This window comes from Sarcophilus harrisii, chromosome 3, assembly GCF_902635505.1.
Source record: "Sarcophilus harrisii chromosome 3, mSarHar1.11, whole genome shotgun sequence".
NCBI lineage: Eukaryota > Metazoa > Chordata > Mammalia > Dasyuromorphia > Dasyuridae > Sarcophilus > Sarcophilus harrisii.
Genome location: NC_045428.1, coordinates 386,220,167 through 386,364,345, shown reverse-complemented (window position 1 = coordinate 386,364,345; position 144,179 = coordinate 386,220,167).

The window sequence follows — 144,179 nt, the reverse complement described above, 5'->3', positions numbered from 1 at the left end:
AGTCCCTAAATGTATTGTATACCATAGGCAGTTCCTTCTTCAGTACTTCATTTAAAAGGATTTAGACATCAATTTTGACTTTTGTAAACTGGGCTGATGGTTATTGTGAAGCAATACTGTATTAAATATGATACTCTATGGATGAGTTTGGATGAAGTACCTGTTCTGAATGCAAATTCTACATATTTTATAAAAAAAATTCTTATTCTAGTCCAATACTGTATAAAATACAATATGCCAGTGAAATACATTTACTTCACTCAGAAGTAAGGTAAAAACTAGTGATAGTAACTTGGGAAGGCATTGCAATTGATTTTAACTGCATTTCCTAAAGGGACAAAAAGACAGATCCTACTGAGTTCACAAATTCACTAATAATTGGCACATGTGGAGGGGACATAAGGACTCAAAGGAAATCTCATTTTATTAGATTCTTGCTATGAATTACTTGTTTTTCATGCTTTTATGCCTTGAAATCACTTATGAGTTTAAATTTGTGTATACAAATGACTGCAGGTGTAATTGGTCCCTTGAACTCATTTACTTTTCATTTTAAGTGCACAAGTGTCCATCCAAATCTATGATTAACTAGTTGTGGGAAGAAAAAAAAAGTAGATCTAATAAAGGACCTCTTTTAAAATGTAGCTATTTCGATTTCTTTTCAAGGTAATTGCTTCTTAGAATTACCAGCGATATTTGATTTTTTATGAGGCATTTCCATTTCTCTATTTTCTCATCATATTTACTTATGACTATTATAGTAAACTCAGACGAAAAAAACATCAAGATATTTTCAAGCTTTCTGAATGAAACATGTGATCTCTGTGCCTTGAAACTCTGGAACATCAATTGTCAGCTTATCCTAGGTATAATATTGCTTTAGGGAATTTAAGACCATGATGTCTAAACTAGTCCTCCTTAGATTCAAAAAGCCAACAGAACAGATAAATCTGAAAAGTGTATCTTTTATTGAAGAAAGTTAAGAGATGGCAAATTAAAGTCATAGAATTATGTGGCAAAGGAACTTTAATGACATTCTCTAATTCCTAGGAGAAAGCCTCTTTCTGTTTCAATCCTCATAGCTTTCTCTAGCAGACCTAATAATAGTCTTTGCTCCCAAATACTTTAGCAAGTGACCCAAGAACTGACCTCACCATCCATCCTCTAACTTCAATATTTTCCGTTTTAGACCATTCTGGCCCTACCAAACTGCCATTTTATGCCTTTCAAGCCTTGTCTTATCTATTCTTGCCTTCTATGACAAAGGATTTCCAGGAGATAGTATAAATAGATGGGAAGATGTTGGAACTCAGATCTTAAATAATATACTTATACACCTCTCTTGATGGACTTTGCTTCAATCACTTATATTTTGCCTGGAAGCATTTCTCTTTCTCTTTTTCTCATTTCTCTTTCTGGAAGCATTTTCTCTTCTCAAGCATTCCTTGTTGAGTAATTGTGATCTTCTCCTCCACCACAGGTATACTAACTCCTCACCTCATTTCCAGCTGCTCAATCCTTTACTCCCACTCAGTTTAATCATTCTACCATATCCTACAATGTCTCTGCTAGCTTTATTCTTATGGCTTCTGGTTCTTTTGTTCCATAATTAATAATTTTTGTTTTATTTTAAAACTTTTCCTACCCATTTTTGTTTTTTGATATTCATTAAGACCTGACTACCTCCTGATGAGACCACCTTCCCAGTCACCCTTTCTGATACTGAGTATATTATTTTTGTACCCACTGTGCCCCCCAACTCACTACCAATGATAAGACAATCAGATGTCAACCAATTCCAGTAGGTTTTACTTTCTTTCTTGATGAATCAATGTTTGCCTCATAGTATATCTTCACTTTGAGAAAGAATAGGGAGACAGACACAGAATCAGAGAGAGACAAGCTAAGAGATAGAAACAGAAAGAGATAGAAAAAGAGTTTAATTTCTTAATCTACTCAGAGTGTGAATTTTGCCATCACCCACATCTTCTACTTTAATGTGTACAAACTTTTAAAATCTTTTGTCTGGTCATTTTTTAACCTTCACATCTTCCCCCTGTCTAAAAACTTATAATCCCATTTTTGGTCTCACTAGACTCTCTGTTGAATCCTTCAACCCTTAGTTCTGTGGTTACAATATTCTTCTTTCTCTACCATAATCATTTAGTGAATCAATTCAAATTTCTACTTTTAAATCTGTTAAACGCTAAGCAATTCCTGACTGTTCCTTGCGAAAGCATAACCCCTGCATTATACACACTATCTATATCTATTTTCTATTCACATGATACTAAATGAAGCTGGAGAAAAATCATAAAAGTATACTGATTGGTCCACTAAAATTTTATATTATTTAATCTCACCTGGGTCTTCACTTTGTGCAAAGCAATCCTTCTGTTCCTCCCTAACTGATTAGCTGTTCCACTTCTATAAAGACTCCTCTGAACTTTAGATTTTATTAACCTACTATGTTACTACTTCCTAAAGTCTTTTCATTATTCAGAAGAAAAAAAAAGAAGACGTTTCCCAAAAACTATCTATCTTCTCTCCTTGTATCTGCAGTCAAACTTGTATTAGATGATGATATATTTCTCCTTCATACTAGGGTCAATCAATTACAAAAATTATTTTTTAAAAATTACAAAATTACAAAAATGTAATTTTGATCCCATCTCTTCTTTTCTGATGCCATCCATATTCTTTCTTTAATCTGCAATCCCCTCCTTTCTACCGGTTAGCAATTGCTGCCTACTTGCTCACATGTTAGGTTAAAAAAAAACAATCATTCTATTTTATTCCCACTAACTATAAAATTATATCCTTCCTCCTCTTCTTGGATAAAGATTTGAAGAAGCAAATAGCCCTAGGTGACTTTACTTCCTTTAATCTACTTGCCTTTAAAATCTTATACAATCTGATTTAAATTGCCTCATTAAACTTATGAGTGACTTACTTTAAAATCCAAATGGACTTAAAATTTCTGAACCAAATAACATAGTGGAGGTCTAGATATTTTGTCTGATCCTCATGACTTTCAACCCTCTTAAAATAGTAATTATGCTCAAAAAACAAATCAGTGTTACTGGTCTTAATCATCTGAGACAAAAACTTCTTAAAGTGTGATTTCCCACCCCATATAGGGTCTCATAACTGAATGTAGGAGTCACAAAAATATGATTTATTGTCAGTAATTGTTTAATTTTTATATCCATTTTATATACCTCTATACCTGGAGCCACATAAAATTCTTAGGTACAAAGAATTTATGAGAGGCACAAGTTTAAGAAGCCCTAATCTAAGATACTAAGAAACCTAACATGGTAAAACCCCAAGTAACTAACATCAGAGAAGGCTCTACTGGAATCACTAATGCACTCACTCCATACAATTTCCTACATTTATGCTCACACTTTTTATAAAACAGCACAATCTAGCTTATTTGTTTGAGATTTAACTCAACTCTGCATCACACTCCAAACATGCAGCACAGTGGTAAAGGTAAAGAAAGTAAGATACTTTCTTGGTAGTGGACAATGTTCAACCCGAGAATTATGAAAGAGAACAGGAGTAAGATGACATCATTTGTGAGAGGCCACACTACATTTGAAAAAAGAAACATCATGAGATGATGCTAATTCTGCTCCCCAGCAAAAAGGAAAAAACACCCATACTTGCTATCTCTTCCAACCTGACTCCTTGGTGAACTATTGTCTCTTTTTCTTGAGTTCATTGTGCCCAGTATTATTGTTGTCTCTTGTCTGAGCCACAGCCTTGAATGTTTCCCACTATTTTCAGCCTTCTCATTTCCATATCTATTGTTGAATAAAAATGATGAACATCAGAATGTCATGCTTGCTGACGCTACTATAAATATATGCTGTGCAATCTCAACTAAGCACTCAGTGTGGCTAATATGAAACTATTTCATATTTTTTAAACTGATCCATTATCACATCATTACATTGATTTTTTCAAACTTTTTCAACCTTCTTTAAACTCATAAGGTGCTCTCATCCTCTCAGCTGAGAAACCTACTTCATGTTTCACTGGGGAAAAAAAAGAAATATAATAGAGATCTTCCATTTATCTCCTTTTTCTTTCTCAAATAAAGGTAAAGAGGATATAATAGGGGAAAATGTGGGCTTTGAAGTTAATATAACAAATAAACAGATACAAGCAAAACTAATCCAAAAATTTTCCATGAGCATAAATTTATTTCTAATCATGCACCTTGGGACTATAATTCATCCTTTATCATTAGTCCTCTGGAGTCATATTTCATAAATGTATTTATCTGAGCTCTTGAGCATTTTTCCAAATTGTTTTTCTTTACAATACTATTCTAACTGTAAAATTTCTTCTCTCTGTGTGTTCACTTCACTAATCACTTCATATGAGTGTTCCTGGGTTTCTTTGAAATATTCTGTTTCTTTCTTTCTTTCTTAAAAATGATTATGATAATATTATATTACTTTTATATAGAATAATTTCTTCAGTCATTTCTCACTTAATGGACAAACTCTTTATTTCTAGCTCTTTATTACAACAAAAATGCCTTTATAAATATTTCAGCATATATGGATCTTTTAAATTTTTCTTTGATCTCAGAAATATGAATCTAATAGTGGTATCATTTAGTCAAAGGGTATGCACAATTTAGCGCCTTCTTGGCATACTTCCAAATTGCTCTACAAAAATAGCTGATATGATCAATTGCAGCAATAGTTTTCCTAATATTGAATTGGCCCTGCATTCCTGAGATGAATCCTACTTAGCTACAATATATTATCCTGCAAATAATCTATAATCTATAATCTCTTTGCTTTTTCTTAAAAATTTTTGCCTCAATTAAGACAACTCTGAGATACCACTACACACCTGTCAGACTGGCTAGAATGACAGGGAAAGATAAAGTGGAATGTTGGAGGGGATGTGGGAAAACAGGGACACTAATACATTGTTGGAGGAATTGTGAATTACATCCAACCATTCTGGAGAGCAATTTGTTTTTTTGTTTTTTTGAATTTTTTTTTTTTTTTATTTAATAGCCTTTTATTTACAGGTTATATGTAAGAGTAACTTTACAGCATTAACAATTGCCAAACCTCTTGTTCCAATTTTTCACCTCTTACCCCCCAGCCCCTCCCCCAGAGGGCAGGATGACCAGTAGATGTTAAATATATTAAAATATAAATTAGATACACAATAAGTATACATGACGAAAACGTTATTTTGCTGTACAAAAAGAATCAGACTCTGAAATATTGTACAATTAGCTTGTGAAGGAAATCAAAAATGCAGGTGGGCATAAATATAGGGATTAGAATTCAATGTAATGGTTTTAGTCATCACCCAGAGTTCTTTCTCTGGGCATAGCTGGTTCAGTTCATTACTCCTCCATTGGAAATGATTTGGTTGATCTAATTGCTGAGGATGGCCAGGTCCATCAGAACTGGTCATCATATAGTATTGTTGTTGAAGTATATAATGATCCTGGAGAGCAATTTGTAACTATGCTGAAAAAGTTATCAAATTGTGCATACCCTTTGATCCAGCAGTGTTACTACTGGGCTTATATCCCAAAGAGATCATAAAGAAGGGAAAGGGACCTGTATGTGCATGAATTGTAGCAGCCCTCTTTGTGGTGACCAGAAACTGGAAACTGAGTAGTTACCCATCAATTGGAGAATGGCTGAATAAATTGTGGTATATGAATAATATGGAATATTATTGTTCAGTAAGAAATGACCAACAGGATGATTTCAGAAAGGCCTGGAGAGACTTACACGAACTGATGCTGAGTGAAATGAGCAGGGCCAGGAGATCATTATATACTTCAACAACAATACTATATGATGATCAACTCTGATGGACCTGGCCATCTTCAGCAATGAGGTGAACCAAATCAGTTCCAAGGGAGCTGTAATGAACTGAACTAACTATACCCAGTGAAAGAACTCTGGGAGATGACTAATTACCATTACATTGAATTCCCAATCCCTATATTTTTGCCCACCTGCATTTTTGATTTCCTTCACAAGCTAATTGTACAATATTTCAGAGTTTGATTCTTTTTGTACAGCAAAATAACAGTTTGGTCCATGTATACTTATGGTGTATCTAATTTACACTTTAATATATTTAACATCTCCTGGTCATCCTGACATCTAGGGGAGGGGGTAGGGGGGAAGGAGGGGAAAAATTGGAACAAAAGGTTTCACAATTGTCAATGCTGTAAAAATTAGCCATACTAACTTGTAAATAAAAAGCTATTATAAAAAATGTTAAGCTCTTTGAGGGAAAAAAAAAAAAAATTTGCCTCAACATTCATTGGAGAGATTGGTCTGTAATGTTATTTCTCTGTTTTGGCTCTTCCTAACCAAATTTGTATTATAGAAAGAATTTGGCAGGACTCATTCTTTACCTATTTTCCAAATATTGGAATTAATTGTTCTTTAAAGATTTGGCAGAATTCACTTGTAAATCCATCTGGCCTTGGAACTCTTAGTGGCTTGTTCAACTTCTTTTTCTAAAATGATATCACTTAAATAATTTATTTCCCCTTCTGTTAATCTTAGCAAATTATATTTTTGCAAATATTCATCCACTTTTTATTTGATTGTCAGATTTGTTGTCATACAGTTGGGCAAAATAGCTCCTAATTATTGCTTTAATTTGTTTGATATTGGGGGTAAGTTCATACTTTACATTTTTGATGGTGGTAATTTGTTTTTCTTTCTTTTTTAACCAAATTTGTCAAAGGTTTATATATTTTGTTGTTTTTTCATCTCTTAGTTTTATTAATTATTGCAATAATTTTCTTAGTTTCAAATTTATTATTCTCTCCTTTGACTTTCAAAATTTCTAATTTGGTATTTAATTGGTGGGTTTTAATTTGTTCCTTTTCTTGCCCTTTTAGTTGCATTCCCAATTCATTGATGTCCTCTTTTTCTATTTTAATCATGTAACTATTTAGAGATATAAAATTTCCCTTAAGAACAGTAGGCTACATCCCATAGGTTTGGGGACATTGTCTCATTATTATCATTGTCTTTTTTTTCATATAGGCTATAGAATATATTTACATAGACATATATAGATATATAAACACACATGTATACATACACACATATCTCCTTCCATCCTCCCACTACTCAAATCAAGCTACAATTAAGAAAAATATATTTTGTATACATGTAGATACATACATATATACACATACCCACATACACACGTCTTTCCTATTCCTACTGATTCTGTCATTAAGTTCTGCTCCATAACTTGGCTTGCTATTACTTAACCTCCCCCCCACCCAGAAATCCCTCCTTTGTCTTCTTCCCTCAACCTTTGCTTCCTCAATCACCTACAGCTTCCCCCTTATTTCCAAAATTTACAGATTTTGGAGGATACTTTACTCTTCGTGGCTTATATGTAGTGTAATCTCTTGAATCCATTCCTCATGTGAGTAGGTTTTCAGAACTACAAGCCCTCCTCCCCCCTCTAATGCTTCTGTGTCTATTCTTCCTCTGCACATCATTTGTATAACATGATTACTATTTTTATCTTTACCAATCTTTCTTTTAAGCTTACTCTATTGTTGATGAAAATTTGAAACATGAAGTATACATTTCACATGTAAAAAAATAAACAATTTATCCATGCTTAAACAATTTGTCCATGGTGAGTTCTTTAAAATAGTTCTTTGATATTGACTTTTATATGTTAAATTTTATATTGAGTTCAGTTTTGTTTCATAGAAAATCCTGAAAATCTACAAGTTCATTGAAAAGTTCATTTTTCCTCAATCAAAGTTATAAATAATTTTGCTGGATATAATATTTTGGCCTCAGTTATGGTTCTTTGTGAATAGGACTGCAGTCTTTTAGTGTAGCTGCTGCTAAGTTTTGTGCAATTCTAATTGTACCTCCAGAATATTTGAATCCCATATCTTTCAATGGGAGGGTTCTTTATTTTTTGCTGTTTTATTTTTTTTAATAAGATGCATTAGTGAAAGCATTGCAAATCATGGAGTGGTGGATAGTGACTTGAATTTCCTTTCAGCTGTTCATTCTGACTAGGAACCCCAAAGCAAGAACTCACCCTCCTACAAGCGCCCACAGATAGCAGTGCCCCTATCCTGCTGCTTCTGCACTCATCAGGCACTGTTCCTTTTTGCCCAGGACTTCATTTCAGCAACCCAGCTAGCCTGGTGTTGCCAATAAACCAAGATTAACTCTGTCTTTCTGGACTCAAACTCACACTTGACAAACAGTTTGGGAAGTGAAAATCTCAGTGCTTCTCACTGAGGCTCCAGCCACAATCACCTAGACCAAGGAATTTCTCACTTGATGTTTTTGAAGAGCTAGAACAGAGAAGTTTGCACTTCAGATAGGTTAATCTTGGTCCATGGTCTTTCTGTAGCTCTTTTGGATTGTATTAGGAGAACCTCTGTTCTGTCCTGTATTCTTGATTTTTCACTAATTTATTTTCACCCTGAGGTGCAAATATGTTTTATTTGTGGGGAAAATTGGAGTGCTCAAGATTTGCCAACCTACTCCACCACTTTCCCACAGTCCTCCCCCTATTATTGTCATTGTCTTGGATGAAATTATTTTTTCTGGGATTTGTTGTTTGAACCACTCATTATTTGGAATTAAATTGTTTAATTTCCAATTGGTTTTTAGTCTATCTTTCCCTAACCGTTGATTGAATAACATTTTTATTGCATTGTGATCTGAAAAAGAGGGATTTAGACTTTTGCCTTTCTGCGTTTAATAGTGAGGTGTTGAATGCTCTAAAGCACAGTCATTTTTAGTGTAGGTGCCATGTATTACTGAGAAAAAGGTGTAATGGGCTGAAGCTCAAGTTGATGCACTGAGGTCTCAAGCACATGTGGCTAAATAGTAATTGGACCATACTCTATTAATATATATGCTTGGAGAAAGAATGGCCCCTGCCCACTCTTTGTGCAAGTCCTGATGGGTTGTATTGGAAATGACGATTTTGGTGGGTGGAGGCAGAGAAGAGGAGAGAGGAGTGGAAAGAGACTGCTGGCTGGCTTCTTGAAGCAGCTGCACACATTGCTATCTAAATCCCCCCTTCACCTCCGATCCTTCTTCACCTCTACTGAGAATAATGATTGAAGATTTTCCCTGAACCTGAACTCCTGACTCCAGCTGATTTTAAAATATGCGGTCATCACAAAAAGATATATTACTTTTCCTTTTTTGTGACTTTTCTGACCAAACTCTGCTGCTAGGGTAAAGGAAGTGCTGCCTCAAGCTTTTGGTGAAGCTCTGAGCTTTGTTTTTGAGCACAAGAGAACACTTGTGTTTAGTGTTTTGCTCATAACAGAGGGTAGTCCTACCTACTCTTTCCAATACATTTCTTGCTTTCCCAAAATTTGACTTGTGAACTAGGATTCACTGGACTGTTTAGAGGGTTGTTTTATGTGGTTTTCAAGGAAAACTGGGAGAGTTCAGATAGTTTTCTGGCTTCCCTTCACCATTTTACTCTCTATTTTGAATGTTATTTTGAAATGCCTTTTTTTTAATCACCCATTCTTCTTCTCCCTCCTTTTCTAGCATTTCTATAATGATGGTTAAGTCTAAAGAAAGGCACAGGCCATGCCTAGAAAGATAGATGGTACAACTGCTCAATCATCAGGTAGATGCATGAATAAATAAATCATTTAATTAACAAAAATGAAGCAAAATCTAATATGAAAGTATCACTCAGTTAACTCCTTTAAACCAGCATAGAACAATGAAAAGTGAAGTAACATATAAAATAATAGGTATTGGCAAAGAATATTATAATATGTCAGGGAATTTTTATTTATATAATTCAATTTTTATAACAATGAGATTAAAAGATCTAGATAATATATCAGCCAAGAATTTTTTTCATATCATTTCCAAAGAACAAGACATGGTAATCCAAAGCTAATTTAAAGAATGAAATGCTACTTCCAGCCAAGATGGCAGAGAGGAGGCACACATCTGCATAAGCTCCGTGTTTTCTCTCAGAATTCATTTCATGGCAAGTCTTGGAATTAATGTTTGACTGAAAAAAATGGATAAATAATTACCAAGAAAAGACATCCTTGAAATTCACCAGGAAAGGTCTGTTTTTGCCCAAGGGAGGGGACGGTTTTAGATTGGGCACAGGCTGAGGACTGAGGGCAGGCAGCTGCAGTGAAAGCACAGCAGGCAACTCACAGCTGAGCAGACTGGAGAGGGGTGGGGTGTGATCTCAGACATCTCTTCAGGGAGAGCTTTACTACAGTATTGGATATTTTACCCTGGCAGCAAGCCAGTAAAAAGCAGAAAAGCTAAAAACCAGAGGATAAAGAATACAACCCTGAACAGCTAGGATCTCTCTGGACTTGGCCACCCCCCCACAGTATCTCAGCATGCTCTCAGAGTCTCAGAGCACAGGTTCAGCACAGTCATTGATGCCCTGCTAGTGCCTCACTGCTGCCCTCACAGTCTGTAGAGGAAACTCAGTAACACCACCCCCCCCCAAAAAAAAAAGAGCCCATTTGTGTTTTTGTTGTTGTTGTTTGTTTATTTTTTTGCTAGTTTTTCTTCTTTGATTCTTCCCTGACAACTTGAGCAAAAACTTTAAATGGACCTTAACCACTGATAGCTTCTATATGGATAAAGAGAAGACTTTAAACCCTAAGAAGACTAAAAACAGACTGTCTCCAGATGAATCCCCAAAGGAGGATATGATCTGGTCCTCAACACAGATGAATTGCATAGAAGAAATTAAAAAGGCTCTCACAAGAGAGCTAGAAGAAAAATGGGAAAAGGAAAGGGAGGCTTGACAAGAAAGTCTGGAAAAGTCATTCCACTCATTTAAAGACACAATGGATAAAGAAATCAAATCCTTGAAAAATAGAATTAGTGAACTGGAAAAAGAAAATAGTTCTCTAAAAAATAAAATTTGTGAAATAGAAAAAAAAATTCCATAGAACAAAACAACATGCTTAAAAACATAATTGGACAATTATAAAAAGATATAAAAAAGTTAGTGAAGAAAATACTTCTTGAAAATCAGAATCAAACAAATGGAATTGAATGACTCTAGGAGATATGAAGAATCAGTCAAGCAAAACCAAAAAAAAAAAAAAGAAACAATAGAAAAAAATGTCAAATACCTTCTTGGGAAAACAACAGACCTAGAAAATAGATCTAGGAGAGACAATCTGAGAATAATTGGACTCCCTGAAAAATATGATGAAAAAAAAGAGCTTGGACACTATTTTCCAGGAAATTATGAAAGAGAACTGCTCAGAAGTCATAGAAACAGAGGGTAAAATAGACATTGAAAGAATTCATTCATCACCTATTCAAAGGGATCCTAAATTCAAAACACCAAGAAATATAGTGGCCAAATGCCAGAACTATCAGACGAAGGGAAAAAAATACTGCAGAAATTAGGCATGGACCCATACTTAACACCATATACCAAGATAAGATCAAAGTGGGTCCATGATTTAGGCATAAAGAACAAGATTATAAATAATATAGAGGAACATAAGATAGTTTATCTCTCAGACTTGTGGAGGAGGAAAAAATTTGTGACCAAAGATGAACTAGAGATCATTATGGTTCACAAAATAGAAAATTTTGCTTACATCAAAATAAAAAGCCTTTGCACAAATAAAACTAATTCAAATAAGATTAGAAGGGAAGCAACAAACTGGGAAAACATTTTCACAGTTAAAGGTCTGATAAAGGCTTTATTTCCAAAATATATAGCAAATCGACTTCAATTTATAAGAAATCAAGCCATTCTCCAATTCATAAATGGTCAAAGGATATGAACAGACAATTTTCAGATGATGAAATTGAAATTATTTCCATTCATATGAAAGAATGTTCCATATCACTATTGATCAGAGAAATGTAAATTAAGACAGCTGTAAGATACCACTACACACCTGCTAAGATAACAGGAAAAAATAATGAGGAATGTTGGAGGGGACGTGGGAAACCTAGGACATAGATGCATTGTTAGTGGAGTTGTGAACTAATCCAACCATTATGGAGAACAATCTGAAATTATGCCCAAAAAGTTATCAAACTGTGCATACCCTTTGACCCAGCAGTACTACTACTGGGCTTATACCCCAAAGAGATACTAAAGAAGGTAAAGGGATCTGTGTGTGCCAAAATGTTTGTGGCAGCCCTGTTTGTAGTGGCTAGAGACTGGAAAATGAATGCCTGCCCATCAGTTGAAGAATGATTGGGTAAATTGTGGTATATGAATGTGGAATATTACTGTTCTGTAAGAGATGACCAGCAGGATGAATACAGAAAGGCTTGGCGAGACTTACATGAACTGATTCTAAATGAAATGAGCAGAACCAGGAGATCATTATATACTTCAACAACAATACTGTATGAGGATGTATTCTGATGGAAGCGGATTTCCTCAACTAAGAGAAGATCTAACTTGGTTTCAATTGATCAATAATGGACAGAAGCTGCTACATCCAAAGAAAGAACACGGGGAAATGAATGTAAACTGTTTGCATTTTTTGTTTTTCTTCCCGCGTTATTTTTACCTTCTGAATCCAATTCTTCTTGTGCTACAAGAGAACTGTTCAGTTCTGCACACATATATTGTATATAAGATATACTGTAACCTATTTAACATGTATAGGACTGCTTGCCATCTGGGGGAGGGAGTGGAGGAAGGGAGGGGAAAAGTCAGAACAGAAGTGAGTGCAAGGGATAATGTTGTAAAAAAATACCCAGGCATAGGTTCTGTCAATAAAAAAATTATAATTAAAAAAAAAAAGAATGAATTGCTTTATTTATTTGGGGGGGGGCGGGTATAACTCCTTGCAACAATAGGATTGATTTCAAAGATCCTTGGAAATTTTAAAACTTTTTAGTTTGTGAAAATAGAAAACTATCAAAATAGTCTTCAGAAAGGAAGACCAATGATTTTCACACAGAGAAGAAATTTTTGGACTTTTAAAGAGAATAAGAGAAGAAAAGATAGATGGCAATCATCTTTTGGCCATAATTGCATTATAGCAGCAACTGAAATCTGTTATATGTCAAAGTTACTTCTTTAAGCAATGAGTAATGTTTCCTAAAATGATAAGTTGCAAGAACTTCACACACAAGACATATAAGTCTTATCATATGCATTCACACTGGTAGCAGGAAAATTGAGAATAACAAGTCTGACAGGATGAATAGGAATAACCTACTTCACCCCAGTATAACTTTCACTTTTTATTACACTAAAGAATATATTAGGTTGATTTAGCAGTATGTCTAGCATCCTTTATGACAGAATCTTCTGTTATATTTTTTTTATCACTTTCTCCCCCTTTTCCCTTATTCCCTTCCCCCTTCTACTTCCCAATTAGATGGGATTATCTGTTGCAATAGAGTATATATACATATTTTTCCTCTTGGAATTAATTTAGATAAGAGTGAAGTTCAAACATTGCATGTTTTGAACCTTTTGTTTCCCTCTCAAGAATAAACATCATTTTTTGAGATAATTTTCCCAATTATTTCATTCTCTTTCCTCTTTTCCCAGAAAATACCTCTTTCTTACCAGTTCATTGTTTTTGCTGAGGTAATTGGGTTTAAATGACTTACCTAGGGTCATACAACTAGGAAATGTTAAGTGTTTGGGACCTGATTTGAACACAGGTCCTCTTGAACCCCCTGAACTTCAGGGCTGGGGCTCTATCCACTGTGCCACCTAGCTGCCCTTAGACAGCTTTTTTTTCTTTACACCATCTGCACATTAATTGACTTACTCCCAAACCTCTTTTTATGTAAAATCTTTCTAATTTTCCTAATAATACTTCCTAGAAATTACATATATCACCTTTTAATATAGAAAGATAAACAACTTAACCTTTTTGAATCTCTAATGATTTTCATTGATGTTTATATTTTTACATTTATCTTAAATTGTTTATTTGAATCCTAAATTTTCTGTGCAACTCATTTTATCAAGAATACTTGGAGAGAATTCTGGTAAGATAACAAAATAGGTCTGAAAATTCAAAGCTTGCCAGATTTTCCCTGCAAACTAGAGAAAATTGTACATCTGTGAAAATAAATAAGAGTTAGGATAAAACAATAAGAAAATCAGAGAAAATCTAAATAAGGATACCAAAATGGAAGTTTAGCCCACTTGAACTGTAAACACCTCTAGACCAGTTCCTCTGAAACAGCAAGCAGTGAGAACTGAATTTGGTTTGGTTGGGAGGTAGCCTCAGCCATAGCCACAAGGAAACTGAGGAGTCTGAGGTGGAGAAGATTGTGGTCTACCTGTGCTACTGAGACATGTCTCTGAATGAAAAGGAACCAACACTCATCTCTTCAGCAGAGAAACAGTTTGGTTGCCATTGACTGCAGGCAATGCAGTCTTAGTGGTAGGTAGAGTTCTTGATATCAGGTTCTAGGACAGAGAGGAGAAATCAAGAAGGCCCTGAGATCAAAAGAACCGTCTTCCACAACCCAGGATTAGTACCTTCAATCTATTACAAACAATAATAACAAGAAAAGCAGGCAAAGGATAAAGAACTCACCCACTGATGGTTACTATGGGAGTTGGGAAGATTTAGGTTTGTTTTTAGAAAAAGATACTAAAGTGGGTGGAGTCAAGATGGCAGAGGACATACTTCTTTCTGAGCTCTTCTACCCTCACAAAATTATGAAATTCAGCCTCTGAAATATTGTTGGACTGGAAGAATCCACAAATATTGGGAGTGCAGCAAATTACCAGCAGAAGATAATTTTGAAGATCACCAGAAAAAGTTTGTTGTGATCGGGCTTGGGAGGTAGCCAGAAGCAGGCAGGGAGGTAGAGAACAAAGGCCAGTGCACACTGAGCAGACCAGGGAGGGGTGCAACCCCCATGGGGTGGAGAATCTATGGGAAGGATTCTATTACCATGTTGGCTATTTTGCCCTGGTTGCAAGACCTGGTTGCAAGATCATTGAAGAAGTTATAAAACATCCAACACAAACACAAAAGGTAATAAGTGTACCCCAAAACATCAGAGACTCATGGGACCTGGCCACACCCAACCAATACCAGGAGTGATTCAGCATGATCCCTCACAAACACTGCCACTTCCTAATGTCTGTAGAAAAAGCTTGGAACTTCCTTGCCCTAAAATCAGATCCCAACATTTTAAAAAATGAATAAAAAGCAAAGTGAGATCTAACTATAGACAGCATCTATAGTGAAAGAGAAGAACAGATTTCAAACCTTGAAGAGACTAAAAGCAGATTGTTTCCAAATGAAGCCCCAAAGGGTGATATAATCTGGTCCCCAACACACAAGGTTCTCCTCAAAGAAATTTAAAAGGATTTTAAGAGAGAGGTAGAAGAAAAATTATAAAAGGAAAAGAATATTCTGCATAAAGGTTTGGAAAAGGCAAAAAAACTCATTAAAAGAAAGATTTGATAAAGATGAAAAAGAAAACAACTTCTTGAAATATGAAATGGAAAAGGTAAAGAACTCCCAGGAAAACAGAATTTGTGAATAGGAAAAATAAATAAATAATTCCTCAAAAAAATTTCATGAAATGGAAAAAAAAAAATTCCATAAAACAAAACAACTCATTTAAAAGCTCAATTGGACAAATACAAAAAGAAGTAAAAAAGTAAATGAATAAAACATTCATTAAAATCAGAATTAAACAAATGGAAATGAATGACTTGATGAGACATCAAGAATCCGTCCAGCAAAACCAGAAATAGTGGGAAAAAAATGATAATACCTACTTAGGAAAACACCAGACCTGGAAAATAGATCTAGGAGAGACAATCCAAGGATTATTGGACTCCCTGAAAATCATGATAGAAAAAAGAGCTTAGACACTATTTTTCAGGAAATTATCAAAGACAACTGCCCAGATGTCATAGAATCAGAAGGTCAAAGTCATTGAAAGAATACATCAAATACTTCCTGAAGGAGACCTCAAAATTAAAACTCCAAGGATTACTGTAGCTAAATTTCAGAACTATCCGATCAAGGAAAAAATATTACAAGCAGCCAGAAAAAAAAATGATTCAAATACCAAGGAACCACAATAAGGATTACTTAGGATATAGCAGGTTCCACATTAAAGGATCAAAGGGTCTGGAATCTGATATTCTGAAAGGCAAAGGAACTGGGAATGCAGCCAAGAATAAAGTACACAGCTAAAATGAGAATTTTCTTCCAGGAAGCAAGATGGATGTTCAATAAAACAGGTGAATTCCATTTATTTCTGATGAAAAAAAACAAGAGCTTAACAAAAACTTTGACCTCCAAATATAGGACTCAAGAGAAGCATTAAAAGGTCAAAAGAACTCTTGAGAATTGCATTTATCTTATGGATATATATATATAGAAAGTGCATGTATAATTTGATTTTATTGTTATAATACAAAAAAGTAACTAAAGGTCAAAAGGGGATTGTACCAGAAAATAGGAAAAGTAGAGATAAAAAACAGGAAACTACATCTTGGAAAGAGGCAAAGGAAACCTACTGTATCTGAGGGAAAGAAGTCAGGGGGATGAACATTGTATGAATCTTACTCTCATTAGATTTGGCTCAAAGAAAAAAATATTAGACATATTTATTTTACAGAGAAACTTCTCTCATTGAAAATGTGGGAGGGGAAAAGCACAAAGGGAAGGGATAGGTTAAATAGAAGAGAATACAGAAATAGCAGGAAAAAAGTATAAGAAAGGGGAAGGGACTCTAAGGGGGAGGGATTCTAAAGGTAGAAGGCTGCTTGAAGCAAGTGGTGCCCATAAGTTAAATACTAAGGAGTGGGATAAGGGGGAAAGGAAAGAGAAAAGTAAAATCTGGATATAATAAGATGGCAGAAAATAATTATTAGTTTTAATCATAAATGTGAATGAGGTGAAGTATTCCATAAATCTACAGCAGATAGCAAGACTGGATTAAAAGCCAAAATCATACAATATGTTGTTTACAGGAAACACATTTAAAGCAGGTGATACATACAGAGTAAAGGTAAAAGGCTAGGGCAGAATCTATTATGCTTCTGGTGAAGTTAAAAAAAAAAAAAGGTAGCCATTCTGATATCAGAGCAAGCAAAACCAAAAATGGACCTAAATAAAAGAGATAAGCAAGGAAACTATATCTTGCTAAAGGATATCATAGATAATGAAGCAATGTCAATACTAAACATATATGCTCTAAGTGGCATAGCATCTAAATTCCTAAAGAAGAAGTTAAGAGAGCTGCAAGAAGGAATAGATATCAAAACTATAATAGTGGGAGATCTCAACCTTGGTCTTTCAGAACTACATAAATCAAATTACAAAATAAATAAAAAAGAAGTTAAAGAAGTAACTGAATGGAGACAGAAAGGATTATATTTTCTTTTCGGCAATTCATGAAAGCTATACAAAAATTGACTATATATTAGGACAAAAAAATCTCAAATTAAAATGCAGAAAGGCACAAAAAATAAATGCATTCTTTTCAGGTCATGATGCAATAAAAATACATTCAATAAAAAACCAGGGGAAAATAGACTAAAAAGTAATTGGAAACTTAAGAATCTCCTCCTAAAGAATGAATGGGTGAAATAGCAAATCATAGACATAATTAATAATTTCACCTAAGAGAATGACAATAATGAGATGACATACCAAAATGTGTGGGATGCAGACAAAGCAGTAATAAGGGGAAATTGTATATCTCTAGAGGCTTACTTGCATAAAATAGAGAAAGAGAAGATGAATGAATTGGTGTTGCAACTAAAAAAAGCTAGAAAAAGAGCAAATTAAAAACTCTCAATCAAATACTAAACTTGAAATTTTAAAAATAAAAGGAGAGATTAATAAAAGTGAAAGTAAAAAAATATTGAATTAATAAATAAAACTAAGAGTTAGTTTTATGAAAAAATAGATAAACCTTTGATAAATTTGATTAGAAAAAGGAAAGAGGAAAAATCAAATTGCTAGTCTTAAAAATAAAAAGGGAGAATTTCCTACTAATGAAGAAGAAATTAGAGCAATAATTAGGAGTTACTTTGAGCAACTTTATGCCAATAAATTTGATAACTTAAATGAAATGAGTGAATACCTACAAAAATATAAATTGCTCAGATTAACAGAAAGGAAGTAAATTGCTTAAATAATCCCATTTTTAAAAAAAAAGAAATAGAACAAGCTATTAATCAACTCCCCAAGAAAACATCCCCAGAAGCAGATAGATTTACATGTGAATTCTATCAAACATTTAAAGAACAATTAACCCCAATAGTATAAAAACTATTTGAAAAAATAAGGAATGAAGAACTTCTACAAAATTCCTTTCATGACACAGACATGTTACTGATACCTAAACCAGGTAGGATGAAAAAAGAGAAAGAAAATTATAGTCCAATCTCCTCAATGAATATTAATCCAAAAATCTTAAGTAACATATTACCAAAGAGATTACAGAAAATCATCCCCAGGATAAAATACCATGATTGAGTCGGATTTATACCAGGAATGCAGAGCTAGTTCAATATTAGGAAAACTATTAGCATAATTGATTATATCAATAACAAAATTAATAAAAAATGCAGATGCAGAAAAAGCATTTGATAAAATCCAATAGCCATTCCCATTAAAAACACTAAAGAGTATTGGAATAAATGGACTTTTCCTTAATATAGTCAGTAGCATCTATTTAAAACCATCAGTAAGCATCATAGGTAATGGGGATAAATCAGAACCATTCCCAATAAGATCAGGAGTGAAACAAGGTTACCTTCCATCAACATTAGTATTCAATATTGTATTAAAAATGTTGGCTTTGGCAATAAGAGATGAAAAAGAGATAAAGGGAATTAGAGTATTTAATGAGGAAACCAAATGATCACTGTTTGCAGATGATATGATGGTATACTTAGAGAATCCCATAGAATCTATTAAAAAGCTTTTAGAAATAATCACAACTTTCAAATTTCAAAACTCCCAGGACAAGGAGAAAATATTTTTAGAAATAATTCAAATTGTGCTAAGCCATAATTAAAATCATGCAGTGGCTATATTAAAAGAATGGAGGTAAAATCTGGGACACTATATATTGAAGATCCTTTTTTCTTTATTCTATTTTCCAGGTTTATAGTTTTCTTTCTCCTTTCTCTCTTTCCCTTCTCACCTGTGTTTTGCTTCTGACAACTGCCTACTATAATCTATCTTCCCTTCTATCACCACTTCTTTTTCATTTCCCCTCCTCATCTTACTTCTTTGTAGAGTAAGATAGATTTCTTTACACAACATACTGTATAGGTTATTCCCAATTTAAGCAAAATATGATAAGAATAAATTTCAAACAAAACTCCCTCCCCCCTTCTTTTCCTCTCTGTAATGGATTATTTACATATCTTCTTGTAATATAATTTTTTCCATTCCACCTTTCCCTTTCCTCTTAACGCAGTACAATGCCTTTTTCCATCCCTTAATTTTTTAAAAAAATAATTATATTTAGGTCTACTTATACCTATCCCTCTCTAAGTACACTCCTACCAACTGTCCTAAAAGAAATATAGTTCAAGAGCAGTTAGGTGGTGCAGGGGTAGAGCACCACCCCTGAAGTCAGAAGGAACTGAATTCAAATATGGTCTCATACACTTAACACTTCCTAGCTGGGTGACCCTAAGCAAGTCACTTAACCCCAATTGCCTAGTCAGAAATAAAAAGAGAGAAAGAAATATATTTTTTAAGAGTTACAAGTATTGCCTTCCCATCTAGGGATGTAAATATTTTAACCTATTTCATACCATGTCTTTTTATTTGCTCTTTATCTTTTCATTCTTTTCTTGAATCTTATATTTAAGATTCTCTTTTCTGGTTCAGCTCTGGTCTTTTCATCAGAAAAGTTTGAAATTACCTCTCAGACCTGTGGAAGGGGAAGGTCTTTATGACCAAAGCAGAACTAGAGATCATTACTGATCACAAAATAGAAAATTTCGATTATACCAAACTGAAAAGTTTTTGTACAAACAAAACTAATGCAGACAAGATTAGAAGGGAAGCAATAAAGTGGGGAAATATTTTTACAGTCAAAGGTTCTGATAAAGACCTCATTTCCAAAATATATAGAGAATTAACTCTAATTTATAAAAAATCAAGCCATTCTCCAATTGAAAAATGGTCAAAGGATATGAACAGACAATTCTCAGATGAAGAATTGAAACTATTTCTAGTCATATGAAAAAGATGCTCCAAGTCATTATTAATCAGAGAATGCAAATTAAGACAACTCTAAGATACCACTACACACCAGTCAGATTGGCTAAGATGACAGGAAAAATAATGATGATTGTTGGAGGGATGCGGAAAACTGGGACATTGATGCATTGTTGGTGGAGTTGTGAACGAATCCAACCATTTTGGAGTAGTTTGGAACTATGCTCAAAAAGTTATCAAACTGTGCATACCCTTTGATCCAGCAGTGTTACTACTGGGATTATATCCCAAAGAGATTATAAAGAAGGGAAAGGGACCTGTATGTGCACGAATGTTTGTGACAGCCCTTTTTGTAGTGGCTAGAAACTGGAAACTGAATGGATGTCCATCAGTTGGAGAAATGGCTGAATAAATTGTGGTATATGAAATTATGGAATATTACTGTTCTGTAAGAAATGACCAACAGGATGATTTCAGAAAGGCCTGGAGAGACTTACACGAACTGATGCTGAGTGAAATGAGCAGGACCAGGAGATCATTATATACTTCACCAACAATACTAGATGATGACCAGTTCTGATGGATCAGGCCATCCTCAGCAACAAGATCAACCAAATCATTTCTAATGGAGCAGTAATGAACTGAACTAGCTATGACTAAAAACCATTACATTAAATTCCCAATCCCTATATTTATGCACACATGCATTTTTGATTTCCTTCACAAGCTAATTGTACAATAATTCAGAGCCTGATTCTTTTTGTACAGAAAAATAATGTTTTGGTCATGTATACTTATTGTGTATCTAAGTTCTATTTTAATATATTTAACATCTACTGGTCATCCTGCCATCTAGGGAGGGTGAGGGGGTAAGAGGTGAAAATTGGAACAAGAGGTTTGGCAATTGTTAATGCTGTAAAGTTACCCATGTATATATCCTGTAAATAAAAGGCTATTAAATGAAAAAAAAAAAAAAAAAAAAAAGAAAGAAAAGTTTGAAAATACCCTGTTTTATTGAATTTCCATCTTTTACCATGGAAGATTAAACTTTTTCTGAGTGGTTGATTCTTAAATATTATCCAAGCTCCTTTGCCTTTCAGAATCTCACATTCCAACTGCTCTAATTCTTTAATGTAGAAGCTGCTAAGTCCTGTGTTATTTTGGCTGTGGATCTTTAATACCTGAATTATTTCTTTCTCTGGGTTTGAAGTATTTTCTCCTTACCAAATAGTTTTATTAATTTTGCCACAATATTTTTTGGACTTTAATTTTTTTGATCACTTTCTGGAGGTGTTTGGTAGATTCTTTCAGTGATTATTTTACCCTCTGGTCCTCTGGTTGAGGAAGTTTCCTTGAAAATTTCTTGAAAGATGCTGTGCAAGCATGTTTTTTTTTTCCCTTGGGCAGGGGGAGGAGGAATCTTGGCTTTCAGATGCTCCAATAATTCTTTTTTTTTATTATTTTTTTTTATTTAATAGCCTTTTATTTACAGGATATATACATGGGTAACTTTACAGCATTAACAATTGCCAAACCTCTTGTTCCAATTTTCACCTCTTACCCCCCTACCCTCCCTAGATGGCAGGATGACCAGTAGATATTAAATATATTAAAACATAACTTAGATACACAATAAGTATACATGACCAAAACATTATTTTGCTGTACAAAAAGAATCAGGCTCTGAATTATTGTACAATTAGCTTGTGAAAGAGATCAAAAATGCATGTGTGCATAAATATAGGGATTGGGAATTTAATGTAATGGTTTTAGTCTCTCCCAGAGTTATTTTTCTGGGCATAGCTAGCTCAGTTCATTCGCTCCATTAGAAATGATTTAGGTTGATCTCGTTGTGAGGATGGCCTGATCCATCAGAACTGGTCATCATCTAGATTGTTGTTGAAGCATTACTCAATGATCTCCTGGTCCTGCTCATTTCACTCGCATCAGTTCGTGTAAGTCTCTCCAGGCTTTCTGAAATCATCCTGTTGGTCATTTCTTACAGAACAGTAATATTCCATAATTTTCAGTACCACAATTTATTCAGCCATTCTCCAACTGATGGACATCCATTCAGTTTCAGTTTCTAGCCACTACAAAAAGGGCTGCCACAAACATTTGTGCACATACAGGTCCTTTCCTTCTTTTATAATCTCTTTGGGATATAATCCCAGTAGTAACACTGTGGATCAAAGGGTATGCAAGTTTGATAACTTTTGAGCATAGTTCCAAACTACTCTCAAAATGGTTGGACCCGTTCACAACTCCACCAACAATGCATCAATGTCCCAGTTTTCCCGCATCCCTCACAATCATCATTATTTTTCCTGTCATCTTAGCCAATCTGCAGGTGGTAGTGATCTTAGAGTTGTCTTAATTTGCATTTCTCTGATTAATAATGACTTGGAGCATCTTTTCATATGACTAGAAATAGTTTCAATTCTTCATCTGAGAATTGTCTGTTCATATCCATTGACCATTTTTCAATTGAGAATGGCTTGATTTTTATAAATTAGAGTTAATTTCTATATATTTTGGAAATGAGGCCTTTATCAGAACCTTTGACTGTAAAAATATTTTCCCAGTTTATTGCTTCCTTCTGATCTTGTCTGCATTAGTTTTGATTATACCAAACTTTTCAGTTTGGTATAATCAAAATTTTCTATTTTGTGATCAGTAATGATCTCTAGTTCTGCTTTGGTCATAAGACCTCCCTTCCACAGGTCTGAGAGTAAACTATCCTATGTTCCTCTAATTTATTAATAATTTCATTCTTTATGCCTAGGTCGTGAACCCATTTTGACCTTATCTTGGTATCGGCGTTAAGTATGGATCAATGCCTAGTTTCTGCCATATTAGTTTCCAATTTTCCCAGCAATTTTTATCAAACAGTAAGTTCTTATCCCAAAAGCTGGGATCTTTGGGTTTGTCAAAGACTAGGTTGCTATATTTGTTGACTGTTTATCCCTTGAACCCAATCTATTCCACTGATCAACTAATCTATTCCTTAGCCAATACCAAATAGTTTTGGTAACTGCTGCTCTATAATATAATTTTAGATCTGGTACAGCTAAGCCACCATCATTTGATTTTTTTTCATTAATTCCCTTGAAATTCTTGACCTTTTGTTTTTCCATATGAACTTTGTTGTTATTTTTTCTAGGTCATTAAAATAGTTTTTGGGAGTCTGATTGGTATAGCGCTAAATAAATAGATTAGTTTAGGTAATATTGTCATCTTTATTATATTTGCTCGCCCTATCCAAGAGCATTTAATATTTTTCAATTGGTTAGATCAGACTTAATTTGTGTGAAAAGTGGTCTGTAATTTTGCTCATAAAGTTTCTGATTTTCCTTGGCAGATAGATTCCTAAATATTTTATATTATCAGTAGTTACTTTAAATGGAATTTCTCTTTGTAACTCTGACTGTTGGATTTTGTTAGTGATATATAAGAATGCTGATGACTTATGTGGGTTTATTTTATAACCAGCAACTTTGCTAAAGTTGTGGATTATTTCTAATAACTTTTTAGCAGAATCTCTGGATTCTCTAAGTATACCATCATGTCATCGGCAAAGAGTGATAATTGGCTTCCTCATTGCCTATTCTTATTCCTTTAATCTCTTTCTCAGCTCTTATTCTATAGCTAGCGTTTCTAATACAATATTAAATAGTAACGGTGATAGTGGGCAACCTTGTTTCACTCAGATCTTATTGGGAATGGTTGCAGTTTGTCTCCATTACATATGATGCTTACTGATGGTTTTAAATAGATGCTGCTGATTATTTTAAGGAAAAGTCCATTTATTCCTATACTCTCAAGTGTTTTTAATAGGAATGGATGTTGGATTTTATCAAATGCTTTTTCTGCATCTATTGAGATGATCATATGGTTTTTGTTAATTTGGTTATTAACATGGCCAATTATATTGATAGTTTTCCTAATATTGAACCAGCCCTGCATTCCTGGTATAAATCCTACTTGATCATAGTGTATTATCTTGGAGATGATTTTCTGTAGTCTTTTGCTAATATCTTATTTAAGATTTTAGCATCAATATTCATTAGGAGATTGGTCTATAATTTTCTTTCTCTGTTTTCAGCCTACCTGGTTTAGGTATCAGTACCATGTCTGTGTCATAGAAGGAATTTGGTAGGACTCCTTCATTCCTATTTTATCAAATAATTTATATAGCATTGGGGCCAATTGTTCTTTAAATGTTTGGTAAAATTCACTGTAAATCCATCTGGTCCTGGGAGTTTTTTCTTAGGGAGTTGTTTAATTGCCTGTTCTATTTCTTTTTCTGAAATGGGACTATTCAAGCAATTTACTTCTTCCTCTGTTAGTCTGGGAAGTCTGTATTTTTCGAGGTAGTCATCCATTTCACTTAGGTTATCAAATTTATTGGCATAAAGTTGAGCAAAATAACTCCTTATTATTTCTCTAATTTCCTCTTCATTGGTGGAAAGTTCTCCCTTTTCATTTTTAAGACTACTAATTTCATTTTCCTCCCTCCTTTTTCTAATCGGATTTACCAAAGGCTTATCTATTTTGTTGGCTTTTTCATAGAACCAACTCTTAGTTTTATTAATTAGTTCAATAGTTTTTTTACTTTCAATATTTTTAATTTCTCCTTTTAATTTTAGAATTTCCAATTTAGTATTTGATTGGGGTTTTAATTTGGTCTTTTTTAGTTTTTTAGTTGCAAGCCCAATTCATTAATCTTTTCTTTCTCTGTTTTATTCAATGTATGCCTCTAAGGATATAAAATTCCCTCTTATTACCGCTTTGGCTGCATCCCACAAATTTTGGTATGATGTCTCATCATTGTCATTATCTTGAGTGAAATTATTAATTGTATCTATAATTTGCTGCTTAACCCAATCATTTTTTAAGATGAGATTGTTTAGTTTCCAATTACTTTTTGGTCTATTTCCTCCTAACTTTTTGTTGAATGTGCTCCAATAATTCTTAAATTATCTCTCCAGCATTTATTTTTCAGGACAATAGTTTTTTTTTTTTTTTTTTAAATGAATTTATTTTATTTTATTTTATTTTATTTTTTTATTTAATAGCCTTAGAAAGTCCAATAATAGCCATAGAAATTTAATAGCCATTTAATAGCCATAGAAAGTCAAATAATCCTCAGATTATCTCTCCTAGATCTATTTTCCAAGTCTGTCGTTTTTTTAAGTAGATAATTCATGGTTTTTTCCAGTTTGTCATTTTTTTGTTTTTGCTTGACTGATTATTGCTGTCTCAATGAATCATTACTTTCTATTTGTTCAGTTCTAATTTTTAAAGAATTATTTTTCTTCATTAGCTTTTTTACTTCTTTCTGTATATGTCCAATTGAGTTTTTGAATGTATTGTTTTGGTCTCTGGAATTTTTTTCCATTTCACTAATTTTTTTTTTTTTTTAGTGAATTATTTTCTTTTTTCAATTCACAGATCCTACTTTCTTGCGAGTTCTTTGTCTTTTCCAATTCACAAATCCTACTTTCTAGTGAGATTCTTTATTTTTCCAATTCACAATTCTTACTTTCCTGAGATTTTTTACTTTTTCAATTTGTATTTCAGGAAGTTGTTGCTCTCTTGTAAGGCTTCTCTTTCCTTTCCCATTTATCTTCTAACTCTCTTTTGAGACTTTTAATGGTCTCTTCTATGAGAGCATCATGTAAAGGAGGACAGTCTGATGCATTTTTGCTGTTTGAGGTCTCTTCAGGTTTGCTGACCTGCTCTTTTTCTGCATAGAAGCTGTAGATCATTCTTTTCATCCTTTTATTCATGTTTTAAAGCCTTTAGGGTAGGTCTCCTAGGCAAGGGGGTTACCAGCTTCCTCTGCAGAGCAGGAAAAGATGTAAACCGATTTCCGGCTCCAAGGTATGGGAATGCTCTGAGTGAGAGTTTTCCCTTCCCCCAACAGGAAGTGGATTCAGCACTGGCCAAGCTATCAAACTGCTTAGTAGGGCTGAGTGGGTTAGCAATTGCCCTCAGCTAGAGACTAAGGGGTGAAAGTGTCACTGCCCCAGGCCAGAGCCTCTTGTGGGACTGTATTAGCAGCTGACCTCAGACCACAGACCGCAGACCACAGACGGCAGACCCCCGCAAACTCTGCCTAGTGTCTCTACCTGATACAAATCGGCCTTGGAAAAGCTCTATGGCCCCAAGCCGAGCTCCCCACTGTGCAGATTGGAGGCTAAGCCGGGCTGCGTCCTCCTGCCCTGCAGGATCACAAAGGCCCCAAGGAAAATCCCATACTGCGGGTTGGGGATGGGTGCTTGTGCTGAGATCTGTGCCTTCACCCTCAGTTTGAGACTCTCTTCGGCACCTAATTTTTCTCCCTGTCTGTGCTGATCTCCCCCCTGGCCCTGGAACCAACCTTTTTTGGCGAGACTGCAGATTTTCTTTGGCCGGTTAGTTGTTCTACTTCTTATCTTTACAAATTGTAGCAGTCAAGACTATTTTTGAGGCTCGATATAATATTTTTTTTAATTTAATAGCCTTTTATTTACAGGATATATACATGGGTAACTTTACAGCATTAACAATTGCCAAACCTCTTGGTCCAATTTTTCACCTCTTACCCCCCCACACCCTCCCCTAGATGGCAGGATGACCAGTAGATGTTAAATATATTAAAATAGAACTTAGATACACAATAAGTATACATGACCAAAACATTATTTTGCTGTATAAAAAGAATCAGGCTCTAAATTATTGTACAATTAGCTTGTGAAGGAAATCAAAATGCATGTGATATAAATATAGGGATTGGGAATTTAATGTAATGGTTTTAGTCATCTCCCAGAGTTATTTTCTGGGCATAGCTAGTTCAGTTCATTACTGCTCCATTAGAAATGATTTGGTTGATCTCGTTGCTGAGGATGGCCTGATCCATCAGAACTGGTCATCATCTAGTATTGTTGTTGAAGTATATAATGATCTCCTGGTCCTGCTCATTTCACTCAGCATCAGTTCATTGTAAGTCTCTCAGGCCTTTCTGAAATCATCCTGTTGCTCATTTCTTACAGAACAGTAATATTCCATAATTTTCATATACCACAATTTATTCAGCCATTCTCCAACTGATGGACATCCATTCAGTTTCCAGTTTCTAGCCACTACAAAAGGGCTGCCACAAACATTCGTGCACATACAGGTCCCTTTCCTTCTTTATAATCTCTTTGGGATATAATCCCAGTAGTAACACTGCTGGATCAAGGGTATGCATAGTTTGATAACTTTTGAGCATAGTTCCAACTACTCTCAAACTGGTTGATTCGTTCACAACTCCACCAACAATGCATCAATGTCCCAGTTTTCCCGCATCCCCTCCAACAATCATAATTATATTTTCCTGTCATCTTAGCCAATCTAACAGGTGTGTAGTGGTATCTTAGAGTTGTCTTAATTTGCATTTCTCTGATTAATAATGACTTGGAGCATCTTTTCATATGACTAGAAATAGTTTCAATTTCTTCATCTGAGAATTGTCTGTTCATATCCTTTGACCATTTTCAATTGGAGAATGGCTTGATTTTTATAAATTAGAGTTAATTCTCTATATATTTTGGAAATGAGGCCTTTATCAGAACCTTGACTGTAAAAATATTTTCCCAGTTTATTGCTTCCCTTCTAATCTTGTCTGCATTAGTTTTGTGTTTGTACAAAAACTTTTCAGTTTGGTATAATCGAAATTTTTCTATTTTGTGATCAGTAATGATCTCTAGTTCTGCTTTGGTCATAAAGACCTTCCCCTTCCACAGGTCTGAGAGGTAAACTATCCTATGTTCCTCTAATTTATTAATAATTTCATTCTTTATACCAGGTCATGAACCCATTTTGACCTTATCTTGGTGTACGGTGTTAAGTATGGATCAATGCCTAGTTTCTGCCATATTAGTTTCCAATTTTCCCAGCAATTTTTATCAAACAGTAAGTTCTTATCCCAAAAGCTGGGAACGTTGGGTTTGTCAAAGACTAGGTTGCTATATTTGTTGACTGTTTTATCCCTTGAACCTAATCTATTCCACTGATCAACTAATCTATTCTTAGACCAATACCAAAATAGTTTTGGTAACTGCTGCTCTATAATATAATTTGAGATCTGGTACAGCTAAGCCAACATCATTTGATTTTTTTTTCATTAATTCCCTTGAAATTCTTGACCTTTTGTTTTTCCATATGAATTTTGTTGTTATTTTTCTAGGTCATTAAAATAGTTTTTTGGGAGTCTGATTGGTATAGCACTAAATAAATAGATTAGTTTAGGTAATATTGTCATCTTATTATATTTGCTCGCCCTATCCAAGAGCATTTAATATTTTTTCCAATTGGTTAGATCAGACTTAATTTGTGTGAAAAGTGGTCTGTAATTTTTGCTCATATAGTTTCTGATTTTCCCTTGCAGATAGATTCTAAATATTTTATATTATCAGTAGTTATTTTTAAATGGAATTTCTCTTGTAACTCTGACTTTTGATTTTGTTAGTGATATATAAGAATGCTGATGACTTATGTGGGTTTATTTATAACCAGAAACTTTTAGCTAAACTTGTGGATTATTTCTAATAACTTTTTAGCAGAATCTCTGGGGTTCTCTAGAGTATACTCATCATGTCAATTGGCAAAGAGTGATAATTTGGCTTCCTCATTGCCTATTTTTATTCCTTTAATCTTTTTCTACAGCTCTTATCTGCTATAGCTGTGTTTCTAATAATATTAAATAGTAACGTGATAGTGGGCAACCTTGTTTAACTCCAGATCTTATTGGGAATGGTTGCAGTTTGTTCTCCATTACATATGATGCTTACTGATGGTTTTAAATAGATGCTGCTGATTATTTTTAAGGAAAAGTCCATTTATTCCTATACTCTCAAGTGTTTTTAATAGGAATGGATGTTGGATTTTATCAAATGCTTTTTCTGCATCTATTGAGATGATCATATTGGTTTTTGTCTAATTTGGTCTATTAACATAGGTCAATTATATTGATAGTTTTCCTAATATTGAGACCAGCCCCATTCCTGGTATAAATCCTACTTGATCATAGTGTATTATCTTGGAGATGATTTTCTGTAGTCTTTTTGCCTAATATCTTCTTTAAAATTTTAGCATCAATATTCATTAGGAGATTGGTCTATAATTTTCTTTCTCTGTTTTCAGCCTACCTGGTTTAGGTATCAGTACCATGTCTGTGTCATAGAAGGAATTTGGTAGGACTCTTCATTCCCTTATTTTATCAAATAATTTATATTAGCATTGGAGTCAATTGTTCTTTAAATGTTTGGTAAAATTCACATGTAAATCCATCTGGTCCTGGGATTTTTTCTTAGGGAGTTGTTTAATTGCCTGTTCTATTTCTTTTTCTGAAATGGACTATTCAAGCAATTTACTTCCTCCTGTGTTAATCTGGGAAGTCTGTATTTTTGGAGGTAGTCATCCATTTCACTTAGGTATTATCAAATTTATTGGCATAAAGTTGATGCAAAATAACTCCTTATTATTTCTCTAATTTCCTCTTCCTTGGTGGAAAGTTCTCCTTTTCATTTTTAAGACTACTAATTTCATTTTCCTCCCTCCTTTTCTAATCAGATTTACCAAAGGCTTATCTATTTTATTGGCTTTTCATCAGAACCAACTCTTAGTTTTATTAATTAGTTCAATAGATTTTTTTACTTTCAATATTTTTAATTTTCCTTTTAATTTTAGAATTTCCAATTTAGTATTTGATTGGGTTTTAATTTGGTCTTTTTTAGTTTTTTTAGTTGCAAGCCCAATTCATTAATCTTTTCTTTCTCTGTTTTTATTCAAGTAAGCCTCCTAAGGATATAAAATTCCCTCTTATTACGCTTTACTGTATCCCACAAATTTTGGTATGATGTCTCATCATTGTCATTATCTTGAGTGAAATTATTAATTGTATCTATAATTTTGCTGCTTCACCCAATCATTCTTTAGATGAGTTTTAGTTTCCATACTTTTTTGGTCTATTTCCCCTAACTTTTTGTTAATGTAGTTTTTATTGCATCATGATCTGAAAAGAAAGCATTTACTATTTCTGCTTTCTTGCATTTAATTTTGAGGTCTTTATGTCCTAATATATGGTCAATTTTTGAATAGGTTCCATGAACTGCTGAGAAGAAAGTATATTCCTTTCTATCTCCATTCAATTTTCTCCACAGATCCAACATACCTAATTTTTCTAATATTCTATTTACTTCTTTAATTTCTTTCTTATTTGTTTTGTGGTTTGATTTGTCTAATTCTGAGTGAAAGGTTGGGATCTCCCAGTATTACAGTTTTGTTGTCTATTTCTTCTTGCAACTCTTAACTTGTCCTTTAGGAAGTTGGATGCCAGTACCACTTGGGCATATATGTTTAATATTGATAGTTGCTTCATTGTTTATGTACCACTTTAGCAGGGTGTAGTCTTCCTTATCTCTTTAATTAGATCAATTTTTGCTTTGCTTGATCTGAGATAAGGATGCTACCCCTGCTTTTTGTTTTCTATCCTGAAGCATAATAGATTTTGCTCCAGCCTTTACCTTTACTTCTATATGTATCTCCCTGCTTTTAAATGTGTTTCTTGTAAACAACATATTGTAGGGTTCTGACTTTTGATCCAGTCTGCTATCTGCTTCCTCTTTATGGGGGAGTTCATCCCATTCACATTTACGGTTAGAATTACTAAATCTGTATTTCCTGCCATCCTAATAACCCCAGATTATGCTTTTACTTATTCTTGCCTCCCCAACCTCTTTCCCCTTATAAACTTATGTACCTTCTTGTATTCACGATGCTTTACCCTCTTTATAATCCCTCCTCCCCTTTGAGTCTTTTTCCCTTCCTTCCCTTTATTACTCTTTTTCTTTTCCCTTTCCTCTCCCTGTTTTTAATGCGTCGAGAGAAATTTTCTTAAAACAAATGTCAATTATTTTTTTCTTTGAGCCAACTCTGATGAGTAAGATTCACAATGTTCCTCCCCTCTCTAAATTCCTTCAGATATGATAAGTTTCCTTAGCCTCTTTGTGGGATGTGGTTTCCCTTTTATCCCTCCTTCCCACCTTATTCTGCCATCATCCCTTTTCCATATCTACTTCCTTTTTGTATTTATGATCAGTCAATCAAATTATACATGTATTCTTTTTGTATATCCACAACAGAAGTACAATTCTCAAAGAGTTATTTTTACCTATTTCTCTGCATCCTCTTGAGTTCTATTCTTGGAGATGCAAATTTTTGTTTAATTTGGTTTTTTCTTCAGAAACAAATGGAATTCATTTGTTTCATGCATCTTTGAAGAATGTCATGCGAGTCTTACTATCCAAGTCCTCGAATATCAATCATCGTTCTTTCCTTAATGTGAGCAGGAGTCCAGATCTTAGGTGCATCCCTTTTGTGCACTTCGGATTTAAATTCGGTTTCTTTGCTTTAATGTAAAGATTTTTCCTTAATCTGATAGTTCTGACAATTTTTGCTCACATCTGGCGGTATTTTATTTAGGTTTCTTTCAGAGGTGCTTGATAATTCTTTCTTAATGCTATTTTACCTTCTGAATTTTTGTACACTGCGTTCTCTTGATGTTTCTTGTAAATAGTACTAGGGCCTTTCTTTCATCATAGTTTTTGAAAGTTCTTTCAATAATCCTCATTTATCTCTTCTGATTCTATTTTCAATCTGTCATTTTTTGAAGTAGATAATTCTTGTAAATATTATCCAGTCTTTGTATTTTTTCATAGTTTTTGTGACTATTCTCTGTCCTTCAAGATTATCTTAGATCTATTTTCAGTCTAATTTTCAAGTAATTATTTATCTTCATTGTTTTTTACTTCTTTTCTGTATATGTCCATTGAGTTTTTGATGTATTGTTTTTGTGATCTGTGAATTTTTCCTTCTCACTAATTTTTTTCAATTTTTATGTTATAATCTTTTTATTCACACCGATCTATTTCTTGCCTGTCATTGGTCTTTTTCAATTCACTAAATCCTTTTCTAGTATATGTCATTGATTTTTTCCAATGTATTTAGAAATTGTTGCCTCTGTTGGAAGGTTCCTTCTTTCCCCATTTATCTAATTCTCTTTTGAGTTTTAGGTTCTTTATGAGATGCATCATAAAGGATGACATCTGATATTTTTTTCATTGAGGTCCTTCCTGGTTTCTTGCCTGCTTATTTTTCAATTACATAATCTACTTTGTAGTGATTCTTTCATTTTTTCATTCATGTTTTCAGAAGTTTGTTAGGTCTCTAGGAAGGTTCTCAGTTCCTCTTCAACGAAGATTTAAACTGATTTTGCTCCAAGGTATTTGGAGTTTTAGATGAGTCTTTCCTCCCCATAGAACAGTATTCGGAACTGGACAAGTCTATGCATTGCTTGTAGGGCTTTCAGGATTGCTGACTGTCTTTTTCCAGGTCTAGAAAGCTGTCCATGATCGGTTCTTTTCATCATTTGGTATGTGATGTTTGTTAACAGCCTTTGACCGCAGTACTTGCCTGGCAAGGTCTACCAGCTGTTCTGCCTGATGCAGAATCAGGCCCTGAAAAGCTCTATGGCTACCGATTGTCCCACTGGCAAGATTGGAGTGCTAACTGAGTGCAGTTTCCTCCAGCTGTGCAGTGGATCAGAACTGCCCCAAGGTATAAGCCTATGCGGGTTGAGGGCTAGTGGATTTGCAGATTGCCCTTCACCCTGGGTGAAACTCTGGAACCTATTCCTCCTGTCTGCGCGACTCCCTGGCCTGAACACTATTGAGTATGCAGATTTTCTTTGACCGGTATTTTGACTTTATTCTTTAGAATTCTGCATCAAGACTGATTCTTTAGCCTGATATATGATTAAATGAGCGTAAGGAAGATTAGAAAGTCCTATGTGTCTTCTCTCCAAGTCTTGGCTCCCCACTGACAATGTTTTTAATTGTAGTTATTCTTTGATATTTCTCCTGATTTTATCTGACATTCTGATGGTTCTTAAATTCAAATAACTCACCTAATCCTTTTAAGGGGAATTATTTTCTAATCTGTCCTTGACCAATCCTCCTTTATAGGACTTTTTTTCTTCAATAGATTTATTTTCCATTTAACCAATTTTGCTTTTTAGGCAGTTGTTTTCTTCAGTGGATTCTTTTCTAAGCTGTTGACTCTTTTGTTTTTCATAATTCTTTTGCATAATTCATTTCTCTTCCCATTTTTTTCATCTACTTCTCTTACTTGATTTTTAAAATCTTTTTTAAATGCTTCCAAGAAAATATTTTTGGCTCAAGATGGATTCATAGTTCCTTTGAAGTTTCACATGTTACCATTTTGATATTTTTGTCCTTTTCTGAATTTGTGTTTGAATCTTCTCTTTCATCATAATAGTTTTCTATATTTATGGCATTCTTTTGGTTTATTTATTTCTTTTTAAAATTGACCTGTACTCCTGGGGTATAGGAGACAGAGTTCCAAGTTTCTCACATGAAAAGTGAGAGTCCTGCTCACTGGCTTTCTGCAATGAGGCCTCTGGGAGTAGTAACTTGACTACTGTACTAGAGTGGCCTGGCTTAGTCATGCCTATTATGCCTTACATTCTAGAACTGATATTTTTCTGGGACCACAGAGTTTGGGGTTCTAATCTGTGCTTGGCTAAGAATTTTCCACTAACTTGCACAGACATTATGTGCAATGGACTTTATTCCCATTTTACCCAAATGTTGCAAACCTATCCTGAAGTACCTCTACATTATCTTATACTGAAAAGTTATTTTATTCTGTCATTTTATGAATTCTGTGAAAAGAAGATTGCACATCTTTTAGAAGCTTGATTTAATATTGTTTCTTAAAGAAATTTTGTAGAGTTCAAGTAATTTCCTGGCTTCTCTCTGACACTCTTAAAGTAATTCTTGGGCTAGAACATAATTCATATTTTAAAGGCTTTATTTTTGGCTGCTTTGAGTACATTTTCTTCTATTGAATTTGTGTTTTAATCTCCATTACTGTAGAAGCTTCTTGTGACATAATTGTTTTTGTTTTAACACTTTTCTACTCTATTTCTAAATTTTGAGCTTTATGTTAAAGTTGTATTCTGTTTCTGGCCATAACAGGAACAAAGTGAGTGTGTGGGCTTGGGGTTGGGGAGCAGCTTTGTTTCAAGTCTTAGGCTATTTTTCACTGATATTTTCATTCTGACCTTTTTCCAGGTCTCCTTACAAAGCTCCTACTGCTTCTATAATCACCATTTGGTTGCTCCATTGTTGTTTCAGATTTTCCTTTCTAACCTCAAGTTTCTTGGGCTGGAAGAATACCTTACTCTTATCTTTTGTTGACTTTGTCACTCCAGAATTCAATAAGAAGCTTTATTTTGATATTGTTTAGTGGGAAATATTAGGAGAACTCAACTGAATCCTTTTTCTACACTACCAGTTTGGCTCCATGCCCAGAACTCCACCAAAAGTTTAAAGGATAATCAAACTAAAAAGTAAATTGAACATGTAAATGGAGTTATCTTTCAAAGAGTTAACAATCCATATTTCCCCCTGAAAATAGTTTTCTTATCTATCCATTATGATATCCATCTGTATTTCCACATCTTGATGGATATGTGGCAGACTAATTGCACCATCTGGAAATTTTCCATTTAAAATTATCCTCAACTTTAATTCTTCAAAAAATGTTATATTCCATCACTCACAGCTATTCAACATAGCTAGATATTGTTATTAAAATATTTATCTTTGTTTTTGACCAAGAGATATTCTCCAAAAACAGTTTTACAAGACATTTTTTATTATTCTTTTGGAATATTTCCATTTTTGTGATATCCCGCAAAATTTGGTTAGACTATGCCACTCCCCACACCTCAACTCTTTAATTATCATTTCCACTTTATTAGAGTGCACATGGTTCCTTGAAAAGCTGCCTCCTAAACATATTGTCTTCTCTAATAATAAGGAATACAGCTAGTTACAGAAAGATAGATTTAAAAGAATATGAGACAAGAGGGATTTCAATGGTTATTCATTCCTATCCAAGCCTGAAAAAATGTTTCCAAAACAAAGTCAATACATGATTAACCAGTTTTTTTTTTTTTTAAACACCTCCAATAAAAGTGAATTCACTTACTAGGACATTCTGGACCAACATTAAAGAGACCTATTTTTTGCAGTTTTTCCTTAAACCAAAATGTGTCTCTTTGTAATTTTTACCTGTTTCATTATTTTGAAAGCAAAAACAATCAGAAATTGTCAAACAAAAGGGATACAAATGTTACTTTTTCTCAGGGGTGGCATTTTCATCATATACAAGTATAGGGAAAATACATTAAATAGATAATATGAGGTGGAGAGTAAAGGGACAATAATATCATCTGGAGAACTATGAGAGGCTTTTTATAGAAAGTGACACAAGTTATCGTCTCTAAAATAATAGATAACCTAGGAGGGAAACTTGAGGAAGACATGACATTAGTGGCATTATCAGCAAGAAATGAAAAAGTCCTTGAGATGGGAGATTGAGTTTAAGATTTGGGGAACCTTAAGACATCCATTTAAAATTTAGACTATTAATCAGAAAGATAAATAAATGTGTGAATTATTGAAAAAGTAGGATGGGGTCATTTTGTGAAAGGTTTTAAATATTAAACAGAAAAAAATAAATTTTACTCTCAATGTAATAGGAGTTTCTTGTGTCCAGAAGAGACATGATACACCAGTCCTTTAGGACAATCAATTTCTCATATGAATCCCTCTTTTAGACCACAGTCCTTTAAACATTTAAAGATAGTTATGGTTTCCTCTGGAGTCTTCTTTTCTTGAATTCAGATAGGACAGACATTAGGTTATGAAGCTTATGAAGATCAAGCCATTTATACAGGTGTCACATGACTAAGAAATGACTAAGCCACAATTACAACTACAATTTTCTGACTCCTAGGCAAGGACTTTTACTTTTTTTAAATAAAACTTTTTAATTTTCAAAACACATGCATAAATAGTTTTTAACATTCACCTTTGCAAGACTTTGTGCTCCAATTTTTTTTCTCCCTTCCACTCACCCTCTTTCCTCAATGACAAGCAATCCAATATATATTAAAAATGTGAAATTTTTCTATATATATTTCCAGAATTATCAAGCTGCGCAAGAAAAATCAGATCAAAAAGAAAAAAAATATGAAAGTAAACAAAATGAAGGCAAGCAACAACTAAAAAGGGTGAAAATACTATGTTGTGATCCACACTTGGTATCTATAGTCCTCTCTGGGTGCACATGACTCTCTCCATCATAAGACCTTTGGAACTGATCTAAATTATCTCATTGTTGAAACTAGCAAAATCTATCAGAATTGATCATCATATAGTCTTGTTGCTGCTATGTACAATGTTCTCTTGGTTCTACTCACATCACTTGCCAAAAGTTCATATAAGTATCTCCATGCCATTCTGAAATCATTCTGCTGATTGTTTCTTATAAAGCAATTATTTTCCACAACATTCATATACCATAACTTATTTAGCCATTCATCGACTGATGGGCATCCACCCAGTTTCCAGTTCCTTCTACTACAAAAAAGGCTGCTACAAACATTTTTGCACATGTTGAGTCTTTCCCATTTTTTTATTAACTCATTGGAATGCAGGCACAGTAAAAACACTGCTGGATCAAAGAGTCTGCACAGTTTGATATCCCTTTTGGCATCATTCCATGTTGCTCTCCAGAATGGTTGGATTAGTTTACAACTTTAGTGACAATGTATTAGTGTCCCATTTTTCCCACATCCTCTCCAACATTCATTATTATCTTTTCCTGTCATTTTAGCCAATCTGAGAGGTGTTTAGTGGTATCTCAGAGTTGTCTTAATTTGCATTTTTCTTACCAATAAAGATTGAGAGAATTTTTCATATGACTAGAAATGGTTCTAATTTCACCTGAAAATTGTCTGTTCATATCTTTGACCATTTATCAATTAGAGAATGGGTTGTATTCTTATAAATTTGAGTCAGTTTTATATATATTTTAGAAATGAGGTCTTTATCAAAACCCTTGAGTGTAAAAATGCTTTACCAGTTTATTGCTTTCCCTCTAATCCTCTCCACATTAGTTTTGTTTGTACAAAATTTTTAAATTTTTAATATAATAAAAATGTCAATATTGCATTTCTTAATGTACTTTAATTCTTCTTTGATCACAAATTACTTCCTTCTCCACATATCTGAGAAGCAGACTGTCCTTTATTCTTCTAATATAGTTTTATACTTTCATTCTTTTTGTCTAAATCATGAACCCATTTTGACCTTATTTTGGTATAAGGTTTTAAGTGTGGGTACAATTTTCCCAGCAGTTTTTGTCAAATTATGAGTTCTTATCCAAGGAGCTGGGGTCTTTAGATTTATCAGACACTAGATTACTATGGTCATTGACTATTATGTCTTACAAAGGTAATTTACTGATCAATTATTGTATTTCTTAGGCAAGACCAACTGGTTCTGATGACTGATGCTTTTTTATATATAGTTTTAGGTCTGATACATCTAGACAACTTTTATTTGCATTTTTTAGATTAATTCCCTTGAAATTCTTGAACTTTGTTTTTTCAGATGAATTTTGTTATTTTTTCTAGCTCTGTAAAATAATTTTTGATGGTGTCAAAGGTATGTTACTGAATAAGTAGATTAATTTAGCTATACTTGATTTTTATTATATTAGCTCACCCTACCAATGAGAACTTGGAATTTTCCCAAGAGATTAGATTTGGCTTTATTTGAAGATGTTTTCATATAGTTCCTGACTTTGCCTTAGCGGGTAGACTCCCAAATATTTTTTTTATTATCTACAGTTATTTTTAATGGAATTTCTCTTTTTATTTCTTGCTACTGGACTTTGTTGATAACAAATAGAAATGCATATGATTTATGTGGGTTTATTTTGTATCCTTCAACTTTGCTAAAGTTGTAAATTGTTTCTAGTATTTTTTTTAGTTGATTCTCTAGAATTCTCCAAGTATAACATCATATCATCTTCAAAAAAATTATAATATGGTTTGCTCATTATGTACACTAATTCCTTTAATTTCTTTTCTTCTTTTATTGATAAGGCTAATATTTCTAATACAATATTGAATAATAATGGTGATAGGTGGTAATCTTGTTTCACCCTTGATTTTATTGGGAATGCTTCTAGTAAATACCCTCTATATATGATGCTTATTGATGGTTTTAATAAATACTACTGACCATTTTAAGGATACTCTCTAGTGTTTTAATAAGCATGACTGTTTGATTTCATCAAATCCCTTTTCTGCATCTATTCAGATAATGATATGTTTTCTGTTGGTTTAGTTACTGATATAACCAATTATGTTCATAGTTTTCCTAATATTGAACCAACCTTGTATTCCTGCTATAAATCCTACTTCATCATGGTGTATTACCCTGATGATTACTTGTTCTAATATCTATCCTAATGGTTTATTTAAGATTTTTGCATCAAATTCATTAGGAAAACTGGTCTATAATTTTCTTTTTCTGGTTTGACTCTCCCTGGTTTAAGAATTGGCACCACATCTACTTCATAAGAGGAATTTCCTTCTTTTCCCTATTTTTCAAAATAGTTAGGATAGAATTGAATTTAGTCATTGTTTAAATGTTTGGTAGAATTCACATGTAAATTCAGCTGGCCCTGAATTTTTTTTTTATTAGAGGGTTGATTAATAATACCATGTTCAATTTTTTAATGGGACTATTTAAGTAATTTAATTCTTTTTCTCAATCTGAGCAGTGTATATTTTTGTAAGTATTCATCCATTTCACTTAGATTATTAGATTTATTGGCATAAAATGGGGCAAAACACCTCCCTATTATGGCTCTAATTTTCTCCTCATTAATGGAAAATTTAATTTTTTTTTCATTTTTGATATAACAATTTAATTTTCTTCTTTCCTTTTTCTAGTCACATTAACTCAAGTTTTATCTATTTTATTGTTTTTTTCTCATAAAACAAATTCTTAGCTTTCTTTATTCAACAGTTTTCTTATTTGCAATTTTATTAATCTTCCCTTTTGTGTTCAGAATTCAAATTTAATATTTGATTGGAGATTTTAAATTTGTTTTTTTCTAGCTTTTTTAGTTGCATGCCCACTTTATTGAATTTCTCTTTTTTCTATTTTATGTAAGTAAGGATCTAGAGATACCAATTTTCTTGTAAGAACTGTTTTGACTGCATCCCATAAATTTTCATATGCTATCTCATTATTGTCATTCTGTTGGATGAAATTATTGACTTTGTCCATGATTTGCTGTTTCATCCACGCATTCTTTAGGAACAGATTATATATTTTCCAATTAATTTTTGGTCTATTTTTTCTGGCCCTTTATTACATGTAATTTTTATTGTATCTTGCTCTGAAAAAGATACATCTACTATGTCTACCTGTCTACATTTGATTTTGAGATTTTTATGCCCTAACACATGGCCAATTTTTGTGTAGGTTCTATGTACTGTTGAGAAAAAATATATTCTTTTCTGTCTCCATTCAATTCTATTTACCTCTTTAACTTCTTTCTTATTAATTTTGTTGTTTAATTTGTCTGGTTTTAATAGAGCAAGTTCAAAATCCCCCAGTAGCATAGTTTTGCTGTCTAATTCTTCTACCAGTTCACTTAACTTCTTCTCTAGGAATTTGGATGCCATGTCACTTTGTGCATATATGTTTAGTATTTATATTACTTCATTATTTATGGTACCTTTTAGCAATATGCAGTTTTCTTCCTTGTCTCTTTTAATTAGATTTTTTTATCACTTTTGCTTGATGTTAGATCAGGATTGTTAGCCCTGCTTATTTTTTTTACATCAACTGAAGTATAATAAAATTGGTTCCAGCCTTTCACATTTTTTTCTATATCTATCACTATGCTTTAAATGTGTTTCTTTTAAGTAACATATTGTAGGATTCTGGCTTTTAATCCATTCTGCTATCCACTTCCATTTTATGGAAGAATTCATCCCATTCACATTCACAGTTGAAATTATTAATTGTATTTCCCACCATTTTAGTTTTCCAAAATTTTTCTCTTTCCTTTCTCTCTTTTCTTCCTCCCCAGTGTTTTGCTACTGACCACCACCTCCCTTGAACAGTCCTCTGCTTTAATAGCTTCATCCCCCTTTTAAATCTTTTCCCCTTTGTCTTTTGCAATGTCATATTCCAGGCCCTTCAATCCTTTATAGTGGAAGCAACTAGGTCCTGGGAAATACTGATTGTGGGGCCAAAATGTTTGAATTGTTTCTTTCTGACTACCTGCAGTATGTTCTATTTTATCTGAAAATTATGAAATTTAGTTATGTTATTCCTTGAAATTTTCAATTTGGAGTCTTAGGAGCTGATTGATGGATTCTTTTAATGGTTATTTTACCCTCAGGTTCTAGGACATTAGGACAGTTTTCCTTTGTGATTGCTTGAAAAAATGTTGTGTAGAGCCTTTTTTTTTTTTTTTTTTCTTGTCATGGTTTTCAGGCAATCCAAAAATTCTTAGAGTGTCTCTCCTGGATCTATTTCGCAAGTCAGTAGTTTTTCCTATGAAGTATTTTACTTTTTCTTCTTTTATTTTCCTTTTTTTTTTGGTTTGTTTGACTAATTCTTCATGTTTCATTGAGTCATTTACTTCCATTTGTTCAATTCTAATCTTTAGTGAATTATTTTCTTCAGTTAACTTTTTTATCTCCCTTTTTATATCCTCCATTTGACCAACTGAACTTTTAAATGAGTTGTTTTGTTCATTGGATTTTTTTTCCATTTCATAAATGGAAAAAAGACTAGATTTGAGACTAGTCTGCTGATCCACTGGGTTCTGAATGAGGACAGGGACGGCTATCTTTTCACTAAGAGTCACCCAGTATCTTTTTCAAGTTTATGGAAGCCACTTCACCCTAAGTTCCTGTGTAGTGCCTGTGCTTGGACATTTCCACTCCTCTCCCCTGACCTGTGACCAATTGAAACAAACCTATCCTGAAGTTCTTCTGAAATATCTTCTGCTAGAAAATTTGTTACACTGGAAATATCTGTGAGTTCTGTCACTCCAAAACCAGTTCTAAGGTTTGATCTGGTGCTGATCTCAGGTAAGTCAGGAAGAGCTCAGACTACTCAGAGTAGACTCATGTCTACTCTCAGCCATTGTGGCTCTATCCCCATGTTCTTTCTTTCAATATGGGAGATGGAAGAAATAGTTAAAGAAAAATAGGCAATATGTTAAATATTTGATGTTAATGGCTAAAAACAAGTATGCTTTCTTATGGGGTAATAAGACCTCAGCCTTTCACAAGAGAAGTTTGAATGATTGCATTCTTGAGAAAGTATGAACATATACCCTGTTATTTTGCTATTGAATCTCAGCCAAGATCTTTCTCATCTTCCCTTCACCTTTACTGTTTTAAAGCAACCTCAACCAGTCCCACACTAATTTTTTTCTTATTTCTTCACAAAGGATTTTCTAATAGATTTGCTCATTTAGATTTAAAAAGTAGTGTCACCCATGAAAATGTTTTTAAAGAAGATAGAGATACAAAAATTCCCTAATAAAATTTTAAATCTATGAATTGTATGTATAAGAAACTGATACTTTACAAAATCTTAAATGTTTTAACTAGGTCTTTTTTAAAGATAAAAATTCACATAATAAGTATTATCTTGTATATTCTGAATGAAATTTATTTGTAGCCAAAAATTATAAAAAAGATAAAGTTGAATTAATGTAGATCGACTATAGACTTAAATGTTGGATATATCTTCAGATTATTTAAAAAAGTTTTATAAAGTAGAATGTCTTCAAATAAAGGATCACTAGAGATCATCTTCACCATGCCAAGTATATACTGCTTTAAAATTTACAAAGCATTTTACACAACTTAATTAATCTTATTTGTAAAGCATTTCCCACACACCAAGCTTAAGGAGTGAAATTTATAATGATCCACATGTGCAATAAAGTTTATAGCAGCCCTTTTTGTAGTGGCAAGCAACTAGAAACAACAAACAAATAAATAAATAAAAGAACTGCATATTACATCTTCCTCATTTTTCAGATGAGAGAATCTAAGGCATAGAGAGTTAAAATGTCTAGGTTTCCAAGGCAAGTATATATTTGAGTTGGAAATTAATCCCAGATTTTTTTAATTCTTCAACCAGATGCTTTTAAATATCTGCATCTGGTGATAAAATTGCCATTATTATTTTGTTATTTTCAGTTGTGTCTGACTCTTCATGATCCCATTGAGGATTTTCTTGACAAAGATACTAAAGTTACCTGCCATTATCTTCTTCAGTTAATTTTACAGATGAGGAAAGAGACAGATGGGGATAAGTTACTTTTCCAGGATCACATAGCTAGAGTATGGGACCAGAATTCAACACATGGAAATAAGTCTTTTTGACTCCAGGCCTTGCATTCTATCCATTGAATCACCTACCTATCTAGTCAATAAATAGAAGCATATATTAGAAAAGCAGTATTGTAGTTCAATGCCTGTTGACTAGAATGTTTCTTTTAATTATTGATGTCTTTTTGTATGAATTACCATCAACTCTTCCACCTACCTTTCTGTCTTCTCAAAATCAACTTTCCTTAATTTCCTTGTTTTACACAAATTCCTTTCAATTAAACTGCATTTAAGGCAGATAATTGATCTAACTTTTTTTTTTTTTTTACTTTTCTAGGTGTTAAAATCACTATAGATGCAAAGATGAGACAAAATAGTTGTTTTGGTTGTTGTTTTTAAGGTGACTTGTCACTTAAAGAAGGAAGGTGGGATGTCACTTATTTCATAAAATTTTACAACAGCATTTAAAACCTGTTAACATTTAATAACTTCTTTTTAAATTGATTTCTTCTTAGTGTCTCACTACCAAGTATCAATTCCTGTTTTACTTCCTGCATTTTAAATAACACTAAAAATTAGCTGGAGCAAGTAAGCATTCTTAAAATGACAACATTTGGCTTTCTATTGCTAATCCAAATATTGGATAGAATCTGACTTAAGTTCTGGATTTCCTGGCTACATTAGAAAATATCTTGGTATGATGACATTTATTTTTCATTTTATCATTTAGGCTTAGTGTTATTATTAGTAGTAGTAATCAACCAGTGTAAGTCAAGCCATAGTTATTCAGTATCTATTATGTTCTTTTGAACTTTGCTAGAAGTGATAGATATAAAGACAAAAGCAAAACAATCCATGCCCTCAACATGATTTTTTTTTATTAGAAGATAAGTAATGTCACTAGATAAGTAAATCAAAACATATGCAAAATTATTCAAACAAAACAAATCTAAGGCTCAGAGATGCACAGGAAATTTGGGACAGCATCCATTTTACCCAAGAGCACAGCTCAACCATTAAAGAAAAAAAGATGAAATACCAAAAGAAAAGGAAAGAAAATGAGCAAAAAACAGAAAAGAACATTGACCATAAAAGGATACTTTGTTGACAGGAAAAACCAAAACACCAACTCAGATGAGGACAAAATGTCCACAGGGGAATCTCAAAAAATGACATAAATTCTTCTCAAACCCATAGAGGCTTCTTGGAACAGCTTATAAAATACTTTAAAAGGTAAATAAGAGAGACAGAAAAAATGAGAAAAGAAATGAGAGGTATGCAAAAAGAGAGTCACCAACTTAGAAAAAAAGAATGCAATTCTTTTTAAAAATACAATTGGCCAAAGGAGAAAAAAAAATACCACTGAAAGCAAAAAACACCTTCAAAAGTTGAATTAGTCAAATGGGAAAAAAATGTACAAAAGGTAACTGAAGAAAACCACACATCATAAACTAAAATGGGACAAATGTAAGTTAATGACTCTATGAGACAGCAAGAATTGGTCAAACAAACTAAAAAGAATGAAAAAATGAAAGAAAATGTGAAAAATCTCATTGGAAAAACAACTGACTTGGAAAATAGATTCAGAAGAGACAATTTAAAAATTATTGGTCTACCTAAAGTCCATGACCAAAAAAATGAGCCTGATTAGCATTTTTAAAGAGATCATTAAGGAAAACAGCCTCAATATCCTAGAAATAGAGGGGGAAATAGTCATTGAAAGAATCCATCAATCACCTTTGGAAAGAGATCCCACAAGACAAATGATAAAGAACATTTTTGCAAAACTTCAGAACTAAAATCTCAAGTAAAAAATACTGCAAGGTGACAAACAAAAATAATTCAAATCAAGGAATAACGGTCAGGATTACCTATATCTAGCAGCTTCTACAAAAAAAAGGATCAGAGGGCCTGGAACACCATATTCCAGAAGGCAAAGGACTGTGGGTTCTCAACCAAGAATTAATTACCCAACAAGAATCATCATCAACTTTTAGGGGAGGGGATGGATCTTCAATGAAGTGAAAGATTTTCAGTAATTGTTATTGAAAGAAAAAAAAAATGAAGAAAACAGAAAATTTAATCTACAAACACAGGATTCAAGAGAAGCATAGATAGGGAGACAGGGGAAAAGATTATTTAAAATTAAAGTATTTCCATCCTTAGATGGGAAAACAATACCTGTAACACTTCAGAACTGTATCTGTCTGGGGAAGAAAGAAAAGAACATTATATAGATGGAGGGTATGGTTGTGAAAGGACTCTGATGTGATATATCAAAGAAAAAGAAATTAAGAGTTGGAAAAAAGTCTATATTGGAGAAAAAGAAAAGAAGATATATAGTGAAAAATTTAAATTACATGAATATGTGCAAAAGACTTATTACAATTAGGGAAAAGAAGGAAAAGGGATGAGCCATGGCTGAAGCTTGATATAATGAGATTGGGTTCTAAAATGTAATAACTTAATCGTTCAGTTGGATATAGGAATTTATCTAACCCTATAAAGAAGTAGGAGGAAAAAGATGAAAGAAAAGGGAAGGGCAGGATAGAAGGCAGGGCAGAAACACTAGGGGAAAAAACGTACAACAAAACAGACAAAAAGTCTGTAATGAGTGATGAAAAATAAGGTAGTGGGTGAGGTGGTTTACAAAAAAACACTACTAAGTGAAGGGGGAAAGGATGATAGGAATAAGATAGCTGATGGAGTAGATTAAAAAAAAACAACCTTTAGGGACAGGATGAAAAGAGAGGAAAAAAGTAGATACAGGGGAGAAAATAGGACAAAGTGAATATAGAGCTGGTAAGCATTGTAATGCTCTCTGTTTCGGTTTTCTTGGGGTCTCTGGGAGTAAGCTTCATTTGAGTCAGAGTAATAACCATGAGAATAGCTAGGTGTAAAGTCTAAATCTTTTATTATCTCCTTGTCTGGAGCCCAGGCCAGCTTGCTTCAGGTCCTCCTGAATGTGTCTTGGTTTCTGTGGGGGAGGCAGGAGGACCACCACCATGGTCTCTGTCTTCTCTGGTTCTGTCTCTCCTTCAGTTTGTCTGAGCTTATATGCTCTCTTATCATAGGTGTGAGTCTTGTAAAACTATAGTAAGCACTAAATACATGTACTGAACTACCACTGTCTTTATCAATTCCACTGATCTTGTAAGAATCCTTGTTTCAGAGTTCTGGCCCATAATAAAGCATAACTGTGAATGTGAAAGGAATTAACTCTTCCATAAAATGGAAGTAAATAGCAGAGTGGATTAAAAACAGAATCCTACAATATGACACATTTGACACAGAGACACATACAGAGTAAAAGTGAAAGGCTGGAACAGAATTTATTATGTTTCCACTGAAGTAAAACAAAGCAAACAAACAACAACAAAAAAAGCAGGGGTAGCAATTCTCATCTCAGATAAAGCAAAAGTAAAAATAAATCTAATTAAAAGAGATAAGGAAGGAAGTACATCTTGATAAAGCATACCTTGAACAATGAAGTAGTAATGATACAAAATGTATATGTACCAAGTGTAGAGCAATCAAATACTTAGAGAAGGTTTTAAGCCAGTTACAAGAAGAAATAAACAGCAAGACTACCCCCCGCCTCAGAAGCAGACAATATAACCACAAAATAAACAAGAAAGAATCTAGGAAGATTAATAGAATCCTAGAAACTCTAGATATGATAGAGCTCTGAAGAAAACTGAGTAAGGATAAAAAGGAAGCTTTTTTTTTCTTTCTTGGCAATACATAGCATGTATGCAAAAATTGACTATGTATTAGGTCATAAAAACCTAACAATCAAAGGCAGAAAGGCAGAAATGGCAAATGCTTCCTTTTCAGGCCACAATGCAATAAAAATTGTATGCAGTAAAGGCACAGGGAAAAACAAACTAAAAACCAATTTGAAATGAAATAATCTACTTTAAAAAATGAGTGGGTCAAACAGCAAATCACAGAAACAATCCATAATTCCACCCAAGAAAATGAACATAATGAGACAACATACTAAAACTTTTGGTATGCAACCAAAGCAATTCTTCGAGGAAAATTTATATCTAAATAGCTACATGAATAAATTAAAGAAAGAGAAGATCAACGAATTAGGCATGCAACTAAAATGTCTAGAAATAGAATAAATTTTAAAAGTAAAACAATTAAATACCAAATTAGAAATTGTGAAACCCAGATGAGAAGTTAATAAAATTGAAACTAAGAAAACTCTTGCACTAATAAATAAAATTAAAGTTGGTTTTATGAAAAAAGAACAACAAAATAGATAAACCATTGGTTAATTTGACTAGAAAAAGTAAAGAAAAAAGGAAAATACCAACATCAAAAATGAAAAGGGTGAACTAAACAATAATTAGAAGCCATTTTGCTCAAGTGAGAAAATATGACAATCTAACTAAAATGGATGAAAATTTACAATAATATAAATTGCCCAGATTAACAGAGATGAAATAAGTTATTCAAATAGTCCCATTTTAGAAAAAGAAATTGCACAAGCTATTAATTAATTCCAAGGCCAGATGGATACAGAAGTGAATTCTACCAAATATTTAAAGAACAATTTAATTCAACACTATGTAATATTTGGAAAAATAGGTAAAGAAGGAGTCCTACCAAATTCCTTCTATGACACAAACGATGGTACTGATAACTAAACCAGGAAGAGCCAAAACAGAGGTAGAAAATTACAGAACAATCTCCTTAATGAATATTGATACAAAAATTAAAAAAAATAGCAGAGATGACAACAATTTATCAGCAGGATATTAAACTATGACCAAGTGGAATTTGTACCAGAAATGTACAGTTGGTTCAATATCAGAAAAAGCATTACCATAATCGACCATATTAATAACAAAATCAACAGAAGTTATATGATAATCTCAATAGATGCAGAAAAAGTGCTTGACAAAATACAGTCCCCTTTCCTATTAAAAATACAAAAGAGCATAGGGATTAAGGGATCTTTCCCTAAAATAATAAGCAGTCCTTAACTGAAACAAACAGCAAGCATTATTTGTAATGAAGAGAAGCTGGATGTAGCACCAATTAGATTAGGTGTTGAACAAGGATGCCATTATTACCACTATTAAACATTGTACTAGAAATGTTAACTTCAGCAATAAAATAAAATAAAATAAAAAGAAGTGAAAGGTGTTAGCATAGACAAAATAAAATTATCACTCTTTGCAGATCATATGATAACATACTTAGAGAATCCTGGAAAATAATCAAAAAACCTATTCAAAACAATAGACAGCTTTAGCAAAGATGTGGGATATAAAATAAACCCACATAAACTATGCATTCTATTTTTGGTAACAAATCCCATCAGCAAGAGATAGAGAAATTCCATTTAAAATAACTATAGACAAAAAAAAATATTTTGGGGTCTACCTGGTAGGACAAAACCAAGAACTATATGAACATAATTACAAAACACTTCTCACACAAAGTTACATCTAATCAATTGGAAAAATATCAATTACTCATGGGTAGGGCAAACTAATATAATAATAAAATGACAATTCTCCTTAAAGTGCCATGCCAATTAAACTGCCAAAAAAAGTTATAGAACTACAAAAAAATAATAACAAAATTCTTCAGGAAGAACTAAAGGTCAAGAATATCAAGGGAATTAATGGGGAAAAAAATAAAAACTACAAAGAATGGTGGCTTAGCAATACCAAACCCAAAACACTATTATAAAGCAGCACTCATCAAAACCATTTGGTACTCTCTAAGAAATAGAGTAGTTGATGAGTGAAATAGATTAAAAACACATGACACAATAATCAAAGTATATATAATCTAGTATTTGATACACCTGCAAACCAGTGTCTCAGATAAGAACATAGTATTTGACAAAAATTGCTGGGAAAACTGGAAAATATGTCAGAAGCTTGGCATAGACCTACATATCACAACCCATACTAAGATAAGATCAAAACTGACATATCATTTGGACATAAAGGATGATATTCTAAATAAATTAGAAAAGCAAGAGACAATTTACTTATCATATCTTTGAAAAAGGGAGGAATTTATGGCCGAAGAAGAAAAGTAAAATGGACATTCTTGATTACATTAAATTGAAAAGGTTTTTTACATAAAAACAACACAAACAAAATTAAAAAGGAAGTACAAAGTACAAAGGGAAAAACTCTTTTTGGTCAGTGTTTCTAATAAGAGTCTCATTTTTAATATATATAAAGAGATGTGTCAAATTTATAAGAATGTAAGTAGTTAAGATGACAGGAAAAGATAATGATGAATGTTGGAGGGGATGCGGGAAAAGTGAGACACTGATGCATTATTGGTGGAGTTGTGAATGGATCCAACCATTCTGGAAAACAGTTTGGAATTGTGCCCAAAAAGTTATCAAACTGCATATCCTTTGATCCAGCAGTGTTTCTACTGGGCTTATATTATATCCCAAAGAGATCTTGAAGAAGGGAAAGGGACCTGTATGTGCCAAAGTGTTTGTAGCAGCCCTTTTTGCAGTGACTAGAAACTGGAAATTTAATGGATGCCCATCAATTAGAGAATACTTGGGTAAATTGTGGTATATGAATGTTATGGAATATTATTTTTCTGTAAGAAATGATCAACAAGAATACAGAAAGGCTTGGAAAGACTTACATTAACTGATGCTAAGTGAAATAAGCAGAATCAGGAGATCATTATACACTTCAACAACAGTACTGTATGAGAATGTATTCTGATGGAAGTGGCTATCTTCAACAAAGAGAAGATCCAATTCAGTTCCAATTGATTAATGATGGACAGAATCAGCTATAACCTGAGAATGAGCACTAGGAAATGAATGTGGACTACTTGTATTTTTGTTTTTCCTCCCAGGTCATTTTTACCTTTAGAATCCAATTTTTCTTGTGCAACAAGAGAACTGTATGGATCCACACACATATATTGTATCTAAGATGTACTTTAACATGTTTAACATGTATAAGACTGCCTGCCAACTAGGGGAGGGGGTAGAGGGAGGGAAGGGAAAAATTGGAACAGAAGTGAGTGCAAGGGACAATGTTGTAAAAATTATCCATGCATATGTACTGTCAATAAAAAGCTATAATTAAAAAAAGAAAAAAGAAAAAAAGAATATAAGTGGTTACACAATTGATAAATGACAAAATATGAATGGATAATTTTCAGGTGATAAAATTAAAGTCATCTATAGTCATATAAAAAAAATGCTCTAAATCACTCTTGATTAGAAAAATGCAAATTGAAACAACTGTGAGCCACCACCTCATACCTCTCAGGTTCGCTAACATGTCAAGAAAAGATAATGATAAATGTTAGAGGGGATTAGGATAACTAGGACACCAATGCATTGCTGGTGGAGTAGTGAAATGATCTAACCATTCTGGAGAGCAATTTGTAACTATACCCAAATGGCTATAAAACTGTGACCTTTGACCCAGCAATGCCATTATTGAGTCTGTATGCAAGGAAATAATAAGGGAGGGAAAATAGCCATGTGTGCAAAAAACTGTTTATAGCAGCTGTTTTTGTGTTGGCAAAAAATTGGAAAATTTTTAGATGCCCATCAATTGGGGAATGACCTAATAAATTTTGGTATATGAATTTGTATAGTGATCCAAAGTAATCTCAATAGACTTTAAAGAAAAAATGCCATCTGCTTCCAGAAAAAGAACTATGGAGATTGAATGTAAATCGACATAGGCTTTGTTCACTTTTTTTGTTTCTTTCTTCCCATGGCTTTTCACTTTTGCTCTGATTTTTCTCTTCCAATATGATACATAAAGCAATGTGTATAAAAAATAAATAAATTAATAAAAATGCTATACATTATTACTGATTAGGGAAATGCAGAAATGTATAAGAACACTGATAAATACATGCATTTTCTGGGATGTAGATACTAGTTTTTCATATGTCCTTTATAGCTAATTTGAATATTTATAATAGAAAAATGACTTATTCACTCAAAGTTATATTAAAAACAATATTGCTATTACTATATATAATTTTCTCTTGCCTGTGTTGATTTCATTTTTCATTCTTTCATGTATTTCCATGTTTTTCTAAAATCATTGAGCTCATCAATTCTCATGTCACATTATTATTCCATCATAATCATCTATCTCAATTTGTTCACCCTCTCCCCACTTGATGGGCATTCCTGTAATTTCTAGCTCTTGGCCACCTATTTAGCTCTTTTCCATTACAAAGTGAACTATAATAAATATTTTAAAGCATTTAAGTTCTTTTCCTTTTTTCCTAACCATCTTTGGAAATAGACCAAATGGTACTGTAGGTTCAAGGGCATCAGTAGATTAATAAATTTGCGGGCCAATTTCTATATTGCTCTCCAAAATGTTTGTATCATTTTCCAATTCCATAAACAATTAATTAGTGTCTCAATTTTCCTACATCCTTTCCAACATTTATCGATTTCTCCTTCATTTTAGTAAATCATTTTAGTAAATTGGAACTTGTGAAATATCTCAAAATTGTTTTAATCTGCATTTATCTAATCAGCAATGATTTAGAAGATTAAAAATCTGTTATAAATTTTTATTTCTTCATTTGGAAACTGCCTTTTCATATCTTTGGCAATGTATCAATTGGGAAATGACTTGTGTTCTTCTAAATTTGACAGAGCTCTAATTACTATTTGCAAAAATTTCCCTCCAACTCCTTTTTACTCACTGTTTTCCTTCTTGGGCTCTCTTTGTGCTGTGTTTTTGTTACTTTACCTTTTCCTCTTAATTTCTTATTTCCAATTATACCTACTCCTCTAAAAGTCCTTCTCTTATCATTTCTATCATCCTCCTAATGTTAATCTATACATCCATGTATTTCCCCATTCTTTCAGTTCTCTAAAAGTTAAGAAAATTTTAAACCTTTTAGATAAATACTGTGTTCCCAGTTCAACCCAAATGAGAGTAAAGGTCCAACATCACCAACCCTCCACTCCTTAATATCTGTTTCCTCTGTATTAATTCTTTCATTTATAATTTGTCTATAATGTTCGTGTGTGTGTGTGTGTGTTTGTGTGTGTGTGTGTGTGTGTTTAAACTAAGTTAGGTTACTTTCATCCTCAAAACATTTATTAGCTTCTCAGAAGCATTCAATTAACTGGTAACCTTCATGATGATATCTGAGAAGTCTGACAACTAAAAATGTCTTAACTTCATGATTATCTGTGGTGTTTCACATCTATTTTGACAATGTAATTGAATAAGTTTTTTGCAAAACATTATAAGAAAAAACAAAGGACTAGCAATCAGAAAACTGTAATTCTAATTGAAGTTCTTTCACTGGCTAGCAATGAATATATCTGTCACTAACCCACACAATATATAATTTCCTTTAATGGTAAAATGAAAAAAATTAATTTAAGGTTTAAAGACTGTAAATAATATAATGCTATGAAAATGTTGTGATTTACAAAAATATTTTCAATCCCGCTAATACCCATGACTTACTTAGAGAACATTATGCTCACAGTAATGAAGTTCAGATATGGGTGGAAATCATCATAGTAAGATAAAAAAAAATACCACTATGACAATACATTGTCACATATGACATTTACAGGATGCTTTTACTTATATTTTTCCTTTGGTACATGAGAAGGCGTTCCAAATGGAGATAAGTGGGAAACTTTGGTGAAGTATATATTAATAAATAATATAGCACTTACTATATGCCAGACACTGCGATAAGTGCTTTAACAAAAAGCATCAACACATATTCTTTCATTTGCAGGGTTTTCTTCAAAATAAAACTTTAGGCAAATATGCATAATTCGAGTAAGATTTGCTAGATTCTCTCAGATAGCTTTGGGAAGGAAAAAGTCCATACACATATGCATAGATATAATTGTTTCTCAATAAGACCCTCATGTAAACATCAAGTGGCACTAACAGCTATTCTTTGTTTATCAATCAGTCAATTTTTATACCTTAGAACAATATATTACTATATAACAGAACCAGTTACTGATCAAGAGTATGCAGATTTATGTATGTACCCTGTTGAGGAGGACTAACCTCAATGGGTGTTGAAGGGGTGGGCTGATTCTCCAAGGGCCCCCACAGCTGTGAATCATAACACACTTGAAGGAATTGCAAATCAGCCTTTACTGACACAGATGTTGCTTGTGAATTGAGAATGAAATAAATTGGAGGCAAGAGGGAAAAAGAGAGAGGTCATACAAAACGAGAGAGAATGCAACTGCTTCTCAGCCTCCTTGTATCGTTATCATTCTCTCACACGAAGGGATCTATTATGCTGGTCAGAATTAGATCCTCAGCAGCCACTAGCAGGTTGCTCCCATAACACCACGCAATCAGAACTTGGATATCACTCCATACTCACTACCCAATACTGCCATCTTTTTGACAATGCTGAATTTCAGTGACCCTTAATCATGTAACCTTGGCATATTGAAATTGATGCTCAGTGAAGGAAGACATAAATGCTGGAATACTATATACTGCATCTTTACTTTTTCATAGCATCAGCCAATAAAGCTTATTTATCTAATAAAAACACAGTGCATAATAATAAACTATAAATATCCACCAACTGGATATAACACCATCACTTCCCTATACCCTCCCCCAATTCTCCTAAAATATAGGATTGATTTGGATTTGGTAATTCTAATGTGTGTGTGTGTGTGTGTGTGTGTGTGTGTGCGTGTGTGTGTGCGTGTGTGTGTATGTTTGTCTTAAGTAAACAGACTTTGTGCTGCTCTTCATATAATCAATTTCTGAATGGGTGGCCTGGGTGTTTTTAAAAGAAACAAAACAAAAAACACTGATCCATCTATATTGTTTTATCTTTACTTTTTCAGGCTGTGACTCTTAACCTTATCTCTGAATTACTATGAAGTTGGTTTGATCATTGAGAATCTCTTAGGATCATTTATATAATTAAACAAATAAACAAACAAACAAATAAATGAATGAATGAATGATTGAATAAATAAATGAAATATTTCTTCATCCATGATATCCATGAATTCTATTAAACACACACACACACACATACACACACACACACACACACACACACACACACGGTTTTGAATTTTCCTGCAGAGGGTAAAGAAATATAAGAAGTCTTCCTAAGATGTCAGACCCTTGGGATTTCAAATTCATACTTCCTGAAGGACTGGTCATTAGTGCAAAGATAGACTATGAACTCAAAGGCCCTGACTCCTAATAGAATGGAATAAGGTATCTGAAATTAACTTGAAATAAAAAATGTTAGTGCTACTACTGCCTCATCTATGGTCCTCAGAGGAAAAAATCTTAACTTCATTGGGCAGCAGCTAATCTATCACAAAGCAAGGTGAGCTGCATCAGCCACCAGTCCAAGAAAGAGTGATATAAAATGTTACTATTTTCTTTCTAATCATAAATATCATTCTTTGGTCCTATGACATCAGGTCATTTCCTTTGTTCTTTTACCAATCCTCTACTTTGCTTCTCAGTTCAGAGGAGGTAAGTAGCTGTCAAATGATGAACATTTCCCATCAATATAAATATCATTGTTACTATTTACCACTAAAATTGTAACAAAAAATACACAATCTACTAATAGGACTCTGAAAGAAAGACAGACAGGCAAATGAATTGAGGCTCTGAGAAATTTACTGTAAAAGACAATGAGTGAAATTGTAGCATGAATAGAAGAAACATAGCAAAGAAGGTAATTTTACCTTTTTAACCTAGTAATAATATTATTATTATTTTGGTTAGGGATAATTAGCTATTTTTTCTGTTTTTATTTGAAACTTTTTTTTTTAGTTCTTGTATTTCATTGTAATACATTGCTTTATACATGGTTACAGTTTGATCTCTTGAGGAAATAAAGGGTAATAAAAGATCCATCTTCAACAATATGTTAATTTAAAAACTATGATTCAATCCTGTCAACCAAACCACTGATACACACTGCATGCATAAGATGTATTCATAAGGAACACAACTTGTTTAGCTTTTCATATACACCTACTAGAAATTTTATTATGTTTCTGTTTTATAGCCCAATATTTGATTAAGATTGTTTGACCATCAGTGAGTACCTCAAAATTACATATATATATATATATATATATATATATATATATATATATATAATTCATTCTATATATATATATATATATATTTCATATATTCATATATATATATATATATATATATATATATATATATATATATATATAAAATAAGACTATATGCCTTTATTAGAAAGTTTTTTAAATCTAGAATTAAAATCTTATTCACAAGGATTTTAATCTTGTTTACTTCAAGATAAATTGTGTTATTTTTCTTTGGTAAGAGGACATAATTATCTTGGCAAGAAAGGAATATGAGTAGGGAACAAATTTTTCAGGGCAGTGGATAAGGGATAAACTACTGCATGCACTGTAAAAAGAGCTTAGTATATAATAAAATCTATATTCACCACACATATATTTTTGTATCTATGTATATATGGGTAGGTTGAGAGAATAGTTTCCAAGTATTATTCAACTGAATAAAACATACAGAGAGAGATAGAGACAGAGAGCAAAAACCTATATTCCTTTTTTTTTGATTTTCCTTTCTTCCAGTACCACCTTTTTTTAAAGGGCACTTTTTGTTATCTTCAGCTTCCATCTTTCAATATTAAGCCATTCTAAATGTTAGCATTTCTGATATTTTTGCAGTAACGTGCCACACTAATATTACTTTTCTGTTACATGGCTTTGTTTCCATCTTTTCAACAATTTTTTTTAATCTAAATTGTCTTGAGAGTTCTTTGTATCCACACTGGTCATAAAATATTTTTTTCTTCTCCTTACTTTTGGACTGATTTCCTTAAATGTATTTTAGCCAGGCATCAGATCTCTCTATTCCCTGTTCCCTTTAAAATCCATTTTCTTAAAATTGATAGTATATATAAGGTTATAAATAGATTTATACCCCTGTAACTTATATTCCCCCCCCAAAAAATGTAGTTGAACATGACTGAAATGACTCAAGAACAACAGCAAGCTTAAACTCAACGATGGAGCGAACATTCCCCCTAAGATTTCCATTATATATATATATCCTAGCAGCCAGTTTTTATTTACTAGTAAATATAGTTACATATATACATCTATATACACATACTTGTATATATACTCAGAAACACACAGGCAAGTCTTGTATGAAACTTAGTTGAAGAATAGTTTGAGGATCCCACTTATGTCAAAATTTGACTATATTTAATTTTTACTAAATATGTAGAGGATTGAATATAACATATTTTTCATTCAATTTTGTTTTTAGATTTTTTCTTTTTCTATCCATTCAGAAAGCAAGAAATTAAATATATATATATATATATATATATATATATATATACAAAATCATGCAAAACAAATATCTTATTAGCCATGTTTTGTTCTAGAGTGGGCAAGGAGGAAAAAAAGAGAAGAAAAAGTAAGTGTTCTGCTTCTATTAGTTTTCCTTTTCATTAGCCACAGTAAATAGGATGCTGGACCTCAAATCCAGAAAATCTCTATTCAAATCTAAGCTGTGTGATCCTTCATAAATATTTTAACCTTTGTTTAGTTGTTTCTTCATCTACCAAATGAATATAATGATGGAACTGACTTCACAGGATTGTCAAGGGAATCAAATGAGATGATTGTCAAGCAAAGTATCTGGCATATGACAAGCACTATACAAATGTTAGCTAATAGTAATAGTAGATGGTAGTAGTGGAAGCACTAGCAGGAGCAGCAAGAGCATGTTCAACAACATGTTCAACCATTTCTCCACTGGTTAGGCATTTCTTTAAAAATTCAATTCTTTGCCACCACAAAAAGAATTGTTGTAAATAAATAAATAAATATATACATATATATATATATATATATATATATATATATATATATATATATATATCTTTACATATATATTTGGATATATGTGTCTTTACCTTTAAAAAAATAAATTTTGGGGGGAAATAGGCTTGGTAGTAGTATTACTAGATCAAATAATATGTACAATATAATAGCTTTTGTGAAATAGTTCATAAATGATTTCCAGAATTATTGGACTGATTCACAACCAACAATGAATTGATGTACATGTTTTCCCAAAAGTGCTTCAGTTTTTATCATTTGCCTTTTCCATCTTAGCCAATCTGATTGTTGTGAAGCACAACCTTAGGGTTGTTTTAATTTGTAGTTCTCCAATTATTAGTGATTTAGAGAATTTTACATGATTACCCATAACTTTGATTTATTCCTCTGAAAATCTTATACATTTATTTTAATTCCCTATAAATTTAAGAAATAACACTTTATCAAATAATTTCATTTTTTAAAGTTATGATTTCTAGCTATATTTTCTTTCATCCTATCCCCCTTTATTCTATTTTCTTTTCTTTCAACTTGTCCCTCCACAAAAATATTTTGCTTGTGACTACTATCTCCCCTAATTTCCCCCCTCTTCTTTGTAAAACAATTTAATTCATTCTACCACTTCCTTTCTTTCTTCCAGTGCATTCATTTTGTATATTTTTCCCATTTAAAAAGAAGTTCTTTCTGGTGAATATTTGTATATCTTTTAATCCTTAGCATATTAAGATGTTTAAGGCATTATTTTCTTCAGTACTTTGTGTGCCTCTTGTTATCTCTCTCCCTCACATGACTTTGTTACAATACTCTCATTTCACTTTTTCATTTTTTTCCTGTGCATATTTCCTATTTCTTAACCTAATCATTTTACAAGACTTGTTCTGTCTTACTGTACCTACAAATAGAAATGTCATATCTTTAATCTTACCACCACTCCTGTTAAATTCCTCCATGTTTATGAACTCTTATATGCCTTTATCTAATCAAATATGTTGTCATTTCTCCTCACACACTACCTTGCAAATATAAAACCCTGTTCATTCCAATTGTGACCTCAGATCCTTCCATCTCTGTTTCCACCACCCAGGTCTTCATCCCCACTCTGCCTAACACTCCCAACCTTCCCCATTTAGGCCTTCTTTAAGTGAAAAAAATTCACCAATATATTGTCATTTTCAATCAATTCCCTTTCTCCCTTAGCCTAAGACCTTCATGAGTGTCTCACATGATGAAGTGTCCTTGCTTCTTATCAAAGCTAACCTCTAGATGCATTCAAGTGAGCCTGTTATTCTATCTCCTCCAACTCCCTCTATCATCCCCACTTTTTTATGTTCACTCTCTTCCTTTCTAGTGGCTCATTTCCTTTTGCCTACAAACATACCCATATCTCCCCTTCCTAAAAAAAAATCCTCCTTTGATTTTTCTTTTCCTATTAACTGTTCTTTTATGTCCTTTGTAACTAAACTCCTAGAAAAGATTGATGTATTTCTCCATTTTTTTCTCCTCCCAATCTCTTTACAATCTCTTATACTCTGGTTTCTGACTTTGTTATTCCACCAAAATTACTTTTGCCAAAGTTACCAATAATCCCTCAATTTCCAAATCTAATGATCTTTTCTCAATTCTCATTCTTTATCTTTCTGAAAATTTTGATATAGTTTATCACTCACTCCTCCTTGATCCTTTTTTCTCCCTGGGTTTTCAGGACACTACACTTTCCTGGGTTTTCTCTTAATTGACTGTTTTTCTCTGTCTCCTTTGCTAGATCCTCCTCCACATCATACCCTCCTAATTGTAGGCATCTCTCAGGGTTCTCTCCTGGACAATTTTCTCTTCTCAGTCTATACTGTATTTTACTTGGTAATCTCATCATCTTGCATTCATGGGCTTAATTACCATTTCTATGTTGATAATTTTCAAATCTATTGTTTCATCTCTATTTCCCTACTGACCTGCAATATCACATTTCCAACTGCAGTTTCATATATATCAATCTAAATGTCTAATAGGCATCTTCACCTCAATATATCCAACACAGAAATTATTATGTTTCTTCCTAATCATCATCCTATCTTCTTTATCATTGTAGAGTGCAACATAATCTTTCCAGACCCTCAGGGATGATACTTAGAAATTATTCTAGATCTTTCTAGATATCTCTTGCTCTTCATTTCCAAGCATTGACCAAGTCCTGTTAATTCTACCTTTCCAACATATCTCTAATTTCCCCCTTATCTCTTATGATACTATCACTATTCTAATATAAGCTCTTATTTCTTCATGCATTTATTACTAAATTGGCCTGCCGTTGGGTGTATTTGCCCATATAAATCTTTCCCCATACAAATTATTTTCTATTCAGCCACTAAAGTTATTTTTCCAAAACACAGGTCTGATCACCTCATCCCCCATTCTCAATAAATTCTAGTGATTTCCCTTAGCCTCCAGCAGGAAATACAAAATGATCTGTTTGTCACAGAGAGTCCTTCATAATTTAACACCCTTCTAGATTTCCAATCTTGTTATGCTTTCATTTCTGACACCTATTCTTTGGTCTCCTGGTTGCTCCACAAACAGAAACTTTCTCACTCAGCTCTGGTATTTTCATGCCTAGAATGCATTCCTTCCTCCACTCTGACTACTGAACTCACTTATTTCCTTTAAGTACCAAATAAAGTTCCACCATATATAGGAAGTCTTTTTAAATTCAACTTAATTCCAGTGGTTTCTCTCTTTTATTTCCCATATATAACATGTTTTGTATACATTTGCATGCATATGGTATTCTGTTCCTTAGGTTATAAGCTGATTGAGAACAATTTTGTAACTTTTTTGTGCCCCTAGAACTTCAAACAGTGATAGACATATAGTAGGTGCTTAATAAATGTTTGTCAAATTGAATTTACTGTCATTGTGATTAGCCCTTACAATTATTATCTCATTTGACCTTTACAACAACCTTTAAGATAAGTGCTATCATTATCTTCATTTTGCAGGTAAGGGAAAAAAGGCAAACAAAGGTTAAACGATTGACCCAGAGTTACAAAGATAGCAAATGTTTAAAACCAAATTTGACTCAGATTTTCCAGACTCAAAGCCAGCATTCTGAGTTTTCACCACCCAACTGCATGTAACCTTCATTTTTCTTCCAGGATATTAGGAGCAAAGAATATTTCTACCTGATCAAAGCAGTATTACCATTATCAGACCAAAGGACTAATTCTTATTTATAAAATTAACAAGAATTTTATTTTTATAAGGAGTTAAACATGGAAAGGTAACTTCAGAGAAGGCTATCTTCAATTTTGTTTGCCCAGCAATAATTCTGGAATATTATTATTTCAACGATTATTTCTTTCGTCTAAGTAAACAAAAATTCAAAGTAGTAAAGTCACTTTTACATTAATAAATACCTAATATTATATTGGGGCTGGATTTTGAATTCAGGCCTCAGCCTTCAAGGTCTCGAAATTTTCCACCAGGAAAAAATATTTCCTTTTCTATTTTCAGCTTATTTTTGATTGAATAGTTTATAAACTGCTTATCTTTTCTTTTTTTTTTTTTAATTGTTTTTTTTCTGGTTATACATGTATATTAACTTTTTAAAATACACATTTCTTTATGAATCATATTGGGACAGAAAAAAAAAACAGAAAAAAGAAGTGAACTCCTTTCTATGTAATGATTTACATTCAATTGCCATCGTTCTTTTTCTGAATGCAGATGGAATTTTCTATCCAAAGTTTATTGGCATTGCCTTGCATCACTGAAGCTCTGAGTAAAACCACGTCTTTCATAGTTGATCATGGTACAAACTTGCTATTACTATTTACAATATAATCCTGGTTCTGCTTGTTTCACTCAGCATTAGTTCATGTAATCCTTTCCAGGGTTTTCTAAAATCAGCTTGTTCATCATTTTTTATAAACAATAATATTCCTCTTAATGGTAGAGTCCATTTACATTCACAATTATGATTACCACCTCTGTTTTTTTCCTCCCTCCTATTTTCTCTTCTGTATATACTTTTGTTCTCTCTTCCCCTCACCTCCTTAATAGTGTTTTGGTTTTTTTTGCCCACCTCATCTAGTATCTTCCCTATCTTCTATCATCCTTCCGCTCTTCTCTTACTCCCTTTACTTAGTGTTTTTTTTTTCTCTCTCCCTTTGGTCCAGTCTCTTCCTTTTCTTTTCCCTTTCTTTCCATACTTCTTTTTAGGATAAGCTAAATTTCTATACTCAGTTGATTGTTATTCTTTCTTTGAGCCAAATCTGATGAGATCAAGCTTCAAACAATGCTCATCCCTCTCCTTTCTTTCCTTCTATTGTAATATGCTTTTTGTTCCTCTTTATGCCATCTAATTTGTCCCAGCATACCTCCCCTTTCCTCTTCTTTCAATATAGTACTTTCTCTACCCCTTAATGTCTTTTCCTTTGATATCCCATCATAGTCAATTCATTATCATACCCTCTATCCATATTATGCCTCCTTCTAGCTGCCATAATGAAAATACAATTCTGAAGAGTTAGAGATGTTACTTTCCCATCTAGGGTTGTAAACAGTTTCAACTTTAAAGTATATATATATATTTGGCTCAGTTTACCTTTCTATGATTCTCTTGAGTCCTGTATTCAAAGATCAAATTTTCTGTTTACTTCTATTTTTTTCCATAGAAATGATTGATCTCTTAATTCATTGAAGATCCATCTCCCCTGAAAGATGATGCTCAGTCTTGCTGAGTAGTTAATTCTTGATTGTAACCCTAGATCCTTTGCCTTCAAATCCTTTATTGTAAATGCTGCCAAATCCTGAGTAATCATGACTATTGTTCCTTGATACTTTAAATGTTTTTGTCTGGTAGCTTGTAGTGTTTTTTCTTTGTTATTATAGTTCTGGAATTTTGCAACAATATGCCTTGGGATTTTCCTTATCGGATCCCTTTCCAAAAGTCATTGATGGATTTTTTCAGTGACTATTTCCCATTCTGTTTCTAGAATATCAGGGCAGTTTTCCTTGATGTTGTCTTAAAGAATGCTATCCAGCCTCTTTTTTTGATCATGGCCTTCAGGTAGACAAATAATTTTTAAATTGTCTCTGATGGATCTATTTTCTATGTCTGCTGTTTTCTAATGAGGCATTTTGCATTTTCTTCCATTTTTTTCATTCTTTTTTGTTTGCCTAATTCTTGATGTCTCACAGAGTCATTAGCTTCCATTTGCTTCTTCTAGTTTTCAGTGTGTGATTTTCTTCAGTTAGCTTTTATATCTCTTTTTTCCATTTGATTAATTCTACAAAATTTTATTCAAAGAAAAAATAGCTAATACTTGCATTTTATTTATTTTGAATGTATTTTGACTAAACAGTCATTATGACTTTTCCTTGTCTTAGAAATATTCTCTGCTGATTAAGGATTTTCAGATACCCTTCCTACCTTCTTGGTAGCCTGGATATAGAAGTTTTACCTTTGTGTATTCTTGCAAAGATACTTTGGAAAATTATCAAACTACATAAGGGAGAAAAATAAATCTCATGAATTTGTGGTTACTCTTGTTCCCATGGACATGGGGACTTTCTTATTTCTGGGTAAAAATTTGAGAGTCAAAGAAGCTGAATAAAAAGGTAGAGAATGAGTGCCTTCATGATTCCCTCTTTCAGAAAAGTATGACTGAGAAAATTTTAATTTCCATTATCACAAGCTATCACTTTAGATCTATAAAAACCTCTGATTTTGTTTTGATTCTAAGTGTTGAGATACTAAGGAACTGAAGGGAAACTATCAAAGCTATGTTCAAAAATAACATTTATATAAGTTTTTTTTCCAATCATTTTAACCTTTTAGAATCTAGAGAGTTAATTTTAATTGATTGAAGGGCATGGTTTGTTATTGAAAAAACAATCTTTCTATTTGAATTTTCTAAGACACTTTACATAGCAGGGAATTAGGAAATAGAAGTCGGAAATACCAGAGATCATTTTTCAAGACACTATTCTGTTCCTTCTAATGATTTTATAAATGATAAGCCTTAGTCTCAAAAAAAAAAATAAGTGAATTAGTTTGAAGGAAAAAGATAGTGTGGATCACATCTCTGTACTATTTTGTGTGACAGGGGACACTCTCTGTTACCTCTATCAAAATCTTCCATTTGTTTTACAAATAAAAAGAATAAAGAACATGAGCCTAGCTCATTTATTGTATATTGTAGCCTTAGCTCATGGAATCAGAATTACATATCTTATGTGCCAGTTCTCTGCATGAAGAACCTTTATAGGGAATAGGTCACAAGGCAATAAAAAGACATTGGACAGAAAGTTATGAACCCTGAGTTTCAGCCAAGACATCACTTTTTAGACATGTGTCTTGAGCTACTTATTGAATCTCCCTGAATTTATATTCCCCATTTAGAAAATAAGGATGCTTATGGAACCCACAGATATTTATTGTGAGAACCAAATAAAATAAAAATGAGAAAACACTTTGAAAACTATGAAGTGTCACACAAATGGTGAAATATCCTTCCTGACATTTCTGATTAAGCAGTTTCGGGTTATGTATAATATATGTATGGGGATAGAGGGTGTGTAGAAGGGGTGACTATCTGCCAACAATAACTAGTATTTAATCAAATATTTCTTTTTTATGTTTTCTTTTTTTAAATTTCCCTCAACAGTTACACAGGTTATAGTTTTTAAACAATTCAAAGGATTATCTTCTATTTATTCATTATTACCTGAAATATGTCTCCATATGCATCAGAGATAAATTGAAATTCTGACCAAAAGAGCAAATTTGGAGAGAAAGGATAGATTAGTTGAACTTCAGTAGCCACCAGGATGATACAAGGTCATGTCAGGAGGTAAAGAGAAGGAAAATATCCTGGAACATTAGTCCCCAATAAAAAGAAATGACAGAATAGTGGTGTAGAATTGAAAGTTGATAGCCTGTTTTATTTGGCGTTATATTATTAAGACTTACTCAATTTACTATGAATTATCAAGTTGGTATGTATTAGTTACTCTCCCTTAATACATGAACCTGAATTCTCTCTATGAACTTTAGCCGTGACTTGCAAACTCACTATGGGACATACAAACCATCCTCCATCACAAAAGTACAAGCAATGTCCCTAATAACCAAAAATACAATCCTGAGTGTTATTCCCCTTTCATGACTATTTTTCAACTAAAAAATACCCATTTAATCATGAATCAATAGCATATCCCCTCAGAGTGTTAACCAGATTTCAAGCTTCCTATTTTCCCTTATATGACTTTCTCCAGGACTTTCTCTGATGATTATCTGTAATATGTGGTTAGTGATCTGAGCACAAAACAATCAGAAATAAAATATACCTATATGGCTCAAGATCTTGTAGGTTGATAGTTAATTCTTTACGAAATATAAAAGAGCTGGCTTGCCAATTAGATTAATCATTGACTGTAGAGGAACCCTTTATCCAATTTATTGGTAATTGTTAACTTTATTAATAAATTGATCATGCTCAGAGTTCTGTGTCTCAGTTTCTATTTACAGCAGATTTCTACTGTGATTCTAGACTGTTGCTAATAAGGTTTCTACTACAGTAGAGAGGTTGTTCTGATGATAAAGTTGCCTAAGGTATTGCCCCATGCACAGAGAAAGAGCCATCTGGCAACTTTCTATTTTAACTAATTTTTGCTAACTAGGTACTAAATTCAATTACTGTTAACTACCAAAGGAGTATATATGATTTCTGTATCTTCTAATTTTCAAAGGCTTGGGATAAAGCCCTGATTATCCTGACCTAGTTACAATTTCAATGTGGATAATGAAGAATTGAGTGGAGATTTTGATTTAAAAAAATCATAATTAGAGATGTATTTGTTCTGCAGAAATGTGATGTCATATCCCCAAATAGCAAACCAAAAAGCTTTTTACCAACCCTCATTTAAACCATGATGCATGCTTGCAAAGATGTAGATGCTATTGAATGATTCCATAAAGATTTAAAAACTATGAATATTAAAAGTGAAAGAAGAATAGATTTCTTCACTTCAATCTTTAGATTTAGAAAATATTTTTTCATAATAATTAAAAAATATGAGCATGATCTTCTTGAAGGTGTATTTGGATTTCTTTTCTTTGATACACAAATATTGAAGTCATTAGAATGAAAGTCAATAAATTCAGTAACATGTTGCTACTTTTTGGTATCCTTAAAAGTGTCATTATACCAATGAAATCACAACTATCTTCTATCCTTTATACCTTTTTTAAAAAATATACTTCCTACAATAACTTCTTTAGAAGACATTGAGATTTTCGTCTGAATAAAGGCTACTTCTAAAGCAAACACAGCCAGGTATTTGCTGCTGAATCTCAACAACAAATTATATTGACTCAGCAATTTAGCAGTTGCAGAAAGGTCCCATGAAACCATAGTTGTAACAGACAGAGTGCTGCACACATAACCTATGGAATCTCAATTAATCATGGTGATCTAATATATGAATCTGAATTGGAAAATTCACTCAGAAGTCAATGGCCCCAATTCTCTGGTCTGAAATCCAGTGCATTGAATTCCCTAACAATTTTCCCAAGAAGAGCATTGTAGACTAAAAAAATGAAGTACAGGATAATACATTGACTTTAATATTTGGGAAATAGGTTGATTTTTGCATCTAGCTTTTATTTATCAATACAAAGATTTCATACACAGAGAGGGTTTTCCACTCTGAAAACTGAACTCATGGGAACAGGGCAATGCAATTGCTTTTTCACATTTTCAGTCAGTCACTTAGGACAATTTTCTCTTTGACAACCCCTATTCAATTTGTAAGCACTTCTGTACTTGATGCAGGTCTGTTTTGAAGTAGCACAGTTAAGAGAAGTGAAATATTCAATTCAAAGTTATATCCTTCCTCTTTAGTAGTTTTGGATTACTGGACCCATGCCAACACCATTTCACATTAATCTCTTTACAAAGGGGAAAGATCAGAAGAGTAGGGGAGAGAAAATGTTAAATGAAAATTCAAGCTCCCACAAAACTACAATTAAAGCATAGAAATGCGACATTTGTAAAAGTATAAGAGTCTGTGGTGTGGCCTGACTTTTATTTATTTATAACTAGTGGTTAATTGGATTGCAAAGCAAAAAACCTTCATCAGAGAGTAATCAAAAATAAATAAAAGGTGTTTATTTTGAAGAAATTGCTGTTTGGTTCCATTTAATCTCTCAGTGTGTTTGTCTCTCTCACTCCCTTTTTCTCTATTTGTGTGTGTGCATGTGTGTTTCCCTGTGTGTGTGTGTGTGTGTGTGTGTGTGCGTGTGTGTGTCTTTTTGTCTGTCAGAGGAAATGGACTAGATTTGTGATTTTATGTGCTTTCATTGATTCAGATAACTCATTGCCACAACTTAAATCTCCAACAACTTTGCAATAGCAAAGTATGCAATTGTCATAGTCTTGGACTAGAGTGAGGCTTCTTGATATGAATATGGTGGAGCTATATATTTCCTCCCTCCTTAATTGTATTTTATTTTTTCCAATTAATTGGAATTAATTCTCTTTCTCCTTCCTCATGATGGAAGCAATCTGATACAGGTTATACATGTGCAACCATATGAATATTTTTCCACAGTAGTCATGTTGTGAAGAAAAAGAGAGAATTTAAGGCAAAAATTGCAAGAAAGGAAAAAAGTTAAAATAATAAGCTTCATTTAACTCAGTAGTTTTTTTTCCCCCTCTGGATGATACTTTCCTTGAATCTTTTGGAGTTGTCTTAGATCATTGTATTTCTGAGAAAAACTACAGGTACCAAAGTTGTTCATCACACAATGTTGCTGGTACAATGTATAATATTCTTGTCCTGCTCACTACACTCAGTATCAGTTCATTTAGTTTCTTCCAATTTTTTATGAAATCTAATTGTTTAACATATTGTATGAAACAATAGTTATCCATTACATTCATATACCACAAATTTGCCTGCCATTCCCCAAATCATGGGTATCCTATCAATTTCCAATTCTTTGCCACCATAAAAAGAGCTGCTATAAACATTTTCCTACATGTATGGTGTTTTTTTTTTCCATTTTTAAAAATTTTCTTTGGTATACAGAGCTATTTTTGTATTGCTGCATCAAAGATATCAAAGATGCGATGTCTGAAAACCCTTTGGTTTTAATTACAAATTTGTTAAGAATCATGCCTAAGTGAAGAGGCAGATCAATTCTCTGAAAGCCTCCACAGCTGTAAGTCATAACACTTACAGGAGTTGCAAAGCAGCCTTTGCTGATGCAAGTGTTCTTCATGGATTGGGAATAAAATAAATTGGAGGCAAGAGGGAAGAGGAGAGAGGTCAGAGAATGCAACTGCCTCTCAGTCTCTTTGTATCATCATCATCCTCTCACATGAAGAGATCCATTCTATAGACCTGAGTTAGACCTCCAGTAGCCACTGGCAGGTGACTCCCATAACACAACACAAATTGAAGTTTTTGTTGATAATTATTTCAAAATAATTTGTTTTCTTACAATCTTATATGATTTGTTTTATGCACTTTAAATTGTTTTTCTGAGAATGGGCCTATAAATTTCATGAGATTTCCGGAGAGGTCTATGACCAAACAAAACAAAAGAAGGAACAGAAAGAAAGAAATGAAGGAAGGAAGGAAGAAAGAATGAAAGAAAGGAGGGAGGGAAGGAGGGAAGGAAAAAGGAAAGAAAGGAAGAAAAACTTTGGATCAGAAAATTTCACAGGATGTTGATAAATTGTGACTTTTTTCAAGGTCACAAAACTAGTTTAGTGGGTAGGTATTGGAGACATGACTTGGACTGAGGTATTCCTAATTCTAAGGCCTTTCCTCTATTCATTATTCTAAAATCCCAAACTTGGGTATTCTAAAAAGATTCATCATATCTAACTACCTTAAAGTACATTAAACTTCATCATTTATATTTATGTATTATATTACATATATGTTTTTGAATGGCAATGTGAAGAAAGAGCTAACATTGAAGTCAGGGAGACTTAATTCCAAGTCCTGTTTTCAAAACATATATATTGAAGGACCCTTGATAAATCACTTAGCATCTCAATATTCTAAGCTATTCTGAGGAAAAAAGTTGAAAAGAAGTTGCAGACCTACATTGGAAGTGTAATTTCTTCATTAGGTGCCTCTCATACTAATTAAATAAGAAGTTCAGGTTCTTTATCTTTGTTATTTTAAACCAGATGTTTTGTGGAGCATGGGATCTTAACATTCTTGGAGATTTTTTTTGGTTATCTAATTTCCTGAGTGATTATCTCATTACAGACATCAGGCTGAGTGCTAGACATGTCCTATTTCTAATTATAAAGAGGCTAAAGAAAAATATTCTGTACAGCATGATACAGCTGTGCCTGGATGGCATCCAGGAAACACATGTCAATCATCTGAAGAAAAATCCATAACATATTTAAACTCTAAAATATCAAGGAGTCTTAAAGTGAGTCAGGCATTGGATGGCATTTTAAACTCAGGCTTCTTAAAACCTTTACAGCACTCAGAGTCACTTTGGTCTATGTGAGTACTAATGTCTAGGTTATTACTATTTAGAATACTGTACAATAAATATGTGTTCCCTTTTAGTGGCTACCCTCATTGGATATTGATATATTTCATAAAAAATATGGATTTGACAGTTCTTTCAAAGTAATCAATAGACAACAAACCTATTCTGTACCACAGTCCAAAATACAAAATATCTTTAAAATTCTTATGTGCTAACTACGGAGAAATGCTTATGAATAAATATTCTGCAATTAATTCATACGAGATATTCAGTATCAATTAAATTCAAAGTACTATGTGAAGTACATAGAATAAAATAGTCTATAATAATAAAATCAGCTAAGGAATGCAATGAACAGAGCTCTGGTCTTGGAGTGAGGATAACCTGAGTTTAAATGTAGCCTCAGATAGTTATTAGTTATATGATTCTAAGCAAGTCATTTAACCTTGTTTGATTCAGATCCTTAGCTGTAAAATGAGCTGGAGAGGTAGACAGCAAAACACTCCAGTACCTTTATCACAAAAACAAAAATGGAATCACGAAAAGCAGGGTATGACCGAAAAACAACAAATAATTACAGTGTCTCTACTCTTGAGGAGTTTGAAGGATTAAAGAAAAAAAGACCAAATGGAAAAGTAATAAAAATATATCAAAACGATTTTTAAAAGTGTGGAAATAGAAGATACATAAAAGTAATTATTTGCTTTGTCTGTATAACAGGTCTTCTGACAAAGAGTAGACCAGACATTGTTAGAAAATAATTTAAGTGGTTAAAAACCACATAGATTTTATCTTTTCCCTGCTTAAAAAGAAGATAAACATATCTGAAATCAGAATGGCAAGGTGCTTATTTTAAACATCTCTTAAAAGAGATGAGGGAATCCAGATATGAGAAAGCTAGTAGGGTTGATATGTGGAATACTACAATGTCTAATGGTCTCATGGTAGTGACATGCACAACTTTCTTCCTCAAACTCAAGTCTTCAAGGGAATTGAGGAAGGCAATAAGAGTTAAAACTTAAAGGGACAAAGGGAAAAAAAAAGTGTAAAGTGGTGTTGTTATGGCTGTTTTTAAACCTGGTTGCTCATTCAAGTGGCTGGAATCCTGAGGTACAAATAAATAAGCAAATAAAAAATAAAGATAAACTGTTAGTCTCTACATCTGGTTCCTGCCTTATTTCATAAGATTATAAAATTCATAAAGGTGTGAAAAGAATCTGCTTCTGAAACTAGGCATTGATCCACACCTAACACCATACACCAAGATAAGGTCAAAATGGGTTCATGACCTAGATATAAAGAATGAGATTGTAAATAAATTAGAGGAACATAGGATAATTTACCTCTCAGACTTGTGGAAGAGGAAGAAATTTATGAACAAAGAAGATCTAGAGATCATTATTGATCACAAAATAGAAAATTTTGATTATACCAAATTGAAAAGTTTTTGTACAAACAAGACTAATGCAGACAAGATTAGAAGGGAAGCAATAAACTGGGAAAACATTTTTACATTCAAAGGTTCTCAAAAAGGCGTCATTTCCAAAATATGTAGAGAATTGACTCTAATTTATAAGAAATCAAGCCATTCTCCAATTGATAAATGGTCAAAGGATATGAACAGATGAGGAAATTGAAACTATTTATAGCCATATGAAAAGATACTCCAAGTCGTTATTAATCAGAGAAATGCAAATTAAGACAACTCTGATATACCACTACACATTTGTCAGATTGACTAGAATGACAGGGAAAGATAATGCAGAATGTTGAAGGGGATATGGGAAAACAGGGACACTGATACATTGTTGGTAGAATTGTGAATACATCCAGCCATTCTAGAGAGCAATTTGGAACTAGGCTCAAAAAGTTATCAACTTGTGCATAGCCTTTGATCCAGCAGTGTTTCTACTGGGCTTATCTCCCAAAGAGATTTTAAAGAAGGGAATAATACCTGTATGTGCACGAATGTTTGTGGCAGGTCTCTTTGTAGTGGCCAGAAACTGGAAACTGAATGGATGCCCATCAGTTGGAGAATGGATGAATAAATTGTGGTATATGAATATTATGGAATATTATTGTTCTGTAAGAAATGACCAGCAGGAGGGTTTCAGAAACGCTTTGAGAGACTTACATGAACTGATGCTGAGTGAAATGAGCAGGACCAGAATCATTATATACTTCAACAACAATACTATATGATGATCAATTCTGATGGACGTGGACATGTTCAGCAATGAGATGAACCAAATCAGTTCCCATAGAGGACTAATGAATTGAACTACACCCAGTGAAAGAACTCTGGGAGATGACTATGAACCATTACATAGAATTGTCAATCCCTCTCTTTTTGTCCACCTGCACTTTTGTTTTCCTTCACAGGCTAATTGTACATTATTTCAAAGTCTGATTCTTTTTATATCGCAAAATAACTGTTTGGATATGTATACTTATATTGTATTTAATTTATACTTTAACATAGTTAACATGTATTGGTCAACCTGCCATCTGGTGGAGGGGGTGAGGGGAAGGAGGGAAAAATTTTGAAAAAAGGTTTTGCAATTGTCAATGCTATAAAATTATCCATGCATATAACTTGTAAATAAAAAGCTATATAAAAAAGAAAAGAAAAGAATCTGCTTCTAATCATGTCTTTCCAAGGGCAGAATTAATTCAAACTTGAGAGACTTCAAAACCAGACTCATTAAACAATCATCCTAATTAAGTAACTAGTGTTATATCTATATGATATCAAAAGGCTATTTTAAATTATTTTGTTCTTCTGCTTATACTGAATTAGATGATTGTTTGGTATCATGACAATGATATTCCTTTGAAATTTTCTATTTTTTTAATTAAACCTGCATTATATTGTTATAGATTTAGGTATATTAAGGATCATCTAGTCTAACCCATTCATATTACAAATGAAGAAGGAGAATTCCAGACTAGTAAAGTGACTTTCCCAATTTAACACTATTAATTAGAATCCCAACTAAATCTTCACTTCAAGTCTAATGTTCCTTCTTTGGCCATCCTAATAGAAATAGACTGACTTATAGAAGCACCTGTATAAAGAATATCCCTTTGTTTGTTGAATACTCTATGTAATTTTTGTTTGTTTTATTTTGTTTTTTTTTTGCAACAAGACTGTTGGAAGCAAATGATCTGAAAGATAAACAGGGAATAAAGAGAAATGACATGGCATAAAACTGACATGGTGTTAAATGAAATATGGGGAATTGAGTGAGAGATGACTATAGGGAAACTGATCAGTTTACTTAATCTTTTTTATGCTTTAGCTCGATTATTTGATTAGTATATAAAGAATAGATACAATTGTGCTTCAAAGCAGGAAGTAGTTGCTTTTTCACCTTGTTTGACCTTAAAAAATCCCTTTGACTTTGTATCTGACAGTTCATAAACTCATTCTTATTTTATAGAATTATAATGCAGAACTAGTGCCTAAATACAAAGCAATTTGCATATTTTAAAAGTGTACAGCAGATTTCTTTTTGAAATCTTATTACCAGGCACATCAGTTCTTTCCAACTTTCTAGAAAATCTCACAGGGAGAAAAAGAAAGTCAAAGAAAAAAATGAACCTAAAATATTCAATAAAATTACTGATAGAGTGCAAGTGCCAAAACATTTTTTTTCCTCTGTCATATTCATCATCTTCATTATTTCTTCACAGCATCCAGGTTGCATATAAATGAAGACAAAACAACCAAAAGGATAACTTAAGGTAAAATAAATGTCAAGCCAACTTCTTTCCAAAACTGATAGATTGAATCCTTTATTTCTCAAATGGTTATTTTGATGTGCTGAAAATATAGAATTAATCTATTTTCTATCCATTGATTTAATTTTCTACCCACTTTAATTTAACATTTCCTAAAATACTGAGTTGTTCATAAATATCATAAAAATCCAATAGATCAGATCATACCTGAACATAGAAGATCCAAAGTGATAAAGCAAGGTATAAATGATCTTGATCATTCTGATTTAAAACATGATCAGGGAAAATGAATATTTAGAGACAATTCAAATATGTGATATAAAGAACAGATATTTCAAAGTAACAGAAGAATAACAGTCCCTAGAACAACCAGATGAAATATCAAATATCAAACAGTATAATATCAAAGTAGGATACTTCACTAAGCCTAAAATCATACTTATATAGTCAGAAGAAAAGAAAATTTGATGTTTTTTACTTCAATTACCTAATTTTATACATAGAAAAATTGAGACCCAGGAATATGAAGAAACTGTTCCAAAGCTAGACAGCACTAAGAAGCAAAGTTATAATTCAAAGCCAGATATTTTGATAAGAATTTCATTACTGGGGGGAAGCAGGTAGAGAGAAGATAACAGAGAGTAGACTCTTTCTGATGTTCCTCAGAGGAACACTAGATCAAGCCTTGGAACTGGCTTTGGAGTGACAGAACCCACAAATATTTAGAGTGTAACAAATTTCCAGCAAAAGGTATTTTGAAAGTACTTCAGAAAAGGTCTGTTTGAATAGGTTATGGGGGAACTACCCAGTGCAAGTGTAGCAGGGACACAGAGTAGTATGGTATCTGTGTGCTGGGGAATGAATCTACTGAAAGATTATTAACTAAAGTACATCAGTATTAGGTACTCTGTCTTGTTTCAGAAGCCTGTGGATCACCAGATTAGCTCTGAGACATTCAATGCAAATACAAAAGAAAAATAATGAGCCTCTGAAACACAGAATAATTCAGGAGTTGGCCACACCCACAATAAACTAAACGGAAGTCAGCAGCACCAGTTCAAGCCAACATAAAGCCACTGTCAGCTGTAGAGGAAGCTTGGGAAAATCTCCCCTTTGCTCTAAGGACAGATCTCAACTATTTAAAAAATGAGCAAAAACACAAAAAGAACTCTGAACATAGAAACCTTTTAGGGGAACAGAGAACAGATCTCAAATCCTGAGGACACCAAATGAAAATCATCTCAAGATGAAGCGCCAAAGGATAATATGATGTGGTATCCATCTCACAAGGCTCTTTTGGAAGAATTCAAAAAGAATCTTAAAAGAGAGTTAGAAGAAAAATGGGAAAAGAAAATGAGAACTTTGCAAGAGCATTTGGAAAAGGAAGCACAGACATTATCTAAAGAAAACTCCTTAAAAATAATAAAATGGAAAAATCATATAACACTTTACAAAATAGATTTGACAAAATGGACATAGTTTATAACTCCTTAGTAAATACTTTTGGAAAAGAAACCAACTCATTTAAAGACAGGATTTGTGAAATAGAAAAAAAAAAACCCTCCAATGAACAAACCAACTCATTTAAAAGTTCACTTGGCCAAATGCAAAAGGAAATAAAAAAGCTAACTGAAGAAAATAATTCACTAAAAATTAGAATAGAACAAATGGAAGTGAATGACTCAATGAGATTTCAATAATCAGTCAAACAAAACCCCCAAAAAAATGAAAAAAAGAGAAGAAAATGTAAAATATTTCATTGGAAAAACAACTGACCTGGAAAATAGATACAGGAGACAATCAAAGAATTAGTGTACTACCTGAAAACCAGGTTAAAACAAGAGGCTAGAAATCATCTTTCAGGAAATCATCCAGGAAAACTGTCCCAATGTTCTAGAATCAATGACTTAAATAACCACTGAAAGAATTCCCTGATCATTTACTTACTGAAAGAGACCTGAAAATAAAAACTCCAAGGAATATTGTAGCTAAATTTCAGCATTATCATATCAAGGAAAAAATATTGCAAGCAGCTAGAAAGAAAGAGTTCAAATATCAAAAATCCATAATAAGAATTACCCAGGATGTAGCAGCTTGAATTTTAAAGGATTGAAGGCCTTGGAATCTGATATTCTCAAAAACAAAGGAACTTGTATTGCAGCCAAAAATCAACTATACAGTAAAAGTAAGCATCATCTTTCAGGGAAAAAGATGGACATTCAATGAAATATTTGAATTTCATTTATTTCTGATGAAAAAAACCAGAGGTGAACAGAAAATTTGATCTTCAAACACAGAACTTGAGAAACATAAAAAGGAATGAAAAAAAAAAAAAAAACTATCTTTTAAAAGTTAAAAAGTTTACATTGTGAATGTGAATGGGATGAATTCTCCCATAAAACAGACCAGATAGTAGATTGGATTAAAAGCTAAAATCCTAAAAGAAATTATTTAGAAGAAACACATTTAAAGCAGTGATACATACAAAGTAAAGGTTAATGTCTGGAGCAGAATCTATTATGCTTCAGGTGAAGGGGAAAACAAAAAGGAAGCAGGGGTAGTGATCCTGATCTCAGATCAAGCAAAAGCAAAACTAGATTTAATTACATAATAAAAATAAATAATAAAAATTACATGTAATAAAGGGCCTGCAAAAATAGGAGAAAAATTAAATGGAAAATAAATAATCTGATCTTAGAAAATGAGTGAATGAAACAAGAAACCATAGAAACAATCGATAATTTCATTCAAGAGAATGACAACAATGAGACAACATATCAAAACTTATGGAATGTAGTCAAACCAGTTTATACCTCTAGATGATTATTGTATAAAATAGGGAAAGAGAAGATCAATGAATTGCATATGCAACTAAAAAAGATAAAAAAAGAACAAACTAAATCCCCCCAATTAAATATCAAATTTGAAATTCTGAAATAGGAGATTAATAAAATCAAAAGTAAAAAAAAAAAAAAAACTATTGAATTAATAAACAAAACTAAGAGTTGATTTTACAGAAAAACCAACAATAGATAAAATTTTAACTTAATTTTGTTAGAAAAAGGAAAAAAGAAAATCAAATCATTGAGTATCAAAAATTAAAAGGGAGAACTTTCCACCAATGAAGAAAAAATAAGAGCAATATTTAGGAGCTATTTTGCTCAACTGCATGCCAATAAATATGATAAACTAAGTGAAATGGATGAATATTAACAAAAATATAAATTGCCCATATTAACAAGAGGAGGAAACAAATTACTTAAAAAGTTCCATTTTAGAAAAAAAAATGAACAAGCTATTAATAAACTATCTAGGAAAAAATCCTTATGGCTGGAAGGATTTATATGTGAATTCTACCAAACATTTAAAAAACAATAAATTCCAATATAATTCAAAATATTTGGAAAAATAGGGAAAGAAGGAATTCTTCAAAATTCATTTTATGACAATATGGTGCTGATACATAAACCAGGTAAGGTCAAAACAGAGAAAAAAATATAGACCAATTTCCTAATTGAATATTGATGAAAAAATCTTAAATAAAATATTAGCAAAGAGAATATCTCTATATCAATAACCAAAAGAATAAAAATTATCAATAGAAACAGAAAAAGCATGTCACAAAAATTCAACACCCGTTCCTATTAAAAAGACTACAGAGTTAAGGATTAAATGGAGTTTTCATTAAAAATGGTCAGTAGCATCTATTTAAAACCATCAACAAGCAACATAAAAACATTCCAAATAAGATCAGAATTGAAAGTTGACCAATATCACTATTTTTATTTAATATTGTATTATAAATATTAGCTTTGACAAGAATAAAAGAAAAATGAAATGAAAAGAATTAGAGTAGGTAATAAGGAAACCAAATTACCACTCTTTGCAGATGATTTGATGATAAATCCTAGAGAATCAATTAAATAAATTATTAAAAACAATACACATTCTTAGCAAAGTTGCAGGATACAAAATAAATTCACATAAATCATCAGCACTTTTTATTTATTACCAATAAAATGCAGCAGCAAGATATACAAAGAGAATTGTAGACAATATAAAATATTTGGGAGTCTACCTGCCAAGGCAAAGTCAGGAACTATATATGAATACAATAACAAAACAATTTCCACACAAATAATGTCAGATCTAATCTCTTGGGGAAAATATCAAGTGCTTATGAGTAGGCTGAAGTAATATAATAAAAATGACCATACTAGCTAAATTAATCTATTTATTCAGTACCTTACCAATCATATGTCCAATAAATTATATTGCAGATCTAGAAAAAGTATAACAAAGCTCATCTGGAAGAACAAAATGTCAAGAATTTCAAGGGAATTAATTTAAAAAAAATGAATGGGGGCTTAACTTTACCAGACCTATAACTATATTATAAAGCAGTGATGGCTTGCTCCTGGCTAAGAAATAGAGCAGTAGAGCAGTGGAATAAGTCAAATTCACAAGATACAATAATCAATGACTACAGTAATTTAGCATTTAACAAACCCAAAGATCCTAGGTTTGGGGATAAAAAATCATTATTTGATAAAAATTTCTGGGAAAATTGCAAATTAGTGAGGTAGAAACTAGGCACTGATGCACACTTAACACTCTATATCAACATAATTTCAAAATGAGTTCATGATTTAGTCATAAAAAGTGATTTCATAATCCAATCAAAAAAACAAAGGATGATTTAACTCTCAGATCTCTGGAGGAGTTTGTGGCCAAAGAAATTGAGTACATTACTGAATGCAAAATGGATAATTTTGATTTTATTAAAGTAAAAAGTTTTTGTACAAACAAAACCAATGCAGACAAGAATAGAATGGAAGTAATAAACTGGGGGGGAAATTACATTCAAGGTTCTGATAAAGGCCTCATTTCTAAAATATAGAGAAATTGACTCAAATTTATAGGAATTAAAAGCATGAATTTATAAATAGTCAAAGGATATGAACAAACAATTCTCAGATGAAGAAATTGAAACCATTTGTAGTCATATGAAAAGGTGCTTTAAATCATTATTGATCAGAGAAAGTCAAATTAAGACAACTCCGAAGTACCACTATAAATATCTCAGATTGGCTAAAATCAAAGGACAATATAATGACAAATGTTAGAGGGGATGCTGAAAAACTAGAACATTAATACATTATTGGTGAAGTTGTGAATTGATTCAACCATTCTAGAGAGAAATTTGGAACTATGTCCAAAGGCCTATCAAACATCAGGCAGTTTCCTGAATAAAGCAGGCCCCTGTGCTCAAAGACAAGGCTCAGAACTGCAGCTCCACTTTTTCCCCAGGAGCAGAGCTCAACCTTAATAGTTAAAAAAAAAAAGGAAATACCAAAAAAAAAAAAAAAAAAAAAAACCCTTTTATCATAGAAAGCTACTACTATAGTACCAGGGCAGAAAAAAACACAAACTCAGATGAGGAAATGATGCCAACAAAAGTCTTCTCAACCAGTGAGATAAACTGGTCTCAAGGACAAAGAGGCTTCTTGGAAATACCCACAAAAATCTTTAGAAAGCAAATAAGAGACATAGAAGGAAAAAAAACGAGAGGCATGTATGAAAAAGTCAACAGTTTGGAAAAGGAGGGGGAAAATTGAGGACTATTTAAACAGTAGAATAAACCAAGTGTAAAAAGAGATAAAAAAGATAACTGAAGAAAATCACACATTACAAACTAAAACAGGATAAATGAAACCTAATGACTTTGTGACACAACAAGAATCAGTCAAACAAAAAAGAATTTAAAAATTTGAAGAAAATGTGTAATACTCATTGGCAAAACAGCTGACCTGGAAAATATATTCAGGAGAGACAATTTTTAAATTATTGACCTACCTGAAGGCCATGGAAAAAAAGGACCCAGATAACATTCTATAAGAGGTCATTAAGGAAAACTGCTCCGATATTCTAGAAGCAAAAGGGGAAATACTCATTGAAAGAATCCATTGTCACCTCTGGAAAGAGATCCCACAAGAAAAACCTCAAGGAATATGATTGCATAACTCCAAAACTATAATGTCAAAGAAAAAAATGCCATAAGCTGTCAGACAAAAGCAATTCAAATATCAAGGAGAAATAGTTAGATTCCCCAGTATCTAGCACTTTTTACAATAAAGGATTGAAGAACCTGGAAGATCTGGGGTTACAATCAAGAATTAACTACCCAGCAAGATTCAGCATCATTGTTCAGGGTGGAGATGGAGCTTCAATGAAGATACTTTTAACCATTTAAATTAAAAAAACAAAAACTAAACAGAAAATTTAATCTACAAATATAGGACTCGAGAGACATAGAAAGGTAAACAGAGGAAAATAGGTATATTTAAAGGTTAAATAGTTTATATCCCTAGATGAGAAAATAATATCTGTAACTCTTTTGATAACTGTATCTGATAACCAGGGCAGACAAAGGGGGCATCAAATAAACTGAGAGTGTAGTTGTGAATGAACTCTAATGTGATGATATCAAAGAAAAAACATTAATGAGTGAATAAAAGTGGTTACTGGAAAAAGAGGAAAGGAAAGGTATAATGAACCAATTAATTCACACCAAGAACCTCAAAAGACCCATATCACTCAAAGGAAAAAAGGGAGGGGAATTATCATTGTTGAAAGCTTAATTTCTTGAGTTTTGGATCTAAGAGGAAATAACTTTATCATTCATTTGGGTATATAAATTTATTTAATGCTATAAAGTAGGAGGAGAAAAGGGTGGGTGGGGTAGAATAGAAGGAACAGCAGAAATTTCAGGAAAAAATTGTAAGAGAAGGAGGAGTGATAGAAGAGAAGGTAGTGAATGGGGGGGGCAAAAAAAAAAAACAGAAAACTAAGAACAGGGTGGAAAGAGAGAACAAAAGTATATAGAGGGGAGAAAATAGAATGAAGGGAAATATAGAGCCAGTAGCCAGTAATCAAAACTGTTAATGTAAATGGTATATACTCTCCCAGAAAATGGAGGCTAATAGCAGAGTGGATTCAAAAATAGAATCCTACAATATAGTTTTATAAGAAGCACATTTGACACAGAGAGACACATACAGAGTAACAGTAAAAGGCCGAAACAGAATTTATTATGCTTCAGCTGAATTAACAAAAAATGAAGAAGTAGCAATTTTGATTTCAGATAAAGCAAAATTAAAATTGATCTTATTTAAGAGATAAGGTTGGAAAGTACTTCTAGATAAAGGGGTACAGTAAATAATGAAGTTGTAATGATACTAAACGTGTATGCACTAAGTAGAGCAGGCAAATTCTTAGAAAAGACATAGAGAAGTTTCATGATTTAGACATAAAAATTGATATTGTAAGCAAATTAGAATAACAAATGATAGTTTACCTCTCAGATCTGTGGAGAAGGAAAGATTTGTGGCCAAAGAAGTTGAGTGCGTTACTGAATGAAAAATGGGTAATTCTGATTATATGAAGTTAAAAAGTTTTTGTACAAACAAAACCAATGAAGATAACATTTGAAGGGAAGCAATAAATTAGCCAAAATTTTTACATTTAAGGGTATAGGTAAAGGATTCATTTCTAAAATACATAGAAAATTGAGTCGAATTTATAAGAATTCAAAACCATAGGGCAGCTAAGTGGGACAGTGGATAGAGCACCACCCCTAAAATCAGGAGGACCTGAGTTCAAATTTGGTTTCAGACACTTAACACTTCCTATCTGTGTGATCCAGAGCAAGTCTCCTAACCCCAGTTGCCTCAGGGGGAAAAAAAGAAGAAGAAGAAGAAGAATTCAAAGCCATTCTCCAATTATTCAATGGTCAAAGGATATAAATAGACATTTTTCAGATGAAGAAATTAAAACCATTTCCAGTCATATAAAAAGGTGCTTTAAATCATTACTGATCAGAGAAATGTAAATTAAGGCAACTCTGAGATAGCAGTACACACCACTCAGTTTAGCTAAAATGATAGGAAAAGATAATGAAGAAAATTGTAGGGCATGTGGGAAAACTAGGACACGAATACCTTGTTGGTGGAGTTGTGAACTGATTCAACAATTCTGGAAAGCAATTTGGAACTATGCCCAAAGTGCCATCAAATGATGCATATCCCTTGATTCAGCAATGTTTCTCCTGGACTTGTATCCTAAAGAGATCATAAAGGAGGGAAAGGAAACCACATGTGCAAAAATGTTTGTGGCATTTTTTTTTGTAGTGGTAAGAAAGTGGAAACTAAGTGGACGCCCATCAATTGGCAAGTGCCTGAATAAGTTATGGAATATGAATGTTATGGAATATTTTTGTTCTATACAAAATGATCAGTTGGATGATTTCAGAGGGTCCTGGAGAGACCTAAATGAACTGATGTTAAGTGAAATGAGCAAAACCAGGCAATCATTATATATGGCAACAGCAAGATTGTAAGAGGATCAGTTCTGATGCACTAGGCTCTCATCAACAATGAGTTGATGTAGACCAGTTTCAATGGTTTTGTGATGAAGAAAGCCATGTGCACCTAGAAAGAGGAAAGGGGAATTAAATGTAGACCACAACATAGTAGTTTCACTCTTTTTGTTGTCGTATGCTTGCATTTTTTTTTCTTTCTCATTTGTTTTCCTTTTAGATTTGATTTTTCTTGTTTAGCATGCTATTGCAGAAATATGTAGAGAGGAACTGCATAAGTTTAACATATATATTGGATCACTTGTAGATTGGGGGAGGAGGAAAAGGGAGGGAAAAAATTAGACCACAAGGAATTGTAACGGTGAATAGCAAAAATCATGCTGGTACATATTTTGAAAATAAAAAGATATAATGAAAAAAAGAACAAAGATAAACCTCCAATTAAATAGAAAATTAGAAATTTTGAAACTCAAGAAATAAATAAAATAGAGATTAAGAACACTATTGAACTAATAAACAAAACTAAAAGTTGATTTTATGAACAAGCTAACAAAATAGATAAACCTTTGGTTAATTTGATCAGGAAAGGGAAAGAAAAAAAAAAATAAATCATCAGCATCACAGTGAACAGGATGAACTCACCACCAATGAAAAAAAAAATTAAATCAATAAATAGGAGCAATTTTGCTTAACTCTTTGGCAGCAAGTTTGACAATCTAACTGAAATGGATGAATATTCATAAAAATATAAATTACCCAGATTAACAGAAGAGGAAATAAAATGTTTAAATGGCCCCATTTTAGAAAAAGAAATTGAACAAGTCATTAATGAAATCACTAAAATAAACTCCAGGGCCAGAGGGATTTACAAGTGATTCTCCCAAATTTTTAAAGAACACAATTCCAATACTATGTAAACTATCTGTAAAAATAGGTAAAGAAGGAGAACTATCAAATTCCGTCTATGGCACAAATATGTTACTGATACCTAAAGCAGGAAGGGCCAAAACATGGAAAGAAAATTATAGACCAATATCCCTAATGAATATTGATGCAAAAATTTTAAATAAAATATTAACAAAGAGATTATAGCAATTTATCAGCAGAATAATACAGTATGATCAAGTGGTATTTATACCAGAATTTCAAGACTGGTTTAATATCTGGAAAACTATTACCAAAAATGACCTTATCAACAACAAAACCAGCAGAAATCATATGATAATCTCAGTAAATGCAGAAAAAGCTTTTGGCAAAATACCACATTCCTTCCCATTAAAAACACTAGAGAACATAGGGATAAAAAAAGTTTTTATTAAAATAATAAGCAGTATCTATCTAAAACCAACACCAAGCATCATTTGGAATGGAGAGAAGCTGGATATATTCCCAATAAGATCAGAGGTGAAAAGAATATTCATTATCACTACTATTATTTAACATTGTACTAAAGAAAAAGAAATATAGGAATTAAAATAGACAATGAGGAAATAAAATTTTCACTCTTTGCAGATGATATGACAGTATACTTAAAGAATACTAGGAAAACATCCCAAAACATACTGGAAACAATACACAGCTTCAGCAAAGTTTTAGGATATAAAATAAACCCACAATAATCATCAGTATATATATATATATATATATATATATATATATATATATATATATATATATGAAACTGACAAAGCCCATCAGCAAGAGATAGAGAAATTCCATTTAAAATTACTGTAGACAAAATAAATTCTTGGGGATCTACTTGTCAAGACAAAACCAAGAACTATACGAACACAATTGCAAAACACTTTTCATACAAATAAAGTCAGATGTAAACAATTGGAGAAATAGCAATTGTTCATGTCTAGGCTGAATTAATATAATAAAAATGACAATTCTGCCTAAATTGATCTACTATTTCAATGTCATGCCAATCAAATTGTGAAAACATTATTTTACAAACCTAGAAAAAAATAAAATTCATGTGGAAGAACTTTAAATGATCAAGAATATCAAGGGAATTAAAGAAAAAAATAAAAAGGATGGTGGTTTATTGGTATCAAATCTAAAACTATATTATAAAGCAGCAGTAATCAAAACTATTTGATACTGGCTAAGAAATTGAATGGTTTTAAAATAAGAGCTCAAAATATGACAATAATTGCTGGGAAATCTTAAAAATAATATGTCAAAAACTTGGAATAGACTGACATCACACTTTACCAAAAGAAGGTCAAAACGAATACATGATTTGGTTATAAAAGATGATACCTTAAACAAATTAGGAAAGCAAGGGTAATTTGCCTATAAGATCTATGGAGAAGGGAGAAATTTATGACCAAAGAACTAAAAAAGATTGTTAAAGAGAGACTTTGATTATATTAAATTAAAAAGTTTTTGCACAAACAAAACCAATAGAAACAAAATAAGAAGGGAAGACAATTTTCAGATGACAAAATTAAAGCCATTTACAATTACATGAAAAAATGCTCTAAATAGCTCTTGATTAGAGAAATGCAAACTAAAACAACTTTTAGGTACCACCCTACACCCAGACTAACTAAGATGAGAAGAAAATATAATGATCAATGTTGGAGGAGATATGGGAAAACTGGTACACTAATGCATTGTTGGTAGAGTTGAAATGATCCAAGCATTCTTGAGAGTAATCTGGAATTATGCCAAAGAGCTATAAAAACAGTGCATACCCTTTAATCCAGCAGTGCTAATACTGGGTGTTTGTCTCAAGTAAATGATAAAAGAAGGAAAAGGACAACATGTGCAAAAGTGTTCTCAACAGCTCTTTTTCGTGGTAGCAAAGAATTGGAAAAGGAGGCTTGTCTATCAATCAGGAAAGGGCTGAACAAGCTGCTATATGATGGTAATGGAATATCATTGTTCTATTAAAAATGATGAGCTAGCTCACTTTAGAAAGACCTGGAAAGATTACATGAACTGATGCTGAGTGAAACAAGCAGGACCAAGAAAACATTGTACACAATAATGGCAAGAATGTTCGATGATCAATTATGAAAGGCTTGGTTCTTAGTAGTTCAGTGATCTGAAGTAATCCCAATAGTCTTTGGACAGAAAATGCCATCTGCATGCAGAAAAAGATCCAAGAAGACTGAATGTAAATCAACAATGCTATATTCACTTTTTTTTCTGGTTATTTGATCTCTCCCATAGTTTTTCCCTTTTGCTCTGATTTTTCTCTCTCAACATGATTCATTAAGGAATGTCTATTAAAAACAAATAAACATATTACAATAAAAAAGAAAATAAATAAAAATCAATAAAGAGAAGAAAGAAGTAATATTTATGTTCAATATGTTTGCAACAAGAATCATATCAACCAAATTTTTAGAGGAGGAATTAAGTGAATTGCAAGAAGAAATAGAAAACAAATTTATATTAATCAGGGATCTCAGCCTCCCTTATTCAGAATTAGATAAATCAAACTGCAAAAGAAACAAGGAAGTAATAAGGTGAATAGAGTATTAGAAAATTTAGGCATGATAGTCTTGAGAAAACTGAATGAGAATGAAAAGGAATACACCTTTTTCTCAATGATATATGGCACCTACATAAAAACTGATTGCATATTGGGGCATACAGACCTCACAAGCAAATGCAGAAATGTAGAAATATTGTAAGCATCCTTGTCAGATCACAATGAAATGAATATGAAAAAGTGTGAATAAACAGACCAAAAATAATTGGAAATTAAATAATCTAATTCAAAAAAATGTGTTAAACAACAAATTATAGAAACTATCTCTAATTTCATTCAACAGAATTACAATGCTAAGAAAATATACCAAAACTTGTAAGGTACAGTCAAAACAGTTCTTAGGGCATTTTTTTAAATATCTCTAGATATTTACATGAATAAAATAGAAAAAGAGATCAGCAAATTGAGTATATAACTAAAAAAATTAGAAAAAGAACAAATTAAAAATCCTCAATTAAATAAGAAATTAGAAATTCTGAAAATCAAAAGAGAGATTAATACATTTGAAAGTTAAAAAAACTATTGAATTAATAAATAAAAGTAAAAGTTAGTTTTATGAAAAACATTAGATAAATCTTTGCTTAATTTGATTAGAAAAAACAAAGAGGAAAACCAAATTACCAATATCAAAAATAAAATAAGTGAACTTAACCCTAATGGGCAGGAAATTAAAGCAATAATTAGGAGCTATTTTGAGCAATTATATACCAAAAAAATCTTATAAGTGAAATGGGCCTCAGGGTGGATATGGATCTGAATTCTTGGCCTGGAGAGGCCAGGCCCTCCTGGATTTTTTTTTTCTAGAGCCTCTGGGAGAGAGAGCAGTTTGCAGCCACAACAGCCTGATGGTAGACACCCCCATTTCTACACAGGACAGTAAGTGTGTCTGGGTAGCTTCTGGGGTACCATCTGGCTAAGTCTTAAGACCTGTTCTATTCTGTTCTGTATGCTAGCATCTGTATTCCCAGAATTATGAAATGTAGACAGTCATAAATTCTGGGAGTAGAATCTTCTGGACTCAGGGAACCCTACCTGGATATCTAAGAGTCATCTGTGTGCCAGTTGGCACAACTCTGAGCATTCTAGGGGATAAATCTTACTGTCTTTTTTTAAGACGCCATCTGGCTTTAAAAAAAAAAAAAGAGGCTCCATTTGGATTATGGGAGGGAAGACTAGAGCCAACAACTTCCCTCAGGTCTGTTCTTTCCAGATAGGCCCTGGTCTGTGTTAAATGTTTTGACTGAACAGTCTATGTGTGTTCTGTGTTCTGTGTGATTTGTTTGTCTGTTTTGTTAATTTAAGATCTCTGTTCAATTTAAGAACAATGATCAAATTTGGGAATTGGTTATTTCAGTGTTGCAACTGTACTTAGTATAATTCTGAACTCCAGCTGGAGAAAACATTTGATTAGGAATTTTAGGATGATTCTAAATTTGGGAAATGCCTTTGCATGCCAGATTTCTTCTGAGTATTCTTTTGGACAGTTTTAAAATTGTGGGAAATAATTTTACAGTTGCCTATGCAGGTTAGATTTAGTTATCTTTAAGTATAGCATCTTAAAAGAACAATAGCTTCTTAAAGAAGTTCTGTTAACTTGCTTGAAAGGGGTCAGGTAAAGTATGTAGCAAAAAGGATCTGACTTTTCTGAAGGCTCCTAATCTGGCCAGGTTGGAGTTTAGGAGGAATCCATTGGGAATAATGGCCACATGGGTCTAGAGGAAGAGAAAGAAACTATGTGGTTTCATTATTTGAAATATGATAGGAAAAGCAGTTTTATATTATTGGGAATTTAAAGCTGTATTTTGGTTCAGAGTTTGTTACCTATATTATAACATTGTAAGCTATGCTTTAAATCCAACTCTGCTGGACATGTGGGTTTTATGGAATCTTTCCCCTCTATACCCCCTATTGCTTTCTGCTACTTTAGCGATGGAGCACCTAGTTAACCTGGGCTGCAGTTTACTTCACCTTCCCTCCCCCCTGCCTCTTTGGAGGTGGAGTGGGGGGAAGGGTGGCCATGTGGAATCCTCCCCCCCCCAACTGTTCCAGCCATTTTTTTATCAAGTTGTAGCCACCTGATTCTTGGCTAAAAGGAGCAAACTGATTTGTATGAATATAAGATTATGGTAAATATTTGTTTAGGATTTATCCGAAACTTTGGTTAATGGAATTTGTTATTGGAGGTAATATTTCTTGAGTTTGTAGTTAATATGTCACTGCATTTTTTCCTCCTGTAATTGATTTCTGTAATCAGAGCAATGGTCAATAAGAAACTGTTAATGCAATTATACCATATCTTGCTATTTCCAATCTGGTTATCTGTAATCATGATACCCTAAATACTTGAGCAAATAGGAATTTAGTCTGGTAATCTATCAGTTACTAGATATTGTATCTGGATATTCAAGTTTTTTAAGGTTTATAACTAATGAAAGGCCACATCTTGTAGCAGTCCTTGTGGACCAGTCTTTTTATCTCAGACTGTTCTAACTTTTCTTTGTTAAATTTGTTTTTGTTTCTAGATTTGGTCAAATTACAGATATATTGACTTGCTTCTGGGACTGAGATTGAGCTGTGATTATCAGCAAGCCACACCACACCCATCCCCTTCCCTGGGTTGAGCATCTTCAGCAGGAAGCAGTTTTTGAGAAAACCATTGCCCCTGCTCCTTATGTAATTTGGACTGATATGGGGGAGTAGGAAAGTGGTTGAATTATTAAAAAATTAACTGTATTACTGTGTTTCAGACTTGGGATAGAAATTGTTAAACTTGTGTAACTACTGCTGCTATGCTTGAGGGATTTTTAGTCTGTTATGTATAGGAATTTTGATTCACTCGAGATTTATATGTGGTAATGGTTATTTGATAATTCCTTTCTGTGAGAAAACAAAAAGGAGGAAGGCATAGGAAATTAGGGAAACTGGTGTATTTTCTTAGACACTTCTGCCCTACCCTATATCTTACTAGTTCAGATTTAATTGGAAGTCCTTTAAACTGTCCTTTTCATTTTCTTACTGCTTAAATTTATTGGATTTGCTGGTTATGCTTAACTTTCAAATCCCTTATTCTATTAGAATTGGCTTGGCAGACTCAGTTTTTGGGATTATTTTAGAAACAACCAGAAATCAGATATCTGTCTTGGGACTGTCAGTCTCTCTGATCTGTTTCTCCACTCCTATTACCACAGGTCCTTAATTAATATTTCAGCATACTTAAAAGGACCTTGCAGTTTTGTATCAGGCCTCTAAAAGTTTGGGGTTTTCCTGCCTTGATCTAATCTGCTCAGAAATCTGATCCTTTCTGCATCCCTGTCTGTTCCTCTGGGCAGGGGCAGGTGGAGCTACACCAAGCCTCACCCTTCTCCCCTGGAGTGGGTTGACCACAGACCTAACTCACAGTTAACTGTCCATACACTCCCCAACTGCAGAGGATCTGACATGATTGCAATAGGGAGTTTTGTGTATTGCTGATTAACTCTGGAATTATCAGGGAGAAACTTTACCTTGCATAAGTCCTTGCATTGTTCTAGCTTTATTTTGATTTTTATTTGGTTTATTTACTTTACATAGCTGTGGTCAAAATTATGGTGCTAAGACCTTCTAGAGGAAGATAATTCAAATATTTGAATAGTTAGAAGAGACAGTGTAGAATGTTATGCCACAGTTCCCTTTCAGTGTCCTGACCCAGTTTCCCTAATTGTCCTATTCAGTTATTCTGCCTCAGGTTATACCTATTCCATCTTAATGTTTGATAGGATAAAGGTCTTATATCTTAGACCTTAGGCTATACTTATTCCCTCTTAATGTTTGATGGGATAAATGTCTTTATCCATTTTAGACATCATTAGAATATCAGGAGCCTCTCCAGTACCTCCATTATGTCATCCTAAGTGCTTCCCCTTATTAGGTCATCCCCATCCAGGTACTTTCCCCATTATGTCATTGTTCTTGTTACCCTATAAAAGAATTTTGTATCTGACATTCAGGGCTGGATTCTTTGAGACAATAGTCTCATTCAACCCTGGGACCAAACCATGGATCCATTTGGTCCCAGTAAATCTCTTCTATTTAATAAATCATTAAATTGTTCTCTAATCACTATCTTGCTCAGTTTTTCTAGCATTACACTATCATCAAACTTTTTGTACACAAGTGACATCCCCCTACATAATTTACAAGATAAATTGAACCTTTATATTATGCCACAGATCATTTTTGTACTTTTTTCAATCAAACTCATTGACAGTATGCAAACTTTCTTTACAAATAGATTTCAGCAGCTTTAAAAAAAATTAAACCCATGCTTTTGTCCTATTCCCTTCAAATATTAGATTCCTCAACTATATATATCTTATATGTTTATCAGTTGCTTCTTTTTCTTTATGTAAAAACCAAACAAAAGAAAGCATTTCTGTCCCTTTCAGCACCTTATAGAAGGGCTGCATTCTTTATATACCTATAAATGTTGTCTTAAATGCGTGGCAATATTTGCCATAAAGTAGTTAATTATTGATTATTATTTGCTTGTGGATTGACTTAAATGGAAACAAAAGCCTGTACCTTTTTTTTTTCAAAGAAAAATTGTTGAAGGAACACCTCTCTTATCTTGTGCTTAATTGTCAAAATCTGAAAAAAGAATTTCTATTTATTATTTTACTTCTTAGAAAAATAATAAGAATAATATTTCCATTATGATGTCAAGTCTACAATTAATCACATCTCTTTTTCATGTCTCTAATAATCTTTGCCACACTTATTTTTTCTGTATTGAAGATCAAAGATATAAAATTTGAGAAATACTTGATTTATACAGTTGTATACAGTTTTTTTGAGAATTGTACATAAACTATATAGTGATATGGAGGTAAGGTTGTTGTAGTGTAGTCAAACGATATAGATAGGAAATAGTAATATAGAACTTTTATTTCCAGGAACAGAGGAGTAAAGCTTAATGTCAAGAGACTTCAATTTATTGAGAGAAAATGTGCATTTAAATCTATTGGCCAGAAAGGTTTATAGATGATTTTCAGTGATCTACTTGCTGAACTGAAAATATCTCATGCCTTCTCTTGATCTGTAACACATTTTTGATTCAAATAAATGAAAAAGTAATGCTGTTTTGTTGTTGTTGTTGTTGTTGTTTTGTAATAGCCTGATAAGATTCCTTTCTGTAAGAAATAGCACTTCTTTCTAAGGGGAATAATAATAGTCCCTTTCTAATGCTACAGAGAAAAAAAATTGCTCTCAGATGTCCTTGGGCTAGACCAATTCATATTTCAATAGAAGCATTTAGCTCTTAGCTCACTAGATCATTAGAGTTTTTATTATTTAAACTTGAATTGCATTTTTAAAATAATGTATTCAGTATTTGGCACATAATCTCACACTGTTTCACTGACACTATATTTAGTTATGTGTAAAGGGACATTTTTATTGTAAATACTTATATCTAGAGATCACTTGAGACTTTAGAGTAAACTTGTGATGTCTGGCAATAGGTGTTAGACACTGAATATTAATCATTCAGCTTTAATGTTTCACTGTATGAAGAAATTAAGTGAAAATAACTGTTACAAATATAAGAAATAAAAATAAAGGAAATATTTCTAGGTAAACTATTAATTTACTCAGATCTATAGAAAATTGTTAGATTCACTAGATTTAAAAAAATTATGAAACAAAATTGTTTGATTTGTATAAAGAAAAAATTAAGGTAAATTCAAGGTTGTATATCTTTGTTATTATTATTCACATTGACCTGACTTTTACATATATTAATAGAATGGAAATGCAAAATATAACAACTCTGTGTTAGCATACTGTTGAGGCATGAGACATCCTAACAACATTTGGGGTCCCCAGATTGGTGTTGCAAATATTGCAAAAGAATTTGCAGACCCATTTTCCATGTTAAGTTGGCAATAAAGGGTTTATTGATTCTGAGAATTCAGCCAGCTAGATTCCAGATTGGAATGACAAAGAACTCAAAGACAGAAAACGTCTTTATCCAGTTTCCCATACTTTAAAGCTAAGGAGCCTATCATTAGCATGTTGATTCTAAGACCCTAAAGAAGGAGTAATCTTCAGAGGAATTAAGGTGGTACTAAGTTTAGAAGTTTCCTGAAGTTAGAGGCTTTCTGGCTAAAGAGTGGTCAGAGTTTCCTAAAGCAGATATTCCAAAGCCTGAACATTTAGGATTTCCTGACCTACTGCCACAACAGAAGCCTCCCCCACCCCAAAAATCAGGAGACCAAAGAATCCTTTTTCATCATTCTCCCCTCAAGCAGTCACCCCAAAATTTATTTGGGACAAGAGGACAGAAGTCTCATCTTCTGGAGCTTCTTCAGGCTATGTAGTTCAGAAATGGTGAGGGGGGGTCACCATTTAATAAAAAAAGCTGGAGAGATCTCTAGAAGCAAGGCAAAGTTTATTATATATTCTTGCAAGAAGGGCATCCCACCCTTCCAGCAGACAATGGAAGAAGCACCTTCTGGGGCAGGGTTAACACTTTCAATCCCTAATGCAAATACCCCCTTCCACCACTGACCCTCATCCTTATTGGCTGAGGATCTTATATTCTAAACTTGGGAACCACCCAAGAAATTGAACTTGACCAATAAGTACATAGTTGCCCATATTTCACTGAATAGGGAGAAAATGATGTCATGGGAGGAAAGCAGGAAGGGGACTTAAGTATGCCCTTGATTCAATCTTCAGAGTCCTTCAAGCCTACTCAAACTATGAAGTAAATGAAACCTTACTTGATTTTCTCAAATGTCTTGAAAGATCTCACCTAATCTCATTCAAGGCTGACAAGGTGAGTAGAGTTGTCCTTATATTCAGATTGAGAGGGGAAGTGCACGATTTGAAGATGGCAGCAGCAACATCTAGGGAAGGTTGAGTGTCTGAGTTAGTCAGTCCACGATTTTCAGACTAAATGAGTAGCTGGAATTTTGTACCTTGGAGCCTAGAGGAAGCAAATCTCCTTAGATTAAAGTAGATTAAAAATGGGGTGACATCCAGGGTAGAGATAGCAACATTTGGGAATGATATCAAACATGTAAAATGAAAAAAATGCATTAGGTCACATTGTGGCCTCCTTGGGGATGCTGATGGCACACCCAACAATCCTGAATGCCATCACTGCCCAGAGTTCTCTATCCTGACTAAAGAGTAAAGAGTTATCTCTCCACTGGCAGGGGCCACAGAGTGACAATAAGAAAACCGGAGAAAGCATACAATTTTCATCCTTGGACTGGAAAATAGCAAGAAAGAAGACAAGAGTGAGAGAAAGAAGGACAAATACAATTTCACCCTTCTTTCTCCAGAGTGTTTTCAGCGGTCCTGCAGAAGACTAGCTTCAGGCCCTCTATGAATTCACAGGAATATTCAGAAATATTTGAGGAAGAAGTACCAGAAGCAACACTTAATCCTAGAAACCTGAGTCCATCTGGGGAACTCTTGCAGTTTTACTGATATTGGAGTAGTCAGAATGACTTTATATGGTCCTTTCCACTTTATACCCAGAGGGTCAGCACCTTGAGGCTTCCAAGATTTCAAATATATCATGTCCTCTGGATTTACAGGGATGACAGTCTGAGTAGGAGTAGGTTTAGGGAGATGTTCATTTGGGTATCCAGAAAGGGCTTTCTGGACTGCACCAAGCTGTGTGACAGAGTGACCAGATGCTGTTCTGGGTCTATAAGAATGCAAGTGGTTAAGAAGGGTCTCCCATACAGAAGTTCAAAGGAGCTAAGCTTAAAGTTTTCCTGAGATGCAATACAGATTCTAAGAAGTCCTAAAGAGATATTCTTCACTCAATCCTCTTCACTCTCCAGGCACAGTTTAGTTAGAACTCCCTTGAGGGTTTAATTAATTTGCTCCACCTTCCCAGAAGACTGAGGATTCCAGACAGAATGGAGGTGGTATGTAATTTTAAGTGCCTCGGCCATTGTTTTGGGTTACCTGAGAAGTGAAAGCCAGACTATTGTCACACTGCAAAGAGATAGGCAGGCCAAAGGAGGCATGATTTCTTTTAGCAAACACTTTGACACCTCCTAAGCTTTCTTAGTCCTACAGGGAAAAACTTCTACCCAATTAGTAAAGGTGTCAAACAAGACTAAAAACAACTTAAAGCCTCTGCAAGGGGGCATATGTGTAAAATCTACTTGCCAATCTTCCCCTTCCACTAGTTGCCCTTCCCCACATAAGGGGAAAGGCACTTCCCCTTATGTGCCCCTTGTCTGAAGAGGCTTCAGGAGGGGAGGGGGTTTGACAGCTCCTTCAGGATTTACTTGGGCACAAACTGGGCAGGCCTGGCAATCCTGTCTAGTTGTTTCTCCCAGCTTGTAACCAGTAAAAGTATATTATACAAGGGATTGAAAAGCATTTCTTCCCAAGTGGGTGGTATGGTATAGGCCAAAAACAAGTTTCTACTGACTTGTCTCTAAAATTAAAAGTTGGCCTGAGCATATTTGAAACCAGCCAGGTAGAAAAGGGTGTTTCCCTTTTCTTCTGCCATGGTTTGTTCCTGTGAGCTATGTGAAGGGGTGTAAGAATCAGGAAGCTAGGGAGTTAAAAGTGTTATAGTCAGGGACAAATGGGCAGCAGCATGAGGAGCTGAATCTGCAAACCTATTCCCCTTGGCCTGAAGTGAATCTTCCTTCTGGTATCCTTTATAAAATATGACAAACCTCTCTAGGTCTATGGACAGTTTGCAATAGTTGGAGAATTTCCCCTGCATATTTAATAAGAGAATTTTTTGCTGTCAAAAGTCCCCTTCCTTTCCATATAGTTCCATGAGCATTTGAAATATGAAAAAAAAGTATGGAAAAGCATATTTGTAATGTGTATAGATGTTCATTCTCAATCCTTTCCAAAGTTCTACTTAGGGCAATGAGTTCAACTTTCTGGGCAGAAGCTCTAAGGAGCAGTAGCTTTATCTCAAGGGTGCTATTGTGGGTCACCACAGAAAGACATGCTTTTCTTTTCTCATTTTCAAGAAAATTGGACCCATTTGTAAACCATTCACCATCTGGGTTGACAAGAGGAATGTCCCTCAAGTCAGGTTGACTGGAATAGACAGAATCTAAAGTTTCCTCACAATTATGACTAATGTCAATGACTGAGTGTTGTCAGGCAGCGGAGTAATAGAATTAAGAGTGTGACACACCTGGAGAGTCAGGTCAGGGTTGGCTAGAAGGAGAGCCTGATATCTAGTGATATTTCCCACTAGCAAGCCATTGATGCCTTTTCGTTTCTAGAATGCTCTGAATCTCTAATGGCTGATCTAGGGTGAGTTTCAGGGCTTCTTCAATTAGAAGGGGCATATAATCCACTGCTCTAAGGCAAGAGGTTCATCCTAAGGATACTGAATTCAGTTAATTTGAGAAGGAGGCCACTGGTCGTATCAGGCCCAAAAGCCTGAGTTAAGACTCTCGAGGCCTGGCCCCTTCTTTCCACATACAGAATGAAAGCCTTTTATAAGTTAGATAGGGCCACAACAGGGGCAGAATTCAATTTGGTTTCCAGGATCTTAAAAGCTTGTCAGTTCGGAGTCCCAATCAAGGGGAAAATTGTCAGGGTCTTGAATAGAATCAAAGAAGGGCTTAGCAATAATCTCAAAATTAGGTGTACAAATTCTGCAGAAACCAGCCATTCCCAGAAAAGTGCACAGCTCTTTCTTTGAGACAGGTTCAGAAAGAGAGAAGAGTGTTTGCTTTTTCTCCTCTCTTAGAGAATGAAAGGTGAGAATTAACTCATGGCTTAAATATTTGACAGACTGGCAGGTGATGTGGGCTTTGGATAAGGAAACCCTGTAATCCTTAATGGGTAGAAAATTAAGAATTTTTATGACTGTTAAGAGGTTAGTGGCGCAATGCCAGAGAAACTGAGGCAGGATAGAAATTAAAGAACTATTTAATAGTTTATTAAATGGAGAGATTTACTGGAACAAAATGATCCATGTTTGGTCCCAGGACTGAACAAGACTATCGTCTCAAAGAATCCAGCCCTGAATGTTGGATAACAAGATTTTTTTATAAGATAACAAGAACGATGACATAATGGGGGAGGTACCTTGATGGGGATGACCTAATTGGGGGAGGAACCTGGGATGAGGATGACATAATGGAGGGAAGTACTGGAGAGGCTCCTGATATTTTAATGATGTCTAAAATGGATAGACCTTTATCCCATCAAACATTAAGAAGGAATAATTATAGTCTAAAGATATAAGACCTTTATCTCATCAAACATTAAGGGAATAGTTATAACCTGAGGCAGAGTAACTGAATAGGACAATTAGGGAAACTGGGTCAGGACATTAAAAGGGAACTGTGACACAACATTCCATACTCTCTCTCTTCTAACTATTCAAATCTTTGAATTACCTTCCTCTAGAAGGTCTTAGCACCATAATTTTGACCAACCCTATGTGAAGTAAATAGACCAAATAAAAATCAAAATAAGGCTAGAACAATGCAAGAACTTATGCAAGGTAAAGTCTCTCTCTGATAACTCCGGAGTTAATCAGCAATACATAAAGATCCCTATTGCAATCATGTCAGGTCCTCTGCAGTTGGGGACAATTGGACAATTCACTGTGAGTTAGGTCTGTGGTCACTTGTTCATGGACTCAGCCTCTGCTTACAGAGCAGCAGGGCTCAAGACAGTTGTGCTGCCCATTCAGAGGGGCAGCCCACTCCAGGAGAGAAGGGTGAGGCTTGGAGTAGTTCCACCTGTCCTTGCCCAGAGGAATAGACAGGGCTGCAGAAAAGATCAGATTTCAGGAAAACCCCAAACTTTTAGAGGCCCGATATTAAACTACAAGGTCCTTTGAAGTATGCTGAAATACTAATTAAGGACCTGGGGTAACAGGAATAAAGAAACAGATCAGAGAGACTGCCAGTCCCAAGACAGGTATCCAATTTCTGGTAGTTTCTAAAAAAATAATCCCCAAAACTGAGTCTTCCAGGGAAATTGCAACAGAATAAGGGATTTCAAAGTTAAAGCACAACCAGCAAATCATAGTCCTGTAAATTTAAGCAAGGAGTAAAAAATGAAAAGGACTGTTTAAAGGATTTCCAATTAAATTTGAAATAGTAAGATAGGGGGTAGGGCAGAAGTGCCTAAGAAAATACATCAGTTTACCCAATTTCCTATTTCTTTCTCCCTTTTTTTCACGGAAAGGAATTATCAAATAATTATCCCATATATAAATCATATACATATGCATATGCATAACAAACTAAAAATCCCTCAAACATAATAGCAATAGTTACACAAGTTTAACAATTTCTATCCCAAGTCTTAAACAGAGTAATACAGTTAATTTTTTAGAATTCAACCACTTTTCCACTCCCCCATATCAGACCAAATTACATGAGGAGCAGGGGCAATGGTTTTCTCAAAAGCTGCTTCCTGCTGAAGATGGTCAGAGATGCTCAGTCTAGGGAGGGGGATGGGTGTAGTGTGGCTTGCTGACAATCACAGCTTGATCTTGGTCCCAAAAGCAAGTCAATATATCTGTAATTTCATCGAATATCCAGACACAAAATCTAGTAACTGATAGATGACCAAACTAAATACTTATTTGCTCAAGTATTTAGGATATAATGATTACAGATAACCAGAATGGAAACAGCAAGGTATGACATAATTGAATTGCATTAACAATTTTTTATTGACCATTGCTCTGATTATAAAAATCAGTTGCAGGAGGAAAAAATGCAGTGACATATTAACTACAAATCCAAGAAATTTTACCTCCAATAACAAATTCCATTAACTAAAGTTTCAGACAAATACTAAACAGATATTTACCATAACCTTATATTTATACAAATCAGTTTGCTCCTTTTAGACAAGAACTAGGGGTCTATAACTTGATAAAAAAAAGTTTAGAGGAAGGGGGGAGGAGAGGATTCCATGTGGTCACCCTTCCCCCTACTCCACCTCCCAAGAGATAGGGGGAGGGAGAGGGAAGTGGAACTAAACTTCACTCCAGGCTAACTAGATGCTCCAATAGCTGAAGTAACAGCAGTGGGGGAGAGGGGGAAGTTTAAATCTTTACTTTTGAAGACAAAAGATCTGTACTCCACCTAATCTTTAAAGTAGCAGAAATAAGTGGGGGGGAGGGGGAAGATTCCATAAAACCCACATGTCCAGCAGAGCTGGATTTAAAGCATAACTTACAATGTTATAATATAGGCAACAAACTTTGAACCAAACTAAATACAGCTTTAAATCCCCAATAATATAAAACTACTTTTCCTATCATATTTCAAAAAATAAAACAGCATATTTTCTTTGTCTCCTTCTGGCCCCATCCCAATGGACTTCTCCTAAGTTCTAACTTGGCCAGAGTTGAAGCTTTCAGGAGTCAGATCATTTCTTGCTATATACTTTACCTACTTAGAGGCACATGACCCTTTTCAGGTAAGTTAACAGAACTTCTTTAACAAGCAAGTGTTCCTTTTAAGATCTCATACTTAAAGTTAACTAAATCTAGTCTGCCATTATTTTTTTAGCCAACTGGAGTCTTTAAAAAGACACCCAGATTTATACTCTGGAATGCCCAGAGTTGTGCCAACTGGCATACAGAACCAGATGATGTGTCTTAGGAGACACTCAGGTAGTGTCAACTGTGTCCAGTTTGACACAACTTCTCAGAATTTTAACACCCGTTGGTGTCCTGTTATTCTGAGAATCCGGGTGCTAGCACAAGAAGGTAACCAGATAGTGCCCAAAAAGGCACTCAGAATCAGATCAGACCAGGTGTCTAGGAGACACAAAACCAGAGGGTATTATACAGTGTCCTGAAAAATAACCTTCTCAGAATTCAATGCCCGTCTGCATTCTATTATTTTGAGAATCCAGGTGCCAACACAGACAGACAAACAGATAAACAGATCAGATTGTGTCTTCTGACACTTGGATTTATATTCCCTAATAGAAAAGTATCCACTGTCAGGTGTGGCCCCAGCTGGTAAACTGCTCTCTTCCTGGAGCCTCTGGAGGAATCCCGAGGACTAACCTTTCCCCAAGAAAAAGAAAACCCAGATCCCCAACTGTTTCCAGGCCTAAAATGAAAACTGGAAATGTCTCTAAACCCTAGTCCAATTCTCAGTTTCTAAAATATCGCTGGGGCCTCCAAAATGTAACGTTGGAGAAACTGAGCAAGACAGAGATTAGAGAACAATTTAATAGATTATTAAATGGAGAGGTTTACTGGGACCAAATGATCCATGTTTGGTCCCAGGACTAAATGAGACTATCATCTCAATGAATCCAGCCCTGAATATCAGACAACAAGACTCTTTTATAGGATAACAAGAATAATGACATAATGTGGGAGGTACCCTGATGGGGATAACCTAATGGGGAGAGGAGGCACCTAGGGTGACATAATGGGAGCTACTGGAGAGGCTCCTGATATTCTAATGGTGTCTAAAATGGATAAAGACTTTATCCTATCAAACATTAAGAGGGAATGGTTATAACCTAAGGAAGAGTAACTAAATAGGACAATTAGGAAAATTGGGTTAGGACATTAAAAGGGAACTGTGCCACAACAATTAAAAAAGTCAGTATCTATTTTTAATTCCCCTCCAGTAAATTTTACCAGCAGTATCCTGCAGTGCTATCTTCATTTAGGATCTTGAGACAAGACTGATAAGGCTTTGCCTTGTCTTTGGCAAATCAAGTCAAGGTTCAGGATAATGCTATAGTTAATTGAGCCATTAATGGATCATTTTTTCCTGGTTCCCCAATATAGAAAGAGACCAAGCAGTACTGCAAAAGAAAATACATTTCTTAGTTTTGAGATATTTCAGGCCAGATTTATTTCTTTTTTTAAAAGACAGCCTAAGAGAGAATCCATAGTGATAGAGACAGAGGTAGATTGTCCCATTTTTGCCACAAACCTTAGATTTTCCTCTTCTATAATGTCCATCCTCTTTAAGTGTCCCAGAGAGGATTATGGATGACAGATGTTCCCTGGTTAAGGGTACTTCCAAGGAGAAGTGTGAAACCTTCCAAGTCTAGGCATCCCCAGTGTGATGCTCCCGACATTTCCAAGTTTTTCTAGGTGCTTGGGTTGTCCTAGCTATAGAATAGGTGTAAAAAAAGAGGCTTAATTTAACAAGGAGGATATAAATTTTTTGGGATCCCTGTATGGGCTGTTTGGGGTCCCCAGGTCGGTGTTGCAGGTATTGCAAAAGAATTCACAGACCCAGCCTCCAAGTAAAGTTGGCAAAAAGGGTTAATTGAAGCTGAAAATTCAGCAAGCTAGATGAATAGCAAAGAACTGAAAGACAGAGCAAAGCTATATCCAGTCCCCCATAGTCTAAGGTGTTGATTTTATAACACAAAGTTAGGGAGCAATCTCCAGATGAATTAAGAGTGGTGAGATAGGGAGTAATCTCCAGATGAATTAAAGTGGTACTAAGCATAGAAGTTTCTTGAGGCCAGAAGCTATCTGACTAATGAGTGATCAGAATTTCCTAAAGCAGTATTCAAAGCCAGAATATTTAGCATTTACTGACCTACTGCCAAAACAAAAGGCCTCCCCTAAAATCAGAGGACCAAAGAATCCTATTATATCATTTTAATTCTACTTATATGAATATGTTGCTATACCATCATCTAATGAAGCACTATTTAAAGACTTTCTGTATATGAAAGTATTATTTGTAACTAAGTAGGAATTGTTATGAGTATCATCAATTAACCTAATAGAGATATGCATTTTTTTAGTTAGATTATGTAATACAAACATAATCAGTAAAAATGTGGAAAATTTGATTGATGAAGAGTTTGGCTTGCATTATGTCAATTTGTTTACTATCTCTCACTAAATCAGAAGAATCAATTGATAGATTTAGTTTCAGATGATATCTGAATTGTTAATTATATTTAATGTATAATGTGTGTTATTACTTAAAATTAATTGAGAAAATATACACAAGAGAAAGAAATCAGAATAGAAAACTTGAGCATATCTTTATTGGGATACACTATCAGACAGATAAATAGGTATATTGTAATGCTGGAGAAACTGAGTAAGATAGAGATTAGAGAGAATTTAATAATTTATTAAATGGGGAGATTTACTGGGCCCAAATGGATCCATGTTTGGTTCCTGGATTGAATGAGACTATCATCTCAAAGAATCCAGCAGTGAATGTCGGATACAAGATTCTTTTATAGGGTAACAAGAACAATGACATAATGAGGTAGGTATCTGGATGGGGATGACATAATGGGGGAAGGAACCTAGGATGAGGATGACATAATGGAGGCAGGTATAATGGAGGGAGATACTGGAGAAGCTCCTGATATTCTAATGATGTCTAAAATGGATAAAGACCTTTTATCCCATTAAACATTAAGAGGGAATAAGTATAGCCTAAGGTCTAAGATATAAGACCTATCAAACATTAAGAGGGAATAGTTATAACCTGAGGCAAAGTAACTAAATAGGACAATTAGGGAAACTGGGTCAGGACTTTAAGAGAGAACTTTAAGAGAGGCACAATATAAGAAACAAAATATTTTACCAAGAATTTCACTGACTCACTAATGAATGAAGGAACAATATACTTTACATTCTTGCAAGAATGGGTGCCTAAGTGGGTAGACACCCCTTTGAAACTCCTGTCCTGAAGCACAACTCACTTCCCTGATTCCCTATTAATTGGATGTTACAGAGCCATTCCTTGCCCCAATGGAGCTTCCATTCTAGAAAGGGGCAGATAATAATGCACAGCTAAGGGCAAAAAAAAAAATAAATAAATAAAAAATAAAAATAAAAAAAGGTTCTTTTCAAATCTCAGGCCACAATCCTTATTACAAAAGTCAATTCCCTGCCCCCAAAGAGTTTACATTCTTTTGGGAGAAGATAACCTCTACTCTTGGTTATTCTTTGAAGTCCTTGTGGGTTCAGTTTTCAAATTTCAATTTTATTTCTCCAATTTAATTTTCCTAACTATGGAAACCAAAATGCTCATCAGTTTCTCACAATTCCCCACTTTCTTTTCTTTTTAATAATTTTGTCTCCACAATAATGAACTGAACCAGCTATACCAAGCAAAAGAACTCTGGGAGATGACTAACAACCATTACATTGAATTCCCAATCCCTACATTTTTGCCTGCTTGCATTTTTGATTTCTTTCATAGGCTAATTGTACACTATTTCAAAGTCTGATTCTTTTTGTACAGCAAAATAACAGTTTGGACATGTATACCTATTTTGTATTTAATTTATGCACTAATATATTTATCATGTATTGGTCATCCTGCCATCTAGGGGAGAGGGTTGGGGGAAGGAGGGGAAAAATTGGAACAAAAGGTTTGGCAATTGTCAATGCTAACCCGTGCATATAACTTGTAAATAAAAAGCTATTAAAATTTTGAAAAAATAATAATTTGGTCTCCACATCCTTTTCTAACTCCTCAAATTTAGTAAATACTTTCTATTATCCCACTTCATAAGAGTCTATTAACCCTTGCACACATCTCCTTACACAGGATGAATAATTCTTCTGATAAGGCTATACTAAGAGTGAAACTACTTCCAATTGTAACACATGCTCCTCCTCTTCCTGCCAACAATTCTAAAATCATTCTATTTTACCAGTGCCATTCTGCTAGTAATATCTATCTACTCTGGCATTCCCTGCATTGCCTTTCTGATGTCACTTTTCCAATGATATGGACTCACAAGTATAGGATCCAAAACTAGGTTTCTAGACTTGAATTCATCTGTTACTATCTTTGACTTAATTCTTCCTAATTCAGTTCTTACTTTCTTTATAGAATGCCAGATTAAAAAGAATAGTCAATTGGGTTGGTACACAGGTGCTCACTCTGTTCCTGGGCAAAGCAGTTTGAGAGTACTGCCTTCCCAACACCATACAAGGTTTTCTTTGGGTATGCTCATCCTAAAAATTTCCAGGACTATACCAAATTACATTCCAGACTTGGGTATTAACCACTACAGTCCCTGGATGTTGTAATTTTTACCCTGCCATGAAAGATAAGCTGATTGATCTCAAGAGGTAAAGTGTTAGTATAAAACATTGCAATTCTCATCAGGAGTGTTATTTTGAGAATAGGGAAATTCACTCTCATGTTTTTCTATACCAAAGGGATAGGCACTATCTGGGCATAAGGAAACCCATAGCACAGGCATAGAAATTGCATTTTGTTCAGACTCTTTACAAAATACTTTATCAGTTCTACCTAATCATTGATGTCTATCACTTATCTTCAAATTTTTAGCAAGATTCCAAATCTTCCTAAGAGATCAATACCTATTATATGTATAACCAACTTACTCTTTGATCTACATTTTCTAAACAACAACTCTTGTAGCAAACCAAACATTATTCCAAATTAGACAGGCAGTTTCATAAAATCCTCTTTCTCTATGAGGACACAATTGTACCTACATGTCAAGGCTAGTAAAATCTCTACACTTCTATAATTTATAAGTATCAAACTGAACTTTTATGTGGTATTTTTCCAGTAATATTAATCCAAATCTTAACCTGATGTCCCCATCCTAAACCCCATAGCATTAATCCTACATAACCTCCCCCTTCACAGGATTGATGGACTTCTTGAAGGGAACCCACTCAAATAATGATTACACTTGAGGTCCATTCACCAAGCAGTTCCAGTTTTTTCCCAAACAAATGGGGTCCAAAATCTTTTGGGGTATGAGTTGCTAATTTCATTTTCTGAAACTACTTCCTGGTGAGAATGGATCTTGAACTGAGTTGTCCTACAGGGTCCTATTTGAAGAGGCTTGAGCTGATTGAAGATTCAGAGGGTTGGGTCAGACCCCTGAAGCTGGTCAATACAGCTGTCTAATGCTGGTCATTTGAAGGTGAATTGCTCAAAGCCTAGAGGAAAACAAACCTAAAAAAACTAGAGAGAGAGCAGAAGTAAAAAATCAGAACCCTCAATCTTGGGGAGTGTGTTTAAGTTTTTTCCTTAATATTCTGCAAATTGTCAATTAAACATCATCTTTTTTAAAAGAGATTAAATTACAATCCAAAAGCAATTTTGAGAAAAGAAGAATCCCATCAAAATAACAGGTATTCACAAAATCCTTCATGAATAGGTCTCATTTACCTGTTAAAAAAGCAAGACATTGAGATAGAGATTAAAGCAGACTTCTGCAGATATATGTGTAAAGCTTCTTCCAGTATATGTATACACACACACACACACACACACGCACAAACATATACACAAACATACACACAATATGTTCCCCCTCTTTTGACTGAAGTAGGATGGACTGGGAAAGGCCAATGTAGCATTATGCACACTATACAACACTGTATAAACACATGTAATCCCCATATTAGTGACAAACTAAAATAAAAGTGACTTTCCCATTGAGGTAACAAAATATTCTTTAAATTACATCCCCCTAAGAAAACTTGAGTACACTAAAATCCTCTTCTCTAAACCATACAAAAGATATTTCAGCTTTAGTTTCAACAATCAATAAAATAACAGGTCCCACAGACAGTTTTATCAATTATTTTTGCATTTACATAAGGTCTTTAAAGGACCTTATTTCATACAGACACATATATCTAACAACAGATAGATGATCAGATCAAATACTCATCTACCAAATTATGATACATTTACTACATGTACATAAAATATATTACATATGTTCAGTATGAAAACAGCAAGATATTATATGCTTGAACTATGTTCATGGTTTCTATTGACCACTTACTCTGATTATACAAATTTGCTATCAAGGGAAAAAGCAGGGGAATGGTTATAATAACATCAAAACTGATCCTTCAGGGCCTCATCCTGAGGGCACAGTTGACAATCAGTCATGTAGTAACAATCTAACTTTAGTCAACTCAGCTCTCAAATGGTGGGCTACTAACCTAATAATTCATCATATTATCATTCTCAGATTTAAAACCTAAACAACAATAGTTAGAATCACAAGAGATTTCATCTCAATAGCAAGTTTCACTAACCAGTTTTTAAATCTTTATTTCGTGTGCGTGGAGAACAGGAATGTTATAGATCATATTCATTAAACAATGAGACTATGATGCATTTAATAAATATTAGATAATTTGCTGAATGGGTTTTAAAATAACCACTTTCAGAGAATTTTCAGTTAACCAGAAATCTGACAAACTTCTCTGAGAAGTTCCTTGCATTGCTAAGTGGTAAAATCTTTGATATATTATCACAAATGACTTTTACTTAAAACAACCACAGACTGGGGGGCGGGGGAGCAAATATTCAGTTATGAACACCGTGTAAATGTAAGCTATTCCTTTAAACAATAAATTAATGTTAAAACAATTTCACTTAGCAAGGAGGGGCAGGGGTTGGAGGAGCACTAGTGTGTGGGTTTGTTGTTGTTGTTTTCCCCATTTCTAAGGAGTCCAGTGAGGGAAGGGTAGACTAAGTCTTCACCTTTCCAAACCATCATGCAAAATAACTAATATATTTCAGATTAATTTCCTAAATTTCAGATTAATTACCAAAAATCTCGATCAAAAATCCTTAGAAACTTCAAGGTAAAAAGACTGGAACTCTACACTCAGAACTAAGCTTTTCCCGAATGCAGCCAGTTCACAGCCCAGAGTAGGGGCTGCTTTTCTAATCCCACTTAAGAGTCTCAGAGGTGGGAAGAAGGCACTGATAGAGTTCATTTTAACTCCATGGTCCCACCCTTTGGAGGAGGTGATCCAGTCTGAAATTCAAGCCATGCCAGACTCCTGAAACTCACTCTCTGCAGAAGGGCCCTCACCTTGTCATGCCCTGCCAGAAACTCCCAGTCATGTCCCTGAGATCAAATCCTCCCCATAAAATCTACCTATGAAACACCTCACAGCTGCTGCCTTCCTTTGTGTCAGTTTACCAAGGGACTCTATCCTGTGATGTCTTTCTCCTTTTTCCCTTCCCCGATGCCACGTGGTATCTCTCCTGACTTCACTATATACTTTCTGATCTCATTTCTCTTTGTAGCTAATTCTTTTAGAGTGCTAAATCCCTTTAAGGATTTAGCCTGGCAGATAAGGGTGTGCACCAGCCTCATGGGGTATTTCCTTTCCCCCTAGCAAATGGGAAATTCTGATTAAGGAACTTGCCCTAGCCATCATTAATTATTAAAACACCTTTTTATGCTCTCCTACTCTATTTCATATTTATCATTCCCGGTGTGTATTTTATCCCTTCATTTTGTCTGTAACCTCTTCCCTAAATAAATATACCTTTTGCAAAGAGAAGAGTCAATGTGAATTCTTCATATGACTAAAACCCACCTTTTTTTTGGTGCCTATCATCATCTGGTGTCTACATAACCCACTTCGTTTTTGGATCCTCGAAGCACATGTTTTGGTGCCAGACAAAAGTTCCTTTCTATGTCCAATATTTTGTTCCTCTCTCTCTCTAACATCCTGTCTCCGTCTGTCTCCAACATGTCCATCTCTTTCTCTCTCTCTATAAAATTCCTGTCTCTTTTTCTCTCTCCAATATGCTTGCCTCTCTCCGTGTGTCTCTCTCTCTCTGTCCAACATCGTTTCATCCTCTCTCTCTCTCTCTCTCTCTCTCTCTCTCTCTCTCTCTCTCCTCAACACCCTTTCTCTCTGATGTCCCTAAACTTTGTGAAGATAGACCACACCTTTTTACAGAATCCAGTCCCCTGAGAAATTGGAACTCTGAGAGGGTTGGGGAACATAGGGATCCATCTAGAGATAAACTGAGGTTGACTCCAGAGCATGGTGTTTAGGGAGAGCTTATCATTCGTTAGGGAGGCTGGATTGGACATAAGTCCACACACAGCATCCCAGACCATTCCCAGTCATCTCTAAGGAGAGAAACTTGCAAGTTTAAGAAAAATTCAGGTTAGTTTGCATTTCAAATGTGCTTTTAAATCCCAAAATGGCCACATTTTTTTCCTACCCCAAAGGAGATTCCATTCTAGAAGGAAGGGAAGATAATAGAGGATCAAGGGCAAAGAACAAAAGATTCTTTTCAAATCTCAGACCACCACTCCTGATTTCAAAAGTCAATCCCTGTCTTGACTAAGAAGCTTACATTCTTTTGGGAGAAGATACCTTCCACCCTTTATTATTCCTTGATATTCTTGTAGGTTCCAGTTTTCAAATTTAAAATTCATTTCTCCAATTTAATTTCCCTAACTGTGGAAACCAAAATATCCATTCATTTCTCATAGATAGATAGGTAGGTAGGTAGTTACATATATAGATAGATGATAGATAGATAGATAGATAGAAAGACAGATAGATTAATAGAGTTAGATATATAGGAAGGGAAATTCTGAGTTGGTCCCAAGTAAAGAACAAATGGGATCATAGCAATAAAGCAAGATTAGTGGCAAAAACTATGAGTACAAATAAATTTTTCCCATAAGGAGTATATACTTGGTCTACTGTTTAACCATTCCTAGACCCTCAAATCCTCAAAGGGGAAAGTAAGGCTTTCAAGTGCAAAGAAACAAGCCAGTCCAGCTTAGCCCAGGAGTCCTGTATCCTCCAGATGCCACTGCTCAACCTACAATCCCTTCTGCTCTGCTTCTCCTGCTGGATGTGGTCTGTTCTTCGCCCCATTGAATATTATTGTTTTTGGAGCCAGAATTGTATACTGCAGCAACATCATCCTGCAGGAACTCCCCCCCACCCCCATCCACCTGCGACCTGTCCATCAACAAGCACAACTTCACAATCATGGACTCCAACCTGTTACTCCTGGACAATATTGTCTTCACTGGGGAGGAACTACCCACAGCAGAAGACAATAGCAGTGGTAATGGGGTTGGGCAGTATGTCTTGCCAACTTCACTTCCTTATTGCTCAACCAAGGCAAGACCAAGTGGGGCAGTGCTTAGCAAGTGTCAAATGCTGAAGCATTTTTTTTTCCCCTCATCAAAATGTGTGGAATATTGAATTGGCTTAGTTTCAAAACAAACACTGAGGTACAATGTATATTACTAGTGTCTGATGATGAAGTAATCTAGAAAAAAAGTGAATGCCCAGAAACCATAATTTGAAGAGTTAGCTCTGTAAAAGGTCTTGTGGGCACATCATAATATTCTTTATTCTTAGATCGCCCTCCTCCTATCTGCCTCCCCCCAAATCTACTAATAATTAGAAAGCAGCATGCTCAATAAGAAAAGTATTGGATTTGGAGCCATAAGACATGGATCTGAATACCAATTTTGCCAATTAAGAAGTATGAGGCTTTGAGCATTTAACCTCTATGAGTCTCACTTTCATCATCTTTAAAATGGAGATAGAAATATTTGTTTGAGATAACTTGCTAAGTCACTATGAAGATAATTATTTTAAGACTTTAAAAAGCTTATTATGTATACATTAGCTATTATTTATATTGATGAAAATTGGATTTCCCATAAGGAGTACATTTCCAGTCCACAGCCCAACCATTCCTTACCACCCATTTTCCCAAAGGAGCAAGTAGGGATTCTAGGTTCAAAGAAAACTTTATCTTAAAATATGAAATTTTGAAACCAATATAGGCAAAAGTAAAGTTTCTCTTTTGTTTAAAGCTTCTAAAGGGATTTATTTTGTATTTTATATTGTAGCAAATGTTCTATTTAGCTATTCTAGCTAGCCAGTTATTATTTATATCATGTAAGGTACTTTACACAAGTTATCTCTGAAAAATGATTATTAATAACCAATATCTTGGGGATATTCAGAGGAAAACCAAAACCAAAAAAATTAATGATTTTCAAATATAAATTTATACATTTCAAAAATTAAATAAAACAGAGATAATTACACTTATCTCACAGGGCTTTTGTGAAAACCAAATGAGAGGTGTCATTTAAAAAATTTGAGAGACATAGTTTCTGGCTAACTTAATAACCTTCATTTATTAATAAAGCTAACAGGTCATTGATAAAGGGTGCTAATTTGGCCATTTCATATAGACCAAGGGTAATCATGGGGCAAACTCAGGTTATATAAACCTACCCAGAACAGTAGGTGGTCCACTAAAAAGCAATCAAATTGAAGGTGGGCTACGTTAAAATAAGGGCATCATCAATAATGTCCTTCAAGAGAAAGGAATTTTTTAAAATGATAATTTTAGAAAAAGGGGAGAGTCTCTGAATATCCCCAGGATATTGGTTATTAATAATCATTTTTCAGCGATAACTTGTGTAAAGTACCTTACATGATATAAATAATAACTGGCTAGCTAGAATAGCTAAATAGAACATTTGCTACAATATATCCCCTCAAATTCTGATACATTCTCCCATTATTTCATATGGAATCCAAGAATATAGATACTAAATGAGTGTCTCACACTCTTTTACCTTTATATATACCATATATATATATATATGTATATATGCATATATACATATATATGTATATATGCATATATACATATATATACATGTATATATATATATATATATATATATATATATATATATATATATACCTTTAGGAATGGTATATCTTTCTCTTGGATTCTTGTATAGCCCTAAAGCTGCCTTTCTCAATGTGTTTAATGTATAGTTTATCATCAACAACTGATGGAAAAACTGCTTCAAGTCACTACTGTTCCTAAAATTTTGCCAGGTATTGATAAAATTTATAAATATAAGATTTAGATTCTTCATATGCACTAAATTTCATAAAACTGTCAGGTTTTCTGGTTAAGGGTGGGGAAGGGGAAGATAAAACCTAAACTCTACTTCCTCCCCACTATGTGATTTCCTTTTGGGAGTTTGACAGCAATTTCTGATGGCAGATCCTAAAAAACCTGGGTTCTAATCCTTTTTATACAAACCTATAGGGTGTGGTTAATTTGCATCAGTTTAATGCCTTCAGTTGATTTTACTGATCTAAAAGGTATTCTCACTTGACATAAGTATCAAAGTTAGGGTTGTTTAAAAGGAACAGTGATTTAGTGATTGATTTAACTGACCCTCAAACTTGTATACAAAGCATGATTTCAAATTTTTTTCTCTGAGTATCTTCATGAATATATTCCATGATAATTGGATATGTGAATTTAAAAAAAATCATTTTTCAAAAAAATTCAATATAAAAGAAAACAGGACAAGAATAATAAAAACCTTTGAGGACTTTTTCCCTCCTCTGATAATAAACTGCAGACTATATTTCTCTGTTTCTAATGCAAATCTCTTTTCATGAAGACCAGGGTATTTCGACTGTTTGACATTCATTTTACACACAGACACACATAGAGTGTGTGTATGATTTAGATCTTTTCAATATAAAAAAGATAAACTTTTAGTACTGATGAAACATTACTTAATAAAATTACTTTGAACTTTATAAAGTCACTTAAGTATCACTTCTTTCAACATTAATTGTAAAGTTTTTTTTTTATTTTTTATTTTTACACAGACTTTATAATCAAGAATATTTTTTCCTGTATTGCATGTGTTTGTATGTGTGCGTATATATATATATATATATATATATATATATATATTTGTGTGTGTGTATCTATCTATATATCTCTCTATATATAAACAATTCTATTTACTTTTTGAAATTTGCAGGAGGCCTAAAATAATGAGACAGGCAAAAGTAGAGGATTTAGTCAAATTCTGGGATCAATATTTAAGTTGCAAAGGGCTTGAGATTTGATATTTGTGTGTACTTATGCATGTGTGGGTGTGTGTATAGAAAGACAGATTTATATTTCAATGTTTCTCTTTATTATATAGGATAAATTACAAATGCTTCACAATCTGGTTTCCACTTAGATTTCCAGACTTATTCACTTTATTTGCCTTAATCATGTTTAATTCTAATTAAAGCAATGTATTTGCTATTACTTAAATTCAGCATTCCAATTCAATCTTCCGCATTTTTGCTTAGGCTTTCTCCAGTTCCTGGAATGTTCTTCCTGCCTGTCTTTGCCTCTTATAATATTATTTTGGTTGTTGTGTCCTTTTTTCTTTAAGAGAACCAAAATGATATCATTATAGTGAAATCAAGGCATAGAATTTCAGACTATAGTTGCTCAGATTAATATACACTTAGAAGACTCTATCACAAGTCAGGTACAAATAATCCATATGGATATTTGGGTATTTAGTTTACAGTTATTAATGGCTCAAGTGAATCTTTCAATGGAAAAATAAACAAAAATAAATAAATAAATAAATGAAAATTTAAACAGAACTTTTCTCATTCCCTAGTTGTTAGTGTAATTTATCTTTCCAGTAATTTTCTTAAATTTATCATTCCCTATAAATGTTTTTTAATTTATTTAATTGCCTTTAATTTACAGGTTATATGCATGGGTAACTTTACAGCATTAACAATTGCCAAACCTCTTCTTCAAATTTTTCACCACTCACCTCCCCCTCCCCCAGATGCCAGGATGACCAGTAGATGTTAAATATATTAAAATATAAATTAGATACACAATAAGTATACATGACCAAATCGTTATTTTGCTGTACAAAAAGAATTAGACTCTGAAATATTGTACAATTAGCTTGTGAAGGAAATCAAAAATGCAGGTGGGCATAAATATAGGGATTGGGAGTTCAATGTAATGGTTTTTAGTCAACACCCAGAATTCTTTCTCTGGACATAGCTGGTTCAATTCATTACTGCTCCATTGGAAATGATTTGATTGATCTCCTTGGTGAGGATGGCCAGGTCCATCACAATTGGTCATCATATAGTATTGTTGTTGAAGTATATAATAATTTCCTGGTCCTGCTCATTTCACTCAGCATCAGTTCGTGTAAGTCTCTCCAGGCCTTTCTGGAAATCATTCTGTTGGTCATTTCTTACAGAACAATAATATTCCATAATATTCATATACCACAATTTATTCAAATTTTCCCAACCGGGATGGGCATCCATTCAAGTTTCCCAGTTTCTAGCCACTACAAAGAGGACTGACCAAACATTGGTCACATACGGGTCCCTTTCCCTTCTTTATGATCTCTTTGGGATATAAGCCCAGTAGTAACACTGCTGGATCAAAGGGTATGCCAATTTGATAAATTTTTTGAAATTAGTTCCAAACTACTCTCCAAATTTGGATTCGTTCACAACTCCCCAAAACAATGTCAATTCCCAGTTTTCCCATCCCTCCAACAATATCATGTTTTCCTGTCATCTTAGCCAATCGGCGGTGTGTACTGGTATCTTAGAGTTGTCTTAATTTTGAATTTATCTGATTAATAATGACTTGGAGCGTCTTTTCCTTATGACTAGAAATAGTTTCAATTTCTTCACCTGAGAATTGTCTGTTCATTCCTTTGGACCATTTTTTTTGGAGAATGTTTGATTTTTTATAAATTAGGTTAAATTATATATTTTGGAAATGAGGCCTTTATCAGAACCCTTGACAAAAAATATTTTCCCAGTTTATTGCTTCCCTTCTTAATCTTGTCTGCATTAGTTTTGTTTGTACAAAAAACTTTCAGTTTGGTATGGTTAAAATTTTCTATTTTGTGATCAGTTATGATCTCTAGTTCCTTGGTCATAAAGGTCCGTCCCCTTCCACAGGTCCAAAGGCTAAACTATCATTGTTCCTTCAATTTATTAATAATTTTATTTTTAACCAAGGGTCTGGTTTTTTGGCCTTATCTTGGGTGAGGTGAAGGTGTGGATCAATCCTAGTTTCTGCCAATTAGTTTCCAATTTTCCGAATTTTTATCAAACAGTAAGTTCTTTATCCAAAATCTGGGGTCTTTTTTGTCAAAGACTAGGTTGATATTTGTTGACTGTTTTATCCCTTTGGAACCTAACCTATTCCCACTGATCCAACCAATCTATTTCCCTTGGCCAATACCAAATGGTTTTGGTAACTGCTGCTCTATAATTATAGTTTTAGATCTGGTACGGCTAAGCCACCTTCATTTGATTTTTTTTTCATTAATTCCCTTGAAATTTTTGACCTTTTGTTTTTCCATATGGATTTTGTTTTTATTTTTCTAGGTCCCATTAAATTGGTTTTTTGGGGGTCCAATTGGTATGGCACCAAAATTAAAACAGATTAGTGTTAGGTAATATTATCATCTTTATTTTTTCCAACCCTATCCAAAAATATTTAATATTTTCCAATTGGTTAGATCAGACTTAATTTGTATGAAAAGTGGTCTGTAATTTTGCTCATAAAGTTTCTGATTTTCCCTTGATAGATAGACTCCTAAGTATTTTATACTATCAGTAGATACTTTAAATGGAATTTCTCTTTGTAACTCTGACTGTTGGATTTTGTTAGTGATATATAGAATGCTGATGACTTTATTGGGTTTTTTTATAACCCAACTTTGCCAAAGTGGTGGATTATTTAAATAACTTTTTAGTAGAATCTTTGGGGTTCTCTTTAAAATCCTAATATCAAAGCAAAAAGTGATAAATTGGTTTCCTCATTGCCTTTCTTATTCCTTTAATCTCTTTTCAGCTCTTATTCCAAAGCTATCGTTTCCTAATACAATATTAAATAGTAATGGTGGGGGGCGGGCCAAGATGGCGGGAAAAAAGACACACCCGGCCTTTTTCTAAAATTTCTTTACCCTCTTTATCAATATTATTCAAGCCTCAAAAAATAGTCTTGACTGCTACAATTCGTAAAGATAAGAAGTAGAACAACTCCCCGAAGAAAATCTGCAGTCTCCCAAAAGGTTGGTTTTGGGGCCCAGGGGAGATCCGGGCAGACTGGGAGGGAAATTTGGCAAGGGAGGTCTTTCCCAAACCGAGGGTGAAGGCCAAATCTCAGCACAAGCGCGCAGCCCCAAAACCCCAGTAAGGGGCTTTTCCCGGGCAGTTGTGATCCCTGCACGCGGGAGGACCCCGGGTTGGGCCTCCAACCTCCGCAGGGGGCTCGGCTTGGGGCCATAGAGCTTTTTCCAGGGCCGTTTGCATCAGGCAGAGATGCTGGGCAGGTTTGTGGCTGTTCTGCTTCTGGGTCTGTGCTCAGCTGCTAATACTCACAGTCCCACAAGAGGCTCCCGGCCTGGGCGGTGACACTTTCACAACAGGTCCTCTGGCCCAGGGGACCGATAATCCCCTCAGCCCTACCTAAACAGTTTGATAGCTCGGCCAGTCTGAATCCACCTCCTGTTGGGGGAAGGGAAAACTCTCCAAAGGCACTCCCAAATTGGAGCCAAAATCTGTTTAACATCTCTCCCTTTCTGCGAGGGCTTAACCCCTTGCCTGGGAGACCTCCTAAAGGCTTTAAAACATGAATAAAGTGAAAAGGAACAATCGACGCTTCATGCAGAAAAAGGAGGAGGTCCAACAAACCGAAGAGACCTCAAACAACAAAAATCATCAGACTGTCCCTCCTTTACATAATTCTCTCATAGAAGGGCCATTAAAAGTTCCAAAAGAGGTTAGAAGACAAATGGGGAAAGGAAAGAGAAGCCTTACAAAGAGAGCAACAACTTCCTGAAATACAATTGGAAAAAATAAAAATTCACTACAAAAGTAGGAAGGATTTGGAAAAGACAAAAAACTCCTGGAAAGTAGGATCCAATTAAAAAAGACAAAGAACACCAAGAAAGTAGGATCTTTAATTGGAAAAAGAAAATAATTCACTAAAAAAAAAATTAGTGAAATGGAAAAAAATTCCCAGACCAAAACAATACAATTCCAAAAACTCAATTGGACATATAAGAAAAGAAGTAAAAAAGCTATTGAAGAAAATAAATTTTCTTTAAAAATTAGAACCGAACAAATTGAAATAATGATTCCATTGAGACAGCAAGAACCAAATAAGCAAAAACAAAAAAATGACAAACTGGAAAAAACCACAATTATCACACTTGCAAAACGACAGACTTGGAAAATAGATCTGGGAGAGATAATTAGGATTATTGGACTTTCTGAAAATTATGATGAAAAAAAAGAGCCTAGATACTTTTACAAGAAAATCATCAAAGAGAACTGCCCGGATGTAATAAATCAGAAAGGTAAAATAGGCATTGAAAGAATTACCGAACACCCTTAAAGAAACCCCTAAAAATAAAACCCAAGGAATATTTGGCAAAATTTCAGAACTATAAGATTAAGGAAAAATTTTACAAGCAAAAAAAAAACCATTTAAATACTGGGAATTGCCACAATAAGGATCACCCAAAGATCTGGCTCCTCTACATTAAAGGAAAGAAGGGCCTAATATGATATTCTAAAGGCACAAGAACTTGAGATGCAATAAGAATAAAATACCCAGCTAAGCTGGAGCATTTTCTTCCAGGGAAGAAGATGGACATTTAATGAAACAAATAATTCCATTTGTTTAAAGAAAAAAACCAGAACTAAAACAAAAAAATTTGGATCTCCAAGAATAGAACTCAAGAGATGCAGAAAAAGGTAAAAATAACTTTCTTGAGTTGTATTTATTTTGGATATACAAAAAGAATCATGTAAATTTAATTTCTGATATAACATAAAAAGGGAATAATATGAAAAGGGATGATGGCAGAATAAAATTGGGGAAGGAGGGATAAAAAGAGGGGAACCACATCCCACAAAGAGGCTGGAAACTTATCATATCCTGAGGGAATTTAGAGGGGAGAACATTGTGGAACCCACTCCCAGAGTTGGCTCAAAGAAAAAATAATTGACATTTGTTTTAGAAAAATTCTCTCCCTTATTGGAAACGGAAAAAAGGGAAAAGAAAAAGGGAAATAAGGGGAAGGAAGGGGAAAAGACTCAAAGGGGGAGGGAATTATAAAGAGGGGATCGTATCAAGAAATTTTAAAGGGGAAAAAGGGTTGGGGGAGGCAAGAAAGTAAACACAATCTGGGGGTTATTAGGATGGCAGGAAAACAGATTTAGTAATTCAACCGTAAATGTAAATGGGATTGAACTCCCCAAAAGAGGGAGGCAGATAGCAGACTGGATCAAAGAGAAACCCTACAATATGTTGTTTACAAGGAAAACACATTTAAAGCAGGGGATGATATAGGGAAGTAAAAGTAAAAGGCGAGCAAATTTATAAACTTCAGGTGAAGTCAAAAAAGAGGGGTAGCCATCCCAACCCAGATCAAGCAAAGTAAAATTGATCTAATTAAAAGAGAGGGAAGGGTAACCACATCCCGCTAAAGGGTAGCAATAAACAACGAAGCAATATCAAATATTAAACTATATACCCAAATTGGTTAACTCAACTTCCTAAAAGGAGAAGTTAAGGAAGGTTGCAAGAAGAAATGAACAACAAAACTGTAATAGTAGGAGATCTCAACCCGAACTCTCAAGAATTAGACAAATCAAACCACAAAACAAATAAGAAAGAAATTAAAGGTAAATGAATATTAAGAAAATTAGGTATGTTGGATCTTTGGAGAAAATTGAATGGAGATAGAAGGAATATACTTTCTTCTCGGCAGTTCATGGAACCCATTCAAAAATTGACCATATATTAGGACATAAAGACCCGGCTAAAATTAAAAGAAAGCAGAAATAGTAAATAACTTTTTTCAGATCATGATGAATAAAAACTAACATTCAACAAAAAGTTAGGGGAAATAGACCAAAAAGTAATTGGAAACTAAACAATCTCAATTTAAAAGAATGATTGGGTGAAACGGCAAATTATAGATACAATTAATAATTTCCTTAAGATAATGAAAATGATGGACATCCATACCAAAATTTGTGGGATGCCAAACAAAGGAAAGGTTTTCTTGAAAAAAAGAGAAAGAAAAAGATTAAGTTGGGCTTAACAAAAAAACTAAAAAAGAAATTAAAACCCCAATAAATACCTAAATTGGAAATTCAAAATTAAAAGGAAATTAAAAAATTAAAGTAAAAAAAAAACTTTTGGAACTAATTAAATAAAATAAGGTTGTTTCTAATAATTCCAATTGAAATTTTGGTAAATCGTTAGAAAAAGGAGGGAAAAATAAATTAGTTTTAAAATGAAAGGGAGAACTTTCCCCTTTGAAGGGAAATTGAAAATAATAAGGGTTATTTTTTGTCAACCTTTATGCTAAATAAATTTGGATAACCCAAGGAAATGGATGACCAATTTCCCAAAAATAACAGACTTTAACTAACAGAGGAAGAAGTAAAGTTTGAATAAAGTCCCATTCCAGAAAAAGGAAATAGAACAGGCAATTAAACAACTCCCCAAGAAAAAATCCCCAGGACCAGATGGATTTACATGTAATTTTTACCAAACATTTAAAGAACAATTGGCCCAATGCTATATAAATTATTTATTAAAATAGGGGAATGAAAGGAGTCCCACCAAATTCCTTCTATGACAATAAACATGGTACCTGATACCCCTAAACCAGGTAGGGCTGAAAACAGAGAAAGAAAAAATTATGAAACCAATCTCCCTAATGGAATATTGATGCTAAAATCTTAAATAAGATATTAGCAAAAAGACTACAGAAAAATCATTCCCAAGATAATTACACTTATGATAAGTAAGGTTTTATACCAAGGAAATGGGGTTTGGTTCAATATTAGGAAAACTATCAATATAATTTTAATTCCAATAACCAAATTAACAAAACCATATGATCATCTAATTGGATGCAAAAGCATTTGATAAAATCCAACATCCATTCCTATTAAAAACACTTGAGAGTATAAGGAATAAATGGACTTTTCCTTAAAAAACCGGGCATCTTTAAAACCATCGGTAAGCATCATATGTAAGGGGAGACAAACTGCAACCTTAAAGATCGGGGGAAACAAGGTTGCCCCTTCACCGTTACTTTTAATAGTATTAGAAACCTAGCTTTGAATAAGAGCGGAAAAGTTAAAGGAATAAGAATAGGCAATGAGGAAGCCAAATTATCACCTCTTTAATTGATGGATGTAATTTAGGAGAAAGAGATTCTTCCTAAAAGTTATTAGAAATAATCCACAACACCCAAAAGTTTTGGTTATAAAATAAAATTCATCAGCATTCTTATATATCACTAACAAAATCCCAACAGTCAAATTTAAAGAAAATTCCATTTAAATCTCTGATAATATAAAATATTTAGGTCTATCTGAAAAAATCAAAAACTTTATGAGCAAAATTACAGACCACTTTTCCACACAAATTAAGCCCGTCTAACCAATTGGAAAAAAAATCCTTTTGGAAGGGGCGAGCAAATATAATAAAATGACAATATTACCTAAACTAATCTATTTATTTGCATACCAATCAAACCCAAAAACTTTTTAATGACCTGAAAAAAAACAACAAAGTTCATTGGAAAAAAAAAAAAAGGGAAAAAAGAAAAAAATAAAGATTTGGGGTTTTTAAAAAAAAAAAAAAAAAAACCAAAATTTTTTGGTTTGGGGGGTTTTTTGGGGAAAAAACAAGGGTTAAAAATAAAAATTAAAAAATTAGGAAAAAAAAGCCCAAAATTTTTTTTTAAAAAAAAGTTTTAAAAATTTAAAAAAAAAAAAGGGTTTCCCTTTCCCAAATTTAAGGCCAAAAACCCAAGGCCAAAAAATGAAAAAAGAAAAAAAAATTTTTTTTTTAAAAAAAAAAAAAGGGGAATTTTATTACCAAAAAAGGGAGAATTTTTATCCAAAATAAAAATTTTGAAACCAAAACTAAAAAAATTTTTAAAAAAAAAAAGGAAAAATTTTTAAAAAATTTTTTTTCCAAAAAAATTTTTTTAAAAAAAAATTTCCCAATTTAAAAAAAAAAAACCCCTTCCCAAAAAAAAAATTTTAAAAATTTTAAAAAAATTTTTAATTTTGAATTAAAAAAAAACCCCATTTTAAAAGGGGGAAAAACAAGGAAAAAAAATTGATTTTAAAAGGGGGGGGGAAAAAAAAAATTTTTGGGGGTTTTGGGGGGGAAAAAAGGGAATTTTTTTTGGGGTTTAAAGGAAAACCCTTTTAAAAGGGTTTAAATTTTAAAAAAAAAAAAAAAATTTTTAAGGGAATTTTCCCCCTTTTTTAAAAGGGGGAAACCTGGAAAAAATTTTTTAAATTTTTGGGGAAAAAAATTTTTAAAAATTTTTTTGGGGGAAATAAAAGGGGTTTTAAAAAAAAATTTTCCCAAAAAAAAAAAAAAAAGGGGGTTTTTTCCAAAACAAAAAAATTTAAAGGGGACCAGGGAAAAACCAAAACAAAAAAAAAGGGGGGGGCCCCAAAAAACCCAAAAAAAAATTTTAAACCAAAAAATTAATTTAAAAAGGGTTTTTTCCCCTTTTCCCTTAAACCCAATTTAAAAAGGGCCCCCTTTTTTTTTTAAAATAATTTTTTTAAAAACTTATTTTTTTAAAGAAAATTTTTTTTAAAATTTTTTTTTAATTTAAAATTTTTTAAAAAAATTTTTCCCCAAAGGGGGGGGGTTTTGGGGAAAATTTGAAAATTTTCCCAAAAATTTTTTTAAAAAAAAAAAAATTAAATAAATTTAAAAAAAAAGGTTTTAAATAAAAAAATTAAAAAAAAAAATTAAAAAATGGTTGGTTTTTTAAAAATTTTTTGGGTTTAAATTGGGGGGGTTTTTTAAAAATTTTTTTTTTTTTTAAAAATTTTGGGTTTTTCCCCCTTTTTTTAAAAAGGGTTTTTTTAAAAATTTTTTAATTTTAAAAAGGTTTTTTAATTTTCCCCTTTTTTTGGGGGAATTTTTTTTAAAATTTTTTTTAAAAAAGGGATTTTGTTTTTTGGTTTTTTTGGGGGGTTTTTTTTTTAAAAAAAAATTTCTTTTGGGGGGTTATTTTTTTCCCTTGTTTTTTTGGGGGGGGGTTTTCCCTTGTTTGGGGGAAAAGGGTTTTTAACCCTTTCTTTCCTTTTTTTAAAAATTTTAAAATTAAAATTTTTTTAAATTGGGGTTTTTTTCCCCCTTTCCTTTGGGGTTTTTTTGGGGGTTTGGGGGAAAACCTTTTTGGGAAAATTTTTCCTAATTTTTCCCTTCCTTTCCCAAAGGTTTAATTTTTTTTCCTCCTTTTTTGGGAAAATTTTTTTTAAATGGAAAAAAATTTTTTTTTTTTTTGGTTTTTTTTTTTCCTTTTGGAATTTTAAATTTTTTTTTTTTTTTTTTTTTTTCCCAATTTTTCCTTTTTTTTTTTAAAAAATTTAATTAATTGGGGTTTTTTTTCCCCTTTTTTTTTTTTTTTTTTCAAATTTGTTTTGGTTTGGGTTTTTTTTTTTTTTTTTTTTTTAATTTTTTTTTCCCCTTTTTATTTTTTTTTTAAAACCTTTTTAAATTTGGGTTTTCCCCTTTTTTTCCCTTTTGGGGTTTTTTTTGGGGGGTAAAAGGGAAATTATAATTTTTTCATCCCATTTTTAAAAAAATTTTTTAATTTTTTTTTTTCAATTAATTTCCTTTTTTTTGTTGGTTTGTTTTTTTTAATTGATTGAAAAACCCATTTCCATTTTTTTTTAATTTTTTTTTTTCCCAAAAGGGTTTTTGGGCCCATTTTTTTTTTTCCTTTTAAAATTTTTTTTTTTTTTTTTTTTTTTTTTAATTTCCCCTTTTTGTTTTTTTAAAAAATTTTGGGAAACCGGCCAACCCCCCCTTTCCGTTTTTGGGTTTTAAACCCCTTTTTTTTTTTTGGGGGGGGGGGGGCCCCCCCCCCCCTTCCTTGTTTTGCCAAAGGGGGTTTTTTCCTTTTTTCCTTTCCCCAATTCTTTTTTTTTTTTTTTGGGTTTGGGGCCCCCCTTTTTTTTTAAACCCCCCCCAAAATTTTCCTTTCCCCTTTTTCCTTTATTTTTTTTTTCCCCTTTTTTTTTTTTAAAAAAAAATTTTCTTTTAAAAAAATTCCCTTTTTGGCCCCCTTTTGGGCCCCCCCTTTTTTCCCCCCCCTTTTTAAAAAAATTTTTTTTTTATTTTTTTTCCCCTCCCAACCCCCCTTTTTAATTTTTCCCCACTTGTTCTTGGGAAAACCCCTTTTTTTCCCCCCCCCTTTTAATTTTTTTCCTTTTTTCCTTTTTTTTTTTTTTCCCCCCCTTTTTTTAAAAATTTTTTTTTTAAAAAAAAATTTTTTTTTTTTTTTCCCCCCTTGGAAAAAAAATTTTTTTTTTCCCCCCCCCCCGTTTGGTTTTTTGGGGGATGGGGGCCCCTTTTCCCCCCCCTTTTTTTTTTTTTTTAACCCCCCTTTTTTTTAAATTTTAAAAATTTAAAGGTTTCCGGGATTTCCCAGAAAAAATTTTTTTTTTTTTTTTCTTTAAATTCTTGGGGGTTTTTAAATTTTTTTAGGTTTTTTCCAAAAAAAATTTTTGGGGTTTTTCCATTTTTCCCGGGAAAATTTTCCGGGCTGGGTTTTTTTTTAAAATTCCCTTTTCTTTTTTGTTTTTTTTTTTTTTAAGGGGGGCCCTTTTTTTCCCGGGCCCAAATTTCATTTTTTTTTTTTTTTTTTTTTTTTAAATGTTTTTAAAAAATTTGGCCCCAAAATTTCCTTTTTTTTTTTTGGGTTTTTTTTGGGTTTGGATTAACCCTTTTCAAAATTTTTTTTGTTTAAAAAATTTTTTTTTTTGTTTTTTTTAAATTTTTCTTTTTTTTTTTTTTTTTTAAAAAAACCCTTTTTTCTTTTTTTTTTCTAAATTTTTTTTTAAAATTTTAATTTTTTTTTTTTTCAATTTTGTTTTTCCTTTCGGTTTTTTCCTTTAAATTTTTTTTTTTGGTTTTTTTTTTTTTTTTTAAAGGGGTTTTTTTCCTTTTTTTAAAACTTTGGTTTTTAAATTTTTTTTTTCTTTTTTTTTTTTTTTTTTTTTTAAATTTTTTTTTTTTTCCTTTCCCTTTCCTTTTTTTTTTTTTTTTTTTTTTGGTTTTGGTTTTGGGTTTTTAACCTTTTTTTTTCTTTTTTTTTTGGGTAATTTTTTTTTTATTTTTTTCCAAAAAATTTTTTTTTTTCCCCCTTTTTTGGGGGGTTTTCTTTTTGGGGGTTTTTCCCCCCCTTTTTTCCCTTTTTGGTTTTTTTTTTGGGGGGCCCCCCGGGCAGTTTGGGTTTTTTTTTTTCCCATTTTGGCCGGTTTTTCCTTCCAAGGGAAAACCCCTTTTTTTTTTTAATTTTTTTTTTTGGGTTTTCCCCTTTTGGGGAGGTTTTTTCCCCCCCCCCAAGGGGTTTTTTTTGGCCCAAATTTTTTTGGGGAATTTTTTCCCTTTTTTAAAATTTTTCCAAAGGGGGAAGGTTTTGGGGGGTTTTTGAAAAAGGGGGGGGAAAAAAAAGGGGTGGGAAAATTTTGGGCTTTTTCCCTTTAAATTGGGGTTTCCCCTGAATTTAAACCCTTGTTTAAAATTTTTTTGGGCAAATTGGGTCCAAAAATTAAAATTTTGCCCAAAAAGGGCCCCCCGGAAAATTTTTGGGCCCTTTCCAACCCCCCAAAGTTCCCCCTTTTTTCCCCCTTTTTAAAACCCCCAAGAAAACCCCTTTTTTTTGGGTTTAAATTTTTTTCCCGGCCAAAAGGGGTTTTAAAAAATTTTTTCCCATTTAAAAAACCCCCTTTTGGTTTTTTTAAAAAATTTTTTTTTTTTTTTTTTTATTTTTTTTTTAAAAAAAAATTTTTAAAATTAAATTTTAAAAAAAAAAAAAAATTTAAAAAAGGGGTTTTCCCCCTTTTTTTTTTTAAAAATTTAAAATTTTTTTTTTTTTTTTTTTAAAAAAATTTTTTTTAAAAAAAAATTAAAAAGGATTTAAAGGGTTTTTCCCCAAACCCCCTTTGTTTTTTTTTAAATTTTCTTTTAAACTTAAAAAAAAAATTTTACAAAAAAAGGGTTTTTTTAAATTTAAAAAAAAAAAGGAAAGGGTTTAAATTTTTTAAAAAATTCCAAAAATTTTTTTTTAATTTTAAATTTTTTTTAAAATTTTTCCTTTCCTTTCCCTTTTTAAAATTTTAAAAGGGGGAAATTTCCTTTAAAAAAATTTTAAATTTTTAAAAATAAAATTTTCAAAAAAAAAAAAATTTTTTTTTAAAAATTTTTTTAAAAAAATTTAAAAAAATTTATTTTTTTTTTTTAAAATTCCCTTAAAAAAAACCCAAAAAAGGGTTTAAATTTTAAAGGGGGAAAAAAAAATTTTTTAAAAAAAACCCAAAAAAAAATTTTTAAAAAAAAACCCTTTTTAAAAATTTTTTTAAAAAAAATTTAAAAAGGAATTTTTAAAAAAAAAAAAAAAAACCAAATTAAAATTTTTTAAAGGAAAAATTTTAAAAAATTTTTTTTTTTTTTTTTAAAAAATTTTTTTTTTAAAATTTAAAATTAAAAAAAATTTTTTTTTAAAATATACTTTATGGAAGAAATAATACATGTATAATATTAAAAGCACAGAATACCATTATCCATTGTACAACATTGATGTTGAAGAAATTCCTAGAAATCATTTATTTTTCCTTTTGATTTTTGTTAAAATTCAATAAATAGTTATTAAGTTCCCAAAATATAAAGGGTACACTGCAAAGGGCTAGGATTAAAAGATGAAATGAAATACAGGCAAGGATCCCCAAAAGATGATATGATAATAGAGAACATAAGACAACTCTACATCAAACTGTAACACACAGTAATAATAATAATATATGAGAAAATTAGGTTGTTTTAAACCTTAAATATGAGAGATAATAAAGGTCAAGGGTTAAATTTTGTTCTACAGAATGAAGTCTCAGTTAATGTAGATATTTTATGACCTCTATGTTTCTTTTTTGCTAAAAAATTATTTCTCTGCTTTCCCAATGTTAAAATTAGCAAAGTTGGGTAAAGTTTACTATTAGAAAGCTATTATGCTGAACTCAAGTCTGATGAATAAAGGTCTTTCTGAAACTAAAATATATTTGTATATGTGTTTAGTATACCATATTATAGCTATTATTTCAGATGTTTATGAAAATAAATTAAATGCAGAACTATTCAATGTGCTTTCCTATAAATAGTCCTTAAGTACAAAATGTGATGCATTTGCCTTATATCAATTTATTTTGTAATGTATTATAGGTTTACAGCTCATTTGTTGTTCAATGCATAAATTCTATGTGATTAATTACAGTTTTAAAAGGATTAGGATCACTTTATAATTGATGTGCATAGTTAAACACAATGTTACCCTAATGGAATAAACCTTCATTATTAAAAAACAAACAAACTAACATAGAATCAGAAGTTTAAAGTGAGCCAACCAATACTATAAAAAGAATTTTCTGTACTAAATATGAAAAAGATTTGATAAATTGTGTGGATATTTACAATGATAAAATATCTGTGAATTCAATAAAAACCAGACAAACACTACTGCTCAAGGCATCCCATCTGACTTTGGGGGAACTTTACTTATCAAGAAAACATTACTACATCAATGCAAATTAAACTTAAAAAAATTATGATGCCAATTTAAATTGATATTATTCTCCAGAACAAGAATTGTTTTTCCATTTGGTTACAGTACTTATAAAAGAAAGTGTTATTGTTTCTGCTTCTATTCAAATCTCCAGAATGCTCAGATTTACACAGCACCTTAAATGTTACTTGAACTTTCAATGCCTTGGTTATAAATTTAAATTATTCTTGAAACATTTCCACTGCTTCACTCCCAGAAAATTCACAAGGCATACCTCCTAGAATGCCTCCTGAACTCTGATACAGCATAGTAATGATGAGTTTATAGATTTTCACAATCCAGTTCTGTCTATTGATGTTCAAATTCTTCCTTCTTAGCAATGTGGTTCTTCTCTAGTAAGTTGATTGTTTCTTTACATCTGTCAAGAACCATCTGTTTTTATCACTAATTTTGCCTCAAAGTCATTGTCATTGGTGATGTTATTGTTGTTATTGCTATTGGTGACCAAAGTCAATTTGTCATTGGTGATGGTTATTGTTTTCTCCTTTACTGTGTTCTTTCATCTTCAGTAGACACATTAATGATGACATTTGCAACAATTCACATGGTACAGCAATCTGAGGATTATCCTTGGAGGCAGAAGGGAATCTCATTCATCCAAACTCAAGTGTGTTATTATCCTTTGCTGTTGTTCTCTCACTTTCATAAATATGAATAAACACACAAAGCTGGTTGATGGAGTATGTGGCTAAATTATTTTCTTGTTAGATAACAAGATTAGAATTGATCAGAATTGTCATAATTATACTAGTCATTTGAATACCCAGGGAAAGAGGTATGACATCCCAAATCAACAAATTCTGAATCTTCTCAGACTTATCAGGCAGCCTGGACAGCTGCATCATAGTCAACAATATCATCAGGATGGATTTTTTTTCAATATCATTCTTTATCATTGAAGAAATCATTCAGAAGTTTCTTGACTTGAAGTATATGAGAGCTACTATCCATCTGAATGGTATCATGAATCTCTGAAATATTTAATTTGTCATACTCCTCAAGGTTTTTTTTTTTTTTTTTCCAGAGTGTCCAGTATGCCATGGAAGAGGTCAGGCATTAGTTCTTCAAAAAATATACAGATAATTGAAACATAGAATTTAATACTATCATAGAGGGAATCAATTTCCCTCTATGTATATTTTGTACATTCATAATCAGTGTCGAGTTGGAGGACAACCATCTTGTTCTCACTGATATCCTTTTTAAGTTTCTTCTTGATTTTAGAAATGATTGACTATACAATTACCAAAGTCTTCTCCACATAATAGTGTATCCCCAGCTATGCACTTGGCTTCCGAAATTCAATCTTTAAATGGTAAGACTTGAGACTTCAAAAGTACTACCCCTAGGATCAAAGATCAACATATTTATCTTGTTACTAATTTATGTTTTCTCCAAGCCATCAGCTATAGTAGCAGCAAGTTGGCTTACTGATGATTCAGAACTCATTAAGACCAATATCTTTGGTGGGCTGATTTTAGGGATCATTGAAATAGTCTGATATTGTGACAATATAAGTAAACTTTGCAATTTTGGTGTTTCTCATAGTTCTATGGAACCAAGACTAATTCCTCTTCTATGTAATAGTCTTTCATATATTTGCAGAGTGTTCCGATCTGAATGCTAAACATTGTCAATTCCTTTAAGTGATTTCTTATATGGTAGACAATTCAAAGCCTTTCACTATTATGGCTGATCAACTCAAAATGCTTTTGAAGTTAACAATGACCTTCTTAAATTGTGTAGTAGTGTTTTGTTATTTTTGTTCCTTATTATATACAAGAAAATATCATGGTCAGAGAATGGCTCTAAATATAATAGTTATTCTATAGTCATTGTTGTTCTGTACATTATTCTTCAAAGAAGAGGTGCCCATGGAGATTAGGATAGAAATGTTTCACTTCATAGTGCTATTTATAGGGATTCATAAAGCAATATGAATTCCTGATGCTTCAAAGGACCCAGTTATCAGTAGGAAGAAAATACATAAAACATTTTTGTAAAACCACATGACAAATGAAGGATCCTGAAGGATATTAAAGTATGCATTGAGACTAGCCTATTATACAAAATTATATTGTCAGGTAAGATATTTGGGCTATTTGGGCAATAGATGGAACAAGAGAATGCATTTCAAAGGACCAAAAATAGCTAAAGGTGGGGTTGAAAATGCCTTGAGTCATTCAGCTATTTGACAAAAACTAAGGCAGTAAGGATAGACACTTCAATTCTAGTATTCAGGGTTTCAGTATTTTCACCAGGATGAGTTGCAGGAGATTCAAATATAAGTATGAATGGTTATACAACTTAAAAATAATGCTCCCACTTCTTCATTAGCAAGAGAGAATTTGTTTTCCACTGTCTTATAGCTTAAATCTTTAAAGAAGATAGCTTTTATTTACTGATGAATGCAAAGGTAAATAGGAGTAACCCTGGTGAAATCAGTGAAATGCTAGAGTTTTTCTGGACCTGGCTATATCTACCTAGTACCAGGAGGGAGTCAGCGCGACCTCAGCATGCAAGCACTGATCCCAGCACAGAGGATGATCCCAGCACAGACATTACTGTCCCCTTCTGCTTCACTGCTACTTCCTGTTGTTTGTTGAGGAAGCTTAATAACATCACACTGCCCCAAAAGCAGACTTAAGTTTATTTTGTTGTTTTATTTTGTTTTGTTTTGGTTAAAAAGAGTAAAAAGGCAAATGCACTCTAACTATAGATAGCCTCTATACTGAAAAAGAGTAGACTTCAAACGCTGAGGAGACTAAAAGCACGTTGTCTCCAGATAAAGCCCCAAATTGTGATATAATCTGGTGCCCATCACACAAGGCTCTCATAGAAGAAATTAAAAAGGCTCTTAAAAGATAGCTAGAAGAAAAATGAAAAAAGGAAAGGGAATCTTTGTAAGATAAGTCAAGTTACTCATTAAAAGATCGAGGGAATAAAGAAATCAACTCCCTGAAAAAAAGAATTAGTAAACTGGAAAAAGAAAATAGCTACTTAAAAAATAAAATTGACAAAATGGAAAAAAAAATTCCATAGAACAAAATAACTAAGAAGTTTAAAAAAGTAAATGAATAAATTAATTCATTAAAATCAGAATTGAACAAATGTAAATAAATGACTCAAGAAGACACCAAGAATCAGTCAAGCAAAACCAAAGGAAAAAAAAAAGAAATGAAAAAAGAAAAAAAAAATTAAAATGTTAAATACCTACTTGGGAAACCAACAGATCTGGAAAACAGATCTAAGAGAGATAATCTAAGGATTATTGGACTCCCTAAAAATCATGATGAAAAAAGAGCCTAGACACTATTTTGGGGGAAATCATCAAAGACAATTGTCCAGATGTTATAGAAACAGAAGGTAAAAGAGACATTGAAAGAATTCATATATCACTTACTGAAAGAGATCCCCAAATCAAAACTCCAAGAAATATTGGGGCTAAATTCCAGAACTATCAGACTATGGAAAAAAATACTACAACCAGCCAGAAAAAAAATTCAAATACAGAGGAACCACAATAAGGATTACTCAGGATCTAGCAGTGCCCACATTAAAGTATCAAAGGGCCTGGCATCTGATATTTTGAAGGCTAAGCAACTTGGTATGCGGTCAAAACTAACTTACCCACCCAAACTGAGCATTTTCATCAAGGGAAGATAAACATTCAAGTTAATAAGTGAATTCCATTTATTTCTGATGAAAAAAACAAAACTAAACAAAAAGTTTGACCTCCAAATAGCGGACTCAAGAGAAGCATAAAAAGGTAAAAAGAAATCTTAGGAACTATATTTCTGTTATGAATATACATAAAGAGTACATGTATAATTTCATTTTACTATTATAACATAAAAAAGAATACTGTTATAATATAATATAAAAACTTTTTTTTAGAGATGGGAAGGAAATTTTCCCAGAAAAAAAAGAAAAGTGGATGTACTATATCTCACAAAGAGGCAAAGGAAACCTATATCTGAGGGAAAGAAGAGGTGATTATAATGTGCATCTTACTCTCCTCAGAATTGGCTCAAAGAGAAAATATTAGACATATTTGATTTACAGAGAAACTTCTCCCACCTTATTGAAAAGTGGGAGGGGAAAAATGAAAAGGAAAGGAGTAGGCTAAAAAAAGGGAACACAGAAATTGTAAGGGAAAGCTTAAGAAAAGGGGAGAAATTCTAGGGGGGGAAGAATCACAAAGAGGGAGGGCTACTTAAGGCAAGTGGTGCTCACAAGTTTAATATTGGGGAGATGCGGTAAGAGGGAAAGGAAAGAGAAAAACATAATCTGGTATATTATAATCTGGAATGGCAGAAAATATAGATTCAGTCATTTTATTTTTTTTTATTTTTTTAATAACTTTTTATTGCCAGAACCCATGCCAGGATAATTTTTTACAATATTATCCCTTGCACTCACTTCTGTTCTGATTTTTCCCTTCCCTCCTTCCACCCCCTTCCCCAGATGGCAAGCAGTTCTATACATGTTGAAGAGGTTACAGTATATCTTAGATACAATATATGTGTGCAGAACTAAACAGTTCTCTTGTTGCTCAGGGAGAATTGGATTCACAAGGTACAAATAACCCGGGAAGAAAAACAAAAATGCAAGCAGTTTACATTCATTTCCCAGTGTTCTTTCTTTGGGTGTAGCTGCTTCTGTCCATCCTTGATCAATTGAAACTGAGTTAGATCTTCTCTTTGTCGAAGAAATTTCCATCAAAATACATCCTCATATAGTATCATTGTTGAGGTATAAAATGATCTTCTGGTTCTGCTCATTTCAGTCAGCATCAGTTCATGTAAGTCTTGCCAATCCTCTCTTTATTCATCCTGCTGGTCATTTCTTACAGAACAATAATATTCCATAACATTCATATACCACAATTTACTCAACCATTCTCCAATTGATGGGCATCCATTCATTTTCCAGTTTCTAGCCACTACAAACAGGGATGCCACAAACATTTTGGCACATACAGGTCCCTTTCCCTTCTTTAGTATCTCTTTGGGATATAGGCCCAGTAGAAACACTGCTGGATCAAACAGTATGCAGTTTGATAACTTTTGGGCATAGTTCCAAATTGCTCTCCAGAATTGCTGGATAGATTCAGTCATTTTAACCATAAATATGAATGGGGTAAACTCCCCCATAAAGTGGAGGCAGATAGCAAATTCGATTAAAAGTCAGAATCCTACAATATGTTGTTTACAGGAAACACATGAAGCAGGGTGATACATACAGAGTAAAAGTAAAAGGCTGGAGCAGAATCTACTATACTTCAGATGAAGTAAAAAAGAGCAGGGATAGCCATCCTGATCGCCAATTAAGAAAAAGCAAAAGCTAATCTAATTAAAAGACATAAAGAAGGAAATTATATCTTGCTAAAGGGTATCAGATAATGAAGCAATATCAATACTAAACATATATGCCCCAAGTGGTATATCATCTAAATTCCTAAAGGATAAGTTAAAAGAGCTGCAAAAAGAAATAGCAAAATTATAACAGTGGGAGACCTCAACTTTGCACTCTCAGAACTAGATAAATCAAACCACAAAATAAATATGAAAGAAATTAAAGAGGTAAATGGAAAACTAGAATAATTAGGTATAACACATCTCTGGAGAAAACTAAATGGAGACAGAAAGGAGTACTCGTTCTTCTCGGCACTTCATGAAACCTATACAAAAATTGATCATATATCAGGACATAAAGACCTCAAATTCAAATGCAGAAAGGCAGACACAGTAAATGCATCCTTTTCAGATCATGATGCAATAAAAACTATATTCAGTTTTTAGAAAATAGAACAAAAACTAATTGGAAACTAAATAATCTTATCCTAAAGAATGATTGGGTGAAACAGCAAATAATAAACATGATAATAATTTCATACAAGAGAATGGCAATAATGAGACATCATACCAAAATGTGTTGGATACAGCCAAAACAGGAATTAGGGAAAATTTTTTATCTCAAGAGGCCTACTTGCATAAAATAGAAAAAGAGAAAATCAGTGAATTAGGCTTGTATCTAAAAAGGTAGAAAAAGAGCAAATTAAAACCCCCCTATCAAATACTAAACTTAAAATTCTAAAAATAAAAGGAGAGATTAATAAAATTGAAAGTTAAAAAATATTGAATTAATAAATAAAACTAAGTGTTGGTTTTATGAAAAAAATAGATAAACCCTTGGTAACTTTGATTAGAAAAAAGGAAATAGGAAAATCAAATTATTAGTCTTAAAAATGAAAAGAGAGAACTTTCCACTAATGATGAGGAAATTAGAGCAATAATTAGGGGTTACTTTGCCCAAATTTGTGCCAATAAATTTAATAACTTAAATGAAATGGAAAAAATCTTAAAAAATATAGGTTACTCAGATTAACAGAGAAAGAAGTAAATTGGTTAAATAGGCCCATTTTAGAAAAAGAAATAGAACAATCTACTAATCAACTCCCTAAGAAAAAAAAATCCCTAAGACCAGATGGATTTACATGTGAATTCTACCAAGCATTTAAAGAACAATTAATTAGAATGCTATATAAACTATTTGAAAAAATAGAGAATGGAGTCCTATCAAATTCCTTTTATGACACAGACATGGTAGTGATACCTAAACCAGGGAGGATGAAAACACAGAAAGAAAATTATAGACCAATCTCCCTAATGAACATTGATGCAAAAATCTCAAATAAAATACTGACAAAAAGATTACAGAAAACCATCCCCAGGATAATACAAAATGACCAAATAGGATTTATCCCAGGAATGCAGGACTGGTTCAATATTAGGAAAACTATTAACATAATTGATTAGATCAACAACCAAATTAACAAAAACATATGATCATCTCAATAGATATAGAAAAAGCATTTGATGAAATCCAACACCCATTCCTGTTAAAACCACTAGAGAGTATCTGAATAAATGGACTTTTCCTTAAAATAATCAGTAACATCTATTTAAAACCATCAGTAAGAATCATACATGATGATGATAAACTGGAACCATTCCCAATAAAATTAGGAGTGAAACAAGGTTGCCCACTATCACCATTAATATTCAATATTGTATTAGAAATGCTAGCTTTGGGAAAAAGAGATGAAAAAGAGATTAAAGGAATTAGAGTAAGTAAACCAAATTATCACTCTTTGCAGATGATATGATGGTATACTTAGAGAACCCCAGAGATTCAACTAAAAAGTGATTTAAAATAATCCTCAACTTTAGTAAAGTTGCAGATACAAAATGAATCCACATAAATCATCACATTTTTCTACATCACTAACAGAATCCAACACTAAGAGATACAAAGAGTAATTCCATTTAAATTAACTGGTATAAAACATTTGGGGATCTATCTGCCAAAAGAAAGTCAGGGACTATATGAGCAAAACTAAAAACACTTTTCACACAAATAGAGTCAGATCTAAACAAATGGAAAAATATTAAGTACTCTTGAATAGGTCAAGCAAATATAATAAACATGACAATAATACCTAAACTAATCTATTTATTTAGTGCTGTACCAATCAGATCCCTAAGAAACTATTTTGCAGACCTTGAAAAAATAACCACAAAATTCATCTGGAAGAACAAAAGGTCAAAAATTTCAAGGAAACTAATGGAAAAAAAAAATCAAATGAAGGTGGCCTAGCTATACCTGATCTAAAACTATATCATAAAACAGAGGTCACCAAAACCATTTGGTATTGGCTAAGAAACAGACTAGTTGATCCATGGAATAGTTTAGGTTCACAGGACAAAATAGTCAATAACTATAGCAATCTAGTGTTTGACAAACCCAAAGATGCCAAATTTTGGGATAAGAATTCACTATTTGACAAAATATTGACCAATTAATGAGAGTCAGAGAATAATTTGATTTTAAAAGATGTTTCTGTTAGCTAGAAAACCCCAAGATATCTTGGGAAGCTTTAGTGTTTAAAAATAAAATTGAATTTCTTTGGGCAAGAAAAAAAAAAAGAAGGAAAAAAGGCAAAAGAAGGAAAGAAGGAAGATCTGTGTTGCTCAACTGTTTAATTCCATTTGGGTCCTAAGTGAGGTAGCTGATATAAGGGAGGTGATATCACAACATGTAAATGTTAGATTTAAATGAGGGTGGGCTGTGTAAAGTCTTCAGCCTCACTTTCCTCTCCCATATTTTCTCTAAATCAATGTTATGAAGAAACTTTAGGTAATCCATGGAAACTTAATCCATGGAAACCTAACTCTGTAGGAAAACATACATTAGAAAAAGAAAGGTAGCAAATTAAATGTTTCCTAGATCTATTATAAAATCTATATTATACATTATTTGTGTCATTTCTTATATTCTACTGAAATCCTATGGTATTTGAGTTTTAGCTACATTAAAAAATTGCCTTTTTCTGCAATTATATACATTATAGCTGTTTATCTTTTATGAATAGTGAAGTTTAGAGCTATTTATTTCCTGCTATTCTGATCCACAGATTCAACTTGGCTGAAGGAAGGGCAGGGTTCTGTAATATGTAATAAAACTGGATAGGTAGAATAGCTTTCACAATGAAGCAAAATAATTTAAATGTTCCCGGACAAAGTAATAGAGAACCATCAGGAAATTTTAAGTAAAGTGTTGTGTCTAGATATGTGTATAAGGAAGAATATCCTCAGAAAAGGGTTGTTTAGTGTATAGAAAAGTATGTTTCATGAAAATGTCTTTTTAGATCATCCAACCCTCTTGATTCTAAGTCTCCTCTCATCAAGCAAATTTATTTCTATTGGTAATTTCTCCTTCCCCACCCCATCTGCAAGGAAACCCTTCTACTAGAAGATAATCTCTTGACTTGTGTATTTCAGATTTCTTGGGAGTTATATCAATTAATATAAATTACTTAATAGGAATCTGTATTCATCAATCTCTTGTGTGTTTGGTTATAATGAAGTAGTTCTAAATTATGACTAGTCACCTCTGGAATAGGTAGATAATATAATAAATAGAGTGTTGGGCCTAGAATCATTTATCTTACTGAATTAAAATTTGGCCTCAGACACTTAGTAGCTGTACAACTTTGGGCCACTTATTTCTCTTTGCCTCAGTTTCCTCATCTGTAAAATAGACTGGGAAAGAAAAGGACAAACCACTTCAATATCTTTGCCAAAACATCACAAATGTAGTCACAAAGAGTCAGACATGACTGGAAAATGACTAAAAAAATATAAATCACCTTTGAGTACTTTGATAATTTAATTAATTTTTGATCTTAGTGATGTGTATATGATCACTCTATCTTCATCTCATTTTTTATGATTTTTGTGTATATATTCACAGAAATTCTTTATGTCTCCAAATTCTTAGGGACCATCTTTTGCATGTCTTGAAACTGTTTAGATAATAATAGAACATCTCTACAATAACATTTCCTTTCTTTCACTATATGATATATCTCTGATAATCATTCACACGACCTCTACACCATTCTTCATTAGTCAATGCTTTAGTGCATTCATGCTTATTTCAAGTCTCTCACATTTACTTTACTTTGATTGAGCTATACTTTGTAGTCAAATAGAAAACACTTAGAATATTGATATTTTAAAAGTGGACTTTTGCTTCAAGGAAAAGTGTGTGGTTCTCAAAAGCACTATTAAAATTTCCAAATAAAATTCAGGCCATTGTAGTCATTTGTATAGTTTATATATTTATATGATGTACCTAAGATATATGTATTGACACATGACTATGAAATGTCCTTCCACTTGCATTACATGGTGGTAGAAAGAGTTGTTAACCCTATTTCCCCTCATGCAATTAGATTGAATTTAATGATTATAGACCTTATTAGGAATCTCTGCAACATTCTTTATGTTAATTAAATCATCAATCATTGAGAAACAGTAGCATCAGTGGAAACTAGAACTCCTCCTCCATCTGGAGTATAAGCTGGATGGCCTCCATGATGTTTATAAATACCTTTGGTGAGCATCTGCATCCTTATTTTATAGTTCAATTAATATTAATAATATGAGATGCACAAAGTAATTTCTATCATTGCATCTTTCAAATGAAATTTTAAGATTTTAACCAATGCATGCATGGTTACTATTTAGAAGTTCCTGACATGGATTCTAATTTTTTATAGCCAAAAGTAATCACAGTGGTCTTGCATTCTCTGAGCTTTACAATCTTTTATTAGGCTCTGGGAAGTGGTTTCAGAATATTTAGTTCTCATGCCTTCATAAAGAAAGAATTATGTGTAATCTCATTACTGGTATAGAATACCATTTTATCCTTCTGTGTAGAGTACCATATTATTTGTTAGTTGATGTTTTCTCACTTTTTCAGTAATAATACAGTATACTATTTTTTTTCAGCATGCAGTATCTTTTTCTCAATCAGATACTTTAAGGTACTCAAAGGTACCTTTATGTTGTCATCAATAGAATTTTCCTGTATCAATCTCATCAAATTCAATTGTTTTTCACATATATTTCCTCTAGTGACATATCAACTTCCTGTGATGTTAAATTTATATGTAGTGGCATCTACATCACTGCTGGAAAAACAGTGTTGTAGCAATCCTATTATATAAATGCCAGCTTTTGACTATTTCCTCCTTTAAGTATCATTTCTAAATGCTTTTAGGGATATATTGCTTTTGTCTAGTTTCTTAATAAGTTTAAATAGGCTTGCTTTTCCTTCTAAAAACTATTGTTTTTTGAGATGGTGTTATTCATAACATTGCACCATCTTCCTCCACAAATTTACAAATAATACTGCTAATAGTAATTAGCACTTACTTAGCATTTTAATGTTTACACAGTAAATTACATGTTATGTAACAGTGATCCTCAAAATAACCATTTGAAGTAGCTGTTACTATTATTCCTATTTTAAAGATGTAGAAATTGAGGTTAATAAAGATAGTTATTTGTTAAAGACCACACAGATAATACAGCTAATAAGTGTCTGATGTCTGAATTCAGATTTTCTTTTTTTTTTTTTTTAATTTAATAGCCTTTTATTTACAGGATATATACATGGGTAACTTTACAGCATTAACAATTGCCAAACCTCTTGTTCCAATTTTTCACCTCTTACCCCCCCCACCCCCTCCCCTAAATGGCAGGATGACCAGTAGATGTTAAACATATTAAAATATAACTTAGATATACAATAAGTATACATGACCAAAACATTATTTTGCTGTACAAAAAGAATCAGACTATGAATTATTGAACAATTAGCTTGTGAAGGAAATCAAAAATTCAGGTGTGCATAAATATAGGGATTGGGAATTCAATGTAATGGTTTTTAGTCATCTCCCAGAGTTCTTTTTCTGGGTATAGCTGGTTCAGTTCATTACTGCTCCATTAGAAATGATTTGGTTGATCTTGTTGCTGAGGATGGCCTGATCCATCAGAACTGGTCATCATCTAGTATTGTTGTTGAAGTATATAATGATCTCCTGGTCCTGCTCATTTCACTCAGCATCAGTTCGTGTAAGTCTCTCCAGGCCTTTCTGAAATCATCCTGTTGGTCATTTCTTACAGAACAGTAATATTCCATAATTTTCATATACCACAATTTATTCAGCCATTCTCCAACTGATGGACATCCATTCAGTTTCCAGTTTCTAGCCACTACAAAAGGGCTGCCACAAACATTCGTGCACATACAGGTCCCTTTCCCTTCTTATAATCTCTTTGGGATATAATCCCAGTAGTAACACTGCTGGATCAAAGGGTATGCACAGTTTGATAACTTTTGAGCATAGTTCAAACTACTCTCCAAAATGGTTGGATTCGTCACAACTCCACCAACAATGAATCAATGTCCCAGTTTTCCCACATCCCTCAAAATCATCATTATTTTTCCTGTCATCTTAGCCAATCTGACAGGTGTGTAGTAGTATCTTAGAGTTGTCTTAATTGCATTTCTCTGATTAATAATGACTTGGAGCATCTTTTCATATGACTAGAAATAGTTTCAATTTCTTCATCTGAGAATTGTCTGTTCATATCCTTGACCATTTTCAATTGGAGAATGGCTTGATTTTTATAAATTAGAGTTAATTCTCTATATTTTGGAAATGAGGCCTTTATCAGAACCTTTGAGTGTAAAAATGTTTTCCCAATTTATTGCTTCCCTTCTAATCTTGTCTGCATTAGTTTTGTTTGTACGAAAACTTTTCAGTTTGGTATAATCAAAATTTTCTATTTTGTGATCAGTAATGATCTCTAGTTCTGCTTTGGTCATAAAGACCTCCCCCTTCCACAGGTCTGAGAGGTAAACTATCCTATGTTCCTCTAATTTATTAATAATTTCATTCTTTTGCCTAGGTCATGAACCCATTTTGACCTTATCTTGGTGTTGGCGTTAAGTATGGATCAATGCCTAGTTTCTGCCATATTAGTTTCCAATTTTCCCAGCAATTTTATCAAACAGTAAGTTCTTATCCCAAAAGCTGGGATCTTTGGGTTTGCCAAAGACTAGGTTGCTATATTTGTTGATGTTTTATCCCTTGAACCTAATCTATTCCACTGATCAACTAATCTATTCCTTAGCCAATACCAAGTAGTTTTGGTAACTGCTGCTCTATAATATAATTTTAGATCTGGTACAGCTAGCCACCATCATTTGATTTTTTTTCATTAATTCCTTGAAATTCTTGACCTTTTGTTTTCCATATGAACTTTGTTGTTATTTTTTCTAGGTCATTAAAATAGTTTTTTGGGAGTCTGATTGGTATAGCGCTAAATAAATAGATTAGTTTAGGTAATATTGTCATCTTTATTATATTTGCTCGCCCTATCCAAAGAGCATTTAATATTTTTCCAATTAGTTAGATCAGACTTAATTTGTGTGAAAAGTGGTCTGTAATTTTGCTCATAAAGTTTCTGATTTTCTCTTGGCAGATAGATTCCTAAATATTTTATATTATCAGTAGTTACTTTAAATGGAATTTCTCTTTGTAACTCTGACTGTTGGATTTTGTTAGTGATATATAAGAATGCTGATGACTTATGTGGTTTATTTTATAACCAGCAACTTTGCTAAAGTTGTGGATTATTTCTAATAACTTTTTAGCAGAATCTCTGGGGTTCTCTAAGTATACCATCATGTCATCGGCAAAGAGTGATAATTTGGCTTCCTCATTGCCTATTCTTATTCCTTTAATCTCTTTCTCAGCTCTTATTGCTATAGCTAGCGTTTCTAATACAATATTAAATAGTAACAGTGATAGTGGGCAACCTTGTTTCACTACAGATCTTATTGGGAATGGTTGCAGTTTGTCTCCATTACATATGATGCTTACTGATGGTTTTAAATAGATGCTGCTGATTATTTTAAGGAAAAGTCCATTTATTCCTATACTCTCAAGTGTTTTTAATAGGAATGGATGTTGGATTTTATCAAATGCTTTTCTGCATCTATTGAGATGATCATATGGTTTTGTTAATTTGGTTATTATCATGGCCAATTATATTGATAGTTTTCCTAATATTGTGCCAGCCCTGCATTCCTGGTATAAATCCTACTTGATCATAGTGTATTATCTTGGAGATGATTTTCTGTAGTCTTTTTGCTAATATCTTATTTAAGATTTTAGCATCAATATTCATTAGGGAGATTGGTCTATAATTTTCTTTCTCTGTTTTCAGCCTACCTGGTTTAGGTATCAGTACCATGTCTGTGTCATAGAAGAATTTGGTAGGACTCCTTCATTCCCTATTTTATCAAATAATTTATATAGCATTAGGGGCCAATTGTTCTTTAAATGTTTGGTAAAATTACATGTAAATCCATCTGGTCCTGGTGTTTTTCTTAGGGAGTTGTTTAATTGCCTGTTCTATTTCTTTTTCTGAAATGGGACTATTCAAGCAATTTACTTCCTCCTCTGTTAGTCTGGGAAGTCTATATTTTTGGAGGTAGTCATCCATTTCACTTAGGTTATCAAATTTATTGGCATAAAGTTGAGCAAAATAACTCCTTATTATTTCTCTAATTTCCTCTTCATTGGTGGAAAGTTCTCCCTTTTCATTTTTAAGACTACTAATTTCATTTTCCTCCTCCTTTTTCTAATCAGATTTACCAAAGGCTTATCTATTTTATTGGCTTTTCATAGAACCAACTCTTAGTTTTATTAATTAGTTCAATAGTTTTTTTACTTTCAATATTTTTAATTTCTCCTTTTTAATTTTAAATTTCCAATTTAGTATTTGATTGGGGGTTTTAATTTGGTCTTTTTTAGTTTTTTAGTTGCAAGCCCAATTCATTAATCTTTTCTTTCTCTGTTTTATTCAAGTAAGCCTCTAGGATATAAAATTCCTCTTATTACGCTTTGCTGCATCCCACAAATTTTGGTATGATGTCTCATCATTGTCATTATCTTGAGTGAAATTATTAATTGTATCTATAATTTGCTGCTTCACCCAATCATTCTTTAAGATGAGATTGTTTAGTTTCCAATTACTTTTGGTCTATTTCCCCTAATTTTTTGTTGAATGTAGTTTTATTGCATCATGATCTGAAAAGAAAGCATTTACTATTTCTGCTTTCTTGCATTTAATTTTGAGGTCTTTATGTCCTAATATATGGTCAATTTTTGAATAGGTTCCATGAACTGCTGGAGAAGAAAGTATATTCCCTTCTATCTCCATTCAATTTTCTCCAAAGATCAACATACCTAATTTTCTAATATTCTATTTACTTCTTTAATTTCTTTCTTATTTGTTTTGTGGTTTGATTTGTCTAATTCTGAGAGTGCAAGTTGAGATCTCCTACTATTACAGTTTTGTTGTCTATTTCTTCTTGCACACTCTCTTAACTTCTCCTTTAGGAAGCTGAGTGCCATACCACTTGGTGCATATATGTTTAATATTGATATTGCTTCGTTGTTTATGCTACCCTTTAGCAGGATGTAGTTTCCTTCCTTATCTCTTTTAATTAGATCAATTTTACTTTTGCTTGATCTGAGATAAGGATGGCTACCCCTTTTTTAGACTTCACCTGAAGCATAATAGATTTTGCTCCAGCCTTTTACTTTACTCTATATGTATCCCCTGCTTTAAATGTGTTTCTTGTAAACAACATATTGCAGGTTCTGACTTTTGATCCAGTCTGCTATCTGCCTCCTCTTTGTGGGGAGTTCATCCCATTCACATTTACAGTTAGAATTACTAAATCTGTATTTCCTGCCATCCTAATAACCCCAGATTGTGCTTTACTTATTCTTGCCTCCCCAACCCTCTTTCCCTTTTAAACTTATGTACCCTCTTGTATCACGATGCTTATCCTCTTTATAATCCCTTCCTCCCCCCTTTGAGTCTTTCCCTTCCTTCCTTATTACTCTTTTCTTTCCTTTCCTCTCCCCCGTTTTTAATGAGGCGAGAGAGAATTTTCTCTAAAACAAATGTCAATTATTTTTTCTTTGAGCCAACTCTGATGAGAGTAAGATTCACAAAATGTTCCTCCCCCTCTCTAAATTCCCTCAGATATGATGTTTCCTTAGCCTCTTTGTGGGATGTGGTTTCCCTCTTTTTATCCCTCCTTCCCACCTTATTCTGCCATCATCCCTTTTCCATATCTACTTCCCTTTTTTATGTTATATCAGTACAATCAAATTTTACATGTATTTTTTTTGTATATCCACAACAGAAATACAATTCTCAAGAGTTATTTTTACCTTTTCTGCATGTCTTGAGTTCTATTCTTGGAGATCAAATTTTTTGTTTAATTCTGGTTTTTTCTTCAGAAACAAATGGAATTCATTTGGTTCATTAAATGTCCATCTTCTTCCCTGGGAAGAAAATGCTCAGCTTAGCTGGGTAGTTTATTCTTGGCTGCATCCCAAGTTCTTGTGCCTTTCGGAATATCATATTCCAGGCCCTCTAAATTCAGATTTTCATGAATACCCAGATCCCATACTGCAACAACCTGCTTTATCACAAGTAAACTGAGTTTTTGCTAGTTAATGAAATCAGCTTCCTTTAGGGAAATAAATTTATTTATTTATTTTTATTTTTTTATTAAAGCTTTTGATTTACAAAGCATATGCATGGGTAATTTTTCCAACACTGACCTTTGCATAACCTTTTGTTTCAACTTTTCCGCTCCTTCCTCCCACTCCCACCCCTAGCTGTCATATAGTCCCATAAATGTTAAATATAGTGAAATACATGTTGGATCCAATATATGTGTACATATTTATACAATTATCATATTGTGCAAGAAAAATCATATCAAGAAGGAAGAAAAGGAAAAACTGAGAAAGAAAAAAAAAAAGCAAGCAAATAACAAGAGAGAGAGTGAGAATATTATGTTGTATTTCACACTCTGTACCCACAGTTCTCTCTCTGGGTGTAGATGGCTCTCTTCATCAGTGCACAAGTGGAACTGGTTTGAATCATCTCAGTGTTGAAGAGAGTCACATCCATCAGTATTGATCATTATATAATCTTGTTGAGGCGGTGTACAATGATCTCCTGGTTCTGCTCATTTCACTTTGCATCAGTTCATGTAGTTCTCTCCAAGCCTCTCTGAAATCACCCTGCTGGTCATTTCTTAAAGAGTAATTGTATTTCATAACATTCATATGCCAGAATTTATTGAGCCATTCTCAAAATGATGGGAATCCATTCAGTTTCCAGTTTCTAGCCACTACAGAAAGAGCTGAGAAAAAATATTTTTGCATATGTGGGTCGTTTTACCTCTTTTAAGATCTCTTTGGGATATAATCCCAGTAGAAACACTGCTGGATCAAATATTTTGATAATTTTTTGAGCATAGTTCTAAACTGCTCTTCAGAATGTTTGGATACGTTCACAACTCCACCAACAATGTATCAATGTCCCGGTTTTTCCACATCCCCTCCAACATTGATCATTATTTTTTCCTGTCATCTTAGCCAATCTGACAGGTAAGTGGTATCTAAGAGTTGTCTTAATTTGCATTTCTCTGATCAATAATGATTTGGAGCACCTTTTCATGTGACTATATAGTTACAATTTATTCATCTGAAAACTTTCTGTTCATATCCTTTGACTATTTATCAATTAGAGAATGGCTTGAACTATTTTAAATTAGAGTCAATTTTCTATATATTTTAGAAATGAGGCCTTTATCAGGTCCTTTGGATGTAAAAATGTTTTTTTCCAGTTTATTGATTTCTTTCTAATCTTGTTTACATTAGTTTTGTTTGTATAAAAACTTTTCAATTTTATATAATCAAAATTTTCCCTACTGATCTCTAGTTCTTTTTTTGTTGCAAATTCCTTCCTCTTACACAAATCTGAGAAGTAAACTATCCTATGTTCTTTTAATTTGTTTATAGTATCATTCTTTATGTCTAGATCATGAACCCATTTTGACCTTATCTTGGTATAGGGTGTTAGGTCTGGGTCTATGCCTACTTTCTTCCATACTAGTTTCCCATTTTCCCAGAAGTTTTTATCAAATAGTGAATTCTTATCCTAAAAGCTGGGGCCTTTGGGTTTGTCAAATACTACATTATTATAATCATTGGTTATTTTGTTCTATGAATCAAACCTATTCCACTGATCAATTTCTCTATTTCTTTTCTTTTATTATAATAACTTTTTATTGACAGAACCCATGCCAGGATAATTTTTTTACAACATTATCCCTTGCACTCACTTCTGTTCCGCTTTTTCCCCTCTCTCCCTCCACCCCCTTCCCTAGATGGCAAGCAGTCCTATATATGTTGAATATGTCGCAGTATATCCTAGATACAATATATGTGTGCAGAACCAAACAGTTCTCTTGTTGCACAGGGAGAATTGGATTCAAAAGGTAAAAATAACCTGGGAAGAAAAACAAAAATGCAAACAGTTTACATTCATTTCCCAGTGTTTTTTTTTTCTTTGGATGTAGCTGCTTCTGTCCATCATTGAGCAATTGAAACTGAATTAGGTCTCTTTGTCAAAGAAATCCACTTCCATCAGAATACATCTTCATACAGTATCGTTGTTAAGTATATAATGATCTCCTGGTTCTGTTCATTTCACTTAGCATCAGTTCATATAAGTCTCTCCAAGCCTCTCTGTATTCATTCTGCTGGTCATTTCTAACAGAACATTATTTTTGATAACGTTTTGGGCATAATTCCATATTGCTCTCCAGAATGGTTGGATTCATTCACAAGTCCACCAACAATGCATCAGTGTCCCAGTTTTCCCCCATCCCCTCCAACATTCATTGTTATTTTTTCCTGTCATCTTAGCCAGTCTGACAGATATATAGTAGTATCTCAGAGTTGTCTTAATTTGCATTTCTCTGATTAATAGTGATTTGGAACACTCTTTCATATGAGTAGTAATAGTTTCAATTTCATCATCTGAAAATTGTCTTCATATCCTTTGACCATTTGTCAATTGGAGAATAGCTTGGTTTCTTATAAATTAGAGTCAATTCTCTATATATTTTAGAAATGAGGCCTTTATCAGAAACTTCAACTGTGAAGTTGTTTTCCCAGTTTGTTGCTTCCCTTCTAATCTTGTTTGCATCAGTTTTGTTTTACAAAAGCTTTTTAATGTGATGTAATCAAAATTTTCTATTTTGTGATCAATAATGGTCTCTAGTTCATCTTTGGTCACAAATTTTTTCCTCCTCCACAGGTCTGAACTTCTCTATTTCTTAACCAGTACCAAATGGTTTTGATGACTGCTGCTTCATAATATAATTTTAGATGTGGTACGACTAGGTCACCTTCATTTTCTTTTTTCTTCATTAATTCCTTTGAAATTCTTGACCTTTTGTTCTTCAAGATGAATTTTGTTGTTATTTTTTCTAGGTCAGTAAAATAGTTTCTTGGGAGTTTGATTAGTATAACACTAAATAAATAGATTAATTTAGGTAGTATTGATATCTTTATTATATTTGCTTGACCTATTCAAGAGCATTTGATATTTTTCCAATTGCTTAGCTATCACTTTATTTGTGTGGAAAGTGTTTTGTAGTTTTGCTTATTTAGTTCCCGACTTTCCGTTGGTAGATAAATTCCCAAATGTTTATATTATAACAGGTATTTTAAATGGAGTTTTTCTTTGTATCTCTTGCTAGAAGATTTTGTTAGTGATGTATAAGAATGCCGATAACTTTTTTTTTTTTTTTATTTAATAGCCTTTTATTTACAGGTTATATGTATGGGTAACTTTATAGCATTAACAATTGCCAAACCTCTTGTTCCAATTTTTCACCTCTTACCCCCCCACCCCCTCCCCCAGATGGCAGGATGACCAGTAGATGTTAAATATATTAAAATATAAATCAGATACACAATAAGTATACATGATCAAACCGTTATTTTGCTGTACAAAAAGAATCAGACTCTGAAATATTGTACAATTAGCTTGTGAAGGAAATCAAAAATGCAGGTGGGCATAAATATAGGGATTGGGAATTCAATGTAATGGTTTTAGTCATCACCCAGAGTTCTTTCTCTGGGCATAGCTGGTTCAGTTCATTAAAGCTCCATTGGAAATGATTTGGTTGATCTCATTGCTGAGGATGGCCAGATCTATCAGAACTGGTCATCATATAGTTTTGTTGTTGAAGTATATAATGATCTCCTGGTCCTGCTCATTTCACTCAGTATCAGTTCGTGTAAGTCTCTCCAGGCCTTTCTGAAATCATCCTGTTGGTGATTTCTTACAGAACAATAATATTCCATAATATTCATATACCACAATTTATTCAGCCATTTTCCAACTGATGGGCATCCATTCAGTTTCCAGTTTCTAGCCACTACAAAAAGGGCTGCCACAAACATTCGTGCACATACAGGTCCCTTTCCCTTCTTTTATGATCTCTTTGGGATATAAGCCCAGTAGTAACACTGCTGGATCAAAGGGTATGCAAAGTTTGATAACTTTTGAGCATAGTTCAAACTACTCTCCAGAATGGTTGGATTTGTTCACAACTCCACCAACAATGCATCAATGTCCCAGTTTTCCCCATCCCTCAACAATCATCATTATGTTTTCTTGTCATCTTAGCCAATCTGACAGGTGTGTAGTGGTATCTTAGGTTGTCTTAATTTGCATTCTCTGATTAATAATGACTTGGAGCATCTTTTCATATGACTAGAAATAGTTTCAATTTCTTCATCTGAGAATTGTCTGTTCATATCCTTTGACCATTTTTCAATTGGAGAATGGCTTGATTTTTATAAATTAGAGTTAATTCTCTATATATTTTGAAATAGAGGCCTTTATCAGAACCTTTGACTGTAAAATATTTTCCCCATTTATTGCTTCCCTTCTAATCTTGCCTGCATTAGTTTTGTTTGTACAAAAACTTTTCAGTTTGGTATAGTTGAAATTTTCTATTTTGTGATCAGTAATGCTCTCTAGTTCTTCTTTGGTCATAAAGTCCTTCCTCTTCCACAGGTCTGAGAGGTAAACTATCCTGTGTTCCCCTAATTTATTAATAATTTCTTTCTTTAAGGCCTGGAGAGACTTACATGAACTGATGCTGAGTGAAATGAGCAGGAACAGGAGATCATTATATACTTCAACAACAATACTAGATGATGACCAGTTCTGATGGATCAGGCCATCCTCAGCAACGAGATCAACCAAATCATTTCTAATGGAGCAGTAATGAACTGAACTAGCTATGCCCAGAAAAAGAACTCTGGGAGATGACTAAAAACCATTACATTAAATTCCCAATCCCTATATTTATGCACACATGCATTTTTGATTTCCTTCACAAGCTAATTGTACAATAATTCAGAGTCTGATTCTTTTGTACAGCAAAATAATGTTTTGGTCATGTATACTTATTGTGTATCTAAGTTATATTTTAATATATTTAACATCTACTGGTCATCCTGCCATCTAGGGAGGGTGGGGGGTAAGAGGTGAAAAATTGGAACAAGAGGTTTGGCAATTGTTAATGCTGTAAAGTTACCCATGTATATATCCTGTAAATAAAAGGCTATTAAATAAAAAAATAAAATAAAATAAAAAAATAATAATTTATTTCTTTATGCTTAAGCCATGAACCCATTTTGACCTTATCTTGGTGTATGGTGTTAAGTGTGGATCAATGCCTAATTTCTGCCATATTAGTTTCCAATTTTCCCATCAATTTTTATCAAACAGTAAGTTCTTATCCCAAAAGCTGGGGTCTTTGGTTTTGTCAAAGACTAGGTTGCTATAGTTGTTGACTCTTTTGTCCCTTGAATCTACCCTATTCCACTGATCAACTAATCCATTCCTTGGCCAATACCAAATGGTTTTGGTAACTGCTGCTCTATAATATAATTTTAGATCTGGTACAGCTAAGCCACCTTCATTTGATTTTTTTTCATTAATTTCCTTGAAATTCTTGACCTTTTGTTTTTCCATATGAATTTTGTTGTTATTTTTTCTAGGTCATTAAAATAGTTTTTTGGGAGTCTGATTGGTATAGCGCTAAAGAAATAGATTAGTTTAGGTAATATTGTCCTCTTTATTATATTTGCTCACCCTATCCAAGAGCATTTAATATTTTTCCAATTGGTTAGATCAGACTTAATTTGTGAAAAGTGGTCTGTAATTTTGCTCATAAAGTTTCTGATTTTCCCTTGGCAGATAGATTCCTAAATATTTTATATTATCAGTAGTTACTTTTAATGGAATTTCTCTTTGTAACTTTGACTGTTAGATTTTGTTAATGATATATAATAATGCTGATGACGTATGTGGGTTTATTTTATAACCAGCAACTTTGCTAAAGTTGTGGATTATTTCTAATAACTTTTTAGTAGAATTTCTGGGGTTCTCTAAGTATACCATTATATCGTCGAGAATGCCAATAACTTATGTGGATTTATTTTATGTCCTGCAACTTTGCTAAAGTTGTGGATTATTTCTAATAGCTTTTTAGTTAATTCTCTGGGGTTCTCTAACTATACTACCGTGTTATCTGCAAAGAGTGATAATTTGGTTTCTCATTGCTTACTCTAATTCCTTTAATCTCTTTTTCTTCTTTTATTGCCAAGGCTAGCATTTCTTATACAATATTGAATAGTAGTGGTGATTGTCGGCAAAATTATTTTTAAAATGGGTATAATTTATATTAATATAAGATCTTATTGTCCATTTTCAGCAATGATTACTTGTTTATATTTATTTAATCAGACTAATTTTAATTTTAAGCCCTATTTTCTCAATTTTATTCTTGATTTTTATCTTTCCTGTAACAAGTTTTTGGTTTGTACACAAAGAGTTGATTTGGAAATAAGTCCTGAATTG